Here is a 144,179-nt window from a genome sequence, read left to right on the forward strand (position 1 = left end):
CTAATTCGGTCCTCTGCTTCTTGTAGTCTACTGTTGAAACTTTCCATGGTGTTTTTGATTGTAGCTATATCACTTTTCATTTCTTCCTGATTCTTGCATAAGTTGTTGATTTTCTCATCCATCCGATGTATAAATTCCATGACCATTACTCTGAATTCCTTTTCGGTCATGTTGCAAGCTTCATTTTCACTAATTTCCTTTCTTGGCGACTCCACATTTTCTTTCCTCTGTGAGTTATTTCGTTTCCCCATTCTGGCTATTACCAGAAAGCTTAAGCTTCTGTTTGCGTGGACCTGGGCCGTGTGCTGTGGGGACTTCGCTCCACCCTAGTTTCACTGAAGTGCTCTGACACTAGGACGTGTGGCTGTCTTTGGTTGGTGGGAACCAGACTTGCCCAGGATCAGTGTCCCCAGTGTTCTGTGTGGTCTCGTGTGCACATTTAGAATCAGGGGCCCTGTCTGCACCACACTGTTGGTATGTGCCGAGAATGAGATCCTTAGCATGTGCCAGGAGTCAGAGTTTCCCTGTGTCTGCACCAAGACTCGAGTGTCAAAGTCTCTGTTGCCTTGTGCGGTTTCTCGTTGAGAATCAGGGTCCCTGTGTGTGCACGCACCAACAATTGGGGTCGCTGGCTCTTAGTGTGAATGCGCTGTGAGTCAGGGATCCCAGGCAGCTGTGTCCGGCGTGCCAAATTCCCTGAAGTGGAGCTGCGTCCTGTGTGTGCTCTCTCTGCTGAGCCAAACTGGCTAGAGCGCACTTTCTTAAAAACCTGAAGGTGAGCCGGATCAGTGCACTCTCCCAAAGTCCCAGAAGGGGGGCGGAGTCCGTCCTGCGCGCCAAATTCCCCAAAGGGAAGCCCCTCTGTGCAGGCTCTTAAGAATCTCCGAAGGGGGAGCTGTGACCCGCGAGCCAAATTCCCCCAAATTCCCCGAAGGGGAGCCCTCTGTGCGCACTGACAGATTTCCCCGACGGGGAGCTGCTTCTGTCCAGTGCGCGAGCGCGCGCCAAATTCCCTAAGAGGGAGCGCGTCCCTGCGCAAAGCTCGGCAGCTTGGGCCGGGGGCGGGTCTATCAGTTACTATGGCGCTGTCTGTGCGCGCTGTGCGCGCTCCTGTGAGCAGCTAGGGCGAAGGGCGCGTCTATCAGTTACTATGGCGCTTTCCGCGCGCTGTGGGCGCTCAGCAGCTTGGGGGAGGGGCAGGTCTATCAGTTACTATGGCGCTATCAGCGCCTGCGAGGAGGGGGATAGGCTCTTTGACTCACGGAAATCTGCCGGGAAGTCTGGATTCTTGTTGTTTGTTTGTCTGAAGCTGTGATAGCAGTTCTCTGTCCCCGGTGGCTGCAGGGTCCTGGTTTGTGTCAGAAGCCAGGATCTGAGTCTCAGGCAGCTCTGTTTCTCAAGATGGCGTGGTCTCTGCGTCCGCACCAGCCGCCAAGAAGTGTCCGCTTTGTGCGCGGGGCTCCGCCGTCTAGGGCTGCCCTGTTCGGGAGCCCCTTGGAAGACCTGCAGAATCTAACTGACCCTATCTCATACACACACACACACCACACACATCTACACTCTCCTCTATGGGTTCCTCACTCACACTCTCTCTCTCCCTACCTTCCTGCCGGTCGCCATCTTTTTTTCCAAAATCGTATTTTTCTTTCATGGACTGGCTTATTGCACTTAGCATGATGTTCTCCAATTCCATCCAGGTTGCTGCAAATGGTAGGAATTCTTTCTTTTTATGGCAGCATAGTATTCCCTTGTGTAGATGTACCATAGTTTTCTGATCCAGTCATCTGCTGACGGGCACCTAGGCTGTTTCCAAATCTTTGCTATTGTAAATTGTGCTGCTATGAACATAGGGGTGCATATATCCTTTCTTATTGGTGTTTGCAGTTTCTTAGGATATATGCCTATGAGTGGGAGAATATTGAATTTGAGGAACGCAGCACTATATTAGGGTAAAGGAGCAGCATTCTCACTGACTCAGGCAGGACTCTCCTCTCACTGCTGAGCCACTTTTGGGGGCCCTCAGCTCCTAGATATACTGACCCCTCACACCGTCCTTCCTGGCACGCTCTCCTTTCGATGGCTGTGATAGCACACACTGGGTCCTGGGTCCCCCTTGCCTGTACGGCAGGCACTCTCCCACACACCCTGTGCATCTCTGTGCCCTCCTGCTCACACTATCACCAGGACACTGCCTCTCCGTCTCTGCATGTTCTGCCCTGGAGGTCCCAGTCATGGGAAAATGATTCCACATCTTTTCCCCTGAGTTCTGGGACAGAGTCCAGAGCACCTTTGTCTCATCCCACACATTCCACAATAGAATATCCCAGCCCCTGAGCCTGAGATCTGACAGAGTTAGTAAAGGCAAGGGTTTCAACACGTAAAAACTGTTAATATCCCCCAGAAGGTCAAGCTCATGTGGACGACATTTTTTTTTCTTATTCCCTGATGTCTTCTCAGTACCAGGGACAGCATTCAGTTCTCGGTCAAGGGCCTGTATGTGTTTGTTGAATGAATGAAACCTTTAAAGTATAAATCCACTTCTTATTTTTTTAAAAAAAATCCCCACCCGTGGATATTTATGTATTGATTTTTAGAGAAGTGGAAGAGAGAGGAAAAAGACAGAGAGAAATAGTGATGTTAGGGAAACACATAGATTGGTTGCCTCCTGCACAAGCCAAAACCAGGGCCTGGGCCGGGGAGGAGCCTGCAACCAAGGTACATTCCCTTGTGAGAATCAAACCCAGGAACCTTTGGTCTGCAGGCCGATGCTCTATCCACTTAGCAAAACTGGCTAGTGAAGCAATTCCACTTCTGTTTATGTGTACAAATGAACTACTCACACATGTGAACAGGGTTTGTGCATTAGAAGAAGAGGAGCAACCAACTGAGAAAAACTTTTGTTTATTAACTAACAGTAACTGATACAAGGTAAATGAGTAGTCGGGGTTTGCAACACAGAACAACTGTAGAACAGGGAACAGAACAAGAGGAACATGCCCAGGACACTTAGTAGAGAAAGCAAATAGAAGATGCTCATAGTCAAACCGTTAGTGTGCGTGTCTGTGTGTGTGTGTGTGTGTGTGTGTGTGTGTGTGTGCTTGTGTGTGTCTGTGGGTGTGTCTGTGTGTGTTGGTGTGTGTGTGCGCCTGGGTGGGTGTGGGTGTAAATGCAGAGAAAGCTTCTGGAATCCAACTCCTGGAATGCCTTACAAGTCACACTGGGGAGACGGAAGGTAGTGCTCCTCCGAGCAGAGACACTTGCCAGTGCTGTTTCCCAAGGTAAGTGCATGGAGACACGGACAGAAACATGCATTAAGTACAGGTATTACTACAACTTGTATAACGAACATCTAACAGATCATGTCACACATTAAGAAACGAACTTTTAACTACTGCGACCTCTTTCTTTTAATTGTTGAACCCCTGGTGGCCAGTAGTTCACAGTCGTGCCCATGGTCATGAAGGGCCACCAGGTTCTGCTTCTTTTGATGGGCACTTGTCACATCTCTGAGGTGGAGACAAGGAGAGAGAAGGAAATAAGTGGCAGTGAGCTCCCCTTGCCTGATAGTTAATACCCAACCTCTCATCTGACTGCAGGACCCTGAGCACTCAGATTCCTCCCCACCTCATACTGTACACGCACCGCCCACCGTTCCTCAAATTGAATCTTCCGCTCATGCAATAGGGACTCTCTCCTGTTGTATGAGTTCCTAGGCTAGAGGCAGCTGAGGTCTATAGTTCAGGAGCTGACCAGAGGGGAGGCCCAGGGCATCCTGGGTAGGGAGATCCCTGGCTACACAGAGCAGGGAGTAGAAAGAGGGAGGCAAGCCTGGTCATTTAGTGTCAATGCTGCACTCCAAGGGTCTTGGTCAAGGAATAATTTTGGGAAGGAATGACAAGGTGAGACTATGAGAACAGTGTGTTTTGCAGTGGTGTGAGCTGGAAGGAAAGGCCACTTACGTACTTAGTCATCTTCCTCTGGGTCACTGATCTCATCATACACAATATGGTTCTTTCTTTCCCTCAGCCTGCCAAGCCAGGCATTAGTCTCTTCTTTTCTGGATTCTGGGATACAGAGTTATTGGTTTATGTGGAGTAAGCATTTTGGGCCTTATTTTGTCATATAAGAAGGTTTCTCCTCCCTCCCAATGGCCCAAGAGCCTTGTACTCGGTCTGTTGTCCACATCCTCTAGCTCAGCAATATTGAGATGGTACAACCAAACCAGTACACAACAAATGCCAGGTTGAATTTCAGCTCCTGGGCCCTCCAATGGGTTAGATTCCCAACCTCTTTACTTAGCAGAACAGTCATTTAGACTTTTCAGCACATACTGTTAAAGACATATTTTATGTCAGACATTGAGCTGAGGGTGGTGGATACAACTTTGAGGAAGACATGGGCCCAGGTAATACAGGTGGAATTAATTGAGCACCTTTCATGTTGTAAGTCTTATAGATTTCATTTAATGTTTTCAAACAATTAATGAGATTTGATTCTTTATTTCCACTTTATGGGATAAGAATCTGGAGTTCAAGGAATTGCCCACAGCAACACAAATTTTATGCCCATGATAATTCAACCTGTGACTTTGGAAGTCCTGTTCTGAGGTCTCAGTGGGAGCGGAACAAGCTGCAAAGTCCAATCTGGACGTAGGCCTGTTCAGGACCCAGCTCCCATACCAGTGAAGCCAGAGGAGTTGTTTCCCCACCCGCCCCTTACCAGGCTTCTTCCTCTGCTGACCAGAGGCCTTCCCGTTTCCTGGGGAGCAGAGTTGTTTCGGAGCTGGCTCTGAGTCTGGTGTTACTGGTGGTGCTTCTTCCACGGGCTCCACCTTTATCATGTGAAGGTCACGTACAAACACAATCAGAGGCATTTCTCTGGCACTTAAAGAGTATAGTGTCTTCACGGGCGGTATTTTAATGAACATTCTCTACAACTCTGGGGGATTATATGGCTGGTACCTCAATGGTGAGGAACCTGGGCAGTTAGAAGGAAAAGAAATGGCCTAAATGAGGGTGTTTTGAGGACTAACACACTTGGCTTCCTGCTATTTCCAGACCAATATGCTGGCAAATAGCAGAAGTCTCTATGTAAGTGTGTGTGTGGAAAGCAATGAAGAGATTCTATCCAATATAGGTGACCATATATAAAGGAATAGACTCCTGCTGGGATAGTAAATGTAGTTTTTTTCACAACAAAGCAAACCATCAACCTATACACATACATATTTGCCAATATGTATATCTGATAAGGGCTTAATTTCTAAAATATATAAAGAACTCATACAATTTAACAAAGGGAAGACAATACAATTTAAAAAGGAAACCAGCTGGCGTGGTTGAGTGTCGACCTATGAACCAGGAGGTCAAGGGTTGATTTCCAGTCAGGGCACATGTCCCGTTTGTGGGCTCAATCCCCAGTGGAGGTGTACAGGAGGCACCTGATCAATGATTCTCTCTCATCATTGATGTTTCTATCTCTTTCTCCCTCTCCCTTCCTCTATTAAATCAATGAAATATATTTTTAAAAATGGGCAAAGTACATAAAGAGACACTTCTCCATAGAGGATATACAGATGGCCAAGAGACATATGAAAAAATGCTAAGTCACTAATCATAAGACGGACACAAATTAAATCAACAATCAGGTTTCACCTCACACTTGCCAGAATTGCTACCATCAAAGAAATCAATAAACAATAAGTGTTAGTGAGGATGTGGAGAAAAGGGGACCCTAGTACGCTGCTGGTTGGAATGCAGACTGGTACAGCCACTATGAAAAACAGCATGGAGCCAGAACCGGTTTGGCTCAGTGGATAGAGCGTCGGCCTGCGGACTCAAGGGTCCCAGGTTTGATTCCGGTCAAGGGCATGTACCTTGGTTGCGGGCACATCCCCAGTAGGGGGTGTGCAGGAGGCAGCTGATCGATGTTTCTCTCTCATCGATGTTTCTAACTCTCTATCCCTCTCTCTTCCTCTCTGTAAAAAATCAATAAAAATATATTTTAAAAAAACCAGTATGGAGTTTCCTCGAAAATTAAAAATGGAACTGCCAGTGATCCCCCTTCTAGGAATATACCCTAAGAATTCTGAAATTCCAATCAGAAAGAATTTACGCACCCCTATGTTCATAACAGCATTAATTACAATAGCTAAGATCTGGAAACAGCCCAAGTGACCATCAGTAGATGAGTGGATAAAACAAAAAAATCAGTGGTATATTTACACAATGGCATATTATGCAGCTGTAAAAAATAAGAATCTCTTACCCTTTGAGACTGCATGGAGGGACCTGGAGAATGTTATGCTAAGCAAAATGAACCAGTCAGAGAAAGACAAGTATCACATGATCTCCCTTATATGTGGAATCTAATGAACAAAATAAATTGACTCACAAAAGAGGTCCAGAGACATGGAAGTATGGCACAGACTGAGGAATCGCAGCAGGAAGGGGGGTGAGTAGAGATTAAGGGGAACTTATATGCATATATGCATAGACAATAGTTCGATGAAGGCCTGGGGAGGGGATAATAGGAAGGAGGGCTCATTAGGGGGAAAAGGTGGGGCATCTGTAATAGTTTTACAATAAAGGTAAAATTTTAAAAAGTGTTTGGAGGGGACAAAATACTGCTTGAAAATGGTGTGGGGCGGTTAATATGGGGACGGGGGAAGGAAAGGAATGTGACCGAAATTATGATACACAGACAAGAAAGTAGTGCCAGATGTGACCTACTGTCCCACCCTGCACCACCATTGGCTAGTATAGTGGAATTAGGGAGGTGGTTCCCACATCAACTCTGCTGGTGTCCGGTGGTGTCACGGCCCTCAGCTTTAATGTACTTTTCATTGGGCTCCTTCCTTCGGAAAGAGTGAACAAGAAATGTAAACAAGGGAAGTGAAAGTGGTTTGTGTGCAACCAATGGAAATAAATGCTTTCTCTTGTGATCTTTCAATTCTGTTCTCAACTGTCTCCACACTGGTAACCAACCCCTAGATCCCTTTACCACCTCAACTAGCTTAATCTGCAATTGTGGAATCAAGTATTCAATAAAAGTTTGGGCGCCTCTTAGGCTCCCTGGGCTGGGACTGAAGCTTCAGAGTTGCCTCAGGCGCAGATAAGGCCTGAAGGAGCTCATGGTAGTGAGGGACTCACAGTCTAAGGGGCTCCTCAGATATGGAGAGTGGCCCTGTGACAGGAAAGAGGGCTGGTACTTCCTGTTGGGAGAGTGGATGTGTTAAATGGAAGGATCAGCAGCATGGGGGCAGCGGGAGGGAGGGTGGTGGGGCCTGGCATGTGTAAAACCCCTATGAAGAGAACCTGAACTTCATAAACATATGAAAAGCTTTAGGAGCTTAGGAATGGGCTGGGGCTTTGGATTGTACTACTGACACTGCCTCTGTGGTCTCCGGGAAATTATGTAGCATCTCTGCAACCCAGCTTCTTCATTATTAACATTATTATGTGCTATCATTGTTATTAATATCCACACAATTATTTTGGATATAATAACAGTAACACTAGTCATAAATGGTTTCTTATGGCTTAAGTAAATTAATCCATCTAAAGTGCTTCAAATAATATCCGGCATCACTATGAAGATGAAAGACGTTACCGGCCGTCACACTATTCTACTCCTCCCATATTTACATCCGTGCAGGGAGCAAGGATCTATGGACCTTCAGAACTGGGAGATACCTTCAGGTCTTTTCTCTGTTCGTCGTTAGAAGCCTCCTGAGGACCTTCGTTCGTAAGGAGGTGATAAAGTAGAGATGATCTGTGCTGGTAAAGGTCCCCCAAATCCGGGGAGGCTCCTGAAGTTCCAGGGAAATCTGCAGCAGAGGGTATGAATCCACTCACCATCAAGGGGTTATTTTGGGACTGGTTTCTGAATTATCTTTACTATAGATTGTACGTTTGAGCATAGGATTAATTCATAACATTCTTTCTGATGGTTTATAAAACTGGAGCTAAACTCCACCACTGTCTCATCCTATTCCAAGACATACTTCTTACATTTTCCCCAAAGAATTAAATTGATTTGTTGGGAACTTGAACTGTATCCACTAAACGATGTGTGGCAATTAGGAACCACGGTATACTCAAAACGGGTGAATTTTATAGTACGTCAATTATACCCGAATGAAGTCGTTCACTGTGTGATGAACCAGATATGATTTAGCGCAGCGGTTCTGCAAGGCTTTCAGTATAAAAAGCCTCCTCTAATGGCAAAAACTGTGTACTGGGTTTTCAGCCCCGGCATTGATTTTGGGAGCGTGTGGAACAGGGCCTGTGGAGCTGGGAGTCGTAGGTCTATTGGAGACAGTGTGAGCGTTCTGACCCTGTCTTCTTGCAACGAGGCTATCCAAGTGGAAGAGCAAGTGAACATACCCACCCTCTTCACAGTGAGTACGCACACTGCTCACTAGGCTCAGATTTTTTGAATCTGGGGCTTCTTTCACCCCGTGGGGCCGCTGCTCACTGACCACTAGGAAACCTCAGTGTGTGTGTGGCATTGCTATCTCGAACGCTCTCCCAAAGTCAATTTATAGAATCAGGTTCAGTTAGGACTGAGAAGACCATGCTGTTTGGTAAAGCTCAGGAAAACAGGTGAGTATCATTACAAAACACCTTAGTCATTTTGTCTCTAAAGATGTTTATCTTGAGCTATCCCAATGCTGTTCTAAAATTGTCTTGGAATGTTTTTGGAGGATTTAGACTTTAATAAAAATTTTCCTGTGGCCCTGACCGGATTAGCTCAGTGGCAAGAGCGTTGGACTGCGGGCTCAAGGGTCCCGCGTTTAATTCCGATCAAGGGCATGTAACTTGCTAGTGGGCACATACCCAGTAGGGAGTGTGCAGAAGGCAGCTGATAGATGTTTCTTTCTCATCGATGTTTCTAACTCTCTATCCTTCTCCCTTCCTCTCTGTACAAAATCAATAAAATATATTTTTAAAAATTTCCCTGTGTCTCATGAGGGTGTGCAGCAAGAATATAAGAATATTAACTCCTTTAAATAAAGAAATGTTTCAAACTCCAGAAAACTACCGAAGACTTTATGAGAAACATGTGCCCATCTGCCACCGGGCCTAGTCAGATGACAACGTGATTGCACATCTGCTTTACATGGTTCTGAGATCCTTCATCCAAAACACAACAAAACACGGGGAATACGTCACAGCTGACGGCATCCATGCAGCCCTCACCGATCCCTGATGTTCCTCTTTCTGCACTTCTTGACTCCTGAATTTGATGAGTTTTATTCACATTCAGGTTTTTATACATTTCCCAGTGATATATAAAAACATATGTTGTTCCTTTGCATGTTTTAGGATTATCTACGAATCACCACTGAACTGACTGTACTTTACCTTCTGCATCCAACATTCTTTACTCGCCAGTGATTCCCCCTGAAAACCTTTTCTGAGCAGCTGGACCCCAATAAATTGGGCTTCAGCGATAATTTCCACCACGTTCCTGTCACTTACCATGACTCCCAGGGTTCTGAGTTTCATCTAAACCATGGTCAGGAGATTTTGGGGTTTCATTATTAGGATGCATGCTAGTTGGGTCAACGGCCATGAGACCTAGGAGAAGCAAAATATTTGTTGCTGAAGAAACAACCTGAGGAGGGTGGATGCAGGGAGACAGCAGGGACTGGAAAGGTCATGAGGTTCAGGTGGGACAAGGGCCAGTGGGAGTGAAAATGCAGGGTCCAGGTCTGAGCATCTCTGTGGCCACTCCTGATCTAGAGCCCTGTTCAGGTTACAATAGAAAAGAAGGTTCTGAAGCTGCCCAGGGATTTCTCTCTGCACAAATGAAATGGGATAGATTTAGTTGAGCCTAAGAAGAAGCCATGATATGTAAAGGGAAAGTCTTGGGTACCCAGGTCAGTCTATTGTTACCTAGAGCAGTCATGAACTCGTATCTTTTCTTCATGTACACATATGATAATTTATCTGCAGTTTCCATTTTTGTCCACTCTTCTTCAGTGAAGCATTTACGAACCTCCTTGAATTGGTAGGAAAAGAAGAAATAAATGAATCCCTGCAGCCGCTCAGGTGAAAATGTTTGCCCTTTAGCCTGCCATCTTACTGCGCTGCAGAACCAGTGCTGGACCTGGACACTGGTTGATGTTACAGGGAACTGAGAGAACACGGGTAACAAGGCTCAGCCTCTGCCCTGCATGCAGCAGGTGTTTCATACTGCTGGTGGGCTCTCCTCCCACCTTCCAGAATGGACTGAGAGTCACCAAGTGCAGCCAAAGTCACAGGCCTTGTTTTCCTCAGGGATGCTATGCAAGTTCTGCTTGAGGGTGGGAAGCTCCTGAGGCTCGGGATCTCCCCCCAACCTGGAACGCTGCTCGCTGTCCTCACTACCTCTGACCTCATGTCCTCAGAAATGTAGTCACCCTGCTCTGTGCCCAGTCACTTCTTGATACGCCCCAGGCTCCTCACCTGGCATGTCTCCTCTGAATCCTGGGAGTCCTCCATGGGGTTGTTGTCCAAGGAGCCGTCTCTGCTCATGCCTCTGGGCGTGCTGTGATCTTGAAGGGATACAACGGAGTCTCTGAGGTCACCCAGCCCAAGGTCCTGTGGGGATGAAGCCCTGAGGCAGGGTCAAACTCAGAGTGTCCTGGAATTAAGATTCTGCTTTTGCTACAATGAGCTATAACCGCACTCCTGCCAGAATGGCTACCATCAGTAACACAACAAACAAGTGCTGGCGAGGATATGGAGAAAAGGGAACCCTGGTGCACTGCTGGAGGGAATGCAGACAGGTACAACCACTGTGGAGAACAGTGTGGAGTTTCCTCAAAACTTTAAAAGTGAAGCTGCCATTTGACCCAGTGATCCACCTTCTTGGAATATATCCTACGTACCCAGAAACACCAATCAGAAGGAATATTTGCACCCCTGTTTTTATAGCACCATAGCCAAGATGGAGAAACACCCCAAGGGCCCATCAGATGATGAGTGGATAAAAAAGCTGTGGTACGTTTAAACAGTAAAATACTTCATGTCTGTAAAAAAGAAGGAACTCTTATCCTTTACAACAGCATGGATGGACCTGGTGATTATTATGGTAAGTAAAATAAGCCAGTCAAAGACATACAAATTCCACATGATCTCACTTACATGTGGAATCTAATGTCCAAAATATACTGATGAACAACGTAGAACCAGAGGCATGGATCCATGGAAAATACTGACAAAGGCCAGAGGGGAGGTGGGACGCTTGGGACTGGATAAAGAAGCTGAAGAGAGTAACCATGGAACATACATGCATAGCACATGGTCATGGGCATCAGTGTGGTGAAGGCCAGGGGAGCAGAGAGGGGGGGACTGGGTGGAGGGGGACATAGTGGGGGAAATGTGGGACATCCGTAATAGGGTGAGCAATAAAAATATATTCTCTGTCCTCCGTCCTGCCTTATTGGTCCCTGAGGGAGGACATGGGGTGGTCAGAAGAGAAAAGGGCCGAGGGCTCTGGGAGAGGAACTGGTGGGGAGGACAGGTTTCCTGGGGGCATGATCCAAGGATCCGCGGCTTGGAGGGGGCTTGGTCACTGTTGCTGGTCGGTGGTTTGTCTGGAATGTGCTTCCTGAAGGAAAGATAACAAGCCCCTGCTGTGTAGGCAGCAACTGAGGGCGCTGTGTTCCTGAGGGTGTGTTTTGCACCAGAAGGTGTGGGAGGGAAGCCCAGGGATCACGTGGTGTGGACACTGAGGCAAAGGGAGGTGGGGTTTTCCTGCTGAAAGTAAATGAAGACTGCTCCTGGGAGTGAGTTGGAGGCCAGTCCCAGGTCCTTTGGAAATCGTGAGGGCCAGGAGAGCTGGACTCTCTGAGACCACAGGACCATTTACATGTACATCACCCTGCCGAGCAGGGAGGGGCTCAGGGTAGCGACCCCGTGCTCCCCTGAGTGAGGGCACTGGGGGTCCCTCGGGAGGGTTTCCCAGGCCAAGAGGACGGCCGCTCTCCCCCGCGTGCCCATCAATAGGCGGTGGATGAAGCACAGGGCGCCCGTCTGCCGCGGACGGACTCGGCCACAAAGGAAGGAAACCTCGCCGTTTGGGACCGCAGGACAGACGTAGAGGGATCGTGCAGAGCGAGCTTAGTCCCGGGAGGACAGAGCCACATGCTCTCACGGGCACGCGAGCTGCAGAGAACACAGCAGTGACCAAGACCAGAAGCGGCCTCGTGGGCCCGGAGAACACACCGTGGTGGCCAGCGGGAGGGGGGTGGGAGGAGGAGGAGGAGGAGAAGGACGGACTGAGCAGCCACGGGCGAAGGCACCGCACCGGAATAGTCAGTGACGTGGCAGTGACTGTGGGGCAGGGCGAGCTGGAGATATGGGCCCTGCTAGGTGGCCTGAGCGTCCCACCCGGACCGCGCACCGGACCCCAGTACCAAGGCCTCTGCGTGGACATGGTCACCACTCCACTATGGAGCCGGGACGGGAGGAAACAGCTGCCGCTCGGCCCCAGGAGGCCGGACAGGAGCCCCTGTGGGGCGGCTCCCCTCTGGCGGAGCCCCCGAGGGCCGGTCTGCCTTGGGGGCTGCTCAGGCTGCGGGGGTCCGGCTTCCCGGAGGAGGAGCAGTCATGGCGGCTCCGGACGACGGACGGCGGTTTAGTTTCCTCTGCCCAAAGCAACCTGCCAGGGCCCTCACAGACCCCTCAGTGCGATGACCGCCCGCATCCTGGGGGCACAGCCGAGACCCGCCCTCCTGAGCAATGTAGAGGCCCCCCCGTTTCTCCGGGCCGCCCCTCCCCCTCCTCTGTCCAGGCCCGGCCGAGAGAAGGCACCGCGGAGTGAAGCGGTGGCGAGGCTCGGTCCGGAGGACGGGACCCGCAATGCCATCGCGAGGACCTTCCGCTACCCTTACCGGTCCGTGAGGCTGACCTGGCGCCTGGAGGCGGGCGGAGTCAGTGGTCACGGAGGCCGGAGAGAGTGGGTGAGGCCAGGCTCCGGAGTCTGGAACGTCTTCCAAGATGGCTGCCGAGGACGATTTCCCGCCTGCAGCAAGGTGGCCCAGCGCAGCCGCAGTTGGCTGCTCCACGTTCCGTCAGTGGGCATGCTCAGTTGTTCCCTTTCCCTTCAGGCTGAGTCCTACACTCTGCTATGTGTACCAGTAAGCTGTTTCCCTTTTTATGATATGTATTTAATTTTACTTTTGTAATTAAAAAATTTTAAATGTGCTTTTTTAAAATACCTCACCCGAAGATATAGTTATTGATTTTTTTGTTATAGAGATAGGATGGGAGATAGAGTGATAGGGAGTGGGGGAGAGAGAAACATCAACATGAGGGAGAAACATCAAACGGTGCGTGTGTGTGTGTGTGTGTGTGTGTGTGTGTTTGCTGGTCCAGGGATCAGACCCCAAAGCATTATGCATGTACAGAACAACCTTCCAACCAACTGAACCATTTGGCTAGTGCTGTTGTTTAGTTTAAAAAAAAAATCTTTACTGTTAATAGTATTACAGATGTCCCCCTTTTCTTCCCATTGTTCTCTCCACCCAATTCCAGCCTCACTCCAGACCTTCATTTCCCAATTATCTGTATCTATAGGTCATGCATGTATACATATAAAACCTTTTGTTAATCTCTTCCTGCCCTCACCCCAACCCCTTCCCTCTGATATTCATCAGTATGTTACATGTTTCCATGCTTTTGGTTCTATTTATTCCATCAGTTTATTTTGTCATTAGATTCCTTTTTCTAATGACAAATTTAATTTGGTTTTTAGATTCAATTGTTGATAGATATGTATTTATTGCCATTTTATTGATCAACTTTCTCCTCCTCCTCCTCCTCCTCCTCCTCCTCCTCCTCCTCCTCCTCCTCCTCCTTCTTCTTCTTCTTCTTCTTCTTCTTCTTCTTCTTCTTCTTCTTCTTCTTCAGGAATACCCTTCAATATTTCATGTAATACTGGTTGGGTGGAGATGAACTCCTTTAGTTTTTTGTTGTCTGAGAAGCTCTTTATATGATCTTCAATTCTAAGTGGTAGCTTTGCTGGGTAGAGTAATCTTGGTTGTAGGTGCTTGCTATTTATTCATTACTTAGAATATTACTTGCCACTCCCGTTTGGCCTGCAAAGTTTTTGTTGAGAAACCAGTTGACAGTAGTATGAGTGCTGCCTTGTAGGTAAATAACTGCTTTTCTCTTGCTGCTTTTAATATTCTTTGTCTTTAAGCCTTGGCATTTTAATTATGATGCGTTTTGGTGTGAGCCTCTTGGGATTCCTCTTGTTTTGGACTCTGGACTTCTTGAAATTGTAGCTCTATTTTTTCAACAGGTAAGAGACATTTTCTGTCATTAATGATTTAAACAGATTTTCAATATCTTGCTCTCTGTCTTCTCCTGCTGGCACCCCCATAATATGAACGTTGGCATGCTTGAAGTTGACCCAGAGGCTCCTTGGACTATCTTCATATTTTTGGATTTTTTAATTTTTGCTCTTCTGATTGTTTTCTTTTCTTTTTTTTTTTTTGCTTCTTCATATTCCAAATTGTTTTTTTTCATTCTCAGAATGCTATACTCTACAGTTGATTCCCTGTAAACCATTCTTCATTTCAGCTAGGGTATGCTTGATATTTGATTAGTCCTTTTTAACGTCTTTGTAATTTTTACTAAGGTCCTTGAAAGTCTCACTAAGTCCCCTGAATTTCTCTTTGAGCCCCTTGAAGCACTCATTAAGATCCTTGAGCAACATTATAAGCATTGTTTTAAATTCTGTATCTAGTAGTTTACTTGCTTCCATTACATATGTTTCTCTTTCTGGGGATTTCTTCTGTTCTTTCATTTGTGACATGTTTTTATTTTTGTTTTGTTTTATTTTATTGATTTCAGAGAGGAAGATAGAGGGAGAGAGAGATAGAAACATCAATGACGAAAGAGAATCATTGTTTGGCTGCCTTTTCATGCCCCATACAGGAGAATGTGCCCTTGACTGGAATGGAACCCGGGAGCCTTCAGTTCACAGGCCAATGCTTTATCCACTGAACCAAACCAACCAGAGCAATATAGCAATCTTAAAGACTGTCTTGTGTAGGTGATGATCCATCCAGGAGGTATAGGAGGATGCTGAACTTTCTGCTTTTCACAAGGAAAGGGAATATATCCTTCATTTAGAGTAATTACACCTAAAATGCAATGTTGTGCCACTAGAACAGCTTCTGTAAAACAAGCAAGTGAGAGACCACATAGAGAAGTCTGTGAAACCTGGAGCGCTCTCTGGGATTTGAGGGAACTCTCTGGGACCAAGGGTTCTTGCAAGGACCATTGGTTATGGACAGTGGTGGAGGGAGCTCTGTCTCACCTGTAAGGCTGCTGCACTGCTTCCAGGCCCCCCTGCTGGAGATCATTCTCGTGGGACCAAGAAGTTGCTATACACTGAACCACGTAACCACCCTGAGCCTGCTCCAGACACAGACAACTGAACCCACAAGGTGCCATGTTGGGCATTCTCACTGGGCAGCCAGACCTGCAGGTCCCTTAGCGGGACCAACAGGGTTCTATGAAGCCTGAACATCGTGCTGTCCAGTCTGGAGGCCCTGAGTCCACAGACAATCTTTATCTGCCAAGAGACTCAGGCCTGAGAAAGCATCCCCTTCGCTACAGAACTCAGAGCAGGGAGTCACCTGGTACACACACAGGGACCATGTAAAAGGGCTTTCCAAGTCGCAGGTTGTAACTCATGAACAGGCCAATGGAATGTTGTGTGTCACTGGAGCAGAATTTCATGTCTTTAATGAATGACAATGGAATAACATAGCGCATCCTAGAACAGAATAAAAATACCAGGCTGTATCACATGTGCAAAGGGTCAGTATGGGTTCATGGAGCATTTGGCTTAGAGTCACTGCGAAATGTGTTGTGTATTGTGGGTCTTGGTGAAGAAAGCTCAGAAGGCTCCTCTTGTGATGCATGTTCTGCTCTTTGTCACACATCCCTGCATTTTCTAATTCTCTGCGAGGAATAGGGATTAGCTATAGACCCAGCCTAAAAATGATTGAAACACAAACAAAACAGACAGGAGGGTATAAATAGTCATTTAGGACGTCATCAGAACAGCATATGCATCCACATGGGACATCAGGCTTTATGGGGGAGAAAGATAGTGGGGGGTGGGTGGGCTTGGAGCCATGTACAGGGTGATTTCTGGGTGTGGGCAAAACCCTAGTCTCCTGACATCTCAAAATCTGGATCTGCCTCATGGAGCAGGGGGAGGAGGAAAGCATTATCTACCTTGGGACCAAAGGCCAGTTATTCCCTCTCATGACGGCAACGTGTTTCCAAGTCGTCCTTTCCTGCACTTGTCTCCCTTGCTGGGCATCCATTTGGTAGGTCCATCTTCCCAGGGGGGCAGAGAAATGAAATCTTTCAGGATCTACTTTGGGGATTCTCTTCTGTTTTCACATGGACAAGAATGTACTCAATGGCTAATATCAGAATATTGAATTTTTCTCATTTTTTATTAAGGTATTATATGTGTACATATCTTACCAGAGCCCCCCCACCCCACTACCATACATGCCCTCACCCCCCAGAGTTTTGTGTCCATTGGTTATGCTTATATGCTTGCACACAAGTCCTTTGGTTGATCTCTTATCTCCCCCACCTCTCCCTAATCTTCCCGCTGTAATTTGACCTTCTGTTTGATGCTTTGCTGTCTCTGTATCTATCTTTTTGTTCAACAGCTTATAATTTTCTTTATTATCCATAGATGAGTGAGATCATGTGGTATTTTTCTTTCATGGACTGGCTTATTGCACTTAGCATGATGTTCTCCAATTCCATCCAGGTTGCTGCAAATGGTAGGAATTCCTTCTTTTTATGGCAGCATAGTATTCCCTTGTGTAGATGTACCATAGTTTTCTGATCCAGTCATCTGCTGACGGGCACCTAGGCTGTTTCCAAATCTTTGCTATTGTAAATTGTGCTGCTATGAACATAGGGGTGCATATATCCTTTCTTATTGGTGTTTGCAGTTTCTTAGGATATATGCCTATGAGTGGGAGAATATTGAATTTGAGGAACGCAGCACTATATTAGGGTAAAGGAGCAGCATCCTCACTGACTCAGGCAGGACTCTCCTCTCACTGCTGAGCCACTTTTGGGGGCCCTCAGCTCCTAGATATACTGACCCCTCACACCGTCCTTCCTGGCACGCTCTCCTTTCGATGGCTGTGATAGCACACACTGGGTCCTGGGTCTCCCTTGCCTGTATGCCAGGCACTCTCCCACGCACCCTGTGCATCTGTGTCCTCCCCTGCCCACACTATCACCAGGACACTGCCTCTCCCTCTCTGCATGTTCTGCACTGGAGGTCCCAGTCATGGGAAAATGATTCCACATCTTTTCCCCTGAGTTCTGGGACAGAGTCTAGAACACCTCTGTCTCATCCCACACATTCCACAATAGACTATCCCAGCTCCTGAGCCTGAGATCTGACAGAGTTAGTAAAGGCAAGGGTTTCAACACATAAAAACTGGTAATATCCCCCAGAAGAAGTTCAAGCTCTTATTCCCTGATGTCTTCTCAGCACCAGGGACAGCATTCAGTTATCTGTCAAGGGCCTGTATATGTTTGTTGAGTGACTGAAACCTTTAAAGTAGCAATCCACTTCTTATTTTTTTAAAAAATCCCCACCGGAGGATATTTATGTATTGATTTTTAGAGAAGTGGAAGAGAGAGGAAAAAGACAGAGAGAAATAGTGATGTTAGGGAAACACATCGATTGGTTGCCTCCTGCACAAGCCCCATTCAGGGCCTGAGCCGGGGAGGAGCCTGCAACCAAGGTACATTCCCTTGTGAGAATCAAACCCAGGAAACTTTGTTCTGCAGGACAATGCTCTATCCACTTAGCAAAACTGGCTAGTGAAGCAATTCCACTTCTGTTTATGTGTACAAATGAACTACTCACACATGTGAACAGGGTTTGTGCACAAGAAGGAGAGGAGCAACCAACTGAGAAAAATTTTTGTTTATTAACTAACAGTAACTGATACAGGGTAAATGAGTAGTCGGGGTTTGCAACACAGAACAACTGCAGAACAGGGAACTGAACAAGAGGAACATGCCCAGGACACTTAGTAGAGAAAGCAAATAGAAGATGCTCATAGTCAAACCGTTAGTGTTTGTGTGTGTGTGTGTGTGCCTGGGTGGGTGTGGGTATAAATGCATAGAAAGCTCTGGAATCCAATTCCTGGAATGCCTTACAAGTCACACTGGGGAGACGGAAGGTAGTGCTCCTCCGTGCAGAGACACCTGCCAGTGCTGTTTCCCAAGGTAAGTGCATGGAGACACGGACAGAAACATGCATTAAGTACAGGTATTACTACACCTTGTATAAAGAACATCTAACAGATCATGTCACACATTAAGAAACGAACTTTTAACTACTGCAAACTTTTTCTTTTAATTTCTGCACCCCTGATGGCCAGTAGTTCACAGTTGTGCCCATGGTCATGAAGGGCCACCAGGTTCTGCTTCTTTTCATGGGCACTTGTCACATTCCTGAGGTGGAGACAAGGAGAGAGAAGGAAAATAAGTGGCAGTGAGCTCCCCTTGCCTGATAGTTAATACCCAACCCCTCATCTGACTGCAGGACCCTGAGCTCTCAGATTCCTCCCCACCTCATGCTGTACACGCACCGCCCACTGCTCCTCAAATTGAATCTTCTGCTCATGCCACAGGGACTCTCACCTGTTGTATGAGTTCCTAGGCTAGAGGCAGCTGAGGCCTATAGTTCAGGAGCTGAACAGAGGGGAGGCCCAGGGCATGCTGGGTAGGGAGATCCCTGGCTCCACAGAGCAGGGAGTAGAAAGAGGGAGGCAAGCCTGGTCATTTAGTGTCAATGCTGCACTCCAAGTGTCTTGGCAAAGGAATGATTTTGGGAAGGAATGACAAGGTGTGACTATGAGAACAGTGTGTTTTGAAGCGGTGTGGGCTGGAATTAAAGGCCACTTACGTACTTAGTCATCTTCCTCTGGGTCACTGATCTCATCATACACAATATGGTTCTTTCTTTCCCTCAGCCTGCCAAGCCAGGCATTAGTCTCTTCTTTTCTGGATTCTGGGATACAGAGGCATTGGTTAATGTGGAGTAAGCATTTTGGGCCTTATTTTGTCATATAAGAAGGTTTCTCCTCCCTCCCAATAGCCCAAGAGCCTTGTACTTGGTCTGTTGTCCACATCCTCTAGTTCAGCGATATTGAGATGGTACAACCAAACCAGTACACAACAAATGCCAGGTTGCGTTTCAGCTCCTGGGCCCTCCAATGGGTTAGATTCCCAACTTCTTTACTTATCAGAACAGTCATTTAGACCTTTAAGCACATATTGTTAAGGACATATTTTATGTCAGACATTGAGCTGAGGGTGGTGCATACGACTTTGAGGAAGACATTGAGCACCTTTCATGTTGTAAGTCTTATAGATTTCATTTAATGTTTTCAAACAATTAATGAGATTTGATTCTTTATTTCCACTTTATGGGATAAGAATCTGGAGTTCAAGGAATTGCCCACAGCAACACAAATTTTATGCCCATGATAATTCAACCTGTGACTTTGGAAGTCCTGTTCTGAGGTCTCAGCGGGAGTGGAACAAGCTGCAAAGTTTAACCTGGACGTAGGCATGTTTAGGACCCAGCTCCCATACCAGTGAAGCCAGAGGAGTTGTTTCCCCACCCGCCCCCTTACCAGGCTTCTTCCTCAGCTCACGAGAGGCCTTCCCTTTTCCCGGGGAGCAGAGCTGTTTCGGAGCTGGCTCTGAGTCTGGTGTTACTAGTGGTGCTTCTTCCACGGGCTCCACCTTTATCATTTGAAGGTCACATACAAACACAATCAGAGGCATTTCTCTGGCACTTAAAGAGTATAGTGTCTAGCTCCCCTTAGGGGAAATCTGACAGCACGCACAGAGGGCTCCCCTTCGGAGAATTTGGGGGAATTCGGCTTGCGGAACACAGCTCCCCTTCGGGGAATCTGGGAGAGTGCACCGAGGCAGCTCCCCTTCAGGAATTTGAGATTGTGCGAAGCCCTATCTGGTTTGGCTCAGTTGAGAGAGCACACACAGGACGCAGCTCCACTTCAGGGAATTTGGCATGCTGGACACAGCTGCCTGGGATCCCTGACTCACAGCGCATTCACACTAAAAGCCAGTGACTCCAATTGGGTGCATGCACACACAGGGACCCTGATTCTCAACGAGAAACTGCACGAGGCAACAGAGACTCTGACCCTCGATTCTTGGTGCAGACACAGGGAAACTCTGACTCCTGACACATACTAAGGATCTCATTTTAAGCATAAAACCAACAGTGTGGTGCAGACAGGGCCCCTGATTCTAAGTGTGCACACGAGACCACATGGAACACCGGGGACACTGACCCTGTGCAAGCCTGGTTCCCACCAACCAACCGCAGCCACACGTCCTAGTGTCAGAGCACTTCAGTGAAACTCGGGTGGAGCGAAGTCCCCACAGCACACGGCCCAGGTCCATGCAAACGGAAGGTTGAGCTTTCTGGTGATAGTCAGAATGGGGAGACGAAACAATTCACAGAAGGAAAATGAGGAGTCGCCAAGAAAGGAAATTAGTGAAACTGAAGCTTGCAACATGACCGAAAAAGAGTTCAGAGTAATGGTCGTGGAATTTATACATCGGATGGATGAGAAAATCAACAACTTATGCAAGAATCAGGAAGAAATGAAAAGTGATATAGCTACAATCAAAAACACCATGGAAAGTTTCAACAGTAGACTAGAAGAAGCAGAGGACCGAATTAGTGAGTTAGAAGATCAGGTACAGAAACAAGCTCAATCTGAACAGCAATTGGAGAAAAAAAATTAAAAAGCAGGAGGAAAGCCTAAGGGAGCTTCAGGACAACATGAAACGAAGTAACATGCGTATAATAGGGCTGCCAGAAGGACAAAAGAGCAGCAGGGATTAGAAAATCTATTTGAAGAAATAATGACAGAAAACTTCCCGTATATGGGAAAGATAAAAGTTACACAAATACAGAAAGTCCCAAGCAGGATCAACCCCAAAAGACCCACACCAAGACATGTCATAATTTCAATGGTAAATATAAATGATAAAGAGAGAATCTTAAAGGCGGCAAGAGAGAGACAGAGAATTACCTACAAAGGAACACCCATCAGATTGTCACATGATTACTCAACAGAAACACAACAAGCTAGAAGAGAATGGAAGGAGGTATACAAAGTGTTGCAAAGCAAAGGACTGAATCCAAGAATACTATATCCAGCAAGGCTATCAATCAAAATTGAAGGGGAAATCAGGTGCTTCGAAGACAAAAAAAGACTCAGGGAGTTTATCACCACCAAACCAGCAATTGAAGAAATGCTAAAGGGAATACTGTAAAAAGAAGAAATAAACAGGTAAGAAGAAATACAGACACAAAAATAGATATGACTACAAACAAATACCTTTCAGTAATAACTTTAAATGTAAACGGACTAAATGCTCCAATCAAAAGACATCAAGTGGCTGAATGGATGAAAAAAAAACATGACCCATATATATGCTGTCTACAAGAGACCCACCTCAGAACAAGAGACTCACACAGATTGAAAGTGAAGAGATGGAAAAATATCTTTCAGGCAAATGGAAATGAAAAAAAAAGCAGGGGTAGCAATACTTATATCTGACAAAATAGACCTCAAAGTAAATGCCATAACAAGAGATAAGGAAGGCCACTTCATAATACTAAAGGGAGAAATCCAACAAGAAGAAATAATTCTGGTAAACATATACGCTCCCAATATAGGAGCACCCAAATACATAAAAAAACTCCTGGAGGATATCAAGGGAGAGATTAATAGCAATACAATCATAGTAGGAGACTTTAATACCCCACTATCACCACTGGACAAATCCTCTAAACAAAAAATCAGCAAAGAAACAGCAATCTTAAATGACTCACTAGACCAGATGGAATTAATTGACATCTTCAGAACATTTCACCCCAAAGCCACAGAATATACATTCTTCTCAAGTGCACATGGGTCATTTTCAAAGATAGACCATATGCTGGGTCACAGGCAAAGTCTCTTCAAATTCAAGAAGATAGAAATCATATCAAGCATCTTCTCAGATCACAGTGGCATAAAACTGGAAATCAACTACAATAAATACAATCCAAAGAAATCAAACACTTGGAGACTAAACAGCATGCTATTAAACAAGGACTGGGTCACCAGAGAGATCAAGGAAGAAATAAAAAACATCATGGCAACAAATGACAATGAAAACACAAGAATCCAAAATCTATGGGACACAGCGAAAGCAGTCTTGAGAGGGAAGTTCATAGCTCTACAAGCCTATTGCAAAAAACAAGAAACAATGGTAATAAATTACTTAACCCTACAACTCAAAGAGCTAGAAAAAGCGCAGCAAGAAAAGCCCAGTGTAACCAGAAGGAAGGAAATAACAAAGATCAGAGCGGAGATAAATGACATAGAGACCAAAGAAACAATACATAAGATCAACAAAACCAAGAGCTGGTTCTTTGAAAGGATAAACAAGATTGATGGACCTCTAGCCAGGCTCACCAAGAAGCAAAGAGAGAGGACCCAAATAAACAAAATCAGAAATGAAAGAGGTGAAATAACAACAGACCCTGCTGAGATACAAAGGATTGTTACAAAATACTACGAACAACTCTATTCCAACAAACTGGACAACCTGGAGGAAATGGACACATTCCTAGAAAAATATAACCTTCCAAAAATCAATCAAGAAGAATCTAAACAGCTCAATAGGCCAATAACTATGGACGAAATTGAAGCAGTCATCAAAAAGCTTCCGGCAAACAAAAGCCCGGGGCCTGATGGCTTCACAGGAGAGTTTTACCAAACATTCAAGGAAGAGCTAAAACCTATCCTCCTCAGACTATTCCAAAAAATTCAAGTGGAAGGAACACTTCCAAGCTCCTTCTATGAAGCCAGCATCACCCTAATACCAAAACCAGATAAAGACAACACAATGAAAGAGAATTACAGACCAATATCCCTCATGAACATAGATGCCAAAATCCTCAACAAAATTCTAGCAAATCGGCTCCAGCAGTACATCAGAAAGATCATACACCATGACCAAGTAGGATTTATCCCAGGAATGCAAGGATGGTACAATATCCGCAAATCAATAAACGTGATACATCACATAAACAAATTGAAAGATAAAAATCACATAGTCATATCAATTGATGCAGAAAAAGCATTTGACAAAATCCAACACCCTTTCTTGGTAAAAACTCTCAACAAGGTGGGAATAGATGGCTCATACCTCAACATAATAAAAGCTATATATGAAAAACCCACAGCAAACATCATACTCAATGGACAAAAACTAAAAACATTTCCCCTAAGAACAGGAACAAGACAGGGATGCCCACTCTCACCACTCCTGTTTGACATAGCACTGGAAGTATTAGCCATTGCAATTAGACAAGAAGAAGAAATAAAAGGCATCCAAATTGGAAAAGAACAAGTAAAGCTGTCTTTATTTGCAGACGACATGATATTGTACATAAAAAATCCGAAAGACTCCGTCAAAAAACTAATAGACTTAATAAATGAATTCGGCAATGTAGCAGGATACAAAATTAACGCCAAGAAATCTATGGCCTTTCTATACACCAATAGTGAACTTACAGACAGAGAGACTAAAAAGGCAATCCCATTTACCATCGCACCAAAAAAATTAAGATACCTAGGAATAAACTTAACTAAGGAGGTAAAAGACCTATACACGGAAAACTACAGGACACTGAAAAAAGAGATAGAGGAAGACGTAAACAGATGGAAGAACATACCATGTTCATGGATTGGTAGAATCAACATCATTAAAATGTCCATACTACCCAAAGCAATCTATAGATTCAATGCACTCCCCATTAAAATACCAACGGCATATTTCACAGACCTTGAAAGAACTCTCCAAAAATTCATCTGGAATAAAAAAAGACCCCGAATAGCCACAGCAATCCTGAGAAAGAAGAATAAAGTAGGAGGGATCTCAATACCAGATTTCAAGCTGTATTACAAAGCCACTGTTCTCAAAACAGCCTGGCACTGGCACAAGAACAGACATATAGATCAATGGAACAGAATAGAGAATCCAGATATTGACCCAAACCACTATGCTCAATTAATATTTGACAAAGGAGGCATGAACATACAATGGAGTCAAGACAGTCTCTTCAATAAATGGTGTTGGGAAAATTGGACAGATACATGCAAAAAAATGAAGCTTGATCACCAACTTACGCCATACACAAAAATAAACTCAAAATGGATACAGGACTTAAACATAAGACGGGAAACCATAAAAATACTAGAGCAATCCACAGGCAGCAAAATCTCAGACATATGCCAAAAGAAATTCTTCACTGACACTGCCCCTTGGGCAATGGAAGCTAAAGAGAAAATTAACAAATGGGACTACATCAAAATAAAAAGCTTTTTCACAGCAAAAGAAACCATCAACAAAACAACAAGAAGGCCCACTGCATGGGAGAACATATTTGCAAATGGCATCACTGATAAAGGTTTAATCTCCAACATCTACAGGCAGCTTATACAATTTAATAAAAGGAAGATAAATGATCCAATAAAAAAATGGGCAACAGACCTAAATAGAATCTTTTCAAAAGAAGACAGAAGGAAGGCCAAGAGACACATGAAAACATGCTCAACGTCACTAATTATCCGAGAGATGCAAATCAAAACAACAATGCGGTACCATCTCACACCTGTCAGAATGGCTATCATCAACAAATCAACAAACGACAAGTGTTGGCGAGGATGCGGAGAAAAAGGAACCCTCGTGCACTGCTGGTGGGATTGCAGACTGGTGCAGCCACTGTGGAGAACAGTATGGAGTTTCCTCAAAAAACTGAAAATGGAACTCCCATTTGACCCAGTAATCCCACTCCTGGGAATATCTCCGAAGAAACTAGAAACACCAATTAGAAAGGATATATGCACCCCTATGTTCATAGCAGCACAATTCAGCATAGCTAAGATTTGGAAACAGCCTAGGTGCCCGTCAGCAGATGACTGGATCAGAAAACTGTGGTACATCTACACAATGGAATACTATGCTGCCATAAAAAAGAAGGAATTCTCATCATTTGCAGCAACCTGGGAGGAATTGGAGAACATTATGTTAAGTGAAATAAGTCAGTCAATGAAAGAAAAATACCACATGATCTCACTCATTTATGGATAATAAAGAACATTATAAACTTGAACAAAAAGATAGATACAGAGACAGTAAAGCATCAAACAGACTGTAAAATTACAAGGGGAAGGTTAGGGAGAGGTGGGGGAGATAAGAGATCAATCAAAGGACTTGTATGCATGCATATAAGCATAACCAATGGATGCAAAACTCTGGGGGGGGTGGGGGCATATATGGGAGTGGGGTGTGGGGAGGGCAATGGTAAGATATGTACACATATAATGCCTTAATAAAAAAATTGGAAAAAAAAACCAAGATGGGAATAACAGGCTCATACCTCAACATAATACAAGCTATATATGATAAACCCACAGCAAACATCATACTCAATGGACAAAAACTAAAAACATTTCCCCTAAGAACAGGAACAAGACAGGGATGCCCACTCTCACCACTCCTGTTTGACATAGTACTGGAAGTATTAGCCATTGCAATTAGACAAGAAGAAGAAATAAAAGGCATCCAAATTGGAAAAGAACAAGTAAAGCTGTCTTTATTTGCAGACGACATGATATTGTACATAAAAAAACCAAAAGACTCCGTCAAAATCTAATAGACTTAATAAAGGAATTTGGCAATGTAGCAGGATACAAAATTAACGCCAAGAAATCTATGGCCTTTCTATACACCAATAGTGAACTTACAGACAGAGAGACTAAAAAGGCAATCCCATTTACCATCGCGCCAAAAAAATTAAGATACCTAGGAATAAACTTAACTAAGGAGGTAAAAGACCTATACACGGAAAACTACAGGACACTGAAAAAAGAGATAGAGGAAGACGTAAACAGATGGAAGAACATACCATGTTCATGGATTGGTAGAATCAACATCATTAAAATGTCCATACTACCCAAAGCAATCTATAGATTCAATGCACTCCCCATTAAAATACCAACGGCATATTTCACAGACCTTGAAAGAACTCTCCAAAAATTCATCTGGAATAAAAAAAGACCCCGAATAGCCACAGCAATCCTGAGAAAGAAGAATAAAGTAGGAGGGATCTCAATACCAGATTTCAAGCTGTATTACAAAGCCACTGTTCTCAAAACAGCCTGGCACTGGCACAAGAACAGACATATAGATCAATGGAACAGAATAGAGAATCCAGATATTGACCCAAACCACTATGCTCAATTAATATTTGACAAAGGAGGCATGAACATACAATGGAGTCAAGACAGTCTCTTCAATAAATGGTGTTGGGAAAATTGGACAGATACATGCAAAAAAATGAAGCTTGATCACCAACTTACGCCATACACAAAAATAAACTCAAAATGGATACAGGACTTAAACATAAGACGGGAAACCATAAAAATACTAGAGCAATCCACAGGCAGCAAAATCTCAGACATATGCCAAAAGAAATTCTTCACTGACACTGCCCCTAGGGCAATGGAAGCTAAAGAGAAAATTAACAAATGGGACTACATCAAAATAAAAAGCTTTTTCACAGCAAAAGAAACCATCAACAAAACAACAAGAAGGCCCACTGCATGGGAGAACATATTTGCAAATGGCATCACTGATAAAGGTTTAATCTCCAACATCTACAGGCAGCTTATACAACTTAATAAAAGGAAGATAAATGATCCAATAAAAAAATGGGCAACAGACCTAAATAGAATCTTTTCAAAAGAAGACAGAAGGAAGGCCAAGAGACACATGAAAACATGCTCAACGTCACTAATTATCCGAGAGATGCAAATCAAAACAACAATGCGGTACCATCTCACACCTGTCAGAATGGCTATCATCAACAAATCAACAAACGACAAGTGTTGGCGAGGATGCGGAGAAAAAGGAACCCTCGTGCACTGCTGGTGGGATTGCAGACTGGTGCAGCCACTGTGGAGAACAGTATGGAGTTTCCTCAAAAAACTGAAAATGGAACTCCCATTTGACCCAGTAATCCCACTCCTGGGAATATCTCCGAAGAAACTAGAAACACCAATTAGAAAGGATATATGCACCCCTATGTTCATAGCAGCACAATTCAGCATAGCTAAGATTTGGAAACAGCCTAGGTGCCCGTCAGCAGATGACTGGATCAGAAAACTGTGGTACATCTACACAATGGAATACTATGCTGCCATAAAAAAGAAGGAATTCTCATCATTTGCAGCAACCTGGGAGGAATTGGAGAACATTATGTTAAGTGAAATAAGTCAGTCAATGAAAGAAAAATACCACATGATCTCACTCATTTATGGATAATAAAGAACATTATAAACTTGAACAAAAAGATAGATACAGAGACAGTAAAGCATCAAACAGACTGTCAAATTACAAGGGGAAGGTTAGGGAGAGGTGGGGGAGATAAGAGATCAATCAAAGGACTTGTATGCATGCATATAAGCATAACCAATGGATGCAAAACTCTGGGGGGGGTGGGGGCATATATGGGAGTGGGGTGTGGGGAGGGCAATGGTAAGATATGTACACATATAATGCCTTAATAAAAAAATTGGAAAAAAAAACCAAGATGGGAATAACAGGCTCATACCTCAACATAATACAAGCTATATATGATAAACCCACAGCAAACAGCATACTCAATGGACAAAAACTAAAAACATTTCCCCTAAGAACAGGAACAAGACAGGGATGCCCACTCTCACCACTCCTGTTTGACATAGTACTGGAAGTATTAGCCATTGCAATTAGACAAGAAGAAGAAATAAAAGGCATCCAAATTGGAAAAGAACAAGTAAAGCTGTCTTTATTTGCAGACGACATGATATTGTACATAAAAAAACCAAAAGACTCCGTCAAAATCTAATAGACTTAATAAAGGAATTCGGCAATGTAGCAGGATACAAAATTAACGCCAAGAAATCTATGGCCTTTCTATACACCAATAGTGAACTTACAGACAGAGAGACTAAAAAGGCAATCCCATTTACCATCGCGCCAAAAAAATTAAGATACCTAGGAATAAACTTAACTAAGGAGGTAAAAGACCTATACACGGAAAACTACAGGACACTGAAAAAAGAGATAGAGGAAGACGTAAACAGATGGAAGAACATACCATGTTCATGGATTGGTAGAATCAACATCATTAAAATGTCCATACTACCCAAAGCAATCTATAGATTCAATGCACTCCCCATTAAAATACCAACGGCATATTTCACAGACCTTGAAAGAACTCTCCAAAAATTCATCTGGAATAAAAAAAGACCCCGAATAGCCACAGCAATCCTGAGAAAGAAGAATAAAGTAGGAGGGATCTCAATACCAGATTTCAAGCTGTATTACAAAGCCACTGTTCTCAAAACAGCCTGGCACTGGCACAAGAACAGACATATAGATCAATGGAACAGAATAGAGAATCCAGATATTGACCCAAACCACTATGCTCAATTAATATTTGACAAAGGAGGCATGAACATACAATGGAGTCAAGACAGTCTCTTCAATAAATGGTGTTGGGAAAATTGGACAGATACATGCAAAAAAATGAAGCTTGATCACCAACTTACGCCATACACAAAAATAAACTCAAAATGGATACAGGACTTAAACATAAGACGGGAAACCATAAAAATACTAGAGCAATCCACAGGCAGCAAAATCTCAGACATATGCCAAAAGAAATTCTTCACTGACACTGCCCCTAGGGCAATGGAAGCTAAAGAGAAAATTAACAAATGGGACTACATCAAAATAAAAAGCTTTTTCACAGCAAAAGAAACCATCAACAAAACAACAAGAAGGCCCACTGCATGGGAGAACATATTTGCAAATGGCATCACTGATAAAGGTTTAATCTCCAACATCTACAGGCAGCTTATACAACTTAATAAAAGGAAGATAAATGATCCAATAAAAAAATGGGCAACAGACCTAAATAGAATCTTTTCAAAAGAAGACAGAAGGAAGGCCAAGAGACACATGAAAACATGCTCAACGTCACTAATTATCCGAGAGATGCAAATCAAAACAACAATGCGGTACCATCTCACACCTGTCAGAATGGCTATCATCAACAAATCAACAAACGACAAGTGTTGGCGAGGATGCGGAGAAAAAGGAACCCTCGTGCACTGCTGGTGGGATTGCAGACTGGTGCAGCCACTGTGGAGAACAGTATGGAGTTTCCTCAAAAAACTGAAAATGGAACTCCCATTTGACCCAGTAATCCCACTCCTGGGAATATCTCCGAAGAAACTAGAAACACCAATTAGAAAGGATATATGCACCCCTATGTTCATAGCAGCACAATTCAGCATAGCTAAGATTTGGAAACAGCCTAGGTGCCCGTCAGCAGATGACTGGATCAGAAAACTGTGGTACATCTACACAATGGAATACTATGCTGCCATAAAAAAGAAGGAATTCTCATCATTTGCAGCAACCTGGGAGGAATTGGAGAACATTATGTTAAGTGAAATAAGTCAGTCAATGAAAGAAAAATACCACATGATCTCACTCATTTATGGATAATAAAGAACATTATAAACTTGAACAAAAAGATAGATACAGAGACAGTAAAGCATCAAACAGACTGTCAAATTACAAGGGGAAGGTTAGGGAGAGGTGGGGGAGATAAGAGATCAATCAAAGGACTTGTATGCATGCATATAAGCATAACCAATGGATGCAAAACTCTGGGGGGGGGTGGGGGCATATATGGGAGTGGGGTGTGGGGAGGGCAATGGTAAGATATGTACACATATAATGCCTTAATAAAAAAATTGGGGAAAAAAACCAAGATGGGAATAACAGGCTCATACCTCAACATAATACAAGCTATATATGATAAACCCACAGCAAACATCATACTCAATGGACAAAAACTAAAAACATTTCCCCTAAGAACAGGAACAAGACAGGGATGCCCACTCTCACCACTCCTGTTTGACATAGTACTGGAAGTATTAGCCATTGCAATTAGACAAGAAGAAGAAATAAAAGGCATCCAAATTGGAAAAGAACAAGTAAAGCTGTCTTTATTTGCAGACGACATGATATTGTACATAAAAAAACCAAAAGACTCCGTCAAAATCTAATAGACTTAATAAAGGAATTCGGCAATGTAGCAGGATACAAAATTAACGCCAAGAAATCTATGGCCTTTCTATACACCAATAGTGAACTTACAGACAGAGAGACTAAAAAGGCAATCCCATTTACCATCGCGCCAAAAAAATTAAGATACCTAGGAATAAACTTAACTAAGGAGGTAAAAGACCTATACACGGAAAACTACAGGACACTGAAAAAAGAGATAGAGGAAGACGTAAACAGATGGAAGAACATACCATGTTCATGGATTGGTAGAATCAACATCATTAAAATGTCCATACTACCCAAAGCAATCTATAGATTCAATGCACTCCCCATTAAAATACCAACGGCATATTTCACAGACCTTGAAAGAACTCTCCAAAAATTCATCTGGAATAAAAAAAGACCCCGAATAGCCACAGCAATCCTGAGAAAGAAGAATAAAGTAGGAGGGATCTCAATACCAGATTTCAAGCTGTATTACAAAGCCACTGTTCTCAAAACAGCCTGGCACTGGCACAAGAACAGACATATAGATCAATGGAACAGAATAGAGAATCCAGATATTGACCCAAACCACTATGCTCAATTAATATTTGACAAAGGAGGCATGAACATACAATGGAGTCAAGACAGTCTCTTCAATAAATGGTGTTGGGAAAATTGGACAGATACATGCAAAAAAATGAAGCTTGATCACCAACTTACGCCATACACAAAAATAAACTCAAAATGGATACAGGACTTAAACATAAGACGGGAAACCATAAAAATACTAGAGCAATCCACAGGCAGCAAAATCTCAGACATATGCCAAAAGAAATTCTTCACTGACACTGCTCCTAGGGCAGTGGAAGCTAAAGAGAAAATTAACAAATGGGACTACATCAAAATAAAAAGCTTTTTCACAGCAAAAGAAACCATCAACAAAACAACAAGAAGGCCCACTACATGGGAGAACATATTTGCAAATGTTGTCACTGATAAAGGTTTAATCTCCAACATCTACAGGCAGCTTATGCAACTTAATAAAAGGAAGATAAATGATCCAATAAAAAAATGGGCAACAGACCTAAATAGAATCTTTTCAAAAGAAGACAGAAGGAAGGCCAAGAGACACATGAAAACATGCTCAACGTCACTAATTATCCGAGAGATGCAAATCAAAACAACAATGCGGTACCATCTTACACCTGTCAGAATGGCTATCATCAACAAATCAACAAACGACAAGTGTTGGCGAGGATGCGGAGAAAAAGGAACCCTCGTGCACTGCTGGTGGGATTGCAGACTGGTGCAGCCACTGTGGAGAACAGTATGGAGTTTCCTCAAAAAACTGAAAATGGAACTCCCATTTGACCCAGTAATCCCACTCCTGGGAATATATCCGAAGAAACTAGAAACACCAATCAGAAAGGATATATGCACCCCTATGTTCATAGCAGCACAATTCAGCATAGCTAAGATTTGGAAACAGCCTAGGTGCCCGTCAGCAGATGACTGGATCAGAAAACTGTGGTACATCTACACAATGGAATACTATGCTGCCATAAAAAAGAAGGAATTCTCATCATTTGCAGCAACCTGGATGGAATTGGAGAACATTATGTTAAGTGAAATAAGTCAGTCAATGAAAGAAAAATACCACATGATCTCACTCATTTATGGATAATAAAGAACATTATAAAATTGAACAAAAAGATAGATACAGAGACAGTAAAGCATCAAACAGACTGTCAAATTACAGGGGGAAGGTTAGGGAGAGATGGGGGAGATAAGAGATCAATCAAAGGACTTGTATGCATGCATATAAGCATAACCAATGGACGCAAAACTCTGGGGGGTGAGGGCATATATGGGAGTGGGGTGGGGGGGCAATGGTAAGATATGTACACATATAATACCTTAATAAAAAATTGGAAAAAAACACCAGTGGTACATTTATACAATGGAATATTATGCAGCTGTAAAAAATAAGAATCTCTTACCCTTTGAGACTTCATGAAGGGACCTGGAGAGTGTTATGCTAAGCAAAATGAACCAGTCAGAGAAAGACAAGTATCACATGATCTCCCTTATATGTGGAATCTAATGAACAAAATAAATTGACTCACAAAATAGGTCCAGAGACATGGAAGTATGGCACAGACTGAGGAATCCCAGCAGGAAGGGGGGTGAGTAGAGATTAAGGGGAACTTATATGCATAGACAATAGTGCGGTGAAGGCCTGGGGAGGTGATATTAGGGTGGAGGGCTCATTAGGGGGAAAAGGTGGGGCATCTGTAATAGTTTTACAATAAAGGTAAAATTTTAAAAAGTGTTTGGAGGGGACAAAATACAGCTTGAAAATGGTGTGGGGCGGTTAATATGGGGACGGGGGAAGGAAAGGAATGTGACCGAAATTATGATACACAGACAAGAAAGTAGTGCCAGATGTGACCTACTGTCCCACCCTGGCACCACCATTGGCTAGTATAGTGGAATTAGGGAGGTGGTTCCCACATCAACTCTGCTGGTGTCCGGTGGTGTCACGGCCCTCAGCTTTAATGTACTTTTCATTGGGCTCCTTCCTTAGGAAAGAGTGAACCAGAAATGTAAACAAGGGAAGTAAAAGTGGTTTGTGGGCAACCAATGGAAATGAACTCTTTCTCTTGTGACCTTTCAATTCTGTTCTCAACTGTCTCCACACTGGCAACCAACCCCTAGATCCCTTTACCACCTCAACTAGCTTGATCTGCAATTGTGGAATCAAGTATTCAATAAAAGTTTGGGCGCCTCTTAGGCTCCCTGGGCTGGGACTGAGGCTTCAGAGTTGCCTCAGGCGCAGATAAGGCCTGAAGGAGCTCATGGTAGTGAGGGACTCACAGTCTAAGGGGCTCCTCAGATATGGAGAGTGGCCCTGTGACAGGAAAGAGGGCTGGTACTTCCTGTTGGGAGAGTGAATGTGTTAAATGGAAGGATCAGCAGCATGGGGGCAGCGGGAGGGAGGGTGGTGGGGCCTGGCAGGTGTAAAACCCCTATGAAGAGAACCTGAACTTCATAAACATATGAAAAGCTTTAGGAGCTTAGGAATGGGCTGGGGCTTTGGATTGTACTACTGACACTGCCTCTGTGGTCTCCGGGAAATGATGTAGCATCTCTGCAACCCAGCCTCTTCATTATTATCATTATTATGTGCTATCATTGTTATTAATATCCACACAATTATTTTGGGTATAATAACAGTAACACTAGTCATAAATGGTTTCTTATGGCTTAAGTAAATTAATCCATCTAAAGTGCTTCAAATAATATCCAGCATCACTATGAAGATTAAAGACGTTATTGGCCATCACACTATTCTACTCCTCCCATATTTATATCTGTGCAGGGAGCAAGGATCTATGGACCTTCAGAACTGGGAGATACCTTCAGGTCTTTTCTCTGTTCGTCGTTGGAAGCCTCCTGAGGACCTTCGTTCGTAAGGAGGTGATAAAGTAGAGATGATCTGTGCTGGTAAAGGTCCCCCAAATCCGGGGAGGCTCCTGAAGTTCCAGGGAAATCTGCAGCAGAGGGTATGAATCCACTCACCATCAAGGGGTTATTGTGGGACTGGTTTCTGAATTATCTTTACTATAGATTGTACGTTTGAGCATAGGATTAATTCATAACATTCTTTCTGATGGTTTATAAAACTGGAGCTAAACTCCACCACTGTCTCATCCTATTCCAAGACATACTTCTTACATTTTCCCCAAAGAATTAAACTGATTTGTTGGGAACTTGAACTGTATCCACTAAACGATATGTGGCAATTAGGAACCACGGTATACTCAAAACGGGTGAATTTTATAGTACGTCAATTATACCCGAATGAAGTCGTTCACTGTGTGATGAACCAGATATGATTTAGCGCAGCGGTTCTGCAAGGCTTTCAGTATAAAAAGCCTCCTCTAATGGCAAAAACTGTGTACTGGGTTTTCAGCCCCGACATTGATTTTGGGAGCGTGTGGAACAGGGCCTGTGGAGCTGGGAGTCGTAGGTCTATTGGAGACAGTGTGAGCGTTCTGACCCTGTCTTCTTGCAACGAGGCTGTCCAAGCAGAAGAGCAAGTGAACATACCCACCCTCTTCACAGTTCGTACGCACACTGCTCACTAGGCTCAGATTTTTTGAATCTGGGGCTTCTTTCACCCCCTGTGTCCGCTTCTCACTGACCACTGGGAAACCTCAGTATGTGTGTGGCATTGCTATCTCGAACGCTCTCCTAAAGTCAATTTATAGAATCAGGTTCAGTTAGGACTGAGAAGACCATGCTGTTTGGTAAAGCTCAGGAAAAAAGGTGAGTATCATTACAAAACACCTTAGTCATTTTGTCTCTAAAGATGTTTATCTTGAGCTATCCCAATGCTGTTCTAAAATTGTCTAGGGATGTTTTTGGAGGATTTAGACTTTAATAAAAATGTTCTGACCAGTTTAGCTCAGTGGCAAGAGCGTTGGCCTGCAGGCTCAAGTGTCCCGGGTTCAATTCCGGTCATGGGCATGTACCTTGCTTGTGGGCACATACCCAGTAGGGAGTGTGCAGAAGGCAGCTGATAGATGTTTCTCTCTCATCGATGTTTCTAACTCTCTATCCTTCTCCCTTCCTCTCTGTACAAAATCAATAAAATATATTTAAAAATTTTTTTTCTGTGGCTTATGAGGGTGTGCAGCAAGAATATAAGAATATTAACTCCTTTAAATAAAGAAATGTTTCAAACTCCAAAAAAAAACACACTGAGGATTTTATGAGAAACGTGTGCCGATCTGCCACTGGGCCTAGTCAGATGACAACATGATTGCACATCTGCTTCACATGGTTCTGAGATCCTTCATCCAAAACACAACAAAACACGGGGAACACGTCACAGCTGACGGCATCCGTGCAGCCCTCACCGATCCCTGCTGTTCCTCTTTCTGCACTTCTTGACTCCTGAATTTGATGAGTTTTATTCACATTCAGGTTTTTATACATTTCCCAGTGACCTATTATCTATAAAAACATATGTTGTTCTTTTGCATGTTTTAGTATTTTATACGAATCACCACTGAACTGATTGTACTTCACCTTTTGCATCCAACTTTCTTTACTCACCACTGATTCCCCCTGAGAACCATTTCTGAGCAGCAGGACCTCAATAAATTGGGCTTCAGCGATAATTTCCATGACTTTCCTGTCACTCACCATTATTCCCAGGGTTCTGATTTTCATCTAATTTATTGTCAGGAGATTTAGGGGTTCCCATATTCGGATGCATGCTATTTGGTCCGACGGCTTTGAGACCTAGGAGAAGCAAAATATTTGTTGCCAACCTGAGGGGAGGGTTGATGAAGGGAATCAGCAGGGCAGGTAAGCTCATGAAATGGAGGTGGGACAAGGGCCAGTGGGAGTGAAAATGCAGGGTCCAGGTCTGAGCATCTCTGTGGCCACTCCTGACCTTGAGCCCTGTTCAGGATACAATAGGAAAGAAGGTTCTGAAGCTGCCCAGGGATTTCTCTCTGCACAAATGAAATGGGATAGATTTAGTTGAGCCTAAGAAGAAGTCATGATATGTAAAGGGAAAGTCTTGGGTACCCAGGTCAGTCTATTGTTACCTAGAGCAGTCATGAACTCGTATCTTTTCTTCATGTACACATATGATAATTTATCTGCAGTTTCCATTTTTGTCCACTCTTCTTCAGTGAAGCATTTACGAACCTCCTCAAATTGCTAGGAAAAGAAGAAATAAATGAATCCCTGTAGCCGCTCAGGTGAAAATGTTTGCCCTTTAGCCTGCCCTCTTTCTGCGCTGCAGAACCTGTGTTGGACCTGGACACTGGAACCAAGAGTTCCTCCTGGTTGATGTCACAGGGAACTGAGAGAACAAGGGTAACAAGGCTCAGCCTCTGCCCTGCATACAGCAGGTGTTCCATGCTGCTGGTGGGCTCTCCCCCCACCTTCCAGAATGGACTGAGAGTCACCAAGTGCAGCCAAGGTCACAGGCCTTGTTTTCCTCAGGGATGCTAGGCAAGTTCTGCTTGAGGGTGGGAAGCTCCTGAGGCTCGGGATCTCCCCTCCCCCCAGAACGCTGCTCGCTGTCCGCACTGCCTCTGACCTCATGTCCTCAGAAATGTAGTCACCCTGCTCTGTGCCCAGTCACTTCTTGATACGCCCCAGGCTCCTCACCTGGCATGTCTCCTCTGGATCCTGGGAGTCCTCCATGGGGTTGTTGTCCAAGGAGCCGTCTCTGCTCATGCCTCTGGGCGTGCTGTGATCTTGAAGGGATACAACGGAGTCTCTGAGGTCACCCAGCCCAAGGTCCTGTGGGAATGAAGCCCTGAGGCAGGGTCAAACTCAGAGTGTCCTGGAATTAAGATTCTGCTTTTGCTACAATGAGCTATAACCGCACTCCTGCCAGAATGGCTACCATCAGTAACACAACAAACAAGTGCTGGCGAGGATGTGGAGAAAAGGGAACCCTCGTGCACTGCTGCAGGGAATGCAGACAGGTACAACCACTGTGGAAAACGGTGTGGAGTTTCCTCAAAACCTTAAAAGTGAAGCTGCCATTTGACCCAGTGATCCACCTTCTTGGAATATATCCTACGAACCCAGAAACACCAATCAGAAGGAATATTTGCACCCCTGTGTTTATAGCACCATAGCCAATATGGGGAAACAGCCCAAGTGCCTATCAGATGATGAGTGGATAAAAATGCTGTGGTACATTTACACAGTAAAATACTTCATGTCTGTAAAAAGGAAGGAACTCTTATCCTATTCAACAGCATGGATGGACCTGGTGATTATTATGGTAAGCAAATTAAGCCAGTCAGATAAAGAGAAATTCCACATGATCTCACTTATATGTGGAATCTAATGTCCAAAATAAACTGATGAACAACGTAGAACCAGAGGCATGGAATCATGGGAAATACTGACAAAGGTCAGAGGGGAGGTGGGAGGCTTGGGACTGGATAAAGAAGGTGAAGAGAGTAACCAGGGAACATACATGCATAGCACATTGTCATGGGCATCAGTGTGGTGAAGGCCAGGGGAGCAGAGAGGGGGGGGGACTGGGTGGAGGGGGACATAGTGGGGGAAATGTGGGACATCCGTAATAGGGTGAGCAATAAAAATATATTCTCTGTCCTCCGTCCTGCCTTATTGGTCCCTGAGGGAGGACATGGGGTGGTCAGAAGAGAAAAGGGCCGAGGGCTCTGGGAGAGGAACTGGTGGGGAGGACAGGTTTCCTGGGGGCATGATCCAAGGATCCGCGGCTTGGAGGGGGCTTGGTCACTGTTGCTGGTCGGTGGTTTGTCTGGAATGTGCTTCCTGAAGGAAAGATAACAAGCCCCTGCTGTGTAGGCAGCAACTGAGGGCGCTGTGTTCCTGAGGGTGTGTTTTGCACCAGAAGGTGTGGGAGGGAAGCCCAGGGATCACGTGGTGTGGACACTGAGGCAAAGGGAGGTGGGGTTTTCCTGCTGAAAGTAAATGAAGACTGCTCCTGGGAGTGAGTTGGAGGCCAGTCCCAGGTCCTTTGGAAATCGTGAGGGCCAGGAGAGCTGGACTCTCTGAGACCACAGGACCATTTACATGTACATCACCCTGCCGAGCAGGGAGGGGCTCAGGGTAGCGACCCCGTGCTCCCCTGAGTGAGGGCACTGGGGGTCCCTCGGGAGGGTTTCCCAGGCCAAGAGGACGGCCGCTCTCCCCCGCGTGCCCATCAATAGGCGGTGGATGAAGCACAGGGCGCCCGTCTGCCGCGGACGGACTCGGCCACAAAGGAAGGAAACCTCGCCGTTTGGGACCGCAGGACAGACGTAGAGGGATCGTGCAGAGCGAGCTTAGTCCCGGGAGGACAGAGCCACATGCTCTCACGGGCACGCGAGCTGCAGAGAACACAGCAGTGACCAAGACCAGAAGCGGCCTCGTGGGCCCGGAGAACACACCGTGGTGGCCAGCGGGAGGGGGGTGGGAGGAGGAGGAGGAGGAGAAGGACGGACTGAGCAGCCACGGGCGAAGGCACCGCACCGGAATAGTCAGTGACGTGGCAGTGACTGTGGGGCAGGGCGAGCTGGAGATATGGGCCCTGCTAGGTGGCCTGAGCGTCCCACCCGGACCGCGCACCGGACCCCAGTACCAAGGCCTCTGCGTGGACATGGTCACCACTCCACTATGGAGCCGGGACGGGAGGAAACAGCTGCCGCTCGGCCCCAGGAGGCCGGACAGGAGCCCCTGTGGGGCGGCTCCCCTCTGGCGGAGCCCCCGAGGGCCGGTCTGCCTTGGGGGCTGCTCAGGCTGCGGGGGTCCGGCTTCCCGGAGGAGGAGCAGTCATGGCGGCTCCGGACGACGGACGGCGGTTTAGTTTCCTCTGCCCAAAGCAACCTGCCAGGGCCCTCACAGACCCCTCAGTGCGATGACCGCCCGCATCCTGGGGGCACAGCCGAGACCCGCCCTCCTGAGCAATGTAGAGGCCCCCCCGTTTCTCCGGGCCGCCCCTCCCCCTCCTCTGTCCAGGCCCGGCCGAGAGAAGGCACCGCGGAGTGAAGCGGTGGCGAGGCTCGGTCCGGAGGACGGGACCCGCAATGCCATCGCGAGGACCTTCCGCTACCCTTACCGGTCCGTGAGGCTGACCTGGCGCCTGGAGGCGGGCGGAGTCAGTGGTCACGGAGGCCGGAGAGAGTGGGTGAGGCCAGGCTCCGGAGTCTGGAACGTCTTCCAAGATGGCTGCCGAGGACGATTTCCCGCCTGCAGCAAGGTGGCCCAGCGCAGCCGCAGTTGGCTGCTCCACGTTCCGTCAGTGGGCATGCTCAGTTGTTCCCTTTCCCTTCAGGCTGAGTCCTACACTCTGCTATGTGTACCAGTAAGCTGTTTCCCTTTTTTATGATATGTATTTAATTTTAAGAATGAAAACAAATTTTTAAAATATATGTTTTCTAGTGTATTTTTTAATATCTCACCCAAGGATATGCTTATTGAATTTTCTGAGACTGGAGGGGAGATAGATAGATAGATAGATAGGGGTTGAGGAGAAACATTGAGAGGTGTCTTCTTGTATGTGCCTTGATGGGAGATAGTACCCACTACCATTTTGGGTGTTGGACCAATTTCCAAGCAACTGACTCACCTGGCTAGAACTGTTGTTTTGTTTTAAAAAATGGAGTGTAGGAGGCGGGCTACCTTCTCAAATCCTTCCCATTTTATCAGAACTAGTGGGGTCGGGTGCCTGCAGCAATGAAGCCAATGTCAAGAGGCAGGTTCTGATTCACAAAGGAGGAGGTTTGATTCAGGTGCTGTGTGACCTGGGAGATGGGTGGACCTACCTGTCATAGACCACCACCCCTTCCTGCTCAACCCCAGGGTTCTTATAGTGATAGCGGGGGAGAGCTTTTTTCCTTTCTACAATTATCGTGATAGTTTAGTATGCCTTGTGTCCTGTCCATTCATCTCTCTGGTTTTTGGCAGGCTTAGTGAAAGTACCTCCTCTTGCCCCACCTTGACCAATGAGAGGGACTCCCTGGCGCTCCCTGACTGTAGGGTAATGCCATCAGTCTCCAACTTCCTCACATAGGGAGTCGGTCCTAAGATTGCTAGGATCTCTCTATTCAGGAAAAAAATTTAAACTGTTTTAAAATCAGCATTTTATATGTTTCTTTCTAGAATACTCAACAACCAGAAACATTTTTTATTTCTTCATACTAATATTTATAACTCTGGTATTAAATTGAGTATTTATGTGATTAGCACTTGCTGTGTTCCTTAGTGGGCTCAGCAGTCACTTCTTCTGGGACATTTCACCTACCCCACCGGCAGTGCCCTCAATAATCCTCATTACCCCTGGGCTTTATCCATGCACAACCCTGACCTCTCTACAATGCTGATGGCAGAATGACAGAGAGCTCTCTGAGGACAGGGACAGGGTCAGGACCCCTGTGCCAGCACAGAATGTTTTATATGCATCACCCTATTTAATTTTCATAGCCACCAATGGAGTTAAAGTGATATCATCCCCATGGGGCAGATGTGGAGAGTGAGGTTCAGAGAGTTTAGCCACCTGATCAAACTCACAGAAGCAGCAGGCAGCAGAGCTGGAATTCACTCCCAAGTCAAATGTAGTCCAAGATCTACGCTGTTAATTTCTATTCTATTTTGCCTCAAATATTCATTAGTTGGTTGAATGAATGATGGCAACACAGCTAGAAAGTGGTAGAGATGGTATTTGAACCCAAGAGAACTTATGCTCTTAATCACTACACTATCTTTAATATGCCCTACTTACCCTGAGTGATCTGGTGTCTCCTGGTTAGACCTTTGAATATGTGGAAGTGATTGAATGGGAGTATCTCCAGGCATTGGGAAAATGAGGAGGGTCAGGAATCAGAGGTCCCTTGCATTGTTTACAAGTACCATCCTTTATTAAATCCACAAACGAAAGAAAATCTCTGTCTCTGGGAATGAATCATGAAGTCATTCTCTTTGTGTTCGGTTTTGCATGCATATCACACCCCTTGAGCCACTCAGATAAATCATGGCCATGACAGTGCTGGGTCCAAACACCCCTGAGAAATGGAAAAAGGGAGGAAGGATGAAGTGGACAGGCTGATGGCGTGGTAGTGCCACTTGGCTGCCCAGGGTCCAAGTCATTCCCATAAACTTACCAGGCATTCATACCGTCCCGTGAGGACACAACCTTCTTGGCACACATGATGTCATCCAGAATATGGCGGTTGAGAAGGTCTAAGGGAAATAGAGGGATATAATGATCTGATGCATTGGGGACAGAGTGACAGTGTATGTAGGACCCAGGGGTTCTGTGTTCCTTGAAGCCTGAATAACATCAGCACTAACATTAGCTTATTCTGGATAACCTTTATTTACTTGTCAGATGGTTACCTCAACTACCATGTTGTCTGGTTATGAATAACCTCAACCACCATATCAGTTGGTCCTGGACAACCTTAACCTCCAAGTTGGCCAGTGCTGAATGACTTCAACTGTCATTTTATGGGGTTATGAATGATCTCAACTGCAATGGTAGCTGGTCTGACGTCACATCAACCACCATGTTGGCTGATTGGAAATCTACTCAACTGAAAGGCTGATCAGTCCTGGTGACTTTAAACAATATGTTGTCAGGTCCTAGATAACCTCAACTCTCATTTTGACTGGTTATGATATAAATGACCTCAATTTCTATGTTGGGTAATCCTGTTCAACCTCAACCACCAAGGTGCCTGGTCCTAGTAATGAAAAACATTAATATTCATGTTCTCTTGTCCTAGACAACCTCAACCTCTATCTTGACCAGTCCTGGACAACGTCAACCTCTATCTTGACCAATCCTGGACAACCTCAACCTCCAATCTGGCTAACCTAAGTGACCTCTTTGGTCACTGTGGCAGGGCTTGGACAACCTCAAACTGCTCCCAAATAACCTCAGTCTCCATTTTTATCTATCTTGGACAACCTCAAGCACCATTTTGGACAACCTGGAACAAATTCTGTTATTGAATTTTGTCCTCAACAACACCACATCTCGTCTGGAAAGTTCTCTCCTTTCTGCACCGTGGTACCTTCTGTCTGTTCCTACAGCCAGATATCTGCTTCTCCCTCAGAGGCTGAACAATCTCAACCCCAAATCAGGACAATCGCCTCAATTCCATGTGGAGCTAAGTTTCCCATTTCCTGAGTCCCAGAAAACTGAAGCTTCCATTCTGGGTGAGGTTTGGGAGCTCTGAGTCCTCCTGACCTCAATCTCCATGTTGGGTAGTCCTGTTCAACCTCATTTCAGTGCAGTATGGGTAAGGATACAGGGTGGTGTCTCTAACAGCCTAAGCAACTCTGATTCTTTCCCTATCGTTTTTCTGCTTGTTATTGGAGATTATGCCTTAGATAACCTTGCCCTCTGTGTGTAGGGCCAGGTAGGGCTTCAGGGTATCCCCATTGCTGCCTCACCATGACACTCCATGTGACAAAGGTTCTTGGTGGGTGTAACACCATTGTCACACCACCAGGCGGAGTTCAGCTGGAAAATGCCATATTGATTGCTGCCATCAAGATTGTGGTCCACGACTGAGGTGTCAAAGCCACTCACATAATGTGCCAGGCACAGCCCTGAGGCAGGGATAGGGAAGGTAGCAGGTAAGCATGGGTTCTGGGAACAGAAGAGGTTAGGAGGAGGGGGGTGGGGACAAGTATGGTTGTCATCTTAGTTGTGGGAGTGATGATCTTAGTTTGGTGGTGGTGTTGATGTTGGTGATTTTGTTGAGATGTCAGTGATGGCAGTGGTGATGGTATTCATGATGGTAATAGTAGTGATGATATTGATGGTAGTGATGGTGTTGATGGTAGAAATGAGAGTGATGGTTGTGAGGGCAATGATGATAATGATAGAATTAGTTAAACTAGTCATCACAGTCAGTCAGGGGGTGACCAAGAGGATCATCCGCTGGCCTGGAGAGGCGATAAATGGCAAGGAGGGCCTGTATCTCAATGTGGTGGGAGGTTTGGGGTGTGGGTGGGGCATGGGGCAACTGAGGTCTCACAGTCTCCAATGCTGTAGCCTTGGAAGCCATTGAGGCCTGCCTTCTCCAGCTTCATTGCCAGGTCACAGCGTTCATAGATCTTGGCATCCACAGTGGCAACAATCAGCATGGTCAGGGTCACTACCACAGTGCCCCAGGCTTTCATTATGAGTCCCACAAGCCTTCCTAGCAGACTCCTTGCTCCAGACTCACTATGCAGTGTTCAGAACTAGGACATTCTGGAACTCTGGGCTCTATGAGCAAAGACCTAAATGATAGATTCTGGAACACAGAAGCCAAAGGGTTGGGCATCTCACCATTTTCCTCATTGACAACTCTGTTACATACACACACACACACACACGGAAAAAATATATACTGATGTATACATAGAGGTGGAAGGTGACGAAAACAAAGAACTGAGATGTCAGAAAGAGATACAGAGAGAGGGGGGCTGGAGACACACAAAGGACAGACAGGAATCACATTGGGCCCACATTTCCTTATATTTCTTATCACTGTCCCAATATACTGTTAATCATTCTCTAGCACTTGCTTACCTCCTTTTCCACTCACTCTGCCCCTCATCAACTCCATCCCTCCCCCAATTCTGCTAAGTAGTAAGCTCTATTACCTACACTGTGTCTACAAGCACCTCAGATTCATAATTGTTTGTAAAATATGACCATCACACCCTCACTCTCTGCCCCCATTACCTCCATTTACTCATTCTCAGAACCTGTTCCACCCTAATTTACTGGAATATGCCCTCATGTTACCACCATTTGATCACACTCTGCCCCATGTTACATATTTATTTTATGTTACGTATTACATGTATACACACCACTGCTTTTTCACCTCCATTCTCATTCTACCTTTTATTCCCCATTCACTTACATTGCCTCTCATCCATTCATTCATTCACACTGGGCCTCATTTTTTATTTTTATTTTTGGTTAATCCTCACCTGAGGATATTTTTCCATTTATTTTTTTAGAGAGTGGAAGGGACAGGGAGGGACAGAGAGAAACATTGATGTGACAGAGACACACTGATTGGTCGCCTCCTGCACATGCCCTGACCAGGGCTAGGAATTTAACCTGCAACCGAGGTATGTACCTTTGACTGGAATTGAACCCTGGACCCTTCAGTCTGCCAGCCGACTCTCTATCCACTGAGAAAAACCAGCTAGGGCACACCGGACCTCATATTATGCAATTCCCTAACCCTCTACTTATCATTAACCAAATTCTCTCACATCATATTCCTTCTTCACCTCCATTCACTCTTTCCTACTTTTACCTCCACTTCCTGACCCTGTATCAGACAACTCCCATTCTCTCTCACATGGCCCATCCTTCAACTTTGTTCATTGATTCTGGACCTCATTTTCTCCCTTATTCTCTCTCTGCCCCATCTTCACCTCTGTTCTCTCTAATGATATCCCCATATACTAGTAACCCCTATTTCATGGACCTGTGCCTCATATTACTCCTAAACACTAACTCAAGTTACCTATGTATAATTACTCTATGCTTGGTCACCTCCATTATTTCTCAATTTTCTCTTAATTTCCTCCATTTACTCTCACTCAGCCTTTCATTATCTCATTCATACAAATTCAAATTCACTCCCAGTGTAACCCCTATTTCCACCCATCACTCCCATTTACTCCTGATTCAAGTTGCTCCCACTCTGCCCTACAGTGTCCCCAATTCAGTCACACTCTGCCTTGAATTCACCACTTTTTGTTTACATTGGGCCCAATTTCCCCCACCTTATTCACTTTGGGCCATGTGAATGGACCTTCATCCCCTCTTCCTTTGCCTCACAACATCCAGTTACTCACCTTCCTCTGATCTTTACTTACATCCCCTCTCACCCTGCTCAACATTATCTCCATTCATGCACACACTTCATCTCATCCATCTGGGCTGATTCAGACTGGGATCTCTGGACATCCCTGGAAAACTGCCCTGCATTGCCACTATCTAATCCTAGCCTGCTTCTCATTCACTTTTTGTCACTCTCCTTCCCCTCATAGTATCCCCACTCAAAATCAACCTGGTTCATGTCTTCACATCCTACCATGGATTCATCTTATTCTGCTCCTTGTGCACCCCATTCTTCCCTCTATGCCCCACATTGCCTCCATTCACTTTTCTTTACTCATACTGTGCCTCATAAATCATCATTCATTCACACTGTAATTCTTAGTATTCATATAAACTTTAATGCATTATCAACTCCATTCACATTTACTACCTTTCATTACCCCATTCACTCACAGTTTTCTCCTATTTGAACTCTGTCACTTAAAATGTGTCTCATTTTCTCATCATTTACTCAGTCTCATCCATAATTTAGATTAAGGCACAGTCTAATACATAGTTACTTCCTCACTATGGGCCCTGTTATATCCACTCCACTCTGCTGCTCATTCACCGCCATTCCATAGACCTTTGTCTCTCCAAATTTATTCCCAATTTGTCTTTTATTCATCAGTATCATTCATCACCCACCCAGTATGATGTATCTCCCATTTACTGATACACCAACCAAGACAGAAAAGTCTGATTCAGTTTGACTGCACATATCAACACCTCCACAAATACTAGTGACTTCCAGAAGTTGGAAAGGGATTCTTCACTTGGAGGTAGTTTAGGGCAAGCATGGCAGCTCCAAGGTCACTAGAGAACTGTCTCCTCTGTGCTGTTGTTCCATCAAACTCATCTTCTCCCTCATGGTCCAAAATGACTGCTCATAATTGACAACACTTTCATGGTTTTGATAAAATGTATCTTAAGAGCAACTGTAGTGATGACTCATCAGCGAGGTAGAGGGCCTTTGGGTGGGAGTGTCACATGTGCAGACTCTATGCTAGGACCAGCTGTCAGCTTTCCACACCACTTCACCTAGCTACCTGCTGTTTAGGCCACTGTATGAAGAGGTCTCGCCTGGCCTGTAGGGATTGATGGTAGAGGATGTCCAGGACATAGAATGTGGGTGGAGGGGATCTTAGGTCTGCAGCAGAAAAGTTGGCCTCACATAGCTTGTGGATGTGCACTGTGAGCCCTAGGACAGTTGCTGAGGGGCTGTATCACTGGCTTAGGAACATTTCTGGAGCTGGCAATCACTGCACATCAACCCCCACCAACCTTAAGAGTTTCTTCTCCGTGTGTGTGTGTGTGTGTGTGTGTGTGTGTGTGTGTGTGTGTGTGTGTCCTACGTCTCCCTTTATTTATTCTTCAGTTTCTGGTTTGCCTTTAAACGCTTGACTGTCAACTCCCAGCCCTAGCCACTGGATGGGGCCAACGGCATTTTCATACCTCATAGACTTTGTGCACTCCATGCCATTCTGCTTCCCATCTGTCTTACTGTTCTACGACTCCTGCAAACCTGATGCTGCCCTCCAAAGTACAAGACTCCAAAAATCTGCCTGCTAGAGCTTTCGTTAATTGGGCACTTCATCTCTCTGCCATAAGAAGATTGCTCTTGGAGGTATTAGGAATGGCGACCTCCGCAGAACAAAGTAAACACCTGCTCAAAGCGGCCACCCTCCTGGGGTGGAGACGCAGTGGGCGTGGCCATCTTCTTGGAGTGATGTCACAGCGTGGCCATCTTCCCTCTGCGCCTGCGCGCTTGCTTTGGACGGCGGGAGGGGCCGCTTGTTGACTATTGGCGGACTCAGGCGCCAGCTCAGACTGAGCGTGCGCGCGCGCACACACACATACACTGCTCTGCAGCCCTGTAGGCTGGGGACCCCGAGTTAGTTCCGAGGCGGAAGTGTTGCTTGGGGCTAGTTCTTGTAACAGTCTCCTCTGCAGCGAACAGAAAAATGTTGTCGCGAGAGAGAAAGACAGAGATAGAGGGGGCGAGTGCTTAGGGGTGATGGGCTCAGTGATGGGGAGTTCTGGAGGACGAGTAAAAAGGGGTGTTTGTGGGGGTCTTTGATGTAGGGGGTTGTGGGGTGAATGGTAGAGGACCGAGAGGTCAGTGAATGAGGGTCTTTGGTGGGCAAAGTTATGGGGCTAGTCAGGGTTGAATGGGGCTTATTAAACGTTGACTTTTACACATTTTCCAGCACAGTGACCTGCGCTAGGGGTTCATAGCACCCCTCAGGCCCCTCCTGAGGCGTGCTCAGTTTCTCCCTCTGTCCCTGTCCCCTTGCCCAAGCCCAGAGGTAGGGGCCTGGTGCCAATGTTCCAGCTGAAGTGACTCTGCACCCGAAGGCTTCCTTCTGGCTCTTGGGCAAGACGGCCCCAGTGAGGTGAGGAGAAGGAAGAAGGCACCTGAGAGGACTCACCTGCCTAAGGGTCCGCTCAGAGCCTGGGGCTTGGCGTGGGGTGGACGAGGCCTGAGGCTGCAGGGTCTGCGGGGGGGGGGGGGGGGGGGGCGGGGGCGGGGGAATGGGCTAATGTCATGGGGTAATGTTTTAAAAAGTTGTTTTCTTGGCGGTTAACAGATAAGTAACATTTATTTATTTAATGTATTTTTTAAGTAACACATTTAACTTCTAGATTAATTAGAAAATAGAAGAAAAAAATCAAAAGGAACTCATTTTATGCCCCTACGTTTAAGTGCCCATTCTTGGGCATTTTTTAGTGTGTATTAAGCAGTATGCATTTAAAATAAATATTTTTGTCGATTTCAGAGAGGAAGGGAGAGGGAGACAGAAACATCAATGATGAGAGAGAATCATTGATCAGCTGCCTTCTGCATGCCCCCCACTGTGGATTGAACCCGCAACCTGGGCATGTGCCCTGACCGGGAATCAAACCATGACCTCCTGGTTCATAGGTTGATGTTCAGTCACTGAGCCACAGCAGCCCTGCAGGAGTATGCATTTTAAAACATTTAACGTACAGTTTTAAAATGAGTTCCTGCAGTTTTATAACCTACTTTTTCTTATTTAGAAGTTTACTGTGATTCACCTTAAATATTTATTCTATAACATTTAAAAAACTTAATTTAGATATATGTACAGAAAAGTACACAGATGGGTGAACGCTATGTATTATATACAGTTGTCAAATTATAATGTTGCACACCTGAAACTTATATGATGTAATTAACCAATGTTACCTCAATAAAAAGTACACAGATAATAAATGTACAGTTCCATACAACATTATTTTTAATAGCTACATAGCATTTCATCTCTTGTATTTTCTTATCAATTCCATATTATGGGTCATATAAGATAGTTTAAATTCGGCATTGTTAAAGTCAATGCTGAGATGAAGGTACTTACAGAGAAATTATGATACATTATTTCATTAAGGAAAATACCTAGAAATACAATTTCTGGGTCAGTACATAAGTATTCGTAGAAAAAACCTTTTGTGTTAAATATTAATATGAGGAAGGAAAAGAAGCAAGAATACACAGGTGGTTTGTAAAACCACATGGTTGCCCAAACTTCCACAGAGCAGCCTCATGTCTGTCTGGTGTGAGGGGATTTCTAGGCAGGTAATTCTGGGCACTGGAAGCCTGGTGTAGTCTCTCATATGCTCTACTCTTCTCCACTCTTCCAGCTCACACATCTGCCTTTTCCCAAGAAGAGCAGGAAATGGCGGAAGCCCAGGTAAGACTTGTGTGTTCCTTCCTCTGTTTATCATAGATGTGTTGAGCTATGTAGGAATCTCTGACATAAAGTAGGAAATTATTTGTAAATAAGCATTAGGATCAGGGAAAATGAGCATCAGCAGCAAGGCCCATGTAGACATGTGGATGACTTAGGGTGTAACAGATACTAATGCTGAGTAGCAAATTGCTCTTTGAGCCTCTGGCAGCCAGAGGGAAGGAAATACAACCAGGAACCTGGTTCACCTTGCTTATAATAAGGAGAGCACACCAAGTCCTCAGGAAAGAAAAGGTTCTTCAATTGCCTTTCAAGATGTTTCTTTGCTGGGTCTTCCTGTGGAAGGTGGAATTGTCTTCTACCATAGCCTGGTGAAAAATGCAGTCCCTGGTTCCTACAGATATTTCTTATAGCATTCCTCAGTGAGGTGGAGACCTAATGTCAAAATGTAATTTGGAAATGAAATATCTTAGGGAACTGCTTGTCTTTCAAATTTTTTCCTGAAGTAATTTTCTCAGTTGGAATTTTGATTCTCATTTGGCTAAGAGACAAAGTCCTATAGACACCCATAGGTGTCTTTTTGCATTTCACTTTTCCCTTTCACTTTAATTTATTTTTTAAACAAACAAAATAGAAACACTCATGGATACAGTGAACAGACTGACAGCTGTCAGAGGGGGAGAGAGATTGGGGGATGGGAGAAAAAGTTGAAGGGATTAAGCAAAACAACTCCCAAAATAACCAAATACTCATAGACACAGACAACAGTATGGTGATTACCAGAGCGGAAGAGGAATGGGGGAAGTAGAAGGGGGTAAGATGTGATAAATGGAGATGGAAGGAGACTTGACTTTGGGTGGTGAACACACACTCCAATATACAGATGATGTATTATAGAATTGTACACTTGAAATATAAAATTTTATTTATTTACCGTATTTTCCGGCATATAAGATGACTGGGCATATAGAAGATTTTCCTGGGTTAAAAAGTCGTCTTATATGCTGGAAAATACAGTATTTATTTTACCATTTTATTTTTTTATTAAGGTATTACATATGTGTCCTTCTCTCCCCATTGCCCCCCAACCCCCCCACTCATTCCCTCACCCCCCTGGCGTCTGTGTCATTGGTTAGGCCTATATGCATGCATACAAGTCCTTTGGTTGCTCTCTTCCCCTTACCCCAACCCTCCCCCACCTTCCCTCTGAGGTTTGACAGTCTGATCAATGCTTGTCTGTCTCTGGATCTGTATTTGTTCATCAGTTTATGTTGTTCATTATATTCCATAAATGAGTGAGATCATGTGATATTTATCTTTCTCTGACTGGCTTATTTCACTTAGCATAATTCTCTCCAGTTCCATCCATGCTGTTGCAAATGGTAAGAATTCCTTCTTTTTTTACCACAGCGTAGTATTCCATTGTGTAGATGTACCACAGTTTTCTAATCCACTCTTCTGTGGGTGGACACTTAGGCTGTTTCCAAATCTTAGCTATTGTAAATTGTGCTACTATGAACATAGGGGTGCATATATACTTTCTGATTGGTGTTTCTGGTTTCTTGGGATATATTCTTAGAAGCGGGATCACTGGGTCAAATGGGAGTTCCATTTTTAGTTTTTTGAGGAAACTCCATACTGTTCTCCACAGTGGCTGCACCAGTCTGTATTCCCACCAGCAGTGAACGAGGGTTCCTTTTTCTCCGCATCCTCGCCAGCACTTGTCGTTTGTTGATTTGTTGATGATAGCCATTCTGACAGGTGTGAGATGGTACCGCATTGTCGTTTTAATTTGCATCTCTCGGATAATTAATGACTTCGAGCATGTTTTCATATGTCTCTTGGCCTTCCTTCTGACTTCTTTTGAAAAGTATCTATTTAGGTCCATTGCCCATTTTTTTATTGGGTTGTTTATCTTCCTTTTGTTAAGTTGTATGAGTTCCCTATAAATGTTGGAGATTAAACCCTTATCAGTGATAACATTTGCAAATATGTTCTCCCATGCAGTGGACCTTCTTGTTGTTTTGTTGATGGTTTCCTTTGCTGTGCAAAAGCTCTCTATTCAGATGTAGTCCTACTTGTCTACCCTCTCCCTAGCCTCCATTGCCCTAGGAGCAGTATTGGTGAAGATATTGCTTTGGCATATGTCTGAGATTTCGCTGCCTGTGGATTCCTCTAGTATTTTTATGGTTTCCCGTCTTATGTTTAAGTCCTGTATCCATTTTGAGTTTATTTTTGTGTATGGTGTAAGTTGGTGGTCTAGTTTCATTTTTTTGCAGGTATCTGTCCAATTTTCCCAACCCCATTTCTTGAAGAGACTGTCTTGACTCCATTGCATGTTCATGCCTCCTTTGTCAAATATTAATTGAGCATAGTGGTTTGGGTTGATTTCTGGGTTCTCTATTCTATTCCATTGATCTGTATGTCTGTTCTTGTGCTAGTACCAGGCAGTTTTGAGAACAGTGGCTTTGTAATACAGCTTGAAATCTGGTATTGAGACCCCACCTACTTTGTTTTTCTTTCTCAGGATTGCTGCAGCTATTCCGGGTCTTTTTTTATTCCAGATGAATTTTTGGAGAGTTTGTTCTAGGTCTTTGAAGTATGCTATTGGCATTTTAATGGGGATTGCATTGAATCTATAGATTGCTTTGGGTAGTATGGACATTTTAATGATGTTGATTCTACCAATCCATGAACATGGTATGTTCTGTTTATGTCTTCCTCTGTCTCTTTTTTCGGTGTCCTGTAGTTTTCCGTGTATAGGTCTTTTACCTCCTTAGTTAAGTTTATTCCTAGGTATCTTAATTTTTTTGGTGCGATGTTAAATAGGATTGTTTTTTTAGTCTCTCTTTCTGTAAGTTCACTTTTGGTGTATAGAAATGCCATAGATTTCTTGGCATTAATTTTGTATCCTGCTACATTGCCGAATTCATTTATTAAGTCTAATAATTTTTTGATGGAGTCTTTAGGGGAAACATGTAATTTTATTAACCAATGTAACTCCAGTAAATTCAATAAAAATGTTTATTTTTAATTTAGTGTACAGTAAAATTGATTTTGTTGTTGTCCAGTCCAATAAATGTTAACACATTTATAAATTTGTGTAACTAATTTTTAGGGTATAGAATAGTTTCATCATACCAAAAAACTGTCTCATGCTACCCCACCTGTAACCTCAGGCAACCACAGATCTGTTCTGTGTTACTATATTTTATCTTTTTAAGAATGTCATGTAAATGGAATCATATGGTATATAAACTTAAAAAAACCTTAAACTGTATTTTGAGATAAATGATTGACATGCAATTGTAAAAATAATAAATGCTGTGTATCCTTTATGCAGTTTCTCCCAATATTAACATCTCACAAAACTATAATACAATGTCACAACCAGGAGATTGATATTGATATGGTAAAGACACAATTCTATCAATGCAAGGATCCCTTGTGTTGCCCTTTTATAGCCACACCCACCTCTTTATACCATTCCTAGACTAGCAATTACTGATCTCTATTTCTAGAATTTTGTCATTTCAAGAAATGATATAAGTTGAATCATATGGTATGTGACCTTTTGAAATTGGATTTTTCCCCACTTAGTATAATTCCCTGGAGATTCAGCCATGTTGTGAGTGTGTCAGTAGTTCTTTCCTTTTTATTGCTGAGTGGTATTCTACACTATAGATGTACCACAGCTTATTAAAGCTTTTTAAAAATATATATATTTTATTGATTTTTTACAGAGAGGAAGGGAGAGGGATAGAGAGAAACATCAATCAGCCACCTCCTGCACACCCCCCACAGGGGATGTGCCCGCAACCAAGGTACATGCCCTTGACCAGAATTGAACCTGGGACCCTTCAGTCTGCAGGCCGATGCTCTATCAACTTATCCAAACCTGTTTTGGCTGTACCACAGCTTATTGATCTGTTCTCCTGTTGAAAGACATTTGAATTATTCCCAGTTTTGGCAATTATTAGTAGAGCTGCTTTAAACATTCATAACAAGTTTTTGTGTGAACACCTGTTTTCATTTCTCTACAGTAACTATCAGATTGCTGGGTCATATGGTATGGATATGTTTAACTTTTTAAAAAAAAATGGATTTCAGAGGAAGGGAGAGGGAGAGAGAGATAGAAACATCAATGATGAGAGAGAATCATTGATCAGCTGCCTCCTGCATGCCCCCTACTGGGGATTGAGTCTATCCACTAAGCCAAACCAGCTAGGGCTGTTTAACTTTTTAAGAATCTGCCAAATTGTTTTCCAGAATGGTTGAATCACTTTTCATTTTCACCAGCATTGTGTAAGAATTCTAATTGCTTCACATTTTTGCCAGCACTTGGTATTGTCAGTATTTTTAATGTCATTCATTCTAGTTGTATAATGGTATCTTATCATGGTTTTAATTTGCACTTCCCCAATAGCTGATGTTGAATATCTTTTTACATATGCTTACTTTTTGTGTATTCTCTTTGGTGAATTGTCTGCTCAGTCACGTTTTCTGCCTATTTTTAAATTGGGTTGTCTTCTCACTATTCAGTTCTTTTTTTTAACTTTTAAAAATTTTCTATTACAGTTTACAATCAATATTATTTTATACTAGTGGCCCAGTGCATGAAATTAGTGCACATTAAACTGGGATTAATTAGAGGAAATATTTTAATATTGCTACTTGCCCTTTCTCTATAATAGAAGTGTCAGATATGAAAGAAAATTAGTAAAGTGTATATGAAAACCTTCCTCCTGTCAGAGTCTGGGGTGCACTGTGGGACCTAGAGTCAAGTCCTCACCCACCTGCAGCACCTCAAAATCATGCAAGACCCAGACCCAGCCGGCCCCACCCAATTGGGTGAGATCCAGACCCTGCTGGCCCAACCCCTGTCAAGCCCCATCGGGCAGGGGGCATGGCCTCAGGTCCCCTGTCAAGCCCCGCCAGGTGGGGGGCCCAGCCTCACGGCCCCTGTCAAGCCCTGCTGGGTGGGTGGCACGGCCTGAGGTCCCCCAGCCTGGCACCGGGGCAGGGGGCACGGCCTCAGGTCCCCTGTAAAGCCCCACCAGGCGGGGGTGCACAGGCTCAGGTCCCCTGCCCTGGCCCAGCACCACACAGCCTCAAGTCCCTGCTGATTGCTCATTAAGACTCGTTACAGGAACTCTGCCTCCGCTGTGGGCGCAGCCATCTTGTGTTATGGAAACCCCACCTTGCTGTGGGTGCAACCATCTTGTGTTACAGAAACCCTGCCTCCCCTGTGGGTGCCACCATCTTTGTGATGGTGTGATGGTCAATTTGCATATTCCCTCTTTATTAGATAGGATTTGTTTCAGGTATACAACATAGTGGTTAGACTATCAGATACTTTACAGACTGTTCCCCTGATATTTCCAGTACTAACTGGCACCAGAAATAGTTACTACAGTATTATTGACTATATTTCCTATGCTGTACTTTACATCCCTATAACTATTTTGTAACTATCAATCTGTAGTTGCAATTCCCTTCACCTTTTTCAGTTTTGAGTGTTTATATATTCTGTGTACAAGTGATTTGTTAGATACATGGTTTGTAAATATTTTCTTCAAGTGTGTGGCTTGTGTTTTCATTCTGTTAACTGTTTTTCACAGAGCAAGAATTTTTAATTTTGAAAATGTCCAATTTATAAGTTATTTCCTTTATGGCTATAATTTTGGCATCATGTCTAAGAACTGTTTGCTGAACCCTAGGTCATGAATATTTTTCATATTCTATAAGTTCTGTAGTTTTACATTTTACATTTAGACCTGTGATCTATTTTGCATTAATTTTTATATAAGGTGTGAGGATTAGGTCAAGGTTCATTTTTTTGGATATGAATTCCCATTTGTTCTAACCTTGATTGTTTAAAGGACTGTTTTTCTCTATTGAATTGCTTTTACAGTTTGTCAAATATCAATTGGCCATATTAATGGGGCCTATTTCTGGACTATATTCTGTTATATCAATCTATATATCTACATAGTACCGTACAGTCTTAAAATCAAATAGTATGATTTCTCTAACTTGATCCAATTTTTTTTCAGAATTGTTCAGCTATTCTTGTTCCTTTGCCTTTGTCTTTCTATAAAAACTTTAGAATAATCTTGTTATATATCTAAAAATTACCTTGCTAGGGTTTTGACATGAATTGATTTAAACTTGTAGATCAGTTTGGGGAAAATTGATATCTTTATTGTCAATTGTGGCTTCCAATCCATGAACACAGTATGTCTCCCTATTTATTTAGATCAGGGGTGGGGAAGCTTTTTCCTGCCAAGGGCCATTTGGATAATTATAACATCATTCAAGGGCCATACAAAATTATCAACTTAAAAATTAGCCTGCTGTATTTGGTCAGACATTTAATTAACTCACCCATAATGCTTTGGCAGGGCCAGACCAAAGGATTTCTCGGGCCTTATGTGGCCTGTGGGCTGGACATTCCCTATCCCTGTGTTAGTGGATGTATCAGTTTGTTTAACCATTCTCCCGTGTATGTGAGAATTTTTATTGTTTTCAGTATTTTGCAATTAAGAATAATGCTGCAATGAAATATGTTGTTTCCTTTTTGTTTAAATATATCTTCTATTTAAATTCCTACAAGTGACATTGCTGGATCAAATGGTAAATACAATTGTAGTTTTGTTAGATATTGCCAAATTCCCTCCTGTAGAGGTTGTACTGTTTACACTCCCACTAGCATTGTATGATAGAGCCTGTTTCTACATGGTTGCACTAATAGAGTATGTTGTCAGGCTTTTACATTTTTTTCAATCTGCTAGGTAAGAAATGATATCTCTCTATAGTTAGACTTGGTATTATTCTTACTATGAGTGAGGTGAAAATAACTTCATATATTTAAGAGCCATTTTTAGATCTTTTTTGTCAATTGTCTCTTTTTTCTAATTTTCTATCAGGTATTTGTCCCCCCCCCCTTTGGTTTTTAAGAGTGCTTTATATATTAAGGATATTAATCTTTATCTGTGATACATGTTGCAATGATTTTCCCCCTAGTTTGTCATTTGTCTTTGGATTTATGTGTTTAGACTTGAAAAAGAGTTTTTATACTTTCATGGTTTTGTTTATAAATCTTTTATTGCATCTGTACCTTTACTTACAGTTAGAAAGTCTTTCCTTTTATTCAGGTTATCCAGGCATTCACGCAGGCTTTCTTATAATACTTTGTAGGGCTTAAATATTTTACATTTAGTCCCCTGATCCATTTGGTGTTTATTACTATGTACTAGAGGCCCGGTGCATGAAAATTCATGCATTAGGGGGCATCCCTCAGCCTGGCCTGCATCCTCTCACAGTCCGGGAGTTCTCAGGATATGTCCCTCTGCAGGAGGCGACCGGGCCAGCCGATCAGGGGACAGCACTGCCCCCATCACCCCACCGCTGCTGCCTGGCCTCCCTCTGTGGGAGGTGACTGGATGGGCTATCAGGGGATGGTGCTGCCCGCCCCCTCCCCCCCCCCATTGCCCTTATGCTGCTGCTGGTCGCCGCTCCCCCATTGCGGTTCCCTCCCTCTGCCCGCTGGCATGCGCCTTGGCTGGACTGGCTCCGCCTGCTCACTGGCCCTGCCCCCCAACTGGTGATTCCGCTGCCTGGTCGATTTGCATATTATGCTTTTATTATATAGGCCTAGAGGCCTGATGCACAAAATTCACGCAAGGGGCTTGGCCCTCACAGCTGCAGCAGCTTGCCTTGGCCCTCGAGCCCTGGCTTCATCTGGAAGGTCATCCAGAAGGTCATTTGGCTGTCCAGTCTAATTAGCATATTATGCTTTTATTATTATAGATGGTATGAGGTGTGGATCTAATTTATCCTTTCCAACTGGCTGTCCAGTTGTCCTGTTACTATTTATTACAATGTGGGTCTGTTACCCTGTGCTTTGAGAGAATGCATACATCAAGGTATCCTCTAGTTACTTTGTGAGGGAGGACTATCATAGTCTTTATTTTCCACTGTTTTTCTAGCTACTTGTGCACATGTCTTTCTTATATGACTTTTAGTATTACCTTGTTAGTACCATTAAAGAGCTTGTTTTACTAAATTTGGGTCACATTAAATTTATATATTAACTTAGGGATAACTACATCTTTGTGTCATTCTGTCTTTGAAGAGTTTGACAAATCTGAAGTTGGAGGAAACAGTCCCCGTAAGAGACCACTCTCACTTCTGACACTACCTACAAGCTTGGGGTCCCAACAGCACCCTTAGGTTTGATAATTTATTGAAAGGGCTCATAGAACTCACTGAAAGCCGTTATACTCGTGGTTATGGCTTCTTACAGGGAGAGGACACAGATCGGAATCCACCAAGGGAAGAAGTGCATAGGGCAGGGTTCAAGAAATGACGAAATATGGGGCTTCCATTTTTCTCTCTCCATGAAGTTGGGATGTGTGACTTTGTTGGCGTTGATCTGTGATAGTACCCAGGGAGTTCTGCCAACCAAGGATGCTCACATGAGCCTTGGTGTCCAGAGACTTTGTTAGGGTTTCATTTTATAGATATGATTGTCCACGTGGCTGCTCTCCATCTCCAGCCCCTCAGGGAGTGACCCAAAGCCCCGCCCCCCAAATCACATTATTATACTATCCATGGTGACCCAAGACTCCCATGCCAAACATCCTTCCGTTCTTCCTTCCTTCCATTCCTCCCTCTCACCCTCCCTCCCTCCTACTCTCCCTTCCTCATTTATCTAGCTGTCTGTCTGTTTACCTTTGGTTATTTTAAGGAAATTACCATCAATTGTAATCTTAAATCAGGATTGGGTATTGAATTCTGTTTCAATATTTTTGTATCAGCATTTCTTATGTTAATTCTGTTAATCATACAAATTTTCTCCTTAGGTCTACTTAAATGGTGAATTATATTTTTTTTCATATGGATATCCAATTGTTCCAATACCACTGGTTGAAGTGGGAACTCTCATTTTCTGTTCAATTGCCTTTATAATTTTGTTGGAAATATTTTTTAAGTATGAAGAAATAAAATACATCTATAATAATAAAAGCGCAATATGCTAATTAGACCGAACAGCCAAACAACCTTCCAGACGACCTTCTGGACAAAGCCGGGGCTGCGAGGGCCGAGGCAAGCTGCTAGTGCTGTGAGGACCTAGCCCCTTGCACGAATTTCATGCATTGGGCCTCTAGTTTAATTATAACATACATGAAGTATAGTTTATAAGTCTCCAGCTTGATGGATTATCGTAAAGTGAACACACTGTGTAACCACCCCATTGGTCAAGATTAAAACATAATTAGGACTTCCGAATCCCCACTTATGCCCTCTCCCAATCAATACCACTCCCAAAGGTAATCACTCTCCTGAGTTCTACATCACGGATTGGCCTTACCTGTTCTCTTACTGTATATAAACTGATTGTGAAAGGGCACAGGCCAGGCCAAGGGACCCCACTGGTGCATGATTGGGGCCGGGGAGAGACCACAGGAGGTTGACCAGCCAGGGAGGGACCGTGGGAGGGCTCCAGGGTGTGTCCGGCCCGTCTTGCCCAGTCCTGATTGGCCGGTCCCCAGCAGCAAGCTAACCTACTGGTTGGAGTGTCTGCCCCCTGGTGGTCAGTGCACGTCATAGTGACTGGTTGAACGGTCTAACGCTTAGCATAGTAGGCTTTTATTATATAGGATAGAATCATGCAGTATATACTATTTTGTGTCTGAATTCTTTTACTCAGCAGTATATCTGTGAGATTTATCTATGTTGGATATACAGTTGTAATTCATTATTTCCATTACCATACAGTATTTCACTGAAAGACTAGGCCAAAGTTTACCTATTGTATTGTTGAGGGACATTTTTATTTTCTCCTCAATTAAATATTAGAAATAGTGCTGCAGTGAACATCTCTGTACTTGTTTTCTAGAGCACATGTGCATGATTTTCTCTAAGGTATGTACCTTTGAGTAGAATCACTGGATCACAGTATATGCAAATCGTTACCTTGAGTAAATAATGGCTAACTGTTGCCCCAAGCAATTATACCAGTTTACATTCCTACTAACAGTGTGTGAAAGTTCCCATATCAAAACAATATTATGGTATTTTAGTCTGCTTAATTGTAACCTTTCTGGAGGGTGCATAGTGGTGTCTCATTGTAGCCTAAATTTTCATTTACCTGAGTGCTCATGGGTTGCCTGAGTTCTAATGAGGTCAAGTACATTTTCTCATGTTCATAGGCCATTTGGTTTTTCTTTTTAGTGAAGTGCCTATTCACATCTCTTGTCTCTTTTTGTGTTGTTTGTATGATTCTTACTTATTTGTAGAAGTTATGTTCCAGATAAGATCCCTTTATCACTTGTGAATGTTGCAGGTAATTTCCCCATCTATAGCTTCCTTTTTTACTGTTGTACTTTTAATCTTATAACGTTTATAACTGTTTTTCTTTAAGAATAGGGCTTTTCATGCCTTCTTTTAGAATTCTTTCCCTATCCCAAGACTGTGAAAACATTTTCCTATATTATTTTCTAGACATGTTATTGTGTTGCCTTTCACATTACATTTACAATTTACCTGTAATTGATTTTTGTGTATGGTGACTGTTAGGGGTTAAATGTCTTTTCCCCTCATATAGATATCCAGTAACCCATCCACATTTATTTGAAAAGATCATCCTCTCTTCCCACTGTTTTACAGGCCAACTCTGTCATAACTCAGGTGTCCATACATATTTGCATTATCTTTTTAGTTCTACTGGACTATTTGTCTAGCCTTGTGCTAATACCACATTGTATTACATGATCTATTAGTTAATGGAATAGTTTTTTCTACTGATTTGTGATTTTCCCGCAAAGTAGGTCACTAACTTGATATGAAGTAGGCATCCTGTATTAAGTCATCATCATGAACTGGGAACCCAAACAGAAGTTTCCCTAAATTCTATCCTTATCACCCAGTGATCAGCATTTCAGAATAAAATGAATGTGCAATTACAGGGACTCCTGACATTTGAGGATGTGGCTGTGGATTTCACTCAGGAGGAGTGGCAGTATCTGAATTCTCCACAGAGGATCCTGTACAGGGAGGTGATGCTGGAGACCTACAGCAACCTGGTCTCTGTGGGTAAGAATGACTTCCTTGGGTAATTTTGCCGTTTATGATTTTTTTTAAATTTTTTAATTTTTTTATTAAGGTATATGTGTACATATGTTACCATTGCCCCACCCCACCCCCATACATGCCCTCACCCCCCAGTGTTTTGCATCCATTGGTTATGCTTATATGCATGCATACAAGTCCTTCGGTTGATCTCTTATCTCCCCCACCTCTCCCTAACCTTCCCGCTGTAATTTGACAGTCTGATGCTTCGTTTATGATTATTGTGTCTAATAAAGGGTATTTATTTTCTCAATGTTGGGAACTTGCAAAGTCTCTGAACTGTTTGAAGAGTTTGACACTGAATCCCAGGGATCAGAGTACCTTTTTCTCTCTTTGCTCTCCTGACAAGGTATTTGTGAACTCAAAACCCAGGTGAAATGATTTAACATAACCATTGTGTCAAGCGATAGGTCCCTTGTGCTGCCCCAAACTTCACCTTCCTCTTTCTCAGAGGCTCTGAAGACCAAGGAGGTGTTGTTGTCATTTCTCATTAGCAGGACAGCAGGCTACTAAACCAGATCTCATCCTCAATTTGGAGGTAGAAGAGCCATGCCTTGCAGAAGGAAAAATCCCAATTTGGAGCTTTCCAGGTAAGTGGGATTGACCCAGGCTATGGGGACAGGAGGTCCAGCTTGTCAGTCAGGGCTGAGGACCTCTGAAAGGGCTTTCAGGGATATCTGGGGAAAGGTTGTGGCCCTTGGTTGTTGTTTGAGGACAGGGATATGAACACCACAGACAAGACTGATATCACTCCTCTGTCCCACACCCACCAGACCACTCTCCTTAAGTTGGTGCTCACCCACAAGTTTCTGTACAGCTCCTTTCCCCATATATAAGTGTCTTGTATATGCCAATCTCCTGCTCTGCACTTCTACCATTCTCGTTTCTCACTGTCTTATCTAAAGATAGGCCCACATTAGTCACAGGCCTAGGCTAGTGCTGCAATTTCAGATTGAATTATATGATTCCATTAAGCTTAGATATTCCTATCAGATTTATTCTCCTAAAACATCTAGATTATCGGCCCTATAGCTCAGGGGTTAGAGCACTGGTCTTGTAAAACATCTAGATTATCTCTTTTAAAAATATTTTTATTGATTTCAGAGAGGAAGGAAGAGGGAGAGATAGAAGCATCCATGATGAGAGAGAATCATGGATAAGTTGCCTGCTGTATAACGCCCCCCCCCCCTCCGGGGAATGAGCCTGCAACCTGGGCATGTGCCCTTGACCAGAATTGAACCCAGGACCCTTTAGTCCTCAGGCCAGAACTCTATCCATTGAGCCAAACCATCTAGGGCTTGATTATCTCTTTTTAAAAAGAACTTTATTGAGATATAATTCACATACCATAAAATTCACTCTGAGGTACACAAATTCAGTAACTTTTTAGTACATTCACAGAGCTCTGCAACCATCACTTTTATTTTTATTTTATTTTTTTTTTTTGATGAGAGAGAGAGAGGAGAGAGAGAGAGAAAGAGAGAGAGAGAAAGAGAGAGAGACCAACTCCTGCACATCCCCACTGGAAACCCAGGCATGTACCCTAACCTGGAATCGAACTAGCAACCTTTTGGTGTACGGGATAACACCCAACCAATTGAGCTTCATGGGCCAGAGCTGCAACCATCATTTTTAGAACATTATAATCACCCCAAAAAGAAACCCCTATCTCTTATTAGTCACTCTCCATTCTCTGCCCATCCTCTGGCAACTACTAATCTACTTTCTGTCTATGGTTTTGCCTATTCTGGACATTTCATATAAATAGAACCATATAAAATATGGCCTTTTATGTCTGGTTTCTTTCACTTCTTGGCATGTTTTCAGGGGTTGTCCATCCATATTGTAGCATGTGTCTACTTCATTTATGGCAGAATGATATTCCATTATATGGATATGGATATACCACATTTTGTTTTTCATTTGTTGGGACATTTAGGTTGTTTCCACTTTAATGGTTCTATGAACATTAATGTAGAAGTTTTGGTGGTGATATATGTTTTCATTTCTTTAGAGTACATACATAGGAGTGGGGTTGTTGAACAGTGTGATAACTGTGTGTTTAACTTTTGTGGAACTGCCAAACTGTGTAAATATCCTGTTCCTCAAAAAATTTTTATTCAGTGGTTTTGGAATTCCCTGATGATTCTTGCCTAAATCAATTATTACTGAGATAGTTGAAAAATGATGACTTTTCTATCATTCCTTCTATATTTGTATGTTGGCACTCTTCTGTAAAGAACTTTCCCTTACCCCACCTCCACTAATTAACTGGCCAATGGAAACTCCTTCAAGTTGGCTTCTGAGTCTTTGGTAGATTCCTTGCTTTCTGATTTTACAAGATGTTCCAGGATCATTTTATATATTTCCTTCCTCTGACCTGAAATCAGACACTTCTCCTGTGAAGCTTCCTTTTTTTTTTCATGGTAAATGTTGTGAGACCACAATTTAGATGTTAGGGAATGGTTTCTAAACCTTTAGGAACTATGTAAAAATATTTTTAATCAAATTCTGGACTTAAACATTTTAAATTTATTAATATTACATCTAGTGATAGTGTTAACCTAAAAATAAAAGGCCAAAGTGAGAGGCAACAGCATTTATTTGAGGTAAAAAAAAATAGCTATTCAGTACAAATTGGTAGTTACAAAATAGTCATGGGGATGTAAAGTACAGTATAGGGCAGTGATGGGCAACCTTTTGAGCTTGGTGCATCAAACTTCGCCAAAAAACTGAGCATAACTCGGGTAGTGTGTCACTTTGAGGAAAAAACATTATTTCGCAAATGTTTCATCCTCGGCATGCGGCCGCCTCAGCGGCTGCGTGTCATCAGAAATGGCTACGCGTGTCAGTGCTGACACGTGTGTCATAGGTTCGCCATCACTGGTATAGGGAATATAATCAATAATATTGGAATAACTATGTATGGTGCCAGGTGGGTACTGGAAATATGGAAGGGAACACTTTGTAAAGTACATGATTGTCTAACCATTAGCCTCTACATCTGAAACTAATACAAAATAATATTGAATGTAAACTGTAATGGAAAAATAAATTTTAAAGTTCTTAAAAAGAAGAATAGTTATTCGGGAAGCATTGATTCAAGCAGAAACCCAAATAGTGTTCTGATTAGGAGACAAAGACAAGGGGTAGTAATGAAAGAGGGAAGGGAAACAATTATATCAGTAGAAAGAAGTAATTTCTATAGGTGTAGATAAACTAACATAGTGATGCTATTTCTAAACAATGTTTTTAATTTTCAGTCCAGTAGTTTGGTAGTTATCAGTTCCATAGTTATAATATCTGCTTTTTTTATTATCTTTGCAAGCAGTTGTTTGAAATACAGTGTTGCCTTAGGCCCAATCCAAAGGTGTGGTTTTTTGCCCCGTTTTTAACATCCAAAGGTTTGAGTAGTAATGTGTAAGGCAGTTCCTCTAGGATAGCAGCTCCAACTCCATTTTAAAGTGGCTCCACTTATTTTTTACAGTAATATTGTTAGTGTTATTCTGAGACTCCTGAATGTGTATAGAGGTTTGAATCAGTTGAAGTAATCATGTTGGTGCCATTGAGAATCAAGATTTTTCAGCATGGTCGTTAGGAAATATAGATGAGAGGATATTAGGAAATCCTTTTCTATTGAATTTTGTTGTCTGATTATATAAAATTAGCAAATGTTAAGGAAAAAAATTCAAGCGAGTAACTTTGAAGATGTAATTGATAGTATTAAACAAGTTGTGAAACAGAGAGCATTCCATCTAGCAAATAGAAAGGAGCTTCAAGGAGTTGTACATCATGGTATAGGTTTTTATAGAGAAGGAGAGTGGGACAAGGTTTAAAAGAGTGTATTATTTCAGGCACAGTCAGGTCACTTTTCCTTAAGGCTGAAGGGAAGGGAGGGGATCTTACTAGGCAGATTACCTCATTAGTGTTGATTAGGAAATTCTAGAGTGGTTTTTAAAATTCCAGTCCTGGGAGAGACTGAGACTGCAATTATTAAGCCTTGGTGGGCTTACTACAAGTGACTCCATTTTGGATCTGTTGTTTCTTTTTAACACTAGTATTTGTTTGGTTCCAAAGTCAAATCTAGAGAACAGGTATTTTCTAAGAAGTCCAGCTTCTTTCCATTCTCCATCCCACTTTCTTCTTTCCTTCTCCCTATAGGTTAACACTAGCATCAGATGTAACCATTTATTAAAATTTGAAAGTGTATCTTTCCATTGTTTTTTACAGGGCCCTATATAAATATGTATTCATGTATTTTTCCTTCTTCAGAAAAATGTTAGCCTACTCTGCACAGTTTAATTAACTGTGTTTTCACTTGATATTCAAGAACATGTGAAATACATTAAGATATTCCTTTTTTTCAATAGTAATATAGTGGCTCTTAATAATAGTAATAGTAGTAGTTGTAGTAGTAGTATATTCATTGTTCTAGTAAACATTTGAAAGCACTTTTTATGTGCTATGTATACTAAGTAATTTAATTATATCAATAAACATTTGGGTGGGCACTGTTAATAATTCATGTTTTCCAGGTAGGAAAGTAAGACACAAATAGATAACTTGCCTAAGTTCAAAAAGAAGGTGAAAGGCTAAGGCAGGCTTTGATCCTGGGCTAGAGAGCCCATGACCCTGGCCACATGTGCTATGCTTCTTCTTACCTTGTAAGGATGTCCTATTTAGTAGATACTTGGTGGAACTTGGGTCCCATCAGATGTATTTTGTAAAAGCTTTTTCTGTGATTCTAATGTTGACTCCTAGTTAAGAACTAGTGCTTTGCAATCCAAAGAAAGGATGTCATAGGAAGAGAAACCACTGCTGCATGATTCATTTTAAAATTCAGCATTATTATTATAAATGTTATCCTTATTAAATTTAAGTGGTTATATGAGTAGTTTAGTTATTGATACTCTTCTTTCAACCTCTCTGTATGTTTGAAATTTTTCATATAAAATTTTAGGAAAAACTTCAAAAATGACAAAAATTAAGTATATGTATAAAAAGTATTTACCATATTTTATTGACTTCAAGATACCATTGGATTTTAAGACATATCACTATGAAAGAAAAATTACCACCAATTAATTTTTGACATGTCATTGATTGTAAGGTGATTCTGGATTCAGAAATGTTAAAATGTGGAATGATATTCAACTTGTGACTGATGAAATATGGTATATTAAAGACAAGGCTTTGCAATTTCAACTGTCTGAGTGGTACATACAGATGAGCAACTACTTTAGAAGTTAATAAAAATTAGTTATAGAGATAAGTTTTGAAAAGACTGAACTTCTTGGAAGTTATCTAGATTCTGACTATAGAAAAGTATAGAGGATTAAGCTTTGTGGGTGATGGAACATGAGGAAGGGTTTGGAGTTAATAATAGGGATAGCTTTTAGTAGAAATAGTATAGATATGAGTAGACGGTAATGTTGAAGAACTGAATGCAAGCTTAGATAGATACAAAGGTGAATCTAGATTGGGCAATGATTTTCAGGTTTTTCTTTGCTTTTGTAAGGCTAATTCTAAATCTTTCATTTTCTAATAATGAATTTGGGATTTTTTAAAATAGTGTAAATCAGGTAGAGTTAAGAGTTCATATGGTAAATGAAGATCAAGGGTGATAAGGTCAACAAAATGGATGGAAATAAGAGATGATGTAAATGTAGTGATAAAGACTTAGGTGTCAAGGCAAGATTGTTCTCAGTAACAAAAAAGCTATTAGGTGGGAGTTTAGTAAAAGAACAGGATTTGATGGTCAAGTTGCTCTCTACAGGAACTCTGATAAAATGAGATAACAGTATCAGCTTTCATATGGCAGGGAATTTATAAAGAAGGCCCATTCTATAATATCAAAGTATAAAAAATGGTTTATTCTATTTCTTTCTAGAAGAAACCTGCCAAGTTGATGAAAAAATTGAGAGGCAGAACCAGGATGATGAAGATAAACGTTTGTTGATGCAAGTTGGGTTCCCTGACAAGAAAACAATTACCAACAAGAGTGACCATGACTATACTGAATTTGGAAACACACTTTATATGAGTACAAACCTTGTTGCTTCAATACAAAGACCCCATAAACATGAGTCATTTGGAAATAATATGTTAGATAATTTAGACTTATTTAGTAGAAGCTTTGTAGGAAAGAGACATGATAATGGAAGTACAAAATTATTATTCCATACTGAATATGAGAAAACAACTCCTGGAGTGAAAACTTATGGATATAAAGAGTGTGGGAAGACCCTCAGACGAAAGAAAGGTCTTAGTCTACATCAGAGAATTAAAAATGGAGAGAAACCCTTTGAGTGTAGTGCATGTAGGAAAACCTTCAGCAAGAAGTCACACCTCATTGTGCATTGGAGAACTCATACGGGAGAGAAACCCTTTGGATGTACTGAATGTGGAAAAGCCTTTAGTCAAAAATCTCAGCTCATCATACACCTGAGAACTCATACAGGAGAGCGACCCTTTGAGTGTCCAGAATGTGGAAAAGCCTTCAGAGAAAAGTCAACTGTCATCATACATTATAGGACTCATACAGGAGAGAAACCCTATGAATGTAATGAATGTGGAAAAGCCTTCACTCAAAAGTCAAATCTCATTGTCCACCAGAAAACCCACACAGGAGAGAAAACTTATGAATGCACTAAATGTGGGGAATCTTTCATACAGAAGCTTGATCTAATTATACACCATAGTACCCATACAGGAAAGAAACCCCATGAATGTAATGAGTGTAAGAAAACTTTCAGTGATAAGTCAACTCTTATTATACATCAAAGAACTCATACGGGAGAGAAACCTCATAAATGTACTGAATGTGGGAAGTCTTTCAATGAGAAGTCAACTCTCATTGTGCATCAGAGAACTCATACAGGAGAGAAACCTTATGAATGTGATGTGTGTGGGAAAACCTTCACCCAGAAGTCAAACCTTGGCGTACATCAAAGAACCCATTCAGGAGAGAAACCCTTTGAATGTAATGAATGTGAGAAAGCATTCTCCCAGAAATCCTATCTCATGCTACACCAGAGAGGTCATACAGGAGAGAAGCCATATGAATGTAATGAATGTGAAAAAGCATTTTCTCAGAAATCATATCTCATTATACATCAAAGAACTCATACAGAAGAAAAACCCTATAAGTGTAATGAATGTGGCAAAGCCTTCAGAGAAAAGTCAAAGCTTATTATACATCAGAGAATTCACACAGGAGAGAAACCCTATGAATGTCCTGTATGTTGGAAAGCTTTTAGCCAGAAGTCACAGCTCATAATACATCAGCGAACACACACAGGAGAGAAACCCTATGCATGCACTGAGTGTGGCAAAGCCTTTAGAGAAAAATCAACATTCACTGTACACCAAAGAACTCACACTGGAGAGAAACCCTATAAGTGTACAGAATGTGGGAAAGCCTTTACCCAAAAATCAAACCTTATTGTACATCAGAGAACACATATAGAAAAGAAAGTCCATGGGAAAGGCCACAGCCGGAAGTCAAAGCTCATTACACATTAGAAAATAAATCAGTAGTGTCTGTTATGTTCCCTGAAGAAACGGTTTGTTAGTTAACGTTATTTTTAAGTATGTTCTGACTTCTGGTTTAAATATAGGGATAAAGTCAGCCTTTTTTTTTTTTTCATCTCAGTCTTTACCCAAAAGCTACAGGGAGGCAAAGAAACAGAAGTGTAATCTCTGTATCTGACAAAATTAGGAGATAGCTAAAACCCCAATGAGAGGGTTGCCACGGGCAGATGTGGGAGGTCTCTGAGGACAGAGGATGCTCAAGGATGCAGATGTGAGACAGTACTGGTAAGGACACTTAGCAGAGGTTCATATACAAGCATAACAGGAGTAACCCAGAGCATGGGTAGGTGGGAGGTCGGATGTTTCCATTTGGCATCTGAGGAGAGATAGGCAGGGGCCTTGACAAGGAATTGCTCAGACAAGTCATACTTAGCAGAAGCTAGTCTGTACTAATCAGAGGAGCAATTGGTGGGGGCTGGGGCAAGCGAAGGTAGTGTTTCTTGTGACGAACCCTACAGCTTCCCCTATTTACTGACTCCAGAGAAGCCAAGTCTGAAAGAACTATCAAATGGAAAAAAATCCCAGTTGCAAGAGAACCTCTGATCTGCCTGAAATGTGGCCCAGGTTTCTTTTTCCACATGAACCTCCAGTAAACACCATGTCCAGGAAAAAACTCTTATTTAAAGAGGAATGATTCCAAAGTAACCAAAACCACAAATGTACATGGCTTTTCCAGCAATCCCACTTCTAGGAATGTATATACTCATGCATATACTAGTACAAAATGATGAAGACACAGAGGTATTCACCGATGCACTGTTGTGAAAACAAAAGGTTGGAAGCTGTAGATATGACAACACCAGGACTCTGGTTCCTGAAATGCTGGTATGTTGATTCAGCAAACTCCTAGGTAGAAAAAAATCAATAAAATATATAAAGAGAACTTGGACACCACTTATGAAGTGATGTGGGATGCTCTCCAACGTACATTATTTGGTGGAAAAAGCAAAGTGCAGAATAGTGAGTATAATGTGCTACCATTTGTATATAAAAAGGAGAACATATGCTAAGTATTGAGTGTATATGGATAAACTGTCTCTGGAAAGATAACACAAGAAGCTGGTACCCATGATTACCTCTGGGAAAGAGAAGGGGAAGTGGGTAGCTGTGGGGATGGAATTGTTAGGGAGACAACAGTATATCCTTTCATAACTTTTAAAAATTGTACTGTGTGGAAGTACTACTTTTTCACTCAATAAATAAAACTTTAAAAAAGCATAGTTTGTTCTATTACTATTATAATGAAGTCAGATTCTAAATACAGGATTTCGTAAGATTTACTAGAGATATGGTCATGGTGGAGTTTTAATTTTTTAGAGTGAATAAATTGAATAATCAGAACAATAGATGTCCAATCGGAAGTGCAAATAATGTGATTCTCAGATCAGCTGGGACCACACTCTGTAAACCTAAAATAATTGAGACTGGTACACATTTCTTATTTAGTATACACAGTGACATCTGTGAAAGTATCCTGTACTAAAGCCTGTCAATCGGCTTTCCACATCTTAACAAAATGATTTGAATTACTTCGTGTGTGTGCGCGCACACACACACTTTTAACAAGAGATATAAAACATAAATCTACAGAGAAGTTGAGTGCTCGCCCCTCAGGTCACACTACTGCTAGTGACTGAATTTTCCAAGGTGAGGGACAGATTGAGAGCCATGGTCTGAATGGGCATGGCCAAAGACTGTGTAATAGCACATCTGCTCCAGAATAAGAAGTCCTACTTTGTGCATGACAGTCTTTGTGGCCCTGATGCTTCTGAGGTGGAATTGGGCAACCCAAGCTATCTAAAACCTGGGCCTGGTCAGTGTTTGGATTTAACAAAACAGGTCAGACCTGAGACCCTGCCTGTGCCCTCCTAAGCTTTGTTTATTCCCTAAATTATTCTGTAAGAAAATAAGCCGTGGGTTCACTTTTTTATGAGCCATGTTAAGTCAGACATGTCATACAGGGTGAGGCAAAAGTAGGTTTACAGTTGTTTGTATGGAAAATACAATAATTAACCCTTTGCACTCGCTTGCTTTTTTCTCGATTCCTTTATTCTACTCGGGATTTAATTTTTAAATACCCCAGATTTTACAAAGCACGGCAGTAGAATAAAAAACTGGAGTTTCTTTTCATACAAACTTATTTATTTGGATTTTTTTATATTTCAAATTATTGATACATTCAAAGAGTATAAAAAGAACTGCTACCGATGCTAACCATGTCGAGTCACACTCGACATCCGAGTGCAAAAGGTTAATAATACAAGGATAAATTGTTCTGTGTACTCACAATTGTAAACCTACTTTTGCCCCACACTATTTAGTGCCTTTCCAGGGAGAAGAAAGTTTGGGGGGGAAATGTGGGGCTAACTTCCTTGCTTCTTGTGCAGTCTGCTAAGAGAATGCCTAAGGGCACTAGAAATGAAACATTTCCTTTTCCTGCTGATAAAGAATATTCCTGGGGTTTCAAGGCCATCAAAGATCATCCTGAAGTGGGGTGGGGCAAGTCAGATCTTGCCATTTAAGGTTAATCTTGGACTCCTGCTTCCTGGGACACAGATAAGACAAACAGCCCAGTTTAAAAACAGGCAAAATATTTGAAAACATACATCAATCAAGATGATATACAGATAGTAAATAAGCACAAGAAACTCAACAGCATTAGTTCTTAGGAAAGTATAAATTGAAACCACAGTGGGATACCACTTCACTCTTACTGAAATGGCTAAAATTACAAGGGCAAAGAAATGAAGCGAGTGGACACTTACATACTGCTGGTGGGAATGTAAAAGGGCACACCACTTTCAAAAAACAGTTTGGTAGTTTCTTACATATTTAAATATATACTCATGCCCTTACCGGTTTGGCTCAGTGGATGGAGCGTCGGCCTGCGGACCGAAGGGTCACAGGTTCGATTCCGGTCAAGGGCATGTACCTTGGTTGAGGGCACATCCCCAGTAGGGGGTGTGCAGGAGGCAGCTGATCGATGTTTCTTTCTCATCGATGTTTCTAACTCTCTATCCCTCTCCCTTCCTCTCTGTAAAAATCAATAAAAAATATATTTTAAAATATAAATATATACTCACCATATGACCAAACCATTCATTCCTAGGTATTTACATAGGAGAAATGAAACAATGTCCACACAAAGACTTGTATACAAATGTTCATATCAGTTTTATTTGTAACAGCCAAAAACTAGGAACAATATAGATTTTTATCAACACATGAATGGATAAACAAATTTGGTGTATATATATATGCAATGAAATACCACCTAGCAATAAAAAAAATATAAGTACATGTAACATCACAAATGAATCACAAAATAATTAGGCTGAATGAAAGAAGGAAAAAAATACCCACCAAGAATGTCTATGGTATAATTCCATCTATATAAAATTGCAGAAAATGCAAACTATAACAACACAAAACAGATTAGTAGTTGCCTATGGATGGGGGAAGGGTGTGGGGAGGGAGGATGGATAACAAAGGGGCATAAGGAAACTTATTCTTTACATTTTAATTTTTTCCTATGCATACATTTTTAAAATGTTCGTTTTTTTGCTGTAGTGTTTCCCCCCCCCTTTTATTGAATTTAATGGGATGACACTGGTTAACAAAGTTTTATAGGTTTCAAGTGTACGATTCTACAACACACCATCTGTACACTTATTGTGTTCACCACCCCAAATCAAGTCCATCACTATTTGTCCTCCCCATACCCTCCTCCACCTCTCTGCCCACCTCTCCCCGCCCCCAGGGAAATCACTGCACTGTTGTCCTGGTCCATGTGTTTTCTTTTTTCTTATTTTCTCAATCCCTCCATCTACCCAACCCTCACAGCTGTCAGCCTGCTTTCTATCTATGGCTCTGTTCCAATAAAACTTTATTGTATTGAAATGTGAATTTCATATAATTTTTTACATGTCATGAAATACTACTCTTCATTTATCAACCATTTAAAAATGTAAAAACTGCACAACCCTCATGGATCAGTGGTTGAGCATCGATCTATGAACCAGGAGGTCATGGTTCAATTCCAACTCAGGGCACATGCCTGGGCTGTGGTCTTGATCTCCGGTTGTGGACGTGCAGGCGGCAGCCAATCAGTGATTCTCTCTCATCATTGATGTTTCTATTTCTCCCTCTCCCTTCATCTCTGAAATCAATAAAAATATTTTTTAACAGAATGATATGAAACAAATATTGAGTAGTATTAAATGGATGTAGAAGGTGACAAAGACATACTACATATTCATAATTGATGTTCCTGAAGAGGAAAATAAATAGATCAGAAAAAAGTTAAGCAAAAGAAAACTTCCCTGAAATAAAAGGCTTGAATCATGATTGGAACAGCTTACTGTAACCCAGGTAAAATCAACTTAACAAAAATAAAGACCAAGGCATACGCTTTTTATAGATCCGTAACTTCAAGCATAAAGAAAGAATCATGTGGCAGAAAGGTACAAGAAAAAAAGACAGCAGTTTAGTCTAAGACTTCTCAGTAGCATCACTCAATTTTAGAAGAGAAACATTTACCTAGTTCTCAGGAAAAGAAAGTATAACATTAACAATCAGGGTTCACAATGGTTAAGTTCAACAGGGGGTTGGGGCATCCGTGGGGAGGGGTGTGGGATGGGAATGGGGGGATGAGGACAAATATGTGACACCTTAATCAATAAAGAAATTTAAAAAATATATAAATAAAATAAAAAAATTAAAAAAAAAACCAATCAGGGTTCAATTAAGTGGATTCACTGTATTATGGAATAAGGATTTTTTACATGAATTAAACCATACACAAATGTGGGAGTTGGGAGAAACACTGGCATGGATGGAGTAAGTCAGAGTTTGCAGGAAACTCTTAGAAGCCAGGCACATCCCGTTGCTGATGTGAGATTATTAATGGGGAGCTGATGGAGAAGTCTAAGAAAAGCCTTTGCATTTGTGGGTCTGCAGCCAAGCATCTGGTAGTAGGCCTGGGCCACTGTTGGTCAGCAGGCTGTAAGATGCAAGGAAGGGCTGAATATAGAGTGGAAGACTGAGGAAGAATTAAAACCTTCTAGGTACCCCTGTATATGTACCCCTGAATCTAATCTCAAACTTTTAGAATAATGGTGTTTGCTCCTTCACTTTGACCTCTCAAATCTCTTGCAATTTCTACTTTTGGCCAACTCTAACCTGGAGTCAAACAGGATTCTTGAAAACACATTTTCAATAGAGCAATACAGCCCAATGACCTAATATTTTTTTCTATCCGAAAAGTTTGATGGTGAAGTAACTACCTGAGCTCAGAAATCCCTTCAAGTTTGCTCTTGTTTTCTTTAGTTAAATTCACTTAAATAATGTTCCTCAAAGTCAACATTGACCTCCTTGTCACAAAATCCAAGAACCCATTTTCCATCCTCATATAAATGAACCTTGCTGCTCCTTCCCATTGTCCTCTATAAATAAATTCTCCTTGACCTAGTCCTCAAATGTTGGTAGCTCAAGTATTGGTACTAGGCCTGCTTTTCCTGTTATTCAAAACATTTTCTTTAGGTAGTTGGATGAGATTGAGATACCACAAAGGTCTCAAATCCTGCCCAAGTACAGAGAGTTGTAGAGGGACCTAGGCGGCCTCAGGAAGTGGGATGTATCTAATATTCATCAAGAACTTCTTCCCATATATAGTTCTAAACTTTATACAGATAAATGTATTAACTTATTACATGGGTTGAATTATGTCCCCCCCCCAAAGATATCGAAATCCTAACCCCCAGTACCTCAGAATATGACCTTATTTGGAAATAAAATCTTTGCAGAAGCAATCAAATTAAAATATGGCCATTAGGATGGGCCTAGTCTACTGTGACTGGCATCCTTATAAAAAGGGGGGAATCGGACACAGACAGACACAGAGAGGGAACACGATGTGAAGACACATAGGGAGAAAATGACCATGTACCATGTGACTGGAGTAATGCATCTACAAGCCAAGGAATGCCTGAGGCTACTGAAAACTTGAAGAGATGCAGGGAACAGTTCCTGACACCTTGATTTCAGACTTCTGGCCTCCCGAACTGTGAGACAATAAATTCCTGTTTTGTTTTTTTAAACTACCTAGTTTGTGGTACTCTGTCAAGAGACAAAACAATCAATCAACAGAGGTGACACAGTTGTTGGAATTATCAAACAGGAAATTTAAAATAATGATGATTTAATATGTTAAAGAAAAAGTGGAAAATGTGAACAACAGACATGGACAGATGGGGAATTTCAGCAGATAACATAACTGAGATGAAGAATGCCTTCAATGGGCTCATCCAGTAGACTTAACAGAGCCAGGACAGGGGTTAAAATCAGTGAACTTGATGATAAGTTAATAGAAATTATCCCAACTAAAACACAAAGAGAAATAAAGATTACAAGGGGGCATAGATGTAGGGGTGCAAGAAATATGTAGTATTTTTCTAGCTAACATAGTCTATTTTCTGGTCAAAAATAATTTTATTTACATTCCATACCATGCACCAATATGTTCACCCCATTACAATACCTCCAAGTGCCTCATCCCAAATTGTGGCACCATGTTCAAATCCAGGACCTCAAGTCTTCTGTATCAGGTTCAGATGTGGCTGAGGCTCTTTGAATGCAGCTTCTTAGTTCCTTGATCTAGAGACCTGTGAGCTAAATAACAAGTTATATGAACAACCCCCCTCCCCAATACACACACACACACACACACACACACACACACACACACACACACACACAACTATAATGGTGACATAGGCACAGAATTAACTGCAATACATACTTCAATTCAAAAGGGGGAGAAAGAAGAGGCACATATCTATCACTGTTCCATAACAATTCTTGAAATCCCACAGAACAAATACTTTCAGGTCTTCCTGCTTCAGGGGCAGATTTTTTTTTTTTTTAAATTAGGTCACAGTTCACCTGGGAATGGCTCCCCAGTCCATTTTAATATATTGTTCTTGGGTCTTCTATCTGAGACCTCCTTCTTTTCCCATTAGAAATGGCCCATGTTTGCAGCTGAGTAACTTTCTCAGCTTCATTTCTAGTCATAGAAGTTAAAGAGGAGAGTCCAGGCGCCACTTTTCATTCTGGATTGTTTCAGTCCCTTTAAGTCCAGCTTGGAGGCAGTTTCACTAAGAAAACTCTTTAAAAACTTTAAATGTTTTCTATGAATCTGGTTTGTATTTACTCTATGCCTCAATTGCCACATTGAAAATGCTTTTTAAGACAGGCTCCTCTCTACTTTGAGCAACGTGTCAGGCTACTGGGAATGATGTCATGAAGTTTACAGAAGCCATTTAGCTTAGCTTAGAGCAATGGTTCTCAACCTTTATAATGCTGCGACCCTTTAATACAGTTCCTCATGTTGTGGTGACCCCCAACCATAAAATTATTTTCGTTGTTACTTCATAACTTTAATTTTGCTACTGTTATGAATCGTAATGTAAATATCTGTGTTTTCCGATGGTCTTAGGCGACCCTGCTAGCGGTTCTCAACCTGTGGGTCGCAACCCACAGGTTGAGAACCTCTGCTATAGAGCCTAAGGGCATCGGAAAACACAGATATTTATATTACGATTCATAACAGTAGCAAAATTAAAGTTATGAAGTAACAACGAAAATAATTTTATGGTTGGGGGTCACCACAACATGAGGAACCATATTAAAGGGTCGTGGCATTAGAAAGGTTGAGAACCACTGGCTTAGAGGGTCTCCCAAATACCAGCTTAAATGTTTCATACATTTTTACAAAGGGTCTTACATCCACACTCATGACTTGATCTCTACCCTGAGGCCATTTTCACTTTAAAAGTATTTTGGAGACTGGAGATGTGAAAGTTATTTTCTAACCCAGCAAGTAGCAGGGTTTTTTTTTTTCTTCTGAATTCTGCTTGTAAATGGAATAGTCATTCTCTTATTGTACCTTATTACATGAGCTCACAAAAATAAATGAATACTTCCAAGATTCTGTTGGAAATCTACTTAGCCAGATCCACAAGTTCATCTGATACATTCTCTATTTTCCTACAGAGCATGGTGACTGTTTTGCTTTTTCCTTACTAAATAACACAGGACGCCACCTTTTCCAGACTTTCTTAACAGGTTTCCTCATTGTTTTCCTCAGTTTCCACCTGCTGCCCAGGTCCAGTCAATGCCACATGCCTTGTGTTCTGGTACAATACTCCCCCTCCATCATACACTTTAAAGTATTAGCATTTGCTGTGCAACAAAGTACCCTAAAACTTAGCAGTTTAAGACAATAATTATTTCATTTATCTCACAGTTCTCCATGTTGGCTGGGATAACTGGTATGGCTCTTCTTATATGGACTGGATTGGTTGGGGTTGGAGATCAAGGAAGGCCATACTCCCATGTCTGGTAGTTGACCTAAAGGGCCTCCGCGAGGCTGGCTCATCTCTGCTCCATCTGGTTTCTCATCCCCCAGTACAGTAATCTGAGCTTCTTCATATGAAGGTCTTAGAATTCCAAAGAGTAGCAAGAGAGTAAGCCTCAAGGCAAGCTTTTTCACACTTCTTCAGCCATTTCTTGAATCTCTTCACTAATGTACAGTGGCCAAAACAAGTCACATGGCCAAGTTAAGAGTCAAGGAGTAGAAAGAGAGCTCTACTTCTTAGTAAGAGAAAAAAACAGAGGAGCACGCAAAAAAAAAAAAAAAAAAAAAAAAAAGGACAGGAGAGACCTGTGGCATTTTTGCATTGTTCCACAGTGAAAAAGGATAAAAACACAATGTCATGGAAACCATTATGAATGATAGGATTACATTTATGTGTTCATGTAAAATTGTATCTTCAGATATAATTACATAAAATCACAATGACCATAAAACTGTGAATTCATGTGAGAGAAAAATTCAATAGAAGACATATTTGATAGACACAATTATGTTAAATTAAAAAAATGAACTTCAATTATTCCTCCTGCTGTGCAATGTTTTCTGCCACAAACAACCTACAGAACTGAGAGTAGGTCTACACATCAAATATGTTATTTTGTTGTCCTACTTTTCATTTTGTTGTCACTTTTAACTGCTTAATATAACAGTAAACATGACTGACATTTACATAATTTTACACACTCCATCTGTACAATTTGCCTTATAATACTTTCTTTACAATAGGAAGGCTTTTTTCCTAATGTATCAAACTGACATCATTTTTCCTAGTATGAATTCTATTATACAGGGTGTATAATAGAATTACACTAATTTCTGTAGATACATTTAAATTTTGAAAATTAACTGTATGTTAATAAACACTGATTATATCTCAAAGTATGTATACATTTTTTGGGACACCCTGTATTTTGTGAAGCTGTGCAAATATGAAAATTCACCTTCATTCAATGCATTCTAAGAGGATATCGTCTAAATAATTTTTTTCACCTCAAGTGAGAGAGCCTGACAAATACGTTTTACTATGCCATATATTCATATAGGGTCTTGGATGAATTTTATAATATACCCTTATGCCTGACTTCTCTGATAAGGCTTTCTCATTTTTAAGAGACAGGGTTACTTTCATGTATGAATATTGCGATGCATACTCAGCACTGATTTCTGAGTAAAGCCCTTTCCACAGTCACTGCATTTATAGGGTTTCTCTCCAGTATGAATTGTCTGGTGTTTGTTGAAATTTGACCTGTCAGTGAAGGCTTTCCCACATTCTGCACATATATATGGTTTTTCTCCTGTGTGAATTCGTTGATGTACTTTGAGATGTGGTTTCTTGGAGAAGGATTTATCACAGTCAGGACATTTATAAGGCTTCTCTGTAGTATGAATTCTCTGATGTGTAATTAATTCTGACTTCTGGAAAAAAGCCCTCCCACAATGAGCACAAACATAGGGTTTCTCCCCAGTATGAATTGTCTGGTGCTTATTGAAATTTGACCTGTCAGTGAAGGCTTTACCACATTCAGCACATATATAAGACTTCTCTCCAGTATGAGATTTCTGGTGAGTATTGAGATTTGACCTGTTGGTAAAGGCCTTCCCACACTCAGTGCATATATAGGGTTTCTCTCCTGTATGAATTCGTGTATGCATCTGGAGTTGTGACTTAGAAGGGAAAGATTTCTCACAGTCACTGCATTCATAAGGCTTCTCTCCAGTGTGAATTCTTTGATGTGCAATCAAGTGTGCCTTTTGGATGAAGGCCTGCCCACATGCAGTACATATATAGGATCTCTCTCCTGTATGAATTCTCTGATGCATCCTGAGTGTCGATTTTTGGGTAAAGGCTTTCCCACACTCGCTGCATTTGTGGTGTCTCTCTCCAGTATGAATTTTCTGATGTACACTGAGAGCTGAGTTCAGTGAGAAGCCTTTCCCACATTCACTGCATTCATAGAGTTTCTCTCCAGTATGGGTTGTCTGGTGCCTAAGTAGAGATGACACCTGGAAAAATGATTTTCCACATTCACTGCACGTATAGGGTTTTTCTCTAGTATGAGTTTTCTCATGCATAATTAATTCTGAATTCTGGATGAAAGCCTTCCCACATTCAGTACATACATACAGTTTTTCATCTCTATGAACTCTCAAATATATACTGAGTAATGGCTTTTGTGTAAAAACATTTACACATTTGCAAAGTTCATGAGGTTTTTCCATAGTATGAATTGTCTGAGATGCAAAGAGGTGTGACTTCTGAGTGAATATCTTCCTAAATTCAGTACACATATTTGCTTTTTCCCCAACAGGAAACTTCAGATTGTGACTGAGTGCTTGTTTGAGGTTGAGGACTTTTCCACACTGATTACATTCACAAAATTTCACTCCTGTATGCATATTTTCATGGTTAGTAAAAGAACTCTGGGTGAAATTTTGACTGTGTCTAATAATTTTATCAAAGTTCTTTGTTGCTTTGTTTTTAGAATGAATATATAAATCTAAATTATGCTTAAAACCCTTTTCAAATGAGTCACATTTATGGGGTCTTTTCTGTGAAGTAATAATATGATTTGGGCTTGGATAAACAAGTTTTCTGCTGTCTTTATGTTCATAATGCCACTCCGTATTCAATATTTTCTTATTTACAAATGTAGCATGACTCACAGGTTTGTTTTGTTTTTCCTGATATCTTTTTATCTGTTCAGCATCTTGCCACAGTTCTAAAATGGAATACAATGAATCATTTCTTATATCTTCACCCTCCATTTCACTACGAAAGGAAGCTTTCCCAGAAATTCTTTTTTGTGAGGTCTTAATCCCAAACTTCCCATCTAAAAAGAGAAAAAAAAGTGAAATCAACACAAATAGATAGCAGAAGATTAAAAGATGCTTATAAGCTAATCCAAATTGAATACAGGGAAACCAGCGAATCCAATGACGACAATGAAAATAATCACAGGAAATACATATATAGCACTTATTATGTGTCAAGTTCTTGCACGACACTTATGATATTCCAGGCATTGTTAAGATATAAATATGAACTTATTTAATCCTTTCCAAAGTTCTATTTTCTATTATTATTTATCTATTGTAGATAAGGAAAGTAAAGCTCAGAATGGTTTTATACATATAATTTGTCCTAAAACATGGTTATAGCTCAATTTGGGTAGGAGGCTTGAATATCAAATGGGGTGGACTAAAGATTAAAAAAAGACAAGGATTTTCAGGAAAAATATTGATGGAGAGCCTAGGCTGGGAGGGGGTGACTTAGAGTCTAAGTCCTCATTAGCTTTAGATTCTAAATCCTCACTGATCTTGTTGTTTCTTGCTATTAGCAACAATAGCAAATTCATGTGATCAAAAAAACAATTTCACTTGCTAAGGGAGTATATCCTAAAAGTTCTCATCACAAAGACAAGAACACTTTTTTTATTTTTTATACCTATATGATATAGGTGTTAACTAAATTTATTGTGGTAATCATTTCACAATGTATGTAAGTCAAGTCATTATGCCTCTAGGAAAATTATTGCGGCGATAGCCATCTTGACCTATACAAACAATAAATGGATGTTTATACTCCAACTCTCCATCACGTGTAATTGTTTTCTATTAAACACAACTCTTGAGAAACCAAGATGGCGGCATAGGTAAACACCTACACTGCAGCCTCGCACAACAATTTCAAAAATACAACTAAAAGACAAAACGGACATCATCCAGAACCACAGGAAAGCTGGCTGACTGGAAATCCTACAACTAGAAGGAAAGAGAAAACCATAAGGAAAATCAGAGGAGCTGTAAACGCCTGAGGTATGGAGACACGGGCGTGCGCGTGCAGAGAGGACGGGCGGCTGAGTGCCTGGCTGGCATTCTCTAGCGGGAGGGAGATAAAAGCTCTGGACTGCGCTGAACCCCAGCTCCGACTACACTGAACCCCAGTACCGGGCAAGACCCTGGGGACCCAGGCTCATACTGGGGGAATCTGGGCTGTAAGGCAGAAACTCAGGGGAGCGGCAAAAGGCAGAGCTCTGGAGGCGTGCATGTGGATGCGCGCAGAGGACGGACTGTTGAGTGTGCCGCAGCGGGAAGGAGACAAAAGCTCCGGACTGCGCTAAACCCCAGTTCCGACTGCACTGAACCCCAGTTCCAGGCGAGAATCTGGGAATCCAGATTCATTGGGGGAGAGACTAGACTGTTTGGCAGCCGGCGAAACTCGAGGGCGCCTTTCTCTCAGAGGTGCTGAGACCCAGGAACCTCATAGGGCGGGGCCGATGGGAAGCCAAGGCTGTAGGCTCCACCCTGAAGCTCCACCCTGAAACTCCGCCCCATCCAAGGTGAGCACAGAGGCTTTTGCAATTTTTCAAGTGTAGTCGAATAAGGCTGTCTCCCAGCATAGACAGAGCTGATCCTCACAGCCAAATGGCCTGGAGGTCAACTCCTCCCACTGATACCAACAACAATCAAGACTTAACTACAACAAGGCTGTACACACAATCCACAAAGGAGGGCACCAAGAGTGTCCACCTCAGGTAATGGGGGAGGCCAAGCCACTGGCCCATATAGGACAAATAGCACACAAAGCTACCCTACCAACTCAGGGAAGCAGCGAAAATGCGGAGACAAAGTAACAGATCACAAACCAAAGAAATGGAGGAAAACAAACGACTGGACATAGAGTTCAAAACCACGGTTATAAGGTTTTTCAAGAATTTCCTAGAAAAGGCCGATAAATTTAGCGAGACCCTCGAGGATATGCAAGAGACCCTCGAGGATATGGAAAAGGACCAACTAGAAATTAAACATACACTGACTGAAATAAAAATTATTATACAGACACCCAAAAGCAAACTAGAGGAACGCAAGAATCAAGTCAAAGATTTGAAATACAAAGAAGCAAAAATCACTCAACTGGAAAAGCTAAAAGAAAAAAGAATCCAAAAATATGAAGATAGTGTAAGGAGCCTCTGGGACAACTTCAAGCGTACCAACATCAGAATTATGGGGGTGCCAGAAGAAGAGAGAGAGCAAGATACTGAAAACCTATTTGAAGAAATAATGACTGAAAACTTCCCCCATCTGGTGAAAGAGACTTACAAGTCCAGGAAGCGCACAGAACCCCAAACAAGGGGAATCAAAAGAGAACCACACCAAGACACATCATAATTAAAATGCCAAGAGCAAAAGACAAAGAGAGAATATTAAAAGCAGCAAGAGAAAAACAGTTAGTTACCTACAAGGGAGCACCCACATGATTGTCAGCTGATTTCTCAACAGAAACTATGCAGGCCAGACGGGAGTGGCAAGAAATAGTCAAAGTGATGAATAGCAAGAACCTACAACCAAGAGTACTCTACCCAGCCAAGCTGACATTCAGAATTGAAGGGCAGCTAAAGAGCTTCACAGATAAGAAAAAGCTAAAGGAGTTCATCAACACCAAACCAGTATTATATGAAATGCTGAAAGGTATTCTCTAAGAAGAGGAAGAAGAAGAAAAAGGTAAAGATAAAAATTATGAACAACAAATACATATCTATCAAAAAGTGAATCTAAAAACCAAGTGAATTAAAAATATGATGTACAGAATAAACTGGTGAATATAATAGAATCAGGGGCATAGAAAGGGAGTGGATTGACAACTCTCAGGGGTAAAGGGGTGTGAGGGGTGCGGGAAGAGACTGGACAAAAATTGTACACCTATGGATGAGGACAGTGTGGGGGAGGTAAGGGAAGAGGGTGGGATGGGAACCAGGTTGAGGGGAGCTATGGGGGGAAAAAAGAGGAACAACTGTAATAATCTGAACAATAAAGATTTATTAAATTTTAAAAAACAAACAAAAAAACAATAAGAAGTGAGATGATAGGATAGGGGATTTGTGGATGGTGATGAAGGCTTGAAGTTATTATTTGCAAGAAATGGGGATAGTGGAGAGAGAGTATATATATGCATGCATTCAAGCCAATTAAAAAAGTCAGACTGTCACATTGTTGAGGGTCCAGGTAGAGTCTGATACCATGAATTTGTGGTTGCTCGTTCCAGACAGTTGTGTGATATTCTCTGGAATATAGTTGTAACGATCATAACAATAGCAAGCCTTTAATAAGCATTTAATAAAAGCCAGGCACTGTGCAAAGTAATCTAGATGTATTATCTCATGTAATCCTCTCAACCTATAACAGTAGGGTTTATTTTTATTTTATAGCTGAGAAAATTGAGGCCCAGAATTTAATAATGTACCCAAAGTCACACAGCATAGGTGTTCACTAAATAGTTGCTATTCAGGAGACAGGAGAGGGGATGGTATACTGGTTGAAAGAACAGATGTGGTAAGAGTCTAGCCATGTTAGATTGAGAAGGAAATGAAACCAAAAAGAGACTGATAGAATGAAGAATAGGTGTGCTCAAGGAAATAAGTGTTTTAGAATTGAAGGTTTGAGAGACCTGGCAAGATGAGAGGTGTGGTTCAAGAGTCATCATATCAGAAGTAGAGCAATTCTGTGTGGTCCAGGTTGTGGCCATGGGAATAGCTAAAGTTTCCTGAGATTTAAGAAGTGAAAAAAGCAATGAACAATTAATCCTTGAGAGTGGGGTTGATCATGAGTCATTTGCATATTCATCTAAGTCACAGAAATAACAACTAGAATTGACCTTTAAGAAAATGCCTGTGGCCGAGACCAGTTTGGCTCAGTGGATAGAGCGTCAGCCTGTGGACTGGAGGGTCCCGGGTTCGATTCCGGTCAAGGGCATGTGCCTTGGTTGCAGGCACGTCCCCAGTGGGGGGTGTGCAGGAGGCAGCTGATTGATGTTTCTAACTATCCCCAGTGTAGGGGGTGTGCAGGAGGCAGCTGATCGATGTTTCTCTCTCATCGATGTTTCTGGCTCTCTATCCCTCTCCCTTCCTCTCTGTAAAAAATCAATAAAATACATTAAAAAAGAAAAGAAAATGCCTGTGAACTATTTCCCCAGAGATAGCAGCTGCATAGAAGCAGGACCATGTGTTCTTTTGCTCATTGTTGTATCACACAGTGCCTGGTACATAGTAAGTAGGTGTTTAATAAATATAAGTTGAATGAATGAGTTAAATGAAATAAACATTTTTCAAAGCAAAAAAAAAAACAAAAACCACAAACAAACAACACAACTCCCATCAAGAGCCGGATATACACTCTTTTCAGAGACACATGGAACATTCACAAAGACCATTTGCTGAAACCATACAGAGTGTATTCTCAGAATATTAGACAAAATAAAGGAAACAGACAAATTCCTTGAAAAAATACAACTTATTATGTATGGCAAAAAAATGAAACAGAAAATTGAAAGAGCCCTATGTATATTAAAGAAATTGAATTAGTTATTAAAACTTTCCCATCTAGCAAACTGTAGGCCCAGACAGTTTTGCTGGTGAATTCTGTGAAACAGCATAAAAAGAAGTAACCATCTTACACAAACTATTTCAAAAAATAGAGAAGAGAACTCATTCACAACTCATATTATGTGGCCAAGTGTAGCCCTAATACCAAAATCTGACAAAAACATTGCAAAAAAAGAAAACTACAAACCGGTAATACTCATGCAAATATTTTTAAACAAAATATAAAAATATAATCCAACAATATACAATAAGGGTAATATATATAATAATCACTAGCATTTGTCTCAGAAATATAAGGTTAATTTAACATTTGAAATCAATCAATAAATTTACCATATTAACAAAATAAAAACAATAACTCATATGATCACTAAAACATTTGACAAAATTCAACACTTGACTATGATTTTTGTTAAAAACCTCTTTAACCAGCTAGGATTAGAAAGGAACCTATGTAACCTGATAAAGGGTAGCTTCAAAAAAACTACAGCAGCAGCCGAAACCGGTTTGGCTCAGTGGATAGAGCGTCAGCCTGCGGACTGAAAGGTCCCAGGTTCGATTCTGGTCAAGGGCATGTACCTTGGTTGCAGGCACATCCCCAGTAGGGGGTGTGCAAGAGGCAGCTGATTGATGTTTCTCTCTCATCGATGTTTCTAGCTCTCTATCCCTCTCTCTTCCTCTCTGTAAAAAATCAATAAAAAATATATATTTAAAAAAAAAAAACTACAGCTAACATCATACTTAATGATATGAATTTTTTGCTCCTAATATCAGGAACAAGGCAAGCATGCCCACACTCACACTTCTATTCAACATAAAACTGAAGGTCTTAGTGAAATAAGGAAAGGAAAATAAGTAAAAAGACTGGACAGAAAGAAGTAAAACTGTCCCTAAAGTGGTGATTATTTACTTACAAGGAACCTAGAAGACAAATGACCCAATAAAATGACAAAGATATGTGAATAGACACTTCACACAAAAATGTACAAATGGTCAACAGCACATGAAAAGATATTTAACATTTCTCACCAGAGGAATGCAACTTAAAATCATAATGAGATACCATTACATATCTACTATCATAGAAAAAATTAAAGAGACTAATGACAGCAAGTGTTGGCAAGGATGTGGGGCAAAAAGAATTCTCAGGTATTGTTGTTGGGAATGTAAAATAGCACAGCCATTTTGGAAGACAGTTTGGCAATTTCTTATAAAGATAAGCATATACTTATTTTATGACCTGGCAACTCCACTCCTAGGTATTTACCCAAGAGAAATAGAAACATATGTTCATACAAAGACATACTAAAATGATCACTGAAGCTCATAATAACCAAATAATAACTATCTGTCATCAACAGGGATATAAACAAATTACCATATATTTACTAGTATACCATGGAGTAGTAGTCAGCATCTTAAAGAAACAAACTAGTGATATACTCAATAACATGGATAAAACACAAAATCATTATGCTGAATGAAAAGAGTAGACAGTATAATTCCCATTGATATAAAACATTTATAAAGACAAATACAATCTATAGTGACAAAAAGCATGTCAACAGTTGCCTGGGGCTGGAGTGGTGGTAAGCATTGACTACAGGGGCATGAAGGAGCATTTCTGTGTGATGGAATGTTATATATCATGACAGGGGTAGTGGTTTTCCTTTGCAAAACTCATCAAGCTGTATATTTGAAATGGATACACTTTAGTATATACGTGGAGTCTAATGAACTAACAAGTAAAATAGAGACACACTCATAGATAAAGAGCAGGCTGATAGTTGTTGGGGGAGGGTCGCGGGTTGGGTGGGTAGGGGATGGAGGTACTGAGCAAAAAGAAAAAAGAGAGAGAAAACTCATGGATATGGACAGCAGTGTGGTGATTACTGGGGGTGAGGAGGGGGAAGGAAGGTAGAAGAGCGTATAGGGGGGATAAATCATGATGGAAGGAGACCTTACTTGGGGTGGTGAACAAACAACACAGTATACAGATGATGTGTTGTGGAATTGTGCACCTGAAACCTGTATAATTTTGTTAACCAGTGTCACCCCAATAAATTCAATGAAAAGAAAAAAGGTAGATTTTAAAAGAAAAATATGATATGTGACTGATCACAGTCAGAATATGGGAGAGAAGCATAGAGATAGGTGAGGTGGAGACGAGTGAGGAATCTGCTGGTGATAAATACAAAGAGAGGAGGTGAGGGTGGTTGCAGATGACAGCTTATTGGTATCTTAGAGTGAGAAGACAAAAGTGAAAGAAGAAAATAAAAGGTTACTAGGAAAAATAGGAGTGAGGCAAGCAACTGATTTTCAATGAAGGCAAATCCATTAAAACCTGAATGTATATGATAAGATTCTAAGACCCTAGGGTTGGGGTTAAATAATGAAGCATAAAAATGTGATGGGAGAAAAGAATATCCAAGAAAGCAACATCCATAGTGAAGAAGGCTGGCATATGATTCAAAGTATGGGAATTGCAGCAATTCTCCTGGAGGAAACCCCAAAGAAAACAGTTGATGACAGTACAGAAAATAAAGACAGAGCAATTTGGTACCTGACAGGCCAATATTATTTATTTTCAAGCAGTTTCTAAAGTTTAAACCTTCAAAAAGGCAGCAAAGACACCAGCCTCTCTGAGGGAAAAAAAAGTATTTCCATGTCTCCCTTCCGCCTGGGTCACACTCACTGACCTGAACAACTCTGATGTGGGGTTTCTCCCTCCAATATCCAGGGCTCCTCTCCTCGCTCCAACTTGAAGATGACCTCTGGTTTGGGAACTTCATACCCTGTTAATAGGACACAATAGAGAACTGGGTCCAGCTAATTGTTTTCCATTTGTTCATTAGAAAAGAAACCATATTTGATTGGGGAAACACTAATAATCACAGAGGTGAAAGGGACTGAAGAATCTCAGACCCATCAGGGATGATATCAGCATGCACTTAAGATATCCCAGAGCACTCAGCAGCTGGGAATGGAAATGGTTCTTTCTTAGTTTCCTAGGGCTGCTTTAACAAAGTACCAATAATTGGCTGACTTAAAACCACGGAAATTTACTGTCTCATACTTCTTTAGGCTAGAATTCTGAAATCAAGTTATTATCAGAGTCATGTTCTCTCTGGATGATATGAGGGAAAATCCTTTCTTGCATCTTCTAGCTTTCGGTGTTTGATGGCAATCTTCGGCATTCCTTGGGTTACAAATGCATCATTCTAGTGAGTTTTCTCATCATCTTCCCTCTATGAGTGTCGATTTCTGGGCCCTTTTTTTTATAAGGATACCAGCCCTATTAGATTAGGCTCCACCCCCATGACCTCATTTTAACCCAATTACTTCTATAAAGACCCTATTCCCCGATATGGTCATATTCTGAGGTATTAGGGGTTAAGACTTCCACATATCTTTTTTGTGGGGGAACACAATTCAACCCATCAGAGCTTGCCCTCTGAACCCCCCAAATTAATATCCTTCCCATGTTGAAAATACATTCATTCCATCCCAATGTCACCTAAAATCGTAATCATTCCAGCATCAACTCTTAAGTCTAAAATCATAAACTCAGAGTCTCAGATACCATCATCTAAATCACCCAAATCAGTTATGGGTGAGACTTGACTATGAGTCCAAAATCCAAGTGTCAACAGGGCTATCCATGCTCCTTTTGAAGGTGTTAGGGAAGGAACTGTCTCATGCCTCTTCCTGGTTTCTGGTGGTCTCGGCATTTCTTGGCCTATAGGTGCATCACTCCAGTCACATGGCCATCTTTTCCTTGTGTGTCTTCCCTCTGTGTGTGTCTGTCTCTGTGTTTAAATTTCCCTTTTTTTATAAAGACACCAGTCACAGTGGATTAGGACCCACCCTAATGAAGTCATTTTAGCTTGATTACTTTGTAAAGACCCTCTTTCCAAATTAGGTCACATTCTGAGGTACTGAGGGTTAGGACTTCAACGTATTTTATTTGGGGGATATAATTTTACCCACAATAGTCTCCTCACTGACTCATGAGGTAGCTGTGCTTACCCACTGAGAGCAGGTGGCTGTAGTTCTCCAGCATCACCTCCTGGTACAGGCGTCTCTGAGTAGAGTTCAACTGCTGCCACTCCTCCCTGCTGAAGTCCACAGTCACATCCTCAAGTGATACAGAGACCTGTAACAACACAAGCTTGTTCAAGGTGACAAGGTCAGCACGGGGAGATAGGGAAAAGATAGATAGAAAATAAGTTTCAATGCCTATCAAATACCTAGTTATATATAATGTTATGTAAACTACAAACATCAAATCATAAATTTCTGCTATTCATTGTGTATAATAAAAAGATTACTTTTGTACAAAATTTAACCTTGATTCTATTTTGTTGCTCATTTTAATAGGAAATTTTATAACTTTTACAAAGAAGCATGTATATACTTTTTAAAAACTTTACATAGTTCCCTCTCCTGTTGCTTTCATTTACTTAAAAAAATATAGCCATTTTCTTTTTATGCTTTTTTATTGATCATTTCTAATTTAATTCCATAGTGGTCAGGAAATATATTCTGTATGATTTCAACACATGATCTATCTAGGGGAATGTGTTACATGCCCCTGGAAAAGAATGCATATTTAGCTGTTAATCAGTGTCATGTTATATAATATATAAATCAAGTTGATTGAGTGTTGCTGAAATTTTCTGTCACTTTATCCATAGTTCAACTAATTATTTGTTAACTTTTTTGTAAAAACTGACAAGGAGATGTTAAAGTTTATATGATTATGCAAAGGACATAGAATAGCCAGAGCAAGAAGTAGTATGGAGGATTTATACTGTGTAATGTTAAGATTTCCTATAAAGCTACAATAATTCAGACAATGTGGTACTGATGTAAATACAGTTAGATAAGTCAATGGAATGTAATAGAGAGTCCAAAAACAGGTCTGCACATATATTGATGATTGCTTTTTTACAAATATGCCAATGTGATTTAATGGGGAAAAAGAGTCTTTTTAAAAAATGTGCTGGAATAAATGGTTATCAGTATTGAAGAAAAAAAAAAACTTTGACCCATACTTCACAACACATATAAAATGAACTCCAAAATTAAAGGAAATTAAGTTCCTATATGACTAAGTTGCTTTTATTAGGCTAAAACTCATACAGATAACAACTATAAACTCTGAACAAAATATAAAAAACCATTATCTGAAGATACTGAAGAGCAACCTAAATCAGGCATCTACTGGAAGAGAGTTAATGCAAGAAGGGATGACATGGGATGTATTTGCTATTTTTATAGATTTTAGTTTGCAAATAGGCCCAGTCAGTCATGCAAGGTAACTAAAATTCCAATTTTTAAAACCTTCAATCTTATTGACTTAAAAAATCAAAGGAGTGTTTTGCAATCATCAAGACCACTGGAAAGTCAGGGGGGAATCCAGATGGAGAAGAGTGCCTAAATTCTGTATAAGAACTTTGCCCAAATCTCTGCTTAACCACTTAAATGAACTAAAATCTGAGCTATCACACACCACAGAGAAGATAGTTTCCACTTTGAGTCCAGCCACAAGTGCTTACTAAACAAAACAAAACAAAAAAGCAGCAATCTTCTAAGGGAACTAAATAGAATCCAAAATCTCTACAATACATGATTTACGAGAAACCAAGATGGCGGCATAGGTAAACACCTAAACTGCTGCCTCATACAACAATTTCAAAACTACAACTAAAAGACAGAACGGACATCATCCAGAACCACAGGAAAGCTGGCTGAGTGGAAATTCTACAACTAGAAGGAAAGAGGAAAGCACACGGAGAATCAGAGGAGCTGCAAAGGATTGAGGTACAGAGATACGCACGCAGAGAGGAAGGGCGGCTGAGTGCCTGGCTGGCGTTCTCTGGCGGGAGAGGGAAGGAAGCCCCCGACTGCACTGAACCCCAGTTCCAACTGCACTGAACCCCAGTTCCGGGCAAAACGCCGTAGACCCAGGCTCATACAGGAGGAGTCTGGACTGTCAGGTAGAGAGAAAGGCAAACGGAGACTTGGAGACTCAGGGAAGCCGCGGTGGGCAGGGGTCTGGAGGTGCGTGTACAGAGAAGACTGACTGCTGAAGTTGCCGCTAGCTCTCCCTAGCAGAAGGGAGTCAGAAGCTCCTGAATGCACTGAACCCCAGTTCTGACTGCACTGAACCCCAGTTCCGGGCGAGCCTGGGGGAATCTGGACTGTCAGGCGGAAACTCAGGGGAGCTGCGGAAGGCAGAGGTCTGGAGGCGCGCGCGCAAGGGCAGGGCTGACGGGAAACCAAGACTGTCTGCTCAGCCCTGAGACTCCGCCCCATCCAAGCTGAGCACAGAGGCTTGTGCAATTTTGCAAGTCTGGTCCTATAAGGCTGTCTCCAGCACAGGTCTCCCGGAGGAGACACAGCTGATCCTCACAGCCAATTGGCCTGGAGGTCAATTCCTCCCAGTGATACCAACAACAATCAAGACTTAACCACAACAAGGCTATACACACAGATCACAAAGGGGTGCACCAAGCGTGTCCACCTCAGGTGACTGGGGAGGCTGACCCACTGGGCCATATAGGAAACCTAGCACACAAACCTACCCTACCAACTCAGGGAAGCATCAAAAATGCAGTGACAAAGTAACAGATCACAAATGAAAGAAATGGAGGAAAACAAATGACTGGATATAGAGTTCAAAACCACGGTTATAAGGTTTTTCAAGAATTTCCTAGAAAAGGCCGATAAATTTAGCCAGACCCTCGAGGATATGAAAAATGACCAACTAGAAATTAAACATACACTGACTGAAATTAAAAATAATATACAGAGATCCAACAGCAGACTAGAGGATTGCAAGAATCAAGTCAAAGATTTGAAATACAAAGAAGAAAAATCACTCAACCAGGAAAGCAAAAAGAAAAAAGAATCCAAAAATTTGAAGATAGTGTAAGAAACCTCTGGGACAACTTCCAGCGTACCAACATCAGAATTATGGGAGTGCCAGAAGAAGACAGAGAGCAAGATACTGAAAACCTATTTGAAGAAATAATGACTGAAAACTTCTCCCACCTGGTGAAAGAAATAGACTTACAAGTCCAGGAAGCACACAGAACCCCAAACAAAAGGAATCCAAAGAGGACCACACCAAGACACATCATAATTAAAATGCCAAGAGCAAAAGACAAAGAGAGAACATTAAAAGCAGCAAGAGAAAAAGAGTTAGTTACCTACAACAGAGTACCCATACGATTGTCAGCTGATTCCTCAACAGAAACTATGCAGGCCAGAAGGGAGTGGCAAGAAATATTCAAAGTGATGAAGAGCAAGAACCTACAACCAAGAGTACTCTCTCTACCCAGCAAAGTTATCATTCAGAATGGAAGGTCAGATAAAGAGCTTCACAGATAAGAAAAAGCTAAAGGAGTTCATCACCACCAAACCAGTATTATATGAAATGCTGAAAGGTATTCTTTAAGAAGAGGAAGAGGAAAAAAGTAAAGATAAAAATTATGAACAACAAATACATATCTATCAACAAGTGAACCCAAAAATCAAGTGAATTAAAAATCTGAGGAACAGAATAAACTGGTGAATATAATAGAATCAGGGGCATAGAAAGGGAGTGGACTGATAATTCTCAGGGGGAAAAGGTATGGGGGGTGCAGGAAGAGACTGGACAAAAATTGTACACCTATGGATGAGGACAGTGTGGGGGAGGTAAGGGCAGAGGATGGGGTGGGAACCAGGTGGAGGGGAGCTATGGGGGGGGGGAGAAACTATTGTAATAATCTGAAGAATAAAGATTTGTTAAATTAAAAATAATAATAATAATAAAATAAAAATAAAAATACATGATTTACAACAACCAAAATACAATCCAAAATAACAAAGAGACAGAAAGGTATCAAGAGAAAGAGAAGAGGTTCAAGAGTAAATGCAGAGACTGACCCTGAGATGATCCAAATGCCAGAATTAGACTTTAAACTAGTTATGTATAAGTATGCTCAAAAATATAAGGACAATTCTGTTCATAATGAATGAATAATAGGATAGTTCAACTGAGAAATGTGAACTATAAAAAAATAACTAACTGAAAAGTCTAGAACTGAAAAATGCAATCCGAAACTTAATAAATTCCCTGGATGGACTTACCAACAGAATGGAGATAACAAAACAAAAGAAAGAGTTAATGAATGTAAGACAGACCCCAACAGAAGTTGACCAATCTGAAAAGTAGAGAGAAAAATTCTTGGAAAAAGTAAACAAAATAATAGAGTCTCAGGGATGGGTAATATAAAATCAAAAGATCTAACATACATGTAATTTGAGGTCCAGAGAAAGGGGGCAGAAAAGATGTTTTTAAAAATAATGGGCAGAAACTTCCCAAATTTGGCAAAAGACATGCATTTACATATTCAAGAAATCTGGCAAACCCCAAGCAGAATAAATCCACAGAAAACCATACCTAGGCGCATTGTAGTCAAACTTTTAAAAAGCAAAGAATAAAAGATTTTTGAAAGCAGCCAGAAAACAAAACAAAGCAAAATGACATATTACATACATGGAAACAATGATTTAAATACTTTTTAAATGCTAAAGAAAATAAGTGTTATCTGGCTGGGCAAAGTTAGCAGTTCCATGATTAGGTCTCAAGGCCTAGGAATAACTCTTCATGGCTTTTGGTTCTGCTCTCTTAGTTCTTGTTCCCACCTTCTAAGCCATCCTTCCTTTTACATGAAAGGTAGCAGAAGAGTTTTCTCAGCCTGCTTCCTGCCAGTAGAATTTTGGGAATCCAATGTCTTCCTTTCATTTTGTGTAGTCTCTATCCCTTTCACTCTAAGGTGATAGTGTTTCTGCTGATACCATTTGCTCTAATACTTTATGGTTTGTCTGTGAATCCCATTGGGTTTACTCCATTAGACAAAAGCTGCAGCCATAAATCTCTTTGAGATGAGCCATTCTCTATCTTGGACTCCTGCTGAAAGGAATGAGGGACAACACTCTTAAGCTTACAAGAGGCCCTCTTGTATGATTGAGAAGATCTATGTTACCCCCCTTTATCTCTTCAAAGAGTTTTGTATGGCTGAATGCTCTGAGCCTTCACTGCCCAGACTATTGCCACTGCTTTCTGGATCCATCATCACATTGGACACGGCAATACATCTATCCTCACGGACTGGGCACAAATGAAAACACCGCTTTCCTGATGCGGAAGCTACCACTATATACCAAATTTGTGACTCCTTCCACAAGATGACCCATTGTGATGAGGAAGTGCACACAGCATGAAGTGTGGCCCACCTGGCCCTGGCCAACTGACTGCATCACACCTCAAGCCCCTCTCCGATTTGTGCCATTGTTTATATGTTTTCAGGTTAAAATGTTGCTGTTTCAGTCTGCTAGGCCCACTCCAGCCACACAATTGTGGATCTTGGAATTAACCTGTATCAAGTTTTCAGCTTTCTGGATTATTTGCAGCCTGAAAATGGAACACCTTTCACTGCAAAAGCCATGTAACAATGGGCTGATAGTTAAGGTATTTGATGGACTTCCACACTCTCCCCCATCCACTGGCATCTGGTATTGTTGAGCATTGGAATGGCCTCCTCAAAAAGGAACTCAAAAGGATTTCAGACTCTGCCTCTCTCACCTCCTCCTGCTCCATACATGCTCTTTAGTAAGGCAGTTTAATCCATGAATATGGTTGTCCCCAGAAAGGAATCATCTCCTTTCAGCTGCTCCCTGACTAATGATCAGAACAAAAGGTGTTAGGAGTTATATGGACATATTTTGACAATTTGGGATCCTGTCTCATTGCTAACCCTCTGGGTGGCAAAGCATCCAGAAGGAAGGATGCCTAAGAGATTTCAATTTAATTCTGGTTGCCACCTGGATTCTCTGGTCGGATTAACATTGTCCTAGATCATAAAGATAATTGCTTCTTGGTTTAGTACACTGCTTACTGTGTTCCCCTTTAATGACCCACAGGGGCCAAAGGGTAGAACATAACAGATCTCTGTAAACTTATTAAAATGGCCTTGTTCCTCTTGCATCTGACTCATTGAAATGAAAGGTCTGGAAACTAGTAGGAGATGATTGGGGTGGGGGGTGAATTTAATACTTTCTAGAATGAACCATAATGATTTTGTGTCAGCAGAGGGTGAGCAATAACACCGAAATTGAAGAAGAAGCACCTTAAACCCCAGGAGGTACAAGAAAGGGAGGGGCATTAATAATCTGTCTTCCTGAACTAACCATGGAGCCTTCATCACAAAGGAAAATGCCTTAGTACATCTTCCCCAAACTGCTGCAAGGGCATAAAATGTACCTGACTGTCAGGTCTGCCAATACCTGCATCCACAAGGTTATCACCATTCCCCTTAAGTTTGCTGAGAAGTCTATCAGAAACAGCTGGGAGGGCCCCAGCGCCTGCATCACACACACTAAACACCTGTCAACACCTTCAAATGTCTGCTCTCCTTGAACCACTTCCCCTAGCAGCTGCTCAGTCATTAAGTGGGGCAGAAGAATATCACGCAGCTAGTGGCTTGGACATATAGGACAGGTTGGAATGAAGGCCTTCAGGCAGCCTCTCCAATAACAAGAACTAGACTCAAGTTTTCAAACAGAACTGAGGCCCCTTAACAATGTTGAACATAACCTGAGCCCAGTTAAAAATCCCCCCACTCTTTTATGCTCTTAGAACCAACTTACCACAGATATCACAGTTCCCCTTATGACTCGGATAACATTTGCTGTCCACTCTCATAACCCCCATAAGACTCCTGGGGTTTTCCTGTGTCAAGGCCAAACGCAGACCTTTCTCCTTTTATTGAACTTGCTGAAAGGCTAGACACAGACCCTCCAACTCCCCACTTTCTCATGAATGATTAACTGAGATTAGAAGTTAAACTAGCCAGCTAGACACAGAGATAAGCATTTCTTTTTCAGCTGACGGAGACTTCTCCTGAATGCAGAAACAATGCCACCTATAAATCTCCCCACGAGAACTTGTCTAATCCTCAGTATGAAAGTAAAAGGCAAAACCACCCTGCTGCGACACTCCAACTTTCACATCAGGGGTGCTCTCCCTATTGCAATAGCCTGAATAAAATCAATTTCCTTTTTTGTTCAGTTTTGCCTTTAATAGTTAGAGACTATCAGCTGGATGAGAGGCCACATTGGAGGCACTCTCAACCTATGTCTCCTGACTGCTGGAGGTCCCACCAATTGTAAACAGTACTTTCTTCTGGGGAGCATCCTGGGATTGTACTTCTTATGCAGAAGCCAGGCATTCACTTGCCTTCCTCCCCCAAACATGGTGATTTTCACGTTAAGGGTGGTCATAACTGAACTGCAAGTGTTTGAGGTAGTGATTGGTGGTTCAGGTAACCCATAAATGACTCTGGGGGTCTCTCTAAAAGGAGGCTACCTACTTGGTTGCTAGTAGGAGCTTCCTAGAAGAGTAAATGGCTTGCTATTCATGTGAACCCTGAGGGCAGTTATTTCTATGATAGGAATCATCCAATTAGAAAAGATGGTAGGACATTTGTCCCTGATTGTATCTGAGGTGATGAACATAATATTTGGCTCTGGAAGGTATTCCGGGGTCAGGCTCAGCTTACTGTGCAAACAGAGGATGAAATTGCCCCCTTGGGCCAAGGCAGAATCTGTGCAATCGCTAACACATCCTGCTGTACCTGGACTCATGTCTCACACCAAGTACAAAGGTCAATACAGAAACTTAGGCAGAAAGGCACCTGGCTTTGTAAGGTAAACATTGATGGCTTTAAAGGATTTGTTCAGCTCATTTGAGTCCGGAACCCCGGATGTCACGTTTGAGCAAAATACTGCAGATTGGCCTCATTCTGCCACTTGGGAGTCCTGTTGATTAAGTGTTACATAAGATAAATTGAACAGTCTGGGCTCTCATCTCTGCCAGCCAGATTAATCCGAGTAGCTGACAGAGTAGTATACTCATGGGAAATTTTGCAGAAGGCAAGACAGTGCAGAAATGAAGGGTGCATTTTTTTTTATTGGGAGACAATTCTCAACAGATCTCTTGTGTTGTAAGTAATGCTGCAGTGAGCATTTCTACATGTCCTAGTACATCAGCCAAGGATTTCTGCTCATATTTTCCTGGGAGAATTGTTTCCTCTTTTGATCTACATATACTTTGATAAAGAAGGCTAAGATGTTTTCCAAAGAGATTATGCCAATTTATACTCCCACCAACAGCATACGAGCTGCTCGTATATGCTGATATGAGCCTATAAGCTGCTGATATGGCTCCTCATCCTTGCTACCACTTATCATCATCAGTCTTCTTAATTTTAGCCATTCTGGTGGGAGTGTGGTAGTATTACAACTGTGGTTTAAATTTTGCACTTCCCTGATGACTAATGAGACTGGGCACTCTCTCAGGTCTTTGTTAGTCATTTGGATATCTTTTTTTGTTATATGTCTATTCAAATAAGGCACGTGACTACTGTGTAGTCTGCTTTTTCTTACAGTTTTGTTGTTCTTGACATATTCTGGCTAGAAGTCCTCCATTGTCTCTCTCTTCTACTCTGTGGCTTGTAAATTTCTTCTTAATGGAAGTGATTATTATAAAAATTAATATAGTAACTATCTTTGGGAGTAGAGGGACTCTGAAATTATATGGCCACTTTCTAGACTGACATAGTGAAAAATCAATGAGCTGTAAATTTTTTTGTATACTTTTATATATGTATATTTCACAATAAAAATATTTTTTAAAATATAGGCTTAATCTATAACCCATTAACTCCACCCCTATGTATATAGTTAAGAGATGGGTATACACATGTACAAACAAATTTTGAAAAGAAACAAACAAATTTTTTGTTCATGGTAGCATTGTTTATAATTCATATTACGTTTCACCAAAATACTTAACAATAACAAAAGCTGATAAAAATTTTAGTAGGCCACCTTTTGTGAAATAAAAAGGAGAAAGTAAGAATGTTTTCTCAGCTGCTTTTATTTGCATAAAGAAACCCTAATCATGCAGTAAACTAACCTGGTTATATGTATTAGACACAGGTGAGCAGATAAGAGAAAGATGAATGAGGATTTAGACTAGATTTTTTTATATCCTCACCCAAGGACATGTTTTTATTGATTTGAGAGAGAGAGAGAGAAACATCAAAGTGAGAAAAAATAATCAATTGGTTGCCTCCCACACTCACCCCGACCTAGATCCAATCCACAACTTGGGTACGTGCCTCGACTGGGAAATGAACCTACAACCTTTGGGTGTACGTGACAATGCTCCAACTAACTGAGCCACCCGGCCAAGTTTAGGCTATGTAGATTTTTATATTTTTAAATTTTATATATTTTCATTTTTGAGCTATGTGTCTATATTGTCATTCAAAATGAATTGAAAAACTATTACTAATATTTTTAGAGTGATAAGATGCTGCATCCATGAAACAAAAACAGCATACTATTAAAAGGGAATATTCTGAAAATAAAGAGCTATTTAAAATAAAAATATGTAACAGCATTAATGAGAGACACAAAAGAAGATTTAGAAGATAAAGTGTTCCAAAAAACTCTTAGAAAGGAGATAAAAAGAGAAAGAATGGAAAGCAGAACAAAGACTAAAAAAAGTAGGAGGCTTAACAACTGAATAGGAGTTTTTTGAAAAGTAGAGAAAATGTATGTGTGAGTAGAAAAGGAATAGACTGGAAATAGGCTTTTAAAATTCTGTACAAAATGATTTCCAACCTAAAAATCTATATCCAGCTGAAAAGATAAATTGAGTATCAAAGTTAAATAAATATATTTCCACCCTGGCTGGCATGGCTCAGTTAGTTGAGTGTTGTCCCACGCACTAAAAGGTTGCTGTTTCAATTCTCCGTCAGGGCACATACCCAGTTTGCAGGTTCAGTCCCCAGTCGGGTGCATGTAGGAGGCAGCTGATCAATATTTCTCTCTCTTTCTCTCTCTCTCTCTCTTTCTCTTCCTCTCCTTATAAAATCAATAAAAACATTTAATTAAATAATTAATTAATAGCATTTAATTAAATAATTAATTAATAGATAAATAAATTTCCAAGGCACTTATTACTTTTTGATTTCTATAAATTTATTTCTACAATTATATATTAAATAAATATAATTTTGCATGACATTTTCAGACATACAAAGCTTCATAAAATCCACCTGTCATGTATCCATTTTCAAGGATAGACTGGAGGATGTGCTTCCACAAAATGAGGGGGTAAACTAAGAAAGAGGAAGACACAGGCTCCAATAAACAGGAAAAAAGACATAGGATCCCCAGGAAAGGGGATGTGCAACAAGACAGAGGTGAAAAGGATTTCCTGGGGGATAACACAGGGAAGACACCAAGACAATAGCTGTGTGTGAAGCTGAGAGAGAAACCAGACCAGCAGCCTTCAGCAAGTCAACAAGTTCCAGGAAAGATTTCTTCACAGAGAAGAAACTGATGGCCAGAGTTGAGACCATTCCCACCTACTACTAGCTGTGTGAAATTGAGCCAGATAGTTTTTCTCTATGCCCAAGTTTCCCTCTCTATAAAATGGGAGTAACAACAGCACCCACTTCTTGAGGTTGTTATGAAGATGAGTAAGTATATGTAGTATGTGTATAACAGTGCTGGGCACATAGTAAACATTATATGAGTGTTTACAATTATCGTCACTATGATTATTACCTACTAGAGGCCCGGTGCACGAAATTTGTGCACTGGAGGGGCCGGGGGTCCCTCAGCCTGGCCTGTGCCATCTCGCAGTCTGGGAGCCCTCAGGGGGTGTCCAACTGCCTGCTTAGGCCTGTTCCCTGTGGGAAGTGGGCCTAAGCCAGCAGCCGGACATTCCTCTGACAGTCTGGGGCCCCTCGCTCCTTACCACCCACCTGCTCGCTGTTCCTTACCAGTCGGCTCGCTGCTCCTTAGCGCTGCCATGGAGGCCAGCTTCTGGCTGAGCGGTGTTCCCTCTGTGGGAGCGCACTGACCACCAGGGGGCAGCTCCTGTGTTGAGTGTCTGCCCCCTGGCGGTCAGTGCGCATCACAGCGACTGGTCGTTCTGCTGTTCGATCTATTTGCATATTAGGCCTTTATTATATAGGATATGTTTGAATACACAGAGAGGAGATTTAAACAACTAGAAAGAATTTGGAATTGAATTATTGATTTGTATATAGTAAAGCAAAGTAATGACTAAACCAGAAAACTGTTAATTCCAAGAAAAAGAAAAAGTTGTCTCTTTGCCTTCCTTACCTCACAGGAGTTGTCTCTTCCTCCTGCAGTCAGGGCCAGGGACCACTTGGGAGAGCTCTGGTTGGCTGGCATGTTTACTTGGGCCTCAACCCGCAGGCTCTCTTGCTGACAACTCCGTTCTTCCCAGGAGCCTAGGGCCAGGCAGGGTCTGCGGACTCAACCAGAGCTTCTGGGACCAGAAGGAAGATCTTAAAGCCTTCACTGTGGGGTCTGGTCCAGGGACTCCACAGAGACTCCAAGAAACCTGGAAAGACAGTGTCCACATGGTCAGTCAATCAGCATTCATGCCACAAACATTACTTGGGGGCACCAAAGTACGGCACTGGGTGCTGTGGGAATAGGGGCGATATCCATGAAGATAAATTAAAGAAATTTTAAGAAGAGTAAAATGAAGAGAAATTAAGACAACAAAAGAGATGAGATGAAGAGAAAACAAGGAAGTTAAATAAGAAGTAAAATAAAATAAAAGGCATGAACAAGTTAAATTTTAAACACACAAAGATGATGATGTACTAAAGAAAGAGAAACACCTATTTTAGTTATTTATAAAAATGGAATATGAGCGAGACCATAGATTTAGACTAAAATTAATGAAGGCTTAAATTCTAGCTCTGCCAACTTTTAGCTATGAAAATATGAAAATGTTTCTTTAGGTGTTTTTTTTCAAAATGAGTCAAAACTATTTATCTCAAAGGGTTGTGAAAATTAAATAAGATGATGTTTTAAGGCACTTAGCACCAGACCAGCCCAGCCCAAGTAAACTTGTAATTCATATTAGCAAGCATTGTTATTACAAGGAATCATCTAACGTGCAGAAGCAGATACCTCACTTAATTTGCAAAACAATCCTATCATCAATGTGTTGCTGCAATTATTATTTCATTTTATGCATAAAGAAACAGAAGTTTACAGATGTTAAGTAAAACCCAGTCTATGTGGTTTCAACGTTCACATTCTCAATACTATACCATATGGTACCTGTTACATGGTAGGCTCAAAATAAATGTGGTTCTGTTTACTAGATGTTGAAAACATGACTTTGATTTGGAATAAAAACGTTAAGTAAAGTTTCTTAAAATAGAAGAGACAGGTCAGAAGGAAAATACTAATAGACTGAGACTAAAATTGTTTAATTACCTCAAAAATATCCAAAGGTAAAACTGTTTCTCCTACTGAGGGAGGAGAGGGTGTCTCCATAACCAAATTGAAGTATAATTTTATGCTGGTCAACCAACAGAGGCACTACATATTTAGTCATTCTTTTTAGGAAAGAGAAGGGGCGATATCCATGTAAAATGAAGAGAAATTAAGACAACAAAAGTAAGAGATGAGATGAAGAGAAAACAAGGAAGTTAAATAAGAAGTAAAATAAAATAAAAGGCATGAACAAGTTAAATTTTAAACACATAAAGATGATGATGTACTAAAGAAAGAAAAAAATATGCTTTCTTTTCTTATGCCCATGATACTCTTAGAAAATTCCATCCAATAACTTGTCTACAAAGAAAATCTGGTAGATGTTTTAATGCTGGGAATTGACGGGCTACATTCTCTGATCATAATATAAAGTGTTCAACGCTATTGGTCATTAGGGAAATGCAAATCAAATCCAAAATTTTCCATTCATTTGGAGACCATTTCATATCCATTAGGATAGCAAAAATAACAACAACAACAAAACAATAACAAGTGTTTGTAAGGTGTGAATACACTGGAGCGCTCATACATTGCTGGAAGAATTGTAAAATAATGCAGGCATTCTGAAAAACAGTTTGGCAAAATGTTACCCACAGAGCCACCATATGATCCAGCAGTTCCACTACTAGGTATCTACCCAAGAAAAATGAAAACACATGTATACTCCAAAACTTATACACAAATATCCACAGCAGTATTATTCATAATAGTAAAAAAAATAGAAACCACCTAAATGTCCATCAACTGATGAACGGATAAATGTAGGGAAGGCTATAGGGTTAAGCCTTGGACTGACCTGTTGGCAAAGCCACGAACAAGTCCCAGCTTAGAGGGCACAGCCCTCTTAGCATAATTAATCTTGACTTTATGAGCCCCCTAGATCCTATCTGGGTAGCTAATGGGCTGTGGGAGGTGTAGCAAGTGCTGTCAAAATAAGTGAAACTCACAAGAACACAGTAACTATGGTGACCACTACCTTGTTTACTTCTGGCTATAAAATAAAGGCTCAGCTTGCGGTCTGGATCTCTCTCTGTGGCCTCAGCCAGGCACAGGAGATCCACCTAGACCCAGCTTATTCTCTTTGTCTTTTCTTCAATCCTTCCCCGCCCGCCCTCAGGCTCGTGGAACCCTTGGCTGTGCTGGCCCGGCACAGATAAACAAATGTGGTATATCTATACAATAAAATAGTATTTGCCAATAAAAAGTACTGATATATGCTATAACATGAAATAACCTTGAAATCATTATCTTACATGAAAGATGCCAGTCACAGAAGACCACATATTATATGATTCCATTTATGTGAGATGTCTAAAATGGGCAAATACATAGAGACAGAAATTGATTGGAGGTTTCCTAGGGTGGGAGTGTGGGGTGGCATAAGTGATGAATATCTGCTATTGTGTACAAAGTTGAAAATGTTCTAAAATTAGATTGTGGTGATTGATGACTGCACAATTCTGTGAATGTACTTAATACCATTGAATCATATACTTTAATGGGTGAATTTTTATGGTACTGGAATGTATCTAAATAAATCTGTTTTATGTCTGTTTTTAAAAGAAAAGAAACACAATCCAGGACCACAATAGGAAATCAATACAGAAGCTATACAATTTTTACCAGTTGTCATGTAACACACTAAAGTTATATATAAAGTAAAATTTATAGCTTTAAATGGCTTTATTTTTAATTAAAAAGAAATATAACAAAAAGAGCTATTTGTTCAACCTAAAACATTCAAAGTAGAAAAAACAGAATTAAGCAAACCACCAAAAAAGGTAGTACTCAATAAAAATGAAATCTTAAATAAATCAAATAAATGTAACAACAGGGAGTTTCAAAGAAACAACAAGTTGGATCTTTGAGATGACAATGTCATTGATAACCCCCTAGCAAACCAAATAAAGGGGAATAACTTAAATATTATATATATACAAATATAAAAATATACATATATATATATAATGACAAAGGAAAAATCTTTCCCAGGTGGGGCAATGGTTCAAAGTAGTTATTGTGATATATTATTATAACTGTATAGCAACATACTTTATTTTTTAATTTTTATTATTTTATATTTTAAAAATATATTTTATTAATTTCAGAGAGGAAGGGAGAGGGAGACAGATAGACATATCAATGATGAGAGAGAACCATTTTCCAGCTGCCTCCTTTACGGCCCCCATCGAGGATCAAGCCCACAAACCGGGCATGTGCCCTGACCGGGTATCAGACCATGACCCTCCTGGTTCCTAGGAGGAACTCAACCACTGAGCCATGCCAGCCAGGCAACATACTTTAATATTGATGTGAAATAGGGGCTTCCCTAGCAAAATGTAAATTAACAAATAGAGGAAGAAACATAAAAGAGAAAAATGAATGTAGAAGAGACCAGAGCAAAATGACATAGCACAACAAATATAAAGACTGAAAGGTAGAAAGGAAAGGGGGCCAGCCCACAGACCTCAGGGCCTGGGGAACAGTACACTGGTGAATTCCCTGTTTCATTTCCCCTCCCATATATCACAAACAAAGCATTGGAGAAGCCTATAACTAAAAACTGTCAACAGGCTCAGACAAAAGAGCTCTAAGAAAAGTCTACTCTCATTAATCAAAGTATCAAGAAAAGGAAAGTCACCAAATACTTGAGAATTAAAAAATCCATTTCTATATAATCATGGATCAAAGAGGAAGTCTCAAAGGAAATTAAAAAGTAACAAATATAAATTGAAATACAACATGTTGAAAATTTGTGGGATGTAGCTAAAGCAGTGTTGAAAGGGAAATTTATAAATTTAAATGTTCATATTTTCAGAATTAAGGTCTTAAATCAATAATCTAAGCTCCCGCCAAAACTGGTTTAGCTCAGTGGATACAGCGTCAGCCTGCGGACTGAAAGGTCCCGGGTTCGATTCCGGTCAAGGGCACGTACCGTGGTTGCGGGCACATCCCCAGTGGGGGGTGTGCAGGAGGCAGCTGGTCGATGTTTCTCTCTCATCGATGTCTCTAACTCTCTATCCCTCTCCCTTCCTCTCTGTAAAAAATCAATAAAATATATTTTAAAAAATAATAATAATCTAAGCTCCCACCTCAAAAATTAGAAAAAGAGCAAAGTAAACCCAAAACAAGAGAAGGGAGGAAATAATAAACATAATAGTAGAAATCAATGAAACTGAAAACAGAAAAACAATAGAGAATATCAATGAAAACAAAAGCTGGTTCTCTGAAAATGATAAAATTGGTAGTCCTCTAGCAAGATTGACAAAGGTAAAAAGAAGACACAAATTACCAACATCAGAAATGAAACAGGAGATTTAACTACAGATACTGCAGCTATTAAAAGGAAAGGGAATATCACACGCAACTTTATGCACATTAGTTCAACAACTGGGATGAAATGATCCAATTCCTCACAAAACACAAACTCCTACAACTCACCCACTATTAAATAGTTACTCTGAAAAGATATGAACTAGGTAATCTTAATAGTCATATAACTACTATAGAAATTGAAGACACACAAAAAAAAAGCTTCCAAAAGAAAATTTCCCGGCCCAGATGATTTCACTGGAGAATTCCACCAAACATTTAAAGAAAAATTAGCATAATTCTACACAATCTCTTCCAGAAAATAGAAGTGAGCATTTTTCAAGTCATTATATGATGCCAGTATTACCCTAATATTAAAACAAAGACAATACAAAAAAGGAAAACTGTAGATCCATATTTCCCATAAACTTGATTCAAAAATCCTGAAAATTGCCCTAGCTGGTTTGGCTCAGTGGATAGAGCATCAGCCTGCGGATTGAAGGGTCCCGGGTTCGATTCCAGTCAAGGGTACATGCCTGGTTGTGGGCTCCATCCCCAGTGGGAGGCGTGCAGAAGGCAGCCGATAAATGATTCTCTCATCATTGATGTTTCTATCCCTCTCTCCCTATCCCTTCCTCTCTGAAATCAATAAAAAAAATATATTTTTTAAATCCTGAAAAAAAGCATTAGCCAGTCAATTCCTGCAATACATAAAAGGAATTATACCACTACAACTAAGTAAGGTTTACTCCAGGAATGTAAGGCTGGTTCAATATTCAAAAATCATCAGTGTATTCCCTCATATTAACAGGCCAAAGATTAAAAAAAATCACAAGATCATATAAATTCATACACAGTATGACAAAATTCAACACTTATTCATGATAAAAGTAGACAGACACATAGATCAATGGAACAAAATAGAGAACCTAAAAATAGCCCCACACAACTATGGCCAATTTATTTTTGATAAAGGTGCAAAACGTATCAACAGAGGAAGAATAGTGTTTTCAATAAATGGTGCTTGAGTAATTGGACATTCAAATAAAAGAATCCTCAATCTAAGCCTCTAACTTCATATGAAACTTAACTCAAATGGATCATGGATAGCAGGGAGGAGAAATGGACAAATCAGCATCACAGTAGAAAATTTCTCTCTCCTCTCCCAGGAATAGAAGAAGCAGACAAAAAAAGTGTACAAATATTGTACAATGCAAGTGACAACTAAATAATTAAATATTGCTGTCAACTTATATATGGAACATTTATAAACATTCACCACGTACTAGGCCATGCATCCCCTCCTATTTCAAGGAATGCGCTTCACGTAGACATTTTTCGGACCCCATTTTTCTCAGGTTAGAAACCTGTTAAATAAACTTTTGGAAACTGAAGACGCACTTCTAAAGAACTCCTGGGCAGAAGAAAAAAAAATCAACTCTTAGAAAACACTTCGAACATAATGCACCAAACCTTGTGGGTTTCAGTGAACTTTAAGACCTTAACATTGACGTGAGAAAAGAGGAAATCCTGCAAAAGAAATGAGCGAATTATCCAACTACAGCTAGACAACCGAGGAGATCACTGACCACACAAAATTCCCCAACACTCACCCTCCCCAGGGCCGCATCACTGAGAAACGCCTCCGGCACGGAGCCCTGAGAGCCCGCTGACAACAACTATTCAGCCTTGGCTGAGAACCGCAGCCGCTTCCGGTCACCACCCCTAGCATCGCCCCTTCTCGGGATACGGAGCTTCTCAGGAAGGGGGCGTGTTTCTGCACATGCGCAGAACCACATTTGAAGCCGCCGGCAGCCAAGAGTTAAGGAGATGGTATGCTGTTGGTGCTTTGGGCCGTTCGGTGCCCCTTGGTAGTAGCACTGGGGAATATGGCCGCGCCCAGGTAGCGCTCCCTCGTCGTGGGATGCACCCTGTTGAAGGAGTGTCCATTCCCTACTGGGGATGAGGAAGCCTCTAAAGTCGCAGAGCCCGCGGTGGGACGGTCTCACAGGTGGCGGGAGGCACGCTGGCCGAAGGAGGGGGTGTTTGGTCTATAGATGTGTGTAATCATGTTCAGAGAAACGAAACGGAGGGGCCTCTGGAAAGACGCACAGGTGCCAGTGCTATCATCTCCTGACGGAGAACACAGGATGGGGGAGGGGGAGGGAGAAGTCAGACTGGTTACAGGCGGACCACGAGGGGAGGAGGGAAAGAAATCAGGGATGTGCAGCCCCCCCTCCCCCCACCTAGGATATAGCACTGGAGGAAAAAGGGGAGAAGTCAGTGTTAGCTTCCCCTCTGCTGTGCTTGTGGAAGTTGGCTGTGGGGGTTGAATGTTCCCATAATCAACATTATCTTCCACCCCGCCTACCCAAAATAAAATAAATATATGTATGAATAAAATTTTCAGCTGCACTTGTCATTGTTGACAGTATTACAGATGTCCCCCAACTTCCCCCCTTAGCCTTTTTATTTTTTCTTAACCTAATGCAATATGCCGATAAAAACATCTTTAAGAAACTATTGTTTTTATTCTCTCATAAAATAAAACCTATATGCTGTAGTGATACCCTCTTAGTTTGCAAATGTAGCTTTAAGACAACACTGATTCTGCCCTTCAACCAGTTTGCTGCCCCTTATCATCTCCAACATGGAAATTCTGCAGATGCCCTGCCCTTCTGGGAGATGTCACGGGTAAATGGGGAAGAGGTCATGTTGCCCTTCACCTGGGAATGGCTGCTTACACTTCAAAACCAAGTTCAAATATCTCCTCCTCCAGTGAATCCTCCAAAAAGAGGTAGAAGGCTCTGTGCCCTGCTGAAGGCCTTTCCAAATCCTCAGGAGAGGAAGATATTTTGAGGGGACCCCTGGAGCCCTGGTATGGGTGTTTGTTGAATAAATAAATGAAAGAAGAAATGCAATTAGTGGAAGCACATTTGGTATGCATTCACTTCCAATAGAGTGCCAGGAATCATTGTTAATGTTGTTGAGTGTCACAATAGTACTAGGTTATGTTAAAATATAGGTTTATCTGTTAGACCATTTCAGAGAAGAAATAAAGATAAAGCCAATAAACATTAATGATCAGGGGAATACAAATCAAGACATGTTGAGATGACATTTTACACCCATTCAATTTGCAAAACTTTTAACTGATAATGCCAAGTATTGGAGAATGTAAATAAGTGGAACCACTTTAGAAAATAGTTGGCATTCCCTCCTACAGTGAATATTTATATGCCTCACAATCCAGCCAGTCCACTCTTAGGATATATCCAAGAGAAACACTTACACATGAAACCTGGGCTATGCATGGCATCCTGTTTCCAGCAAAAACTGGAAACAAAAATGGATGTTCATCAACAGGAGTCAAAATGAATGAACTAGAATAATACCCAACAACATCCTAGCTAATAAAGAGGGAATATGCTAATTGACTGCCACACCCACAAAGATGGCGGTGCCCACAGCCACAAGATGGCAGCACCCAGTCCCCTCAGCCCTGCCAGGGCAGCAGGCGTGCAGCACGGCCAGGCTCACCCCCAGGCGGGTCTGGCCACTCCACATACCTGCCTCCGGAGTCCCTCAGTCCTCTCAGCCCCCCAGGCACCCAGGGCCAGTCAGAGGATGTCAGCTGCCCAGCCACCCAGGGCTGCCCGAGGCTCAGGTAACCAGGGCCGGCTGAGGCTTGTGTTGCCGGCAGTGGCAGCAGCAGAGGTGTGATGGGGCATTGCCTTCCCCTGATCGCCAAGTCGCCTACTGCCCCTGAGGGCTCCCAGACTGTGAGAGGGGGCAGGCTGGGCTGAGGGCCCGCCCCCCCATCCAGTGCATGAATTTTCATTCACCGGGCTTCTAGTGGATGAATATTAAGGGGAAAAAATCCTATAATTCCCAAAAAGATTGTGTAAAATATACTTTTATAAAACTAAAAGCTACTAATATAAAGAACATGAACTATTTAGGATTTTGTGTAGTTGTAATAAAATAATATAAAAAGTAAATAAAAAATTGATGAACTTGGGATTCAGGATGATGTTTACCTAAGTTGAGGGGAGGCAAGGCAATGAATTGGGGTAACACATAAATACATGGAGGTTATTGTCAAGGCCCTACCTTTTACTAGTAGATGGTAGATGCATAAATATTAGTCGTATTATTAAAACTAACTAAATATTTCAATTAATTGGGAAAATGTAATTGTTAGGTCAATATTTATATGTAAAAAGAGGAAGTTTGCATGGAAAAAAGTGCTGCCCCTTCCTTGAATGGGGCAAGACCAGAGATGGTAGGATAAGGAGGCAGGATCTCCACAGCTTTGACACTTACTGAGGCTCCTGCTACATATACACTGAGTGGCCAGATTATGATGATCTCTGAACGCATAGTAATCTGGCCACTCAGTGTGTGTGTGTGTGTGTGTGTGTGTGTGTGTGTGTGTGTGTGTATTAGAGGTCCGGTGCATGAATTCGTGCATGGGTGGGGTCTGGCCAGCCTGGCCAGGGGGAGGGGACATAGGCGGTTGGCCAGCCTGCCTGCTGGTCGAACTCCCGGTTGAGGGGATGATTTGCATATTAGCCTTTTATTATATAGGATATACACTGAGTGGCCAGATTATTATGCATTCAGAGATCATAATAATCTAGCCACTCAGTGTGTGTGTGTGTGTGTGTGTGTGTGTGTGTGTGTGTGCGTGTGTGTGTATTGCAAGCCCTGGCTCCATGGCTCACCCCATCATGCCACGCATGTATGCTCAAATGTCTTCTTCAGGCATCTTTCTTCCCTGACCTACCCCACTACTCAAGCTCCTTGCCATGCTTTAGTTTTCTTCATAGCTTTCCTTTTTATCAGAAATTATCTTATTGATTTACTGTTTGCTCATTGACTTATTCATGATGATACTGCAATGACTTCTGCTTCTCACATATGTGGAATAATCAACTGCTTAATTTTGGTATCTTTACCACACATGTAGAGAGCAGCAAAACCCACACACTGGACTCATTTTCTTAAAAGATTAATTATTCCCTCCAAAAAACTCTGCAGGCATATCTGGATGATACGACTAATTATAAAATTGATTTGATATGAGTAATGCAGGAAATACTAAAGAGAGGGAGAACTTACAAGTATATGAGTCTATTTGATCATTCATCAAATATTTATTGATCACCAATCACTGCCCTTAGTATTTGATGTTTGGTAAAACAGAAGAGCCCCTAAATCCCTAGTTTCATAGACCTGGCATCCTAGAGGGGAATAGAGCTAATAATAAATTATTAAGAGGTGATAATTGCTAAAAAGGGGTAGATAGGGCAGCGTGATATGAGTTGGAAATTTTGGGGGACTGCCACTTTAAATAGGAGGATCAGAGTCTCCTTTTAAACTCTGCCACTGATTTTCTGCATCTTGGAGCAGGCCAGTTGCAAATCTTCACATTTATGTGTGTATTTAGTTAAAAACGAGGAAGCATGCAAGGTCAGAATATTTCAATATCTGCAGCTAAGGACAGAATGTTGTCCTGTACACACCTGGTGTCTCTTTATATGTCCTAATCTCCTCTTCTTATAGGGACACTAGTCAGATTGGATCAGGAATCATCCTAAAGGCCTCATTTTAACTTAATCCTCTCTTTAAGAGCCCTATCTCCAAATGTCACATTCGAATTCTGATACTGGGGATTAGGGCTTCAACATATGAATTTGGGGGGAACACGTTTCAGCCCATAACACTCAAGTATGCTTTCACAAGATGGTTTTAGCATCCCTTGATGATCTTCACCTAAAACAATGATTAACTTGGGGGTTGCAAAATGGTGATTTTCTAATTCTATCATCTTTCTATATTTATTAGCTGAATTTCTTCTATAAAGAGTTTTCTTTCCCCTTGCATGTTTGTTTAAGGATGATTATATTAATGTGCCAGTTCCTTCGTTAATCTCTTCCTGCACTCTTCCCCCTGCCCCTAGATCTGTTATTCTGTTCCATGTATCCATGCCTCTGGACCTATTTTGCTCCTCAGTTTATTTTGTTCATTAGATTTCTGATATGTTAGTTTTTCAATGTACTGTTGGGTTCTGTTTACTGATGTTTTATTTAGGATTTATATTAATGCATCTACAGTCAGATTTATTGCTTTTCTGATTGCAAATACATTATGTAATACACAATTAGTTTTTAAGAAATAGGAGCGCAATTAAGGAATAGTAAGTACTAATGTAACATTCTTCTAGAACACCTGTATACAATCTGGACTCATTGATTCCAGTTTTTTCCCCAATTGCAATTTGTCAGATATACTGGTTTCCAGATCTTTGTCTTGGCTTTGAAACCATGTTATTTTTCTTCTAATGTTACATCTTGATGCTTGAGTCTACTGGCTGGCGTCATGTTGATTACTTGATTTAATTGATTTCTTTGAGCCCAACTGGTGAACACCAATTTTTTTCCTATACTTTTCTATTTCAAACAATGCCACAATGGGCCACCTTGTAATTTGCTTTTCAAACGTGTGTGGATGTATTCTTAGAATAGAGCCCCAGAGTGCAGTTTCTGAGTCATAATTAAGTGCATTTTGCCGAAACCGGTTTGGCTCAGTGGATAGAGCGTCGGTCTGCGGACTGAAGGGTCCCAGGTTCGATTTCGGTCAAGGGCATGTACATTGGTTGCGGGCACATCCCCGGTGGGGGGTGTGCAGGAGGCAGCTGGTCAATGTTTCTCTCTCATCGATGTTTCTAGCTCTCTATCCCTCTCCCTTCCTCTCTGTGGAAAATCAATAAAATATATTTTTTTAAAAAGTGCATTTTAATTTGGTAAATATTCCCATCCACACCTCTGTATGATTGTATCACTTTGACTACCCCCAGCAGTTTTCCCACAAATTCACCAGCAGAGTGGACTGTTCAACTTTTAGATTTTTGTTAATCTCATAGGTGAGAAATGGTATGCCAAGTATGGTTTTAATTTTTATTTCCCTTGATATGAGGATGGTTGAGCATCTTTTCATATAGGGTAAGTGGAGGTGGTCAAAGCGGGTAAACATGGGATGGAAAGAGACTTTGCTTGGGGAGATGGGCACATGATGGAGTGTGCAGATGATGTTTTATTGACTTGAAACCTGTATGGTTTTTTAAAAATATATTTTATTGATTTTTTACAGAGAGGAAGAGAGAGGGATAGAGAGTTAGAAACATCGATCAGCTGCCTCTTGCACACCCCCTACTGGGGATGTGCCCGCAACCAAGGTACATGCCCTTGACCGGAATCGAACCTGGGACCCTTGAGTCCGCAGGCTGACGCTCTATCCACTGAGCCAAACTGGTTTCGGCGAAACCTGTATGGTTTAATGAACCAATGTCACCCCAATAAATTCAATTTATTTTATTTTTTAAAATATGTTTTCATTGATTTTTACAGAGAGAGGGAGAGGGATAAAGAGATAGAAACATCAATCAGGCTGACTCCTGTACTCCCCCAACTGAAGATTGAGCCCACAACCTACGCATGTGCCCTTACCAGGAATCAAACCAGCAACCTCTTGGTTCCAGGGTCGACGCTCAACTGCTGAGCCATACCAGCTGGGCTAAATTCAATTTAAAAATAAACAAAATAAAATCATATTTTTCTCTCAATGATTTTTTCCTGTGTTCAGTTCCATTAATATGATGACTTAACATTAATATACTTCAAAAATTTTAAACTTCCCTTGGAATTCTACTATAGCCCTATTTGGCTATGATGTATTGGTCTTTCTTTCTTTCTTTCTTTCTTTCTTTCTTTCTTTCTTTCTTTTTTTCCTTTCTTTCTTTCTTTCTTCCTTTCTTCCTTTCTTTTCCTTTGAGTAGGGGTAGCAATCTGTAATTTAACAGATCATCTTGATGATCCCTTAATTTTTTTTATTGTTGAGAGAATTATAGATGTCCCCCATTTTCTCCCCTTTGTTCCCCTCCACCCAGTTCCTGCCCCACCCCAGGCCCTCAGCACACTATTGTCTGTGTCCCTGGGCTATGCATATATTCATATAAATTCTTTGGTTAATCTCTTCCCATCCCCCCCCCCCCCCGCCCTAACTGCTAAATTCTGTTATTCTGTTACATGTGTCCATGCCTCTGGACCTATTTTATTCATCAGTTTGTTTTGTTCATTAGATTCCTAATGTGTTAGTCTTTCAAGGTACTGTTGGGTTCTGTTTGCTAATGTTTTCTTTAGTATTTTTTTGATGGCCCTAAATTATAGTGCTCTAAACTTTTCATTTTTAAGCAAAAAAAATTTTTTAATATATTTTATTGATTTTTTTACAGAGAGGAAGGGAGAGGGATAGAGAGTCAGAAACATCGATCAGCTGCCTCCTGCACACCTCCTACTGGGTATGTGCCCGCAACCAAGGTACATGCCCTTGGCCGGAATTGAACCTGGAACCCTTGAGTCCACAGGCCGACGCTCTATCCACTGAGCCAAACGGTTAGGGCTTAAGCAAAATTTGTTAGCTCAGTATTCACCCATGTAAACATCACCACAATTAAAATAACTAATATTTCTATCACTGCCCCTCTCAAACTTTCTTCATTCCTATTTGTAATCCATCACTTCGTTCATCCTCACTTCTAACTACTGACATCTCTTCTGTCACTAAAGATTCACATATGCTTTTTCTAAGAGATTATAGAAAAGGAATCATGGAGTATTTTCTATTTTATGTCTGGCTTCTTTCACCCAGTATAATTATTTTGAAATCACCCATGTCCAGGCACTTGAATTTTTTGTTTTTATATCTCTCTTTTTTTATATATATTTTTATTGTTGACACTTTACAGATATCCCCATTTCCCCCCACTTTGCCCACCTCCACCCAGTCCTCACCCCCCCACACTCTGGCCATCACCACATTGTTGTGTGTGTCCATGGGCTATGCATAAATGTTCTTTGGCTTATCTCTTTACCTTCTTTCATCCAGCCCACCCCATATTCCTCCCCTCTGACATCTGTCACTCTGTTCCCTATATCCATGCCTCTGGTTCTATTTTGTTCATCAGTTTATTTTGTTCATTAGATTCCATGGCATCTGTCTTTCTCTGACTGACTTACTTCACTATGTCTCTGTGTTTTTACCTCCATTTTTATTGCATTGTGGTCTGTGAATATGGTCTGTGTGATATAATTTTGAAAGATTTATTATTTCCTTTTTGGCCTAGTGCAAGGAGAATTTTTCAGGATGTTTCATTTATGTATAAAACATATGCCTTCTCTGTTGAGTACAAAATACAGATCAAATGTACATCTATAAAATATCAAGTATGTTAGTTGTAGTATTCCAATCTTCGTAACTTACTTACACATTTCATCTACTTGATCTGTCCATTTCTGTGACATATATTATTCTTCCACTGTAAATGAATATTTGAAAAATGTTCCCTATTATATCAGTATTTATTTTATGTATTTAAAGAGCATACACGTATGCATACATAAATGCTCATGATTGGTGCATCTTTTTGGTGGCTACATGCTTTTAAATTAAGAATTTGTTTATCTCTTACAATTCTTCTGTTTGAAATATATTTTGTCTAATATTAATATTGTCACTTGTGCCCTAGCTGGTTTGGCTCAGTGGATAGAGTGTCTGCCTGTGGACTGAAGGGTCCCAGGTTTGATTCCAGTCAAGGGCACATGCCTGGGTTGTGGGCTCAAGCCCCAGTAATGAGCATGCATGCGGCGGCCGATCAGTGGTTCTCTCTCATCATTGATGTTTCTATCTCTCTCTCTCCCTCTCCCTTCCTCTCTGAAATCAATAAAAAAATATATATATTTTAGAATATATATATTGTTACTTGTAAATATTTCCATCCATTTCTTGTCTTCGTTAAAAAACGTCATGATTAACTTTTTACATATATACTAAAGTAGAACAAATAGTATACAGAATCTTTATGTACTCAGCTTCAATAGTTATCAATATTCGGTCTTTCTTATTTTGTTATTTCTCCATACCTCACTCACAATCCCCTTTGTTTGAATATTTTAAAGCCAGACTTCATTTCATCCATATATATCAGTATAAATTTTTAGTATATGAGGATGCTTTTCTTCCCTTTTCTTTTTCTTTGTTTCCTTCTCCTTCTTCTTTTAACATAACCACAGTACCATTTACAACCAACAAAATTAATGATAACGCTGGGAACAGTTTTGGACATGTATGTGTACTAACCAGCTTCCACAGATTCCATTTGTTCTTTTACTTGTTCACTCAACAAACAATTATCTAATCCAGGACTGTGGGAGAGCCAGAGGACTATTCAGTAATCAGAGTCCAGCCCTCTACTGTCCAGAATGTTGAACTGGGGCCTAAAAAGCATGTGACTGGTCTAATGGCACAAAGATAGAGGACAACAGAGCTCAGGGCCAGCTCCTTTCAAAAAGCCTTTCCCACCTGCTGGGTCAAAGGGGCCTTCAGCTGGCATGAATCCTCCTATCACTCAGGAAGAGCTTCCCGTAGGAGGTGTGTGGGCTGGATTTCGAAGAATGTGTAGCAGTTCATCTATTGAAAGGATATGGTGGATTCTTCTCACCTCTGCCTCATGACATCTCCCAGATGGGCATTGGCATCTCCATAATTTCCATATTTGAGGTGCTAAGGGGCAGCAAACTCAATGTGGAGCAGGGTTGGAAATTTGTCCTAATGCTGCACTTGCATAATTATTACTTAGATTTTCTTTTACAAGGAACTGTGAATAATAAAGTGTTCTAAAAGATGCTTTTATTAACACACACATGAAACAGAAAGCAACCATTGGTCATACCAATTTAAAGCTTTTAGCTCTAGTTGGTTTGGCTCAGTGGATAGAGCGTCGGCCTGTGAACTGATGGGTCCCAGGTTCAGTTCCGGTCAAGGGCACGCACCTCGGCTGCAGGCTCCTCCCCAGCCCTGGCCCTGGTTGGGTCTCGTGCAGGAGGCAACCAATTGATGTGTTTCTCTCACATCAATATTTTTTTTCTGTCTTTCCCTCTCTCTTCCACTGTCTCTAACAATCAGTGGAAAAATATCCTTGGGTGAGTATTAAAAAAACAAACACTTTTATTGATACCTATTACTATTTCAGTTGCTTTAACTTCCTGTTCTTCCTTGCATTCTACTTATACCTACATCTGCAATCCTCCCTACAAATAACCAGTGCTAACCGTCAGGTAGGAACCATTTCACTCTTACATCCATGTCTGTGTGTGAATTTTATTGCACACATATATTCGGGGTTTTTTTGTTTGTTTTACAAATGTGAGATGAAATCATATTATACAAAATTCTCTGCATCTTAGTTTTTTTCACTCAATAGTTTTTTTATGACTGCATAAAATTCCAAATTATAGAATTTTTCCATCCCCCAGCTGTCAACTGACAGTATTCAGGACTATCAATTGCTTCAGGAATTGCCTCCATTGCAGAGATCCACCTTACCCAAGGTCATGCCCTTTTCTGGGACAGTCCATATTCGATATCTGATCAAGTCCAGAGAATAAAGGCCCAACACAGGAAAGAGCCATTCTAGCTCCAGAGCTCCAACACTGTCATTTGGTCTGCAACACAGCTCAACTTCTCCCCCCTCCATCCCCTCATTCCAACAGATGTTCATTACAAGAGCCCTTCCTAATAAACATCCTGTATTTTAAACTCTGTTTCAGAATTTGTTCCTAGGGAACTTAATACATAACAATTGGTACCAGAAATGGTCTGAGAAGGCAAGCTGTGGATGAGATGGGGTTTTGAAACTTGGTTGCTCACTACTCATCTGACAAATAGCTCCTGGAATAAAAAATCAATTCAAAAACTCACAGGCAGTGAACTGGGATAATTACTGGTAAAAGGCAATGCTCTAGAGGGTGCAATATATCAGATATTTTAGAGACATGGGGGCAATAATAGTAATGCAAAAAGTATTGGGTGGATATTGCTAAACTCAATTGACAATCTAGAAAAAGATTCTAAAAGGCAGAGTGATTAACAGGCATTTGAAACCCAAGTGTGAAAACTAAGGGGTGAACTTGGCAGCAGCATATGAAGAAGCTGTCATCTCCAGCAGAGAGAGGGCAAAGAACACTAAGGACAAGGCTCGAGACTTGGTCAGAGTGGTTGCCAAACACAAAGGCTAAACTCCCAACCAATGCAAATCTGTTATGCCAAGGTCAGGGCCTTGATTGGGAAAGAATACAACCTTGACACATGTTTTGGAGACCTCTTGTTTGATTACCTACATAATGTTCAGTCTCCAGATTCTTCTTATTCCAGCTACCATGGCTGTGTTGCAAATTTCTCAAAGAATTATGTGAAGCCCTAGCCGGTTTGGCTCAGAGGATAGAGTGTCGGCCTGTGGACTGAAGGGTCCTGGGTTCAATTCTGTTCAAGGGCACGTACCTCGGTTGCAGGCTTCTCCCCAGCCCAGACCATGGTCAGGCACATTCAGGAGGCAACCAATCGATATGTTCCTCTCACATCAATATTTCTCTTTGTCTTTTCCACTCTCTCTAAAAATCCATGGAAAAATATCCTCGGGTGAGAATTATAAAAAAAAAAGAGCATGCTGTGTTCGATTCTGGTCAAAGACACATGCCTGGGTTTCGGGCTTTATCCCCAGTTGGGGCCATGCAGGAGACAGCCAATCAATGAGTCTCTCTGATCATTGATATTTCTATTTATCTCTTCCTCTCTGAAATCAATAAAAATATATATTTTTAAAACTATTAAAAAGAATTATGTGAAACAACCATGTATTATACTCACAGATTCTGTGGGTCAGAAATTCAGGGAGAATTCACATGGCCAGCAAGTTGGTACTGGCTGTTGGCCAGAGACCTCAGTTCTTCCACACAGGGTTCTCTCTGCAGAACTCTTCTCACAGAAAGGCAACTGGCTTCCCTCTAATGATCCAAGTGATTAAGGGGGAAGCTGCAATGGTTTTTATGATGTAGTCGCAGAAGTCACACATCATCACTCCCAGTGTTGGTCATACAGGGCCAAATCCTTATTCAGTGTGGAGGGGACTATACAAAGGCATGAATACCAGAAGGCAAGGTTTTTAAGGAGCCATCTTGGAGGCTCATTACCATGTCTCTGGGTCCTGTAAGCCCAAAGAAATGGCCCATCCCTCCCTCTTAAGCACTAGCACACTCCAATGCTGAAATACATTGCAGATGCTTCTGTTGTACAAGATGACATGTGCCCCCACATGGATCAACCCCTATTTCCTCTCTTTGCCAACTATAAATAGGATTAAGTCACAGCATAGCCCAGCAGATATATGCTGGGCACGATAGGGGAGGAAAGGGACAATACTGCAAAGGAGATTCAAGAACTGTCCTGCATGTACCAATAGGAGCTGGGGTAGCATGTGAGGGACTGGATTTTGAGGGTGTTTGATCAAGAAGGATTCTGGAGGCAGTTATTAAAGAATGATGGGTGGGATGAACATGGGATAAATACAACAGAGATGCAGGATTAACACCCTGACAAGGACTTCAGAATATGATGCAAATTCACTACTAGAATGGTTCCTAGAAACCTGGGAAAGGCAATCCACCCCAAGTGATGTTGAAATTCGGAATTGCTATGTCAATAGAAAGAAAGGATTAAGAGTCTCAGGGAAGTGGGCATGCTGGGGTGACATACCATGTACAGCCAGAAAACCCACAAGATAATTATGCTCCATGAGAAGTACAAGAGGATACACTATTTACAAATACTAATAAGAATTTACAAAATGAGCCGAAACCGGTTTGGCTCAGTGGATAGAGCGTCGGCCTGGGGACTCAGGGGTCCCGGGTTCGATTCCGGTCAAGGGCATGTACCTTGGTTGCAGGCACATCCCCAGTGGGGGGTGTGCAGGAGGCAGCTGATCGATGTTTCTCTCTCATCGATGTTTCTAACTCTCTGTCTCTCTCTCTTCCTCTCTGTAAAAAATCAATAAAATAAAAGAAAAGAATTTATAAAATGAGAGGGATACCAACATCACTATATTCAGTGGTGTCCCTCCACTTTAGGTCAGCATTTCCCTTTAGAGCAGGAACAAGACAGGGATGTCCACTTTCCCCACTCATATTCAACATCGTATTGGAAGTCCTAGCCAAAACAATCAGACAAGAAAAAGAAATAAAAGGCATCCAAATTGGAGAGGAAGAAGTAAAAACCATCATTATTTGAGGACCATATACTTTATATAGAGACCCCTAAAAATTCCACCAAAAAATACTAGAATTGATCCTTAGGAGAGGAGGAGCCAAGATGGCGGCGGAGGTGAATGGCTGATCTGTTGCCTCCCATGGCAGTTTCGGAAATACAACTAAAAGATGGACTGGTGAGCGCGGCGACTCCGGCTCGCGTCTCCCCAGGCCGGGCGGCTGCTCCTCTCAGTCAGCACCGCAGCCGGGGCCATGAGCTCGTGGGCACCACTGCAGCTGCTGTGGCGGTGGCTGCGGACTCGGCGCAGCGGCTCTCGGTGAAGGAAGAGACCATCTTTCTGCAGGACGGGCCCACCCGAGTCACCGACCTGGCCGACCTACCCAGTGAGATCCTCGGGGCCCCAGAGACCGCCAACACCGACTCAGAGGATTCTTAGGACTTCCTGTCTTACATTCAAGTCCTTTAGCTATTTTGAGAGAGGAGAACCAAGAAGGCAACAAAGTTAAACAAAGGAACTTCGCCGCGCACAGCAATTTCAAGGATACAACTGGAGAACGGAGCGTCTGCCACCCAGAACCACAGGAGAGCTGGCTGAATGGTGGATTTACAGCTAAGAGGGAAGAGGAAAGAGCGAACTCGGAGGAGATAAGGTGCGGAGAAGCGTGGGTCGTGCTGGTGGCGGGGGAAGGGATGTGTGGCTTTTGTTCCAACCCTAGGGGAGATTAGCTCCCCATCACCCTGAAATCCAGCTTCTGGGGACGCGCGGGAGACCCAGACGCCTGCTGGGAGAGGCTGGACTCTCGGCCTTCGTGTCGGAGAGTAGGAGTAACTTCCTTGCGGAGGTGCACCCAGCAATCAGTGTTTGCTGCGCTGGAGTGCGGAACGAGGGGGGCTTGGAAACGTGGAAAGCAGAAAAAGCAGACTTGCAGCCAGTGTGGTTCGCCACGCCATGGCCTGGTGGCGCCCTGAGGCCCCGCCCCGCCCTGAGACCCGCCCCGCCCTGGGACCCGCCCCGCACGTTTTGCAGGCCCACCTGGGCTCCAAGCAACGGCTTTTGCATGTGGGTGGCCTGCCCTATGGCAGCTTGACCAGATAAACTGCGGTTCTAGTCAGACTGCTCCAGGGCCGCTCAGACAGAAGGAGGAAACTGCAGTTTTTGCTGTAATTCCTGCTGAGTGGCCTCAGGCAGTAGCTGACCTAGACTCCATTGGAGACCCAGAAACGAGGGCATCTAGTGGTCGGTGTGAGATGACACCAGATTTCAACCACTCGCATAAGGGACACATTCAAGAGGCAGACTCAGTGAGCGCCAAAGCCTTGCTGCACCAAGACCCGGCCCATAAACGTGTCTCCTGCACAGCAACTCTTCCTTTATAGACACAGAGGGTCCGCACGGCCAATTGGCCTGGAGGACAATTCCTCCCAGCGACACCAACAACAATCAAGACTTAACTATACAAAGGAGGACCAAGATGGAGGCATAGGGCGGAAGCCTGATTGTTGCCTACCACAACAATTTTGAGTCTACGACGGGAGATCAGAGCAGACACCATCCAGAACCACCGGAGGGCTGACTGAGCAGATGCTCTACAACTAGAATAAAAGAGAGGGGTACGCGGGATGATGCTGATGCCGGTGACCCAAAGACCACACTTTAAAAACTACGGCTCAGGCGACACAATGGCGGCCTGGAACATGCTCGGCGCAGTTCCCCCAGCGGTCTCCGGCTGAGGGGAAGGCTCCACTCGCTGCCGAGCACGGACAGACGAGCCACTGGGAGACGGGGTGGGAGACTCCACGCTTGCTGACCTCCGAGTCCTTCAAGAATCTCAACGCCCCGGAAGCGGCCAGGTGCGCACGCTCGGCGACCAGCCACCGCTGCAGACCCAAGGGCCGACGCAGCCACCCAGGACCAGCCCGCCGCCGCGCACCGGGCGCACCGGAGCTTCGCCGAGCCCGCCGCCCAACGAGTTCTGCGGCGGCTGCTCTAGAGCTCTGAGGAAATGGCCGAAGGAATTACTGAGATGGAATTGACCAACAGGAATTGGGATCAAGAAGATGAAACCCCGCTGGGTCCTGGATCCGGGTGAAGCCGCGCGCCCCTGGGTCCGGGTGAGGCTGGGAACTGGGTCAGGGTGAGGCTGGGTCCCGGGTCCGGGTGGGGCCGCCCCCCCTGGGTCCGGGTGAGGCTATACACCCCTAGGTCCGGGTGAGGCTGGTACCTGGGTCTGGGTGAGGCCGTGGGCCCCTGGACCCGGGTGAGGCCACGCGACCCTGGGTCTGGGAAAGGCCACGCGCCCCTGGGTCCGGGTGAGGCCACGCGCCCCTGGGTCCGGGTGAAGCTGTATCCCTGGTCCGGGTGAGGCCGTGTGCCCCTGGATCCGGGAAAGGCTGGGTCCCGGGTCCGGGTGAGGCCTCACGCACTTGGGTCCGGGTGAGGCCACGCGCCCCTGGATCCGGGTGAGGCCACGCGACCCTGGGTCTGGGAGAGGCCATGCGCCCCTGGGTCCGGGTGAGGCCACGCGCCCCTGGGTCCGGGGGAAGCTAGATCCCGGGTCCGGGTGAGGCCGTGTGCCCCTGGATCCGGGTGAGGCTGGGTCCCGGGCCCGGGTGAGGCCACGCGCCCCTGGGTCCGGGTAAGGCCATGCACCCCTGGGTCCGGGTGAGGCTGGACCCTGGGTCCGAGTGAGGCTGTGTGCCCCTGGATACGGGTGAGGCTGGGTCCCGGGTCCGGGTGAGGCCGTGGGCCCCTGGATCCGGGTGAGGCCACGCAACCCTGGGTCTGGGAGAGGCCACGCGCCCCTGGGTCCGGGGGAAGCTAGATCCCGGGTCCGGGCGAGGCCGTGTGCCCCTGGATCCGGGTGAGGCTGGGTCCCGGGCCTGGGAGAGGCCACGCGCCCCTGGGTCCAGGTGAGGCCATGCGCCCCTGGGTCCGGGTGAAGCTGAATCCTGGGTCTGGGCGAGGCTGTGTGCCCCTGGATCTGGGTGAGTCTGGGTCCCGGGTCCGGGTGAGGCCGTGGGCCGCTGGATCCAGGTGAGGCCACGCGACCCTGGGTCTGGGAGAGGCCATGCGCCCCTGGGTCCAGGTGAGGCCACACGCCCCTGGGTCCGGGGGAAACTAGATCCCGGGTCCGGGTGAGGCCGTGTGCCCCTGGATCCGGGTGAGGCTGGGTCCCGGGCCCGGGTGAGGCCACGCGCCCCTGGGTCCGGGTAAGGCCACGCGCCCCTGGGTCCGGGTGAAGCTGGACCCCTGGTCCGGGTGAGGCCGTGTGCCCCTGGATCCGGGTTAGGCTGGGTCCCAGGTCCGGGTGAGGCCGTGGGCCCCTGGATCCGGGTGAGGCTACGCGCCCCTGGGTCCGGGTGAGGCCATGCGCCCCTGGGTCCGGGGGAAGCTAGATCCCGGGTCCGGGCGAGGCCGTGTGCCCCTGGATCTGGGTGAGGCTGGGTCCCGGGCCCGGGTGAGGCCACGCGCCCCCGGGTTCAGGTAAGGCCACGCGCCCCTGGGTCCAGGTGAAGCTGGATCCCGGGTCCGGGTGAGGCCAAATGCCCCTGGATCCGGGTGAGGCTGGGTCCTGGGTCCGGATGAGGCCGCACACACCTAGGTCCGGGTGAGGCCACGCGCCCCTGGGTCCGGGGGAAGCTAGATCCCGGGTCCGGGTGAGGCCATGTGCCCCTGGATCCGGGTGAGGCTGGGTCCCGGGCCTGGGAGAGGCCACGCGCCCCTGGGTCCGGGTGAGGCCACGCGCCCCTGGGTCCGGGTGAGGCCATGCGCCCCTGGGTCCGGGTGAAGCTGGAACCCGGGTCCAGGTGAGGCCATGTGCCCCTGGATCCGGGTGACGCTGGGTCCCGGGTCCGGGGGAAGCCGCGTGCACCTGGGTCCAGGTGAGGCCACGCACCCCCTGGGTCCAGGTGAGGCCACGTGCCCCTGGGTCCGGATGAAGCCGTGCCCCTGGGTCCGGCCGAGACCCAACCAGAGGGAATCGAACCTGCATTACCACCATTTGTCCACCATCCAGAGCAGAGGGGTCAATGCCGACAGGTACACATAAGGAACTGGTGGACATTGATATTGGGTCTCAAAAGAACTGTTGGTCCAGAAAGAAACTCACTACAGACTGATTCATTTGCCTGTCAGCATAACTATTATTGCTCATCTCACATTGAGTTCATATAAGTATATCTCTAGTGACACATGATCTCGCTCATCTAGGGGAAATGATGAACAACATAGACTGATGAACAAGAACAGAACCAGAAACAAGGAGGCATCGATCGGACTGTCGGACCTCAGAGGGAGGATAGGGGAGGGTGGGGGAGGGGGGAGAGATCAACCAAAGGACTTGTGTGCATGCATATGAGCCTAACCAATGGTTAAGTTCAACAGGGGGTTGGGGCATCCGTGGGGAGGGGTGTGGGATGGGAATGGGGGGATGAGGACAAATATGTGACACCTTAATCAATAAAGAAATTTAAAAAAATACTAGAATTGATAAATAAACTCAGTAATGTAGCAGGATACAAAATAAAAATCCAAAAATTGGTTGCCATTTTATTTTTTAATATACTTTATTGATTTCAGAGAGGAAGGGAGAGGGAGAGAGAGAAACATCAATGATGAGAGAGAATCATTGATCCATTGACCCCTGCACACCCTCTACTGGGGATTGAGCTGTAACCCAGATATATGTTCTGACTGGGTATCAAACCATGAATTCCTGGTTCACAGGTCAATGCTCAACCACTGAGCCATGTTGGCTGGAATGGTTGCAGTTTTATACACCAATAATTAACTATCAGAAGGGGAAATTAAGAAAACAATCCAGAGGAAACCAAGATGGTGGCATAGGTAAACACCTGAAATTGCTGCCTCGCACAACCACTTCAAAACTACAACTAAAAGACAAAACGGACATCATCCAGAACCACGGGAAGGCTGGCTGAGTGGAAATTCTACAACTAGAAGGAAAGAGAAAAGCACACTGAGACTCAGAGGAGGTGCGGAAGTAAAGTGCAGAGGTACGGAGGCACTCGCAGAAAGGGGCTAGCAACTGAGTACGCTGTTGTCTTCTTCAAAAGGGAGAGAGACAAAAGCTCCCGACTGCTCTGAACTCCAGTTCTGGGCGAGACTCTGGGGACCCAGACTCATACGGGGAGAAACTGGACTCTCTGGCTTCAGGCGGAACTCAAGGGCGGCTTTCCTCTTAGAGGTGCTTGCAGCAATTACCAAGGGACACTGAGACCCGGGGGCCTTTTAGGGCAGGGCTGAGGATCAGCCATAGCTGTTTGCTCCACCCTGTTGATTCCCTGAGACCCCACCCCATCCAAGCTGTGTGCAGAGGCTTTTGCATATGAATGGCCTGGCCCTTTGCAATATAAAATTACCTAACAAACTGCAGCTGGGTCAGAGAGCCCCAGAACTTCCAAAAGAAGGCCCAAGGCCCCACAGCAGCTTGCATTGCTTCACAGCTGGGCCTCATCTGGGCACCTCCAAAGCCCAACAAAGAAGAGGAATCTGCAGATCTCTCCGTAGCTCTTGCTGAGTGGCCTCAGGCAGAGGCTAAATTTGCACCTCCTTGGAGATCCAAGAGCCAGTGTACCCAAGGGTCAGAGTGGGACCATCCAGATTACAACTCAGATCCATAATGGACACACTCAAGGGGCAGACTCAATGAGCACCAAAGCCCCACTGAAGCAAGTCTTGCCCAATAAGGGTGTCTCCAGCACATAAGTTCTCCCATCGTAAACACAGTGATCCTCACAACCAATTGGTCTGGAGGTCAATTCCTCCTAGTGATACCAACAACAATCAAGGCTTAACTACAACAATACAGTGCACACAGCCCACAAAGGGGTGCACTAAGAGTTTCCACCTCAGGTAATTGGGGAGGCTGAGCCACTGGGCCCTATAGGACACCTAGCACACGAAGCCACTCTATCAACACAGGGAAGCAGCCAAAATATGGAGACAAAGAAACTGGTCACAGATGACAGAAATAGACGAAAGCAAACTACTGGATATAGAGTTCAAAAGCACGGTTATAAGGTTTTTCAAGAATCTTCTAGAAACTGCCAATAAATTTAGTGAGACCCTCGATGATATGAAAAAGGACCAACTAGAAATTAAGCATACACTGACTGAAATAAAGAATAATATACAGAGATCCAACAGCAGACTAGATGATCCCAAGAATCAAGTCAAAGATTTGAAATACGAAGAAGCAAAAAACACCCAACCAGAAAAGCAAAAAGAAAAAGTAATCCAAAAATATGAAGATAGTGTAAAGAGCCTCTGGGACAACTTCAAGCATACCAACATCCGAATTATGGGGGTGCCAGAAGAAGAGAGAGAGCAAGATATTGAAAATGTATTTGAATAAATAATGACAGAAAACTTGCCCCACCTAGTGAAAGAAATAGACTTACAAGTCCAGGAAGCACACAGAACCCCAAAAAAAGGAATCCAAAGAGGACCACACCAAGACACATCATAATTAAAATGCCAAGAGCAAAAGACAAAGAGAGAATATTAAAAGCAGCAAGAGAAAAACAGTTACCTACAAGAGAGCACCCATATGACTGTCAGCTGATTTCTCAACAGAAACTATGCAGGCCAGAAGGGAGTGGCAAGAAATACTCAAAGTGATAAATAGCAAGAACCTACAACCAAGATTACTCTACCCAGCAAAGCTATCATTCAGAATTGAAAGTCAGATAAAGAGCTTCACAGATAAGAAAAAGCTAAAAGAGTTCATCACCGCCAAACCAGTATTATATGAAATGCTGAAAGGTATTCTTTAAGAAGAGGAGGAAGAAGAAAAAGGTAAAGATAAAAATTATGAACAACAAATACATATCTATCAAGTGAATCTAAAAATCAAGTGAAGAAAAAATCTGATGAACAGAATAAACTGGTGAATATAATAGAATCAGGGGCATAGAAAGGGAGTGGACTGACAATACTCGGGGGGAAGAGGATATGGGGGGTGTGGGAAGAGACTGGACAAAAATCGTACACCTATGGCCGAAACCGGTTTGGCTCAGTGGATAGAGTGTCAGCCTGCGGACTGAAAGGTCCCGGGTTCGATTCCGGTCGAGGGCATGTACCTTGGTTGTGGGCACATCCCCAGTAGGGGGTGTGCAAGAGGCAGCTGATCGATGTTTCTCTCTCATCGATGTTTCTAACTCTCTATCCCTCTCCCTTCCTCTCTGTGAAAAATCAATAATATATATATATATATATTTTTAAATCGTACACCTATGGATGAGGACAGTGGGGGGTGGGTAAGGGCATGGGGTGGGGTGGGAACCGGGTGGAGGGGAGCTATGGTGAGAAAAAAGAAGAACAACTGTAATAATCTGAACAATAAATATTTATTTTATTTTTTAAGAAAACAATCTAATTTACAATTGCATCAAAATATAAAATAAAATACCTAGGAATAAATTTAACAAAGGAGGTAAAAGACTTGTACTTGGGAAATTATAAGACACTGAAGAAAGAAACTGAAGAAGATACAAACAATTGAAGGCATATATCATGCTCTACAGTAAATATAAAAATAAAAAAGAAATTAGAAAAAGAACAACAAACTTAATCAAACATATAAAAACGAAACACAAAACAAAAACTCAAGAAGTGGCAATTCATAAAAATTTAAGCTTAAATAAATAAAACAAAATCTGGTCCTTTCAAATAATTAATTATATGGATCAGCTCCTAACAAACCTGCTCAAATTGAAAAGAAAAAAAAGATAATATTTATAATAAAAAAGAAATTATTTATTGCACCAAAGAGTAATAAATACAAACTAGTTATAGTAGAATGTGAGGTATAAGTCTAAAGCAGCATACTTAAATGTTTATACGGAATATGTGCGTTCCTGGGGAAAATGTAACTTTAAAACTTAATGAAAAAATTAATAAGGAACTAGCACTCACAGGCTGTGTTACCAGACACTCCTCCATTAGCATAGGAGGACTGGCTGGGGCTGGCAAAGGCAGATGTGGCAGAGGTCTCAGTACCCTTCTGACAACCCTATAGGCTTGAAACAGGCATGACTGGGTGGGGACTCAGTGGACAGGGCAAACTGGAAAGGATAGAGTCAGAGCAGGGTGTTGGAAAAAAAGAACAGGATGTGATTAGCAGGGCTGGAGACAGACAGACCAGAACTGGATTGGCAGGTACCAAAGCTGACAAAAAGGGCTAGGACCTTGTGGGATGGTCAGGGATAGAACAGGTCAGTGGAGACAGGGCATGATTTCCATGACACCTTGAATTCTCCTCAGTGTTATAAAGTGGAAGTATCAGGGAGTACCATCCCACATTCATTTATCCCACATCTCAACATTTTCCCAACACCTCTAGCCTAAGGAATATTAACAGTTACACAGAAGTTGGTGAATTGGCTGTGCACTAATCAGGCACCAACTATATATGTGATGGCCTGGGATGGGAACTGCAGGGAATAAGGGTCAAGACTGCCAGATCCCCTTAGTAAAGCCCCAGCCCCCTGACAGAAGAGGACCCACTGAGCACTGAGGGGGCATCACTTCATAGCTACCCCTGCGTGGACAGTGAAGTCTGCTCCTAAATACTAGTACAGATGCACTATTACACAGTACCTTTGGAGTTTCAGAATTGGGTTTGTGGCCAGACAGATGGGCCATCAAGGGATATTAAAAGCCCTTGTTCTCCAAAGTTTATTAACAAAACTCTGGGCAGTGGGAAATGAGATTCCCCTGACCCATCCCAGGTTCAGGGATAGAAGAATGAACAGAACTAGGAGAGAATTTTGATGACTCCCTCCCAAAAGGGGATAGACAGAAACAGGAGACCAAATAATGAACAGAGAAACACAGACACTCTGAGATGCCCTGAGAAAGAAGTGATTAAAGAAACAGGTGTGTGAGGAATTCATGAATCTCCCTTGCACAGGATGCTGGGTACAGGACCTCAGTTGAACAGGGCTCATTCGTCTACTCTGGAGCGCAGGTCAGTGGTGAGCGGGTCATGCTGGATTGTCTGGTGAAGCATCAGGCCCAGCAGACCTGCTCGGTTCCTCATAGCTGTGCGCACCTTGTACTCCTGCTCACTCAGCTCCTCCAGCTTGTACAACTGTGGGAGATCAGTGTGAGAAGGGCATTCCAGGATGCTATCCTGTCCCTCAGCCCCACTCAGTATTGTAGCCTACCGCTCGCACACGCTCTAGGTCCACTTCGGCACGCCTCAGCTTTTCCCAGCAATAGTGGTGGATGCACAGGCGTTTGGGGAGGCGGCAGAAATTACCAGTGGGTTCAAAGATATTGTGCACTAGAGGGCAGCCACACACCTCATCAATGGGTACCTGTGGGGAAGAATGAAGAAGGATGAAGGATGAAGGAGGATAGCAATGAAGGATGATCAGGCAGGTGTGATGAGAGGAATAGGAGAATGGAGGGCAGTTGGGCAGGAAGGAGAGAAATGAGGAGTGAGCCAGAAGGGGGGAAGAGAGGAATTCAGTGATTAGGTAGAAAAAAGGAAGCAAAAGGGGATGATCAAGCATGGAGGATGGAAGAAGTTAATAAGCAGGGATGGAGGAATGGAGGTGATCAGACAGGAAGGATAGCAGAACAAAGAGATCAAACAGGAAGGAGAGGAGGGAAGCTCTGACAAGGAAAAGTAGATGAATGAGTGTTGACAAGGCATGGAGGAGGTGAGTAATGAGGCAGGGAAGGTGGGACAAATGGAAGAATGGAGGATGGTTATACAGGGAAGAAAGGCTCTAGGAGATGACGGGCAGGGAAAAGATGACTGGGGGCAGTTAGGCATGGAAAATAAAGAATGCAGGGAAGTCAGAAAGTGAGGGAGAGAGGAATTGAGGCCAGCGATGCAAAGAGGAAAGGAGGAATGAGGGTGGTTGGGCGGGGGATGGGAAAGGAATGGAGGATGGTCAAGCAAGGAAAAGAGAATGGGAATGGCTATGCAGTGGGGAGCAGAGGAATAGAGGATGGTAAGGCAGAGAGAGAGAGAGAGAGAGAGAGAGAGAGAGAGAGAGAGAGAGAGAGAGAGAGAGAGAGTTGGTGGGGTCAGGAAATGAAGGTATGAATAAACAGCAGTCAGGCAGAGAGAAAAGTAAGAACAGGAGGTATTCGGGCTGTGAGGAGGGGGGAAAGTGGGATAGTCTGGAAGGGAAGAGGGTACATAATGGTTGGTCAGGAGGTTTGAAATCAGTAAAGCAGAAGGAAGAAGGAAATAGGAGGCAATCAAGCAGGGAGGCAGAAAGAAATAGGGTGGTCAGGCAGGGAGGAGGGAAGGAATGGAGGGTGAGGAAGAATGAGCCTCACCTTGGGGTCCTTTGAGTGCTCAGGGCATAGCACCTGGAGCCGTTTACAGTAAGTTTTATTCTTTGGGTCATAAAAATCACAGAAGAGCCTTGTGGCCCTAAGGGGTGGGGGGGGGGGTTAAAAGTGAGGTGTTAAAGATCAGGAGGAAGGAGGTCCTATCCTGAACCCTGTCTACACTTTAGCCCCAACTTCGCCCATACCCTGCTCCGAACTCGCCCACCTCTGCCTCTGAGCCCACCCACATCCTGCTCATGATCTTGCCCACCCTGTTCCTGACCCCATCCACATCATGTCTTTGACCCTGACCAGCACCCACACTCACCCCTCAATGCAAGCGGGGTACAAGGACCCGAAAGACGATTTGCATTCATACTGAGAAGAAAGATTACAAATGTGATGTACATTGCATGTCCTCCCATAACAAAGCCCCAAACAATACATTTGTCCCCTGTGGACCCTGTGCTACTGTCTGCCCAGCCAATGGCCCCCCTCTTCACTGGCTGATATTCAATCTTCATCCTCTTACTGGGGATGGAAGAAAAGCACAAATGAGTAGAACCATGGATGTATGTTGTAGTCCCTTCTACAACAAACACCCAGGCACCCAACCTGCCCCCCCTCCCCAGGAACACCACCAAGCCAAAAACACCCTTGCCCCCTCAGCCCCCAGCCAATACCCCAACCTTGGCAAAGCAGTGCTCCATGTGGCGGAGAGCGGCACGCACACTGATGGATTTCCCACAGGAGACACAGAAGATCCGTTGGACGTTGTTTGTCATAACTTTTGTGCTCTGCACAGGAGAGTGGAGGAGCCAGTGAAGCAGTGCCGAGTGGGGATGGGCAGGGAAAGATATCAGGTACCTTTCCACCGCATCCTACCTATTTCCACTCACCTCCTCATCCTTGCATATAGCCTGCTGCTTGCCACGTAGAATGATGGCCTCAAGTTCATGGTACTGATGCTCCAGGTACTTCAGGTGGGTGTGGACATCCTGCTGCTCATGGATGATGTTCTCGAGCATTTTCTTGCCATGCTCCTCAGCGATGGAGGGGCTGTTATTCCACTGCTGGAGGCGCTGGGGCAGGATATCATAGATGCGTCTGGAAGGGGTAACAGCAAGAAATGGAATGAATAGATAGGGGCAATAAAGGAAGAAGAAATGGCTACATAGGTAAACACGGTACTCTCATCCTCCCACAACCACCTCAAAATTACAACTAAAATACAGAACAACCATCATTCAGAACCACCTTAAATATGGTTGAATGGAAGTCCTATAACTGGAGAATTAAAGAAGAAAGCACATTGAGACGTGTAGGAGGGGCAGAGGCGTGGAATGGGCCGGTCCGACACCCACGTGTGGTGTTTTTTAAATCAGGAGGGTATCTTGGCTTCAGAGGCCACACTGGTGAGGAGCAAGGGGTCCCAGCCCCACAACAGACCCCTCAGCCCAGGATTCCAGTTCTGTGAAGATAAGTCCCCATAACTTTGGGTTATAAAACCCAGCAGGGATTGTGGCTGAGTGCCACAGGCTGCTGGAGATTCAGACGGTCCCTCTTAAAGGGCCGGTGCACGGACTTACTTGGACTCCCTCCCACTGGGGCAGCAGCTTGAAAGGATCCAGGGACATTGGGGGAGGAACTAAATTGTCTGGCATCAGGGCAAGAACATGGGGGCAGCTTTCTCCCAGACAAAAGTGCTCTAAGAAGTCATTGTTCCTATGCTGAAACCTCCACTGCCACGGAGCTGACTGGCAGGTGCCATATCTGAGTCTCCATCAACATGGCTCATACTGTTTGACCCACCCTGGTGATTCCCTGAGACCCAGTCCCACCCAATTTGCAGCCCCATCCAAACTATTTGCAGCAGCTTTTCCATATGAATGGCCTGTCCTGGCTCAGGCTTCAGACTTGCCTAGAATCTCTCAAACAAGTCCTGGCTAGACTCAGTGTGCCCCATACTGCTCAATAAGTGGCCCCAGGCCCTGCACTAGCAGCAGCCTGCCTTGGTTCACAGCCTGCCCTAGTTCATAGCTTGGCCTCTCCTGGGCACCTCCAAGCCCAACACAAGTGGGTGGATGAATGGTGGATACATGGGTAGAGAGTGGATGGACTTACAGATGGCATAGATCATGCCCTACCCCAGGTTGCTTAACCTCCAGGGGCACTCACTCAGCTGCCAGATTCATGCCACAGTCATCTGAGCAGTACTTGGAGCCTGGCCGGCTGGGATTCACACAGCCATGTCCCAGGCACTGCCGCAGCAGGGCTGGGTCCTTGACGTCCATCGGCTTTAGATGTTTCCGCTTTTTCATGAGCTTCTGCTTCTCCTCCTTCTGTGGGACAACCATGATCAGGGCAGGGGGAGGAGGGTTCCCTAACCCTTTACCCCTGCCCTCCATTCTGCTTCCAGCCTCTGCCTCCATGCCCCCCTCCACCATTTCTGTCACCTTCCAATCCACCGTTTTCTTCGGTTTCTCCATTTTCTTCACCTTCACTGCCTGCTTTTGCAGTGCAGGGTCCAGGAGCGGGAACTCCTAAAAACAAAAACAAAAACAAACAAAAAACTGCTTTGCTGTGTAACAAGCCACCCTTCAAATCAATAGATAAAACAATGATCATTTATTAATTCAAGATTCCATAGGTTGACAATTGGGATAGGCTCAGCTGGACAGTTTTGCTGGTTTTGCCTGGGTTACGCCAGATGGTTGTAGTCAGCTAGTGGCTGTTGGTCCTAGATAGTCTCATTAATATGTTTGGAGGTTGACGGGTCAATGGAAGTAATGGAGCCATGAGTTTCTTTTTTAAAAAATAAATCTTTATTTTTCAGATTATTACAGTTGTTCCTCTTTTTTTTCCCCATAGCTCCCCTTCACCCGGTTCCCACCCCCCTGCTCTTATCCCCCCCCACTGTCCTTGTCCATAGGTGTACAATTTTTGTCCAGTCTCTTCCCGCACCCCCACACCCCCTTCCCCCCAAGAATTGTCACTCCACTCCCTTTCTATGTCCCTGATTCTATTATATTCACCAGTTTATTCTGTTTCTCAGATTTTTTATTCACTTGATTTTTAAATTCACTGTTGATAGATAGGGTATTTGTTGTCACTTTGTTGTTCATAATTTTTATCTTTACCTTTTTCTTCTTCCTCCTCTTCTTAAAGAATACCTTTCAGCATTTCATATAATACTGGTTTGGCGGTGATGAACTACTTTAGCTTTTTCTTGTCTGTGAAGCTCTTTATCTGACCTTCAATTCTAAATGATAGCTTTGCTGGGTAGAGTAATCTTGGTTGTAAGAGCCATGAGTTTCTATCAACTGGCAGGCTAGCCTGTTTTTTTTCACATGGTGACTGGATTCCAATAGCACCAAAAAAGCAGAAGCCCGATGTTTAAATGTACAGTAAACCCTGGATTTTGTAGACTTCAATTTAACGGACTTCTGATTTAAAAGACAAGATTTCTGGTCTGTATGTCATATGTGAAAATTAACACTTTGTTAATTTTAAAATGTTTTTAACCAAGATTTTCTTATAATTAAATTAACAGATTTTTTTGTTATTAATTCACTGGATTTTTTTTCTTTTGTTAATCCTCACCTGAGAAATTTTTTTCCATTGATTTTTAGAGACAGTGGAAGAGAGGGGGAGAGACAGAGAGAGAAATATCGATGTGAGAGGAACACGTCGATTGGTTGCCTCCCACTGGCACCCCAACCAGGGTCTGGGATGGAGCCTGCAACCGAGGTATGTGCCTTTGACTGGAATTGAACCTGTGACCCTTCAGTCCACGGGCGATGTTCTAAACACTGAGCAAAATCAGCTAGGGCAATTCACAGTTATTTTTTATAAATATGTTTTTATTGATTTTAGAGAGGAAATGAGAGGGAGAGGGAGAAGGAGAGAGATAGAAACATCAATGATGGGAGAGAATCATTGATCAGCTACCTCCTGAACACCCTTTGTGCCCGACTGGGAATCCAACTGACCTCTTGGTTCAGAGGTTGATGTTCAACATACAAATGTGTTTACATAAGTAAAAACAGGTAAACTAATTTGTCAATTTCTTAACACATGCATTTGGAAAACCTACTTGATTATATAATGAACTTTCTGCTTTAACGGACACCCCCTCTTCCAGATTAGTCCATTATGGGAAGCTGGAGGAAGGTCAATGGGGAAAAAAAGGAGACATACGTACTACTATTTGTAATACCTTAAACAATAAAATAAAAAATTTTAAAAAGTCCCTTATGAAAAAGTCCTGGTATAGTTTTCAGTCCTGAAACATATCCTTTTCAGTTAACAGCTGGAGTGTGGCTGTTATGTGAGGTACCTCCTTTACTGCCAATGCCACTGCCTGGTACTTCTGGGATAGCCTGGACTTCTACAGTTGAGGCAGCTGTGGTTGAGTGGGCAGTTGCCAGTGGGACCATGGCATGGTATCTGGGGGTATTATAGGCAAGATCTGAGGGGAAGACCCTCACACTAGCTCTACTCCCCCATCCACATGTGTCCTGGACTCATCAGAGACCAAGGATTACAAGCAGGGTTTCTGTATTTGTGGGACAAAGGCTCTGGATCAGCATTAAGTGGAGGGGAACAGGGTCATCCTGCCCTAACACTCCTGACCTCACCTTCTGGGGAGGGGACCACGGGTTCTGATTGGATACATTGCACTGGTCTTGCCTGCCTGGGAATGACTGGCACTACCTGGCCTGGGTGGCCCACCTTATCCAGACACACTTGGCCGGTATATCTGGCCCCAACTTGCCCACCTGAAAGCATAAGGACCTGCTTACCTGCTCAGAAAAGCTAGACTCCACTGCCTTACACTGGCTCAGCTCAGCCTGCCCTCCCCCACCCTCCAGAACACACCTGCTATCCTGTTTGATGAACACCCTAGTCCCAGACAAGCCACCTCTGCCCCGCCCGCCCGAACACACATGGCCCCGCCCCCTCCGAATGCTCCGCTCACTCGCATTTCACTTAGTCCACCTAGTCTCTGTGGGTCCTCCCTGACTGCCCAGCCCCCTATCCTCTTGGACACACTCCGTCTTGCCTTATGCTACCAGCCCTATGGGACCCGTACACGGCAACAAGGCATACCCAGCCCCGCCCCTTCCCAGATGATCTCAGCCCCATATGTCCCTTCCCCATTCCTGCACATACCGAGTTCTGCCTTACCGTCCGCGTATTGAGCCATGCCAAGCCGTGTCCCCCCGCCCCACCTGTATGTGCCAGGCTGTGCTGTGTCGGCCATGACTGACCTACCTAGAATAATTCGACAGTCTTTATTCTGAAATGTACTCCTTCCTGTACCCAGTAACACCAAGTAAAATATATAAAAAAAATGTTTGTGTGGATATATGCACACAGGCAAATGAATCCGTACTCCCAGTGATTAATAGAGCAAGCGCACACACTGAACGAATATACACATTTTCAATAAGACGATTATCAATTGGCGAATTCATACTATTTTCAAGCTAGAGATACAATATTCATAAAAACTGACTCCGGTGGCCGTGAAGGACGTCTAAATATATTCCAGTGAATAAGGGGCACAGATAAGTTACATTAGAAATTAATGAAAGGCTTAACTTTTGAAAATTAAAACAGCTCTTCTAAGTAACTTTTGATAAACAAAAAAGTAACAAATTAAAAAACACTTAGAATATAACAAGAAGGAAAATAATGCATACCTAACTACGGTCTTAGATAGAACTTTAAGATGAGAACCTGAGGAAAAAAGAACGACGTAAATTACTGATCTGCGCATTCAACTCAAATTAAAACAAGCCCCCATCTTAACTCCAAAGACCCCCGTTATCAACCCCAAAATCCCCTCACTCACCCTTCCAATCACAAAACCCCAAGTCCCCGGTCAAAGCACTTAAAAAGTACCTCAGCCAGCGCTAAACTGTGGAGAGCTTCGAGGTAGACTACTTCCCGCGCTTCGGAATTGACCTTTGCCCCGCCCTTTCTTAAATGTGTTGGGTGTGCGCATGCTCCAGACCCTCTGCAGCGCTGAGACGTGGTCCGAAGTTCTAATAGCATAGCAACAGGAGAGGTCAAAAGTGCACCTGTCTGCAGAACACCGCGCCACAGGCCTACATAGATATATTGTCTATTTTGATGCCAATACCTCATTGTTTTACAGTTGGAGTGACCAATCCTTGCGCTATTTTATATGGCAGGAATATTGATCCCCTTATCATTTCCAATTATTTCGAATAATTTTATATTATCACTATTTTATTATCTGCTATTATTTTAACGATGAAGTAGACAATGAGATAAACAAGCAAAAAGCCCCACATAAATCCATTTTTAAAAGTCAAGAAAGTAGCCCTGACCGGTTTGGCTCAGTGGATAGAGTGTCGGCCTGCGGACTGAATGGTCCCGGGTTCGAGTCCAGTCAAGTGCGTGTTGCCTTGGTTTCGGGCACATCCCCGGGGGGGGGGGGTGCAGGAGGCGGCTGATCGATGTTTCTAACTCTCTATCCCTCTCCCTTCCTCTCTGTAAAAAAAAATCAATAAAACATTTAAAAATAAATAAATAAATAAAAGTCAAGAAAGTAGAAAAATTATAGAAAGAGCAGAAATAGAAAGCAAAATGTAAGAAGATAGGAATAAGCTCATATTGAAGTTCGTTAATGGAATAAACTCTGCCATTAAAGTCAAATATGGTCATTTTAGGTGCAAATGAAATCTACCCATATGCTATTTATGTAAACCTAGAAAATCATAAAACTACAGAAATATTTAAAATAAAGGAATGGAAGAAAATTTGCTAGGCACATGCTAATCAAAATAAGCAATATCAGTTACATTAATATCAAACTAAAAACACTATGACAAAAAATATTAATTGAGACTGAAAGGGCCATTCCATAGTTAATTTGATTCACCATGAATATGTAAAAATTTTAATCTTACATACAGTTAAATGGTATAAAATAAATATAAAGAAAAATATATTACAACAAAAGCTAAAATAGAAAAATATATTCTCTTTATAGATTACAATCACACTGCCCTTGATTCCCATTCACCCTTCAAGACTCAGCTTTGTAATCATCTGGGAAACCCTCTGCTTCCTTTCTATCTGGATGGTTAGCCTCTCTTCTGAATGACATAATTATAATAGCAAGGATGTTCCTTTTATTTTAAACTTGAAATTAGGGAGGAAATGTGGACATTGCCTGAATCAATCACACTTGTTTTGTGTCTGTCTTTCTAGAAATAAGGGCAGGGACAATGACAACGTTGGTCTTGGTGACTGCTGGTTTCCAGTGCTCAGTTTACCTCCCAGCCCACAGGGGTGTCCAGTAGCCACTGGTGATCAAAGGAATACATCAGGGACCCTCCCCTTATGGTGTTGTTGCAAAATGATAAATTTTACAGTAATCTATCTGGCTCCATATTATTCCTTGAAGATAAAGACAAATATATACTGTAATTTATACTAGAATTACATTTAACTAATCATTGACAAGAAAAGCAAAGTTCAAAAACTGCTAACAACTTTCTATTAGGAGGCTATTTTCCCTGATACAAACCTGGCATCTAATGGCAGTGTTCCCAGATAAATCTTCACAGCTTATATCAAACTACGTTTTGGGATTGAGGCAGTAGGTGAGAAGTCCAAGCTCAACTCAGAAGCAGTCTGTGAGCTCTAAAGAAAGCATAGCCATGAAAGTTTATAAGTACTACTTGTGGTGTTCAAGCTAATCTTTTAACAAATTTGACAAACCATTAGCTAGGTGGACTAAGGAAAAATGAAAGAAAATTTATTAAAATAACGAATGAAAGTGAGGACATTACCGCAGAATAGAATAGAGAATCAAGAAATAAATGTTTGTATATATTGTCATATGATTTTTGAGAAGGCTGTCAAGCCCATTCAATGGGACAAAAACAGTCTTTTCAACAAATTGTGCTAGAAAACTAAATATCCACATGCAAAAGAATGAAATTGGTCCCTAACCTAGTGAAGGAAATAGACACACAAGTTCAGGAAGCACAGAGAGTCCCAAGCAAATGAATCCAATGAGGCCCACACCAAGACACATCATCATTAAAATGCCAGATATTGAAGACAGAGAGAATCTTAAAGGCACAAAGAGAAAAGCAGTTGCCTATAAGGGCGCTCCCATAAGACTGTCAGCTGATTTCTCAATGGAAACTTTGCTGGCCAGAAGGGATTAGCATGAAATATTCAGTGATGAAAAGCAAGAACCTACAACCAAGATTACTCTAGCCAGGAAAGAGATCATTTAGAATTGAAGGACATTTAAACAGCTTCCCAGAAAATAAAAAGCTAAAGGAACTCATCACCACTAAATCAGTATTACATAAAATGTTAAAGGGTCTTCTTTAAGAATAAGAAGGAAAAAAGATTAACAATGAACAATTAAATGGCAAGAAATGCATATCTATCAACAATTACTTTAAAAGCAAATGGATTAAATGCTTCAATCAAAAGACATAGGGCAGCTGAATAGATAACAAAACAAGACCCTTATGTATACTGTCTACAAGAGACTCAGTTCAAATAGGAAGACACACACAGGTGGAAGGAAAGGGATGGAAAAGATAAGTCAGACAAAGATAAATGCCAGATGATTTCATTTATCCATGGAACCAAGCTGGGGTAGCAATACTTATACCAGACTAAATAGACTTTAAAACAAAGGTTATAACAAGACATAAATAAGGACCCAGCAACTCCACTTCTGGGCATTTATCCAAAAACCACAAAACACTAAATCAAAAAAGCATATATATCCATGTTGATTGCAGTATTATTTACAATAACCAAGATATGGAAGTAACCTAAGTGTCCATCAATAGATGAATGGATAAAGAAGTGGTGCATAAATACAATGAAATAAGACTCAGCCATTAAAAATAGTGAAATCTTGCCATTTGCAACAACATGGATGGACCATCCTAGAGGGTATTAGGCAAAGTGAAATAAGTCAGATAAAGACAAATGCCAGATGATTTCATTTATGCGTGAAATCTAAAAAACAAAATAAACAAACAAGCTGAACAGAAACAGACTTGTAGATACAGAAAACATTTTGACAGTTGCCAGACGGGAGAGGGGTTGGGGGGATGGGTGAAAAAAGATGAAGGGATTTAGAAGTATAAATTAGTAGTTATAGAATAGTCATGGGGATATAAAGGTCAGCATTGGGAATATAATCCATGATATTGTAATAACTATATATTATGCCAGATGGATACTAGATTTATCAGGGTGATGACTTCATAAGTTATATGAATGTCTAATCATGGGGGTGTACACCTGAAACTAATATATAATATTGTATGTCAACTGTAATTTAAAAATTAAAGCCATTTAAAAGAAAATGAAATTGGATCTTTACCTAACACCATATACAAAAATTAATTCAGAATGGATCCATGACCTAAATGTAAGATCTAAAACTGTAAGAAGGAAATATAGGGCAAAGGCTTTACAATATTGAATTAGCAATGATTGCTTGTATATGACACCAAAAACACAGGCAACAAAAAATTAACAAATTGAACTTTATGAAAATAAAATGTTTTGCAACAAAGGACACTATCAACAGAGTAAAAAAAAAAAAGGCAACTCACAGAATGGGAGAAAATATTAGCAAATCATACATCTGATAAGGGATTAATATCCTGAATTTATAGAGGACTCCTAAAACTAAAAAAAAAACACAAACAAACAAAAAAACAACCGGATTCAAAACTGAGCACAAACTTGAATAGACATTTTTTCTGGAGAAGATATACTAATGGCTAATAAGCCCTTGATCCCAAGAATCTTCAGTCAACAAGCCAACACTCTAACCACTGAGCTACTGGCTAGGGCTCTAAGTACTTCTTTAATTGCACCCCAAATTTTTTATATATTGTGTTCTCATTTTCATTTAGGTCAAAATACCTTCTAATTCCAATTGTTATTTCTTCCTTATTCAAGAGATTATTTAGAAGTATGTGTAGGGAGCGGTTATAGGGTTAAGCCTCAGACTGATCTGCTGGCAAAGCCGCAAACAAGTCCCAGCTTAGAGGGCACAGCCCTCTTAGAATAATTAAGCTTGACCTTATAACGCTCCCTAGATCTTTCCTGGGTAGCTAATGGGCTGTGGGAGATGCAGCAAGTGCTGCCAAAACAAGTGAAACTTTTATAAGAACATTGCAACTATCGTGACCACTAACCTTGTTTACTTCTGGCTATAAAATAAAGGCTCAGCTTGCAGTCTGGATCTGTTCTGTGGTCTCAGCCAGGCACAGAAGATCCACCTGGACCCAGCTTTTTCTCTGTCTGTCTTTTCTTCATCCTTTGCCGGCCCCCTCTCAGGCTCGCCAAACCCTTGGCTGTGCTGGCACGGCACAAGTGTGTAATTTGGTTTTAAAACATTTGTGGATTTTCCACAGATCTTTCTGTTATTGTTGTCTAATTTAATTCAATTTTGGTCACAAAACATACTTTTTGAGTACTTTGAAATTTATTTGATTGGTTTCATGGCCCTGAATATGTTCTACCTGAGTAAATGGGTTACATGTGCTCTTTCTTGTGAAGGAAGTATACTCTGCTGATGGTTGGAGTGTTCTTGAAATGTCAATGAGGGCAAGTTGGTTTATTGTGTTACATAAGTCTTCCATATTCTTATCTTCTGCCTTCTTATTCTAGTGCTTATTGAGAGAGCGGTGTTAAAATATTCTATTGTGATTATAGATTAACTAGAGGCCTGGTGCACAAAATTCATGCACGGGGGGGGGGCAGGTGGCCCTCAGCCCAGCCTGCACCCTCTCCAATCTGGGACATCCCTCTCACAATCCAGGACTGCTGCCTCCCAACTGCTCGCCTGCCTGCCTTCCTGATTGCCCCTAACTGCTTCTGCCTGCCAGCCTGATCACCCCCTAACCACTCCCCTGCCAGCCTGATTGATGCCTAACTGCTCCCCTGCCAGCCTGGTCACCCCTAACTGCCCTCCCCTGCAGGCCTGGTCACCCCTAACTGCCCTTCTCTGCAGGCCTGGTCCCCCCAACTGCCCTTCCCTGCAGGCCCGGTCACCCCCAACTTCCCTCCTCTGTCGGCCTGGTCACCCCTAACTGCCCTCCCCTGCAGGCTTAATCGCCCCCAACTGCCCTCCCCTGCTGGCCTGATTGCCCACAACTGTCCTCCCCTTATGGCCTGATCCCAACTGCCCTCCCCTGCTGGCCATCTTGGGGTGGCCATCTTGTGTCCACATGGGGGCAGCCATCTTGTGTTGGAGTGATGGTCAATTTGCATATTACTCTTTTATTAGATAAGATTACAGTAGAATTAATGCAGTTCTACCAGGTTTTTCTTGACATATTTTGAAGCTCTGCTATTAGGTCACTAAATATTCAGGGTTGTTATATCCTTCTGAAGAATAAACCTCTATTATTACAGAATGACTCGTCAAAAGAAGAAATGTGACTCAAATAGTGTTTAAAGATTTTATTCAACTTATGTGCATCAGTTAGAAATTTAAGAACAATAAACTCCCTAGACTGAAGCAGGATTAGTTTATATAGGGCAAGAAAAGGCGTAACTGTGGTCTGTCCCAGGTTGCAATTTTCCTTATCTGTAACTGCTAAAAATTTGTGGCTGGAACTGTTAAGAGACTGTTTCAGTTTTTCATGCCTTTTTCTAATGATCATTACTGAAAACTCATGTCTACAGCTTTCAGAACAGTTTTTTGAGAGACATTTTTGTAATCCTTAAGGTTTTTCAACGTTTTGGAAAGGAGGAGATTGTGGAGGAAGAAGATAAAAAAAGGAAAGGGATCCGGGTGAGGCTGGGTCCCGGGTCCGGGTGGGGCCGCGCCCCTGGGTCCGGGAGAGGCCATGCACCCCTGGGTCCGGGTGAGGCCACGCGCCCCTGGGTCTGGGTGAGGTTGGGTCTCGGGTCCAGGTGAGGCCGTGCGCCCCTGGATCCGGATGAGGCTGGGTCCCGGGTCCGGGTGAGGCCGTGCGCCCCTGGATCCGGGTGATGCTGGGTCCCGGGTCCGGGTGGGGCCGCGCCCCTGGGTCTGGGAGAGGCCACGCACCCCTGGGTCTGGGTGAGGCCACGCGCCCCTGGGTCTGGGTGTAGCTGAATCCCGGGTCCGGGTGAGGCTGTGAGCCCCTGGATCCGGGTGAGGCTGGGTCCCGGGTCCGGGTGAAGCTGGATCCCGGGTCCGGGTGAGGCCATGCCCCTGGGTCCGGGAGAGGCCACGCACCCCTGGGTCCGGGTGAGGCCACGCGCCCCTGGGTCTGGGTGTAGCTGAATCCCGGGTCCGGGTGAGGCTGTGAGCCCCTGGATCCGGGTGAGGCTGGGTCCCGGGTCCGGGTGAAGCTGGATCCCGGGTCCGGGTGAGGCCATGCCCCTGGGTCCGGGAGAGGCCACGCGCCCCTGGGTCCGGGTGAGGCTGGATCCCGGGACCGGGTGAGGCCGCGCACACCTGGGTCCGGGAGAGGCCACGCGCCCCGGGGCCTGGGTGATGCTGGGTCCCAGGTCCAGGTGAGGCCATGCGCCCCTGAGTCCGGGTGAAGCTGCGCCCCTGGGTCCGGGCGAGACCAAACCAGAGGGAGTCGGACCTGCATTACCACCATTTGTCCACCATCCAGAGCTGAAAAGTTAGCGCTGACATGTACACATAAGGAACTGGTGGACATTGAAATTGGGTCTCAAAAGATCTGTTGGTCCAGAAAGAAACTTACTACAGACTGATTCATTTGCCTGTCAGCAGAACTATTATTGCTCGTCTCACATTCGGTTCTTATAAGTGTATTTCTAGTAACACATGATCTCACTCAGCTAGGGGAAATGATGAACAACATAGACTGATGAACAAGAACAGACCCAGAAACAAGGAGGCATCGACCGGACTGTCGGGCCTCAGAGGGAGGGTAGGGGAGGGTGGGGGTAAGGGGGAGAGATCAACCAAAGGACTTGTGTGCATGAATACAAGCCTAACCAATGGTTAAAGACAACAGGGGGGTGGGGGCATCCGTGGGAAGGGGTGGGGGATGGGAATGGGGGGATGAGGACAAATATGTGACACCTTAATCAATAAAGAAATTTTAAAAAAAGGAAAGGATGCAGAAGTTGAAACAAAAACTGGAGTCTGTTTTAATTCTTTAGAACCCTTCCTCTTGACCAAGATGGGATCCTTTCTTCACTGGCTAAATCTGTTGGGAGAAAAAACAAAATCACAGGATGAATACGTTTTAAGAATCAAGTTAAGAAGGCCCCATAATAAGTTGGAGGGGCAGTATGTTGTTTGACATGTTCCTTAACCATGCTTAGATCATCTGTTTGGATAGGACAGTGCTGCTGGTCTTAATTAGACATGACAGAATGCATGTGATTAGTGATACTTCTATCAGGAGATAAAGAAAGGAAGACCCAATAGAGGCACTCCCAGTAGGATTCCAGGGTGGTTTTTCATTGGAGTCTCTTGCTTGAAAGTCATGTAGAGGCTCAGAAGATGATTCCTTTGAAAAGGCAGCTTGAATCTATTGGTAATGAGTCCTGGTATATGACTTTGGTCCTTTACAGCAGCAATTTTTAACTGGTATGCCATGAGAATTTTTAAAACATGTAATACCTGACTATTCAGTCAGGGGCACTGAACTCTTTTCCCTTAGATTGTCAAATAAAAAAATCACAACAGCCAATACAACAATAGTCGTCTGGTGTTAATGAATCAAAATTATACCTATTTTTTTGTTAGATCGGCAAAAAATGTAGTATTTTTTTGTGTGTGCTGCAGAATTTGAGTAATTACTTTGTGTGCCATGAGATAAAAAAAGGTTGAAAATCGCTTCCCCACTGATAAGGACACTGGTGATTACACCTGCAGAATCCAGCATAACCTCCCCATCTCAAGATCCTTAATTTAATCACAGCTGCAAAATCCATTTTTGCTATATAAGTGAACATTACAGAGACCGTAATGTAACTTCTACCCACATCCCAACCTGGCAGCACAGTCTTTGCTTTCCCCAAAGACGTTTTCCCCAGAGATCACAACCTGGACATCATTAGGGACCACTACTCAGCCTGTCACACGTAGCTTTTCTAATTCAGGGCCTTTCCAATATTAAGGCCACAGTATCATCCCTTGTGACTTTTACCATGTCCAGATAACTGCATAGTTGTTCCCCAAATATGTCCTGCTGAGAAGTTTACCATGGGTGTTTAAATAAACTCCCCACCTGGAAGAAATGTGATAAATATTAAAAATGTAGAGCCCGGCTGGCATGCTCAGTGGTTAAGCATCGACCTATGAACCAGGAGGTCATGGTTCGATTCCCAATCAGGGCAAATGCCCGGGTTGTGGGCTCAAACCCTAGTGTGATCAGCAGGAGGCAGCTGATCAATGATTCTCTCTCATCATTGATGTTTCTATCTCTCTGCCTCTCCCTTCCTCTCTGAAATCAATTATATATATATATATTTTAATGTGGAGAGTGACTCAGTTGGTAGAGTGTCGTCCCATGCACCAAATAGTTGCTGGTTCAATTCCCAATTCCTGGTTAGGGTACATACCTGGATTTTGTGTTTGATCCCTAGTCAGGGAGGGTACTGGAAACCGATCAATGTTTCTTCCTCACATCAATGTTTCTCTCTCTCTCTCTCTCTCTCTCTCTCTCTCTCTCTCTCTCTCTCTCTCTCTCTCGCCATGTCCTCCGTGAGGATTTTTAAAAAAATGTAATGTGGACAAAGAAATGCCAAAATAAAGGTTTAACCTTTTGCACTCGGATGTTGAGTGTGACTCGACACTGTTAGCATCGGTAGCAGCTCTTTTTATACTCTTTGAATGTATCAATAATTTGAAATATAAAAAAATCCAAATAAATAAGTTTGTATGAAAAGAAACTCCAGCCGAAACCGGTTTGGCTCAGTGGATAGAGCATCGGCCTGTGGACTCAAGGGTCCCAGGTTCGATTCCGGTCAAGGGCATGTACCTTGGTTGTGGGCACATCCCCAGTAGGGGGTGTGCAGGAGGCAGCTGATCGATGTTTCTCTATCATCGATGTTTCTAGCTCTCTATCTCTCTCCCTTCCTCTCTGTAAAAAATCAATAAAATATATTTTTTTTAAAAAAAAAAAGAAAAGAAACTCCAGTTTTTTATTCTACTGCCGGCTTTGTAAAATCTGGGGTATTTAAAAAATTAAATCCCGAGTAGAATAAAGGAATTGAGAAAAAAGCAAGCGAGTGCAAAGGGTTAATTTCCCCAAAGACATTTTCCCTTCTAGAATTTCAACAGTTCCCAAGAGGTTTCCACTTACCAGGTGGGTCTGCTCTGAGAACCTTCCCTCCTTCAGGGCCTAGGGAAAACACCAAACAGACCCCTCAGTCTCTCTCTTCCATCACCTTCCACCTGGCCTGGGCAGAAAAGGGCAACTCCTAACAACCACTGCACTAACCACTGGTACAACAGCTTCTTGGTGCCTCAGTTTCCCATCTGTAAAATGGGTACCCATGGCCATTGGTGGGATTCTTTGGAATGTCAAGGGGCAGAGGTATAGAGCACAAGTCACAGCAGAAACTGCTTTTTATACATTTTTTAGAAGGACCACTTTGGAAACAGGCGGATTTCCTCCAGTTGGTTTTAATGAGTGGTGAAATTGCATCACATGCTACAGAGTTCAAGGTGAGAATTTTCTAATAAACCTTTCTTAAAAAAATGAAGAATCTTGGGCCATAACCCAGGCCTCCTGGATAAAAATGAGCATTATCCTAAACAAGATCCTCAGGAATTTCAGGTACAGGGTTAACTTGCACAAGCACTAGGCGGGAACTCCGCCTAGCAAATGAATTGTTCCCGCCCATTCAGATATCCTGGAGCTCCTCCTGCTGGCAAAATACCCGTGTTTCAAGCCACAATGCCTGTATTCAGGCCATTACTTCTATTTGTTAAATCCATTCAGCTACCTATACAGAACTTGCTACATAAAGGTACTGAGGATTCATCAGTGAAGAGTCACAACATAGCACATATGGAGAACTTACATTCTACTGGTGGAAGTCAAAATTAAACTAATAATAAGTTATATACCAAGTGGTGTTAACTTGTATTGGAAAAACAAAGCAGGCTAAGAAAGTATGAAATGACAAAGACATGCATACATCCAAAAGTATCTGTATTGAGAGGCAGGACTGATTCTGAGTCAGATAGAAGAAATAAATAATTATCTTTCTGAGAAGAAAGATAACCATTTTACAGAGCATTATAAATTGAAACCTTGCTTGCTCAAAAAAGTGTTATTGAAACCCCAAAGCATTAAAAAGAACTAAGATGTCATGGCTTTGCAAAATCTCAGGAAATATTGCTGATATTGATTTACTTCAACTTACCCTAACCAGGAGGTGCTGGAGTCATATAGTTCTTGGCCCTCTCCACCTGCAGAGGTCAGGACTTGGGTCTCCTCCCAAGATGGAGAGAGGCAGGACAATGAGTATCTAAAGAGCCCCCATACCAAAAATACTTTCTACTGTCACCCGCTCCTACCTATACTCCAGTCTAATCAGAAAAACCATCAGAAAAAAACCCAGATTGGGTGACATTCTACAGGTTGCCTGGCTAATACTACTTAAGACTGTAAGATCATTAAAAACACGGAGGGAGGGGAAAATTGTTGCAGACAATAGGAGACTGGTAATTAATGAAACATGATAACTAAATGCAATGTAATACCTAGATTGTATTCTAGACCAGAAAAATAGCATTAATGGAAAAAAAACCTGGTGAAATTAAAATAAAGTTTGGAATTTTCGTTAATAACAATATATTACTGTTGGTTTTTCGTTTTGACTAAGATACTGTAACAGTGAGAATTATAACCCACCCCACCATTCATTTGACATTGTTTCTGTAAATACTGACGATTCTCTTCCAGGAATAGATTAAACTGTTTGGAACACATTGAGCTGTTTGACATCACAGAGAG

At 42.6% G+C, this 144,179-nt stretch overlaps 4 protein-coding genes across 6 annotated transcripts; 1 reads left to right on the forward strand and 3 right to left on the reverse strand.

Annotated features, from left to right (window-relative positions):
• Positions 1–3,963: 3,963 nt before the first annotated feature.
• SSX4 (SSX family member 4) lies at positions 3,964–10,523 on the reverse strand (the record flags this gene model as incomplete). Its single annotated transcript, XM_079764644.1, has 6 exons — positions 3,964–4,064; positions 4,720–4,831; positions 7,695–7,828; positions 9,486–9,584; positions 9,903–10,008; positions 10,455–10,523. 6 exons carry the CDS (start codon positions 10,521–10,523, stop codon positions 3,964–3,966), a joined length of 621 nt encoding a protein of 206 aa, XP_079620770.1.
• A 30,232-nt stretch (positions 10,524–40,755) lies between these two features.
• LOC307095459 (sperm acrosome-associated protein 5-like) lies at positions 40,756–42,986 on the reverse strand (the record flags this gene model as incomplete). Its single annotated transcript, XM_079764645.1, has 4 exons — positions 40,756–40,855; positions 40,955–41,033; positions 42,252–42,410; positions 42,842–42,986. The coding sequence occupies 4 exons, from the start codon at positions 42,984–42,986 to the stop codon at positions 40,756–40,758; spliced, it is 483 nt and encodes a 160-aa protein (XP_079620771.1).
• Positions 42,987–46,634: 3,648 nt separating this feature from the next.
• On the forward strand, positions 46,635–68,269 carry LOC307096281 (uncharacterized protein). 2 transcript variants are annotated; one of them, XM_079765858.1, is made up of 5 exons: positions 46,635–47,093; positions 48,361–48,410; positions 59,381–59,507; positions 60,038–60,133; positions 65,434–68,269. In XM_079765858.1, the coding sequence occupies exons 2-5, from the start codon at positions 48,396–48,398 to the stop codon at positions 67,065–67,067; spliced, it is 1,872 nt and encodes a 623-aa protein (XP_079621984.1). In that variant the 5' UTR covers positions 46,635–47,093; positions 48,361–48,395; the 3' UTR covers positions 67,068–68,269. The 2 variants fall into 2 exon arrangements, with proteins under 2 accessions (XP_079621984.1, XP_079621985.1); XM_079765859.1 differs by having other exon boundaries at positions 60,041–60,133.
• Positions 68,270–70,379: 2,110 nt separating this feature from the next.
• Positions 70,380–104,417, reverse strand: ZNF81 (zinc finger protein 81). Of its 2 annotated transcripts, XM_079764950.1 has the most exons (6): positions 104,333–104,417; positions 98,211–98,454; positions 86,979–87,105; positions 85,649–85,744; positions 78,235–78,401; positions 70,380–73,805 (listed from the first exon to the last, which is right to left on the reverse strand). In XM_079764950.1, exons 2-6 carry the CDS (start codon positions 98,280–98,282, stop codon positions 73,791–73,793), a joined length of 477 nt encoding a protein of 158 aa, XP_079621076.1. In that variant the 5' UTR covers positions 98,283–98,454; positions 104,333–104,417; the 3' UTR covers positions 70,380–73,790. The 2 variants fall into 2 exon arrangements, with proteins under 2 accessions (XP_079621076.1, XP_079621075.1); XM_079764949.1 differs by lacking the exon at positions 70,380–73,805 and having other exon boundaries at positions 74,592–78,401.
• Between the last annotated feature and the right edge of the window lie 39,762 nt (positions 104,418–144,179).

The sequence above is a fragment of the Cnephaeus nilssonii genome (genome assembly GCF_951640355.1).
Source record: "Cnephaeus nilssonii genome assembly, chromosome: X".
Taxonomy (NCBI): Eukaryota; Metazoa; Chordata; class Mammalia; order Chiroptera; family Vespertilionidae; genus Cnephaeus; species Cnephaeus nilssonii.

Coding starts and splice junctions, on each gene's coding strand:
- LOC307096281 (XM_079765858.1), top strand. Junction 59,508..60,037: donor CAGCAACCTGGTCTCTGTGG/GTAAGAATGACT, acceptor ATTTCTCATTAG/CAGGACAGCAGGCTACTAAA. Junction 60,134..65,433: donor CCCAATTTGGAGCTTTCCAG/GTAAGTGGGATT, acceptor ATTTCTTTCTAG/AAGAAACCTGCCAAGTTGAT.
- ZNF81 (XM_079764949.1), bottom strand. CDS start 98,282: ATGCCAGCCAACCAGAGCTCTCCCAAGTGGTCCCTGGCCCTGACTGCA. Junction 87,106..98,210: donor GAAGAGACAACTCCTGTGAG/GTAAGGAAGGCA, acceptor GTGTTGTTACAG/GTCTCTGTATCACTTGAGGA. Junction 78,402..85,648: donor CCCACATCAGAGTTGTTCAG/GTCAGTGAGTGT, acceptor TTCTCTTTTTAG/ATGGGAAGTTTGGGATTAAG.